The sequence below is a fragment of the Aedes aegypti genome, chromosome 2 (assembly GCF_002204515.2).
Source record: "Aedes aegypti strain LVP_AGWG chromosome 2, AaegL5.0 Primary Assembly, whole genome shotgun sequence".
Classification (NCBI taxonomy): domain Eukaryota; kingdom Metazoa; phylum Arthropoda; class Insecta; order Diptera; family Culicidae; genus Aedes; species Aedes aegypti.
The window spans coordinates 133,356,317-133,500,495 of record NC_035108.1 but is presented as its reverse complement, the minus strand read 5'-3'; the positions used below and the strand labels follow the sequence as shown (position 1 = coordinate 133,500,495).

The following is a 144,179-nucleotide window of genomic DNA, read 5'->3' as shown; positions in this document are numbered from 1 at the left end:
ATTGCGTGATGATAACGTTTTTGAATATTTCTTAGAGTTCAATTCAAATTCAGACTCTTGTCAAAGATCTTTCCAGACATCCTTCATAGAAAATGGCGTTGCCTTGTCCTCCTTAGTCCATGGCCGGTAATTTCGTTACGGAAATTAATGGATTATGTTTGAATTTCTCAAACATTGTTTTCGGCATTTACATTTATAAAATAACTAGTGGTCCCGGCAAACTTCGTTTTGCCATCAAGTAGGCTGTTGAAAAACGCCATGGAACGCTCCGTGCAAAATGGAAGTTCCGTTCACTCCTGTTTTTTCAACTTTCCCGTTAAATATCCTTTGCTTTTTATATACACAAACACGTCGGAACACTTCAGGAACATAACTATGAAAGAATCATTCTAATCCGTCGAGCCGATATCAAGCCATTTCGTGACATACAAACACCACTCCATTTTTATTTATATAGATTACATAATGGAACATTTTTGGGGTTTACTATTTTCAACCAAAAATCTTACCAGAAATAGTTCACAGGTTTTATTAACAGTCAGCAAAATATCTCTAGATAAATCCGACAGAAATCTAATATAGAATCAAGGTAAATGCCAAAAATCTGTCAAGTTATTGTGAAACGAATTTATCCTGGAATTCTCCGAAAAATACGTCAAAAATTAGCTTCACATATTGACCTTTGAATTTCACCGAAGATTTACTCCTAATGTTTTTCTTCCGATTCACTCTAAGGATTATTTCCAGAAATGGTTCCTTTAAGAACCTCGAATTTCTTGAACGAGGCATTTATTCAAAATACAAAGAATTCATCAATTGCTTCTAGTCCAGATTGTACAGTTAACTTTTTAAAATTCAAATACATCACAGCGAGTTCTGAGTTATGGCAGTTTTAGTGAGTCAAGAATGGTCAAAAGTCGAGAGGTCCTCAAAAACTTTTTTATTATTTCACCAAGGAGGCCAAAGAGGCCATCAATTTGACCAACCGAACGCAGGTAGTTTCTTTATTTACTCACCAGCTTTCGAAGCTTTCAATTGAGCATAAATTTGAACACCAAGGGTAAATAGTGGGCTGGTCTCAGCTAGAATTACTCTAATCATAAAACATGTTCAGGGATTGCTCTGGAAACTTTTTGTATAACCTTTTCATGAATTTCGATAGAAATACCTTTTGAACATCTTCAAAGAAGTTTGCAGAACGCCTCCGATAATATGAGATTGTTTAGAAATATCACCTGTACATATTTTTCGAGCATTTCTTCACTTATTCATGAAATTATTTCCGGTATTACTTAAAATATGTCAATGTCAATTCCTGCAAAGATTTCTCCAAGCAATTCCTTGGGAATCATATCAAAGGTTTTTCCAAGAAATTAATCTAGGAATTCTCTCTGAAGTTTACTTCTTGTCAGAGAGATCCCCGTGAATTATCTTATTCGTAAGTTTTCCAGAGTTCCATCGGAAAAATAATTTTAAATATCAACCAGAAGTACCCCAAGTCATATGATTTGACTTCATATAGGACGTTTTTCTCAGATATATCTCTGAAAGAACTTGCGATAAAATCCTTGTATAAACTAAATAAAGAAGAATATCTTGATCATGTTTTGATAAAATTTCAAGAAAAAAGCTTGATGAAATTTTAACTATTTTTTTATAAAGTATATTGATAGTATCTCTGAATCAATTCTTAGATTATTTCCAAGTGTAATTCCTGAATGAGTTCACTTTAAGAACAAACATTTGAAGGCATCTTTGCAACAAATGGTTGGCGTTAAGTCAGATTGAACCAAGTGACATTTTTCATATTTTGAGAAAAATGGGCTTAAAGTCTTACGCTCTGTAATTTTTTAACTCGTTTCAATTGTGGTTCGATATTTCTACACATCTTTATGTTACTTTCTTGTGTTACTTTCAAACAATATAATGTGAAGTGATAATCATGAAAATCCATAATCCAAACCTCTGATTGAACGATTTTTTGATGGTTGCATGGTCAAACTGGGTGCATATCTCTAAAATAAACAGATTATCACGACCCTTCGACACCAGTATCGTAAATTCTTCAATAATCGATATCGTCAATACCAAAATCAGTGCCATTACTTGAAAATTAAGGTTACAACGGAGTAGCATGCAACGACCAGTGGTACAGTCAACACACAACGCCCACACACTCGATAACCATAGTTATCGGGATCTTCTTTAATATTCCTTTCATTCAAACCCAACAGAACTGAAATCATTCAACGTATTGATTAATGAAAGATGTTTTATGGAAAATCCCTTGGGGGTTATTTGATAATTTTGTTTTCGCTGAAATGAAGCTTTCAAAAAAAAAAAATATCAGGAGGTTTCATGCTGCTAGATTATTTTTAACAATTTATTTGAAATTCTGAATGGGTCGAAAACATCCAAAAACCTTTTCTAAGGTAATATAGCTAAGTGATTTCGTTTTCCGTGCTGGAAGCAAAACCATTTCAAACCGGTATTTCGTAAACCCAGTTGACTGGAAACTGTCATGTACTATTACATTAAATTTTTGCCATCATTTGACAGTTTGGTTGACAACTATCCACTTCATTCGGCAAACATGGGTACATTGCAAACGTTCCTACTGGACTGTTGGCTCGTATTGCACTGAAGGCTCTGCCACGACAAAGCGTCGGGATTGGCCACAAGTTAATCGACGTTGTCAGCCGGTAGATATTTGAAGCCGGCATGTTTTTGCATGGCAGCAGTGGCGCACAGTGGGCAAACCGAAACCAAAACCGCTTATTTTTGAAAAAATATTAAGACTATTGGTACACAGACCCCACTTTAAAGTTGACATTGAGATGCTATCTTGAATCGTATTTTGTCTGTGTTTATACAATGAGGCCCTATTTGGCACAATATGACATAAAAAACTTCATATGTATTTTCAGCCGTATAGGGTAAAATGGGGAATATTATCGTTGTAAAAACAGACAAAATACGATTCAAGCTCCCCGCTCAATATATACTTTATGGTACAGAATTTCATCCCTGACAGTAGATAAGCAGTAATAGTTCAAAAAAATTTTATTGATCAAATTTGATTTGAAACGTTTTGAACCAGCGGCATCTAAAGGTTGTAAGTTTGGGCCCAATTTTGCCCACTGTGCAGCGGTTGGGTCTGATGGAGCGCAACAAAACATGTGCGCACAGAGTTCAAAGCCTGGTAACGTGATATTGTTCACACACGGACGCACGCGCTAACGGTATCTATCGTAAAAGCTCCATGTGCTAGGTATTGCTGGTACGGTGCTCTGGCTGGCTGACCCTTCGTTGGGCCTTTTGACCATGCCAGGCAAATATGCTTGTGCACGAATGTGAACCTATAATCTGGGTTAGCATCGCGCCAGATCTTGAGTAATAGACTTTGGCTTTTGGGGTTGCCGAAGTCTGGCTCGTGAGCCGATAATCGTTTGGCTATGTTCGATGCCAAAACGCTGTTGCGGCACGGGATACGTTTGGCTTTGTATCTCTTTCAAAAAAAATCGAAAAAAGTTTAGCAATACATATGTTCAGACAAATGCTTTACAAGTGGACAGTAAAAAATGTCATTGATAGAAACTAGATGTTTCTTTCTTTTTTTGTAGCATTATGGTCATAGGTTGTTCAAACTGTAAAGAAAACGTATTTCAACATACCTCAGTAAGTTTTACTGGTTTTTGTAATGCGTGATAACTAGTCTAGACAAACATCTAAACAGGATGGTCTTCTTCTTTCTTCTGGCGTTCTGTCCCAACTGAGACAGAGAGCTCAGAAACATGGGAATACTCTTCAGGGTTCAAAATTATGTCGGAGCTTGCAACACTGTTCAAGTCAAGTCGATGAATCTCAATATATAAAATTTTCTGAAAGTTATTTAATTTAGTATGAATCCTTTTATTTGAGAACTTGCCGGTAGGAGTGCTTTTTCGTGCTTGTATATGAACTTTGAGGGATCAGAATGTAAACTTTGGAATATATGATATCTCTCGATCCTTATGATTTGTAAGGTTGTTGACAAAATCTCGAATCTCTTGGTTTTGAGTCTGAATAATGATAATCCTTGAGCTACAGAACAATGTTGCCGAAGATACAATTTTTCCAAATTTCTCCAAGTGATCGAATTTTTGCCGAAGACGATAGGGATACCGATTGGGTTTTATTTGAGATTCATATTGGGATTTTGATTGTGGTTGGGATCGGGGCTTGGGTTGGGATTTAAAATGGAAATTATATTGCCAATCCCAATCCCAATCCCAATCCCAATCCCAATCCCAATCCCAATCCCAATCCCAATCCCAATCCCAATCCCAATCCCAATCCCAATCCCCAATCCCAATCCCAATCCCAATCCCAATCCCAATCCCAATCCCAATCCCAATCCCAATCCCAATCCCAATCCCAATCCCAATCCCAATCCCAATCCCAATCCCAATCCCCAATCCCAATCCCAATCCCAATCCCAATCCCAATCCCAATCCCAATCCCAATCCCAATCCAATCCCAATCCCAATCCAATCCCAATCCCAATCCCAATCCCAATCCCAATCCCATCCCAATCCATCCAATCCCAATCCAATCCCAAATCCAATCCAATCCCAATCCCAATCCCAATCCCAATCCCAATCCAATCCCAATCCCAATCCCAATCCCAATCCCAATCCCAATCCCAATCCAATCCCAATCCCAATCCCAATCCCAATCCCAATCCCAATCCCAATCCAATCCCAATCCCAATCCCAATCCCATCCCAATCCCAATCCCATCCAATCCCAATCCCAATCCCAATCCCAATCCCAATCCCAATCCCAATCCAATCCCAATCCCAATCCCAATCCCAATCCATCCCAATCCCAATCCCAATCCCAATCCCAATCCCAATCCCAATCCCAATCCCAATCCCAATCCCAATCCCAATCCCAATCCCAATCCAATCCCAATCCCAATCCCAATCCCAATCCCAATCCCAATCCCATCCCAATCCCAATCCATCCCAATCCCAATCCCAATCCCAATCCCAATCCCAATCCCAATCCCAATCCCAATCCCAATCCCAATCCAATCCCAATCCCAATCCCAATCCCAATCCCAATCCCAATCCCAATCCAATCCAATCCCAAATCCCAATCCCCAATCCCAATCCCAATCCCAATCCCAATCCCAATCCCAATCCCAATCCCAATCCCCAATCCCAATCCCAATCCAATCCCAATCCCAATCCAATCCCAATCCCAATCCCAATCCCAATCCCAATCCCAATCCCAATCCCAATCCCAATCCCAATCCCAATCCCAATCCCAATCCCAATCCCAATCCCAATCCCAATCCCAATCCCAATCCCAATCCCAATCCCCAATCCAATCCCAATCCCAATCCCAATCCCAATCCCAATCCCAATCCCAATCCCAATCCCAATCCCAACCCAATCCCATCCATCCCAATCCCAATCCCAATCCCAAATCCCCAATCCCAATCCCAATCCAATCCCAATCCCAATCCCAATCCCAATCCCAATCCCAATCCCAATCCCAATCCCAATCCCAATCCCAATCCAACCCAATCCCAATCCCAATCCCAATCCAATCCCAATCCCAATCCCAATCCCAATCCCAAATCCCAATCCCAATCCCAATCCCAATCCCAATCCCAATCCCAATCCCAATCCCAATTCCCAATCCCAATCCCAATCCCAATCCCAATCCCAATCCCAATCCCAATCCCAATCCCAATCCCAATCCCAATCCCAATCCCCAATCCCCAATTCCAATCCCAATCCCAATCCCAATCCCAATCCAATCCCAATCCAATCCAATCCCAATCCCATCAATCCCAATCCAATCCCAATCCCAATCCCAATCCCAATCCCAATCCCAATCCCAATCCCAATCCCAATCCCAATCCCAATCCCAATCCCAATCCCAATCCCAATCCCAATCCCAAATCCAATCCCAATCCAATCCCAATCCCAATCCCAATCCCAATCCCAATCCCAATCCCAATCCCAATCCCCAATCCCAATCCCAATCCCAATCCCAATCCCAATGCCCCAATCCCCAATCCCCAATGCCCAATCCCAATCCCAATCCCAATCCCAATCCCAATCCCAATCCCAATCCCAATCCCAATCCCAATCCCAATCCAATTCCCAATCCCAATCCCAATCCCAATCCCAATCCCAATCCCAATCCCCAATCCAATCCCAATCCCAATCCCAATCCCAATCCCAATCCAATCCCAATCCCAATCCCAATCCAATCCCAAATCCCAATCCCAATCCCAATCCCAATCCAATCCCCAATCCCAATCACCAATCCCAATCCCAACCCAATCCAATCCCAATCCCAATCCCAATCCCAATCCCAATCCCAACCCCAATCCCAATCCAATCCCAATCCCAATCCCAATCCCAATCCAATGCCCAATCCCAATCCCAATCCAATCCCAATCCCAATCCCAATCCCAATCCCAATCCCAATCCCAATCCAATCCCAATCCAATCCCAATCCCAATCCCAATCCCAATCCCAATCCCAATCCCAATCCCAATCCAATCCCAATCCCAATCCCAATCCCCAATCCAATCCCAATCCCAATCCCAATCCCAATCCCAATCCCAATCCCAATCCCAATCCCAATCCCATCCCAAATCCCCAATCCCAATCCCAACCCAATCCCAATCCCAATCCCCATCCCAATCCCAATCAACCCAATCCCAATCCCAATCCCATCCCAATCCCAATCCCAATCCCAATCCAATCCCAATCCCAATCCCCAATCCCAATCCCAATCCCAATCCAATCCCAATCCAATCCATCCCAATCCCAATCCAATCCCAATCCCAATCCCAATCCCAATCCCAATCCCAATCCCAATCCCAATCCCAATCCCAATCCCAATCCCAATCCAATCCCAATCCCAATCCCAATCCCAATCCCAATCCCAATCCCAATCCCAATCCCAATCCCAATCCCAATCCCAATCCCAATCCCAATCCCAATCCCAATCCCAATCCCAATCCCAATCCCAATCCAATCCCAATCCCATCCCAATCCCAATCCCAATCCCAATCCCAATCCCAATCCCAATCCCAATCCCAATCCCAATCCCAATCCCAATCCCAATCCCAATCCCAATCCCAATCCCAATCCCAATCCCAATCCCAATCCCAATCCCAATCCCAATCCCAATCCCAATCCAATCCCAATCCCAATCCCAATCCCAATCCCAATCCCAATCCAATCCCAATCCCAATCCCCAATCCCAATCCCAATCCCAATCCCAATCCCAATCCCAATCCCAATCCAATCCCAATCCCAATCCCAATCCCAATCCCAATCCCAATCCCAATCCCAATCCCAATCCCAATCCCAATCCAATCCCAATCCCAATCCAATCCCAATCCCAATCCACAATCCCAATCCCAATCCCAATCCCCAATCCCAATCCAATCCCAATTCCCATCCATCCCAATCCCAATCCCAATCCCAATCAATCCCAATCCCAATCCCCAATTCCCAATCCCAATCCCAATCCCATCCCAATCCCAATCCCAATCCCAATCCCAATCCCAATCCAATCCCAAATCCCAATTCCAATCCCAATCCCAATCCCAATCCCAATCCAATCCCAATCCCAATCCCCAATCCCATCCCAATCCCAATCCCAATCCCAATCCCAATCCCAATCCCAATCCCAATCCCAATCCCAATCCCAATCCCAATCCCAATCCCAATCCCAATCCCAATCCCAATCCCAATCCCAATCCCAATCCCAATCGGAACGGGTCCTCGAGAAATACACCGGCGGAAACTCTTCAACTACGATGTCGGCAAGATTGCAAAAGTGAAGTGAAATCCCGGGAAACTGTGGCTGTGGCTGGTATCCGAGAAGGAGGAGAAGAAAAAGAAGGCGGTTCCTAAGCAAAACCCCACCAAGTTTCAAAGACTGCCGCGATGATGAAGATCCCGAAGAAGCCACCCAGCAAAACTCATCAGACGAGGAGGGTTTCAACCAATGCGCCGTCAAAATGTGTCCGTGTTACTCGAATTCAACAATTCAATCGGCCCTTTTCAGGGCCAACACATGTGTACTAAAAAGTTATTTGTGTAATATTTCCTAATGTGTTTACCACATACTTGCTATAATCTCTTAGCTTCATACAATATCTGATTTATTACAAATAATCGACAATATGACCGAGGACGCTGCTGCAATGCCGTCGAGATACAATAGCAGCATTATGCTCATCTTGTACATCCCTTGCCAAGACATCAATCTGATATAGCCTATTTTCCAGATCAGATGTTACGAAAAGGAGCAGTATCATTTGCCCTTCTAAGGGTATAAAACATACCTTCTTTGTCGAATTCGGCGTCCATTCCATTTTCGCTAACGTCCGCTGGTAAGAGGTCCACTTAACCTGCTCAGCTCTTCGCTACCTGTGCCACAAAGCTCTTGATCATCAAGCTGCTCAAATCTAGCGTCCGGATTGTGAAATCGCTCAAGATTTCTGAATTGACTCGCGCTTCCTGAATTGGCCCTTAACGAATCGGTGCGCATACGCAAGATTTGTACGAGATGGCAGAAGAAAATCAGCCAAAGCCGCTTGTTGAAGCGCCTATCGTCATCGTCACCGCAAACCTCACCGTTCAATCGGCCCTTTTCAAGGCCAACAAATGTGTTTTAAAGAGTTAATCGTGTGATATTTCCTATACACACATACTTGCTATAATCTCTTCATTCTTCTCGTAGCATCATACAATATCTCATTTGTTATAAACAGTTCACAATTGCCAATTGGGGCCTTCCTTAACCGAGTGGTAAGAGTCCGCGGCTACAAAGCAAAGCCATGCTGAAGGTGTTCGCTTCCTGGTCGGTCCAGGATCTTTTCGTAATTGGAATTTCTTTGACTTCCCTGGGCATAAAGTCTCATCGTATCTGTCACACGATGTAGGAATGCGAAAATATCAACTTTGGCAAAGGAAGCTCTCAGTTAATAACTGTGGAAGTGCTCAACAAACACTAAGCTGAGGAGCAGGCTCTGTCCCAGTGAGGACGTCATGCCAGGAGAACAAGAAAGTTGACAATACAGCAAATTGAAATTTACGGTGGCGATGCCGATATCATTGTTAACGGCTGGATGGTTTAACTTGCTTGAAATATTTTCGGCACTGCAGTCTTAGGGGTCTATTTTGTAAATCGATCATATTCACATGACTCGTCTGTAATCATTGTCGATTAAAGTTAACACGCATATTTCAGATATCATCCGTTGACTCCCATAGTAATCCAGTCACATAGAGTGGCAACTGTCGAAAAACTCGAAAGACAGAGCCATGTCGAGCGAATTTTTTGGTCGACAGTGATTGCAGTAGAGTCATTTTGATCGACTCGATTTATAGACCCCCTAGTAATAAGCTAACACTGTTTCGGTCCAGTCCTCCTTATCACTCCCACGGAGTGATGATGGTGATGACGATGATGATGACGGTTTAGTGCAGACCTCTTCATGGATGCTGGGCTCACCTAGAGAGCAAATGCGAGATTGGATGCATGGGAGTTCTTGGTGGTGCTCGTGCTCTTGGTATGGTGATTTGGCTAGGCTTTAGTAGTGGTCACTCGTAGCCATGATGAACTTAAGCGAGGAGATTTCGACTGATGTGGGAGAATTGGAGCTACTAGTTTCGGCGCTGCAGTCTTGGGTAATCAAAACGACTGTTTTAGATTTTTCCCGACGTTTCGACTCGGATTAGAGTCGAAACGTCGGGAAAAATCTAAAACAGTCGTTTTGATTACCCAAGACTGCAGCGCCGAAACTAGTAGCTCCAAGGTCACTCGTAGCTGCCGTGGAGATCTGATCACTGCTTGTAGGTAGCCAGTAGAACGGATGGATTTTGCTGATCTTTGGGGCTGCTGAAGCTAACGACAAGCACAGGTTCGTACTTTAGGGGTTTTAATGTACAATCCAACAGAGACTCGGACCAAAATTAGCTGTACCGCCAGCGAAAACGAAACCCATATTTTTCTACCATCTGTTTGCCGATGTAGAAGATATACTGAAGTCCAACCCGGATACAACAATCCAAGACCGCACAAGGTGTGCCATCGCAAACTCGATTATCATTCACGTTCATTGAAACGATAATCGAAGCCACCAACCCGATCCGTTGTCGAAGTTCTGTTAGAACGCGGAGCGAGTAACGAAATGGTTCCTAAATGACAATCCGACAATCGTGATACTGCAGTCGGACAAAGGGAACAAAACTGTGGTGATGGAATCCCAAGACTATAACACTAAAATGCTGGAACTACTCCAGGATCAGAGTACGTTCAAACCCATCGCGAAAGATCTTAGGTCACGTTATCAACAGCAGGACAACAGTATCGTTAATCAACTACGCAATCCGGGTCTAATCGACGCAAGCGTAGCTAGGAAACTCACAACGTACAAAGCAGTATGTCCTAGAATCTATGGTCAACCAAAAGCCCATAAATCAGACCTACCTCTGAGGCCAGTTGTACCAAATATGACGGCACCTTCGTACCACCTGTCAAAATATGTTGGGCAAATCATTCAGCGGTCAATGGTAAGTGCTTACAACATAAAAGACTCCCACACTTTCTGTGAGTTCTTAAACAACGTCACGCTACCAGAAAACCACGTTCTGATTTCACTCGACGTGAAAGCTCTATTAACATCGACCACAAAATCGCTTGTTTTCAATAACATTATTATGAGATGGGATTATATCAGACCGAACACTAACATAAACATCGATCTGTTTCTCGAAATAGTTAAATATTGTATCGACTCAAGCTATTTCCGATATGACGGCCAATATTACCAGCAACCAGCCGATTGGGTCATGGAAAGCCTGCTAAATTCGGTAATAAGTGGGCTGGATATTCAACTACCATTCCTCAGAAAAATTTTTGATGATCTGATAACTGCGATCCCTCTCAATCAACTACAAAATATACTGCAAGCATTCAACACCTATGACATCAACATCCAGTTCACATACAAATTGGAAGCTGACAACCGCTCACCCTTCTTGGATATGTTAGGTACTGATCCGTCATGACAACCAGGAGTGGTGGTACCATCAAATCAATATCTAGCGGAAGGTTCCTCAATTTCCATTCATTTAACCCCCACGTCAAATGTTAAACACGGCCAAAAACTTAATTGCATGAGCATGAGCATGAGCATGATTGACCGCCCGTAGTTGCTACTCCGTTATTGCAAGAACAGCTGTACTTAAACAGGGAACCAACAGACACTACTCGGGATCAGTAGCATCCTCAATGTATAAGTACTGGTGCTCTCATTATTATAATAAACAATACCGGCGCCGGTTGCGTCCGAATGCAGGTCAATGTGGGAATGGGAGGGAAATGTTGACGTGTTACTTGCTTTACAGAAGCCGAGGAGTTCTCTGCACTTCCACAAGAAAACACTGGGAGTTTGAATATGGGAAAGGATTCGTTTTGGTAAACGATAAATATATAATTCGAAATGAATACGTGAGCATATACAAGAATGACCGACACTGATAGTGCGGTTACTACACAAACCGGACACGGTACTGATTTCGTTGCTCGCTCGACAGTAGCTTACAACAGGTTCAACGTATCAAACTCTGCTGACGCGTTTTTTTAGTTTTTTTTTTGTTTTTCACCGGCACACTTCGTTTTTTCTTCCGCGCAACGCGAACCGGACACAATGGATCCGGATCCCGTCGCTCGTCCACAAGGAGCATGCAACAGACTCAACGGATCCAACACTACTCATTAAACACGGCCAAAAACTTAATTATTAGAGTAAACAAACTGTCAACAGATCTAGATCAAGATGCTAAAAACAGGATAATTGATAAGCAACTCAAACTCAACAATTATCCTAGATCGTTGCGCAACAGGTTGGTTAACAGATCAAATGAATGCAATGATCCTCCAACAACAGCAACATCGGATGAAATGAACCTAGAATATACTTACCGTTCCATTGCATACATGCCTCACCTGTCGAATCGCATCGACAAGGAAATAAAGAGAAACTATAAAAACATAAGACTAGCAACATACCACTGGAAATCAGTGAGTCTGTTCTCTAAAGTCAAGGATCCGATACCCGAAGAACAACAAACCGATGTCATCTACTCCATTCCATGCAACAACTGTCCAGCCTGTTACATAGAAATGACCACAAACAGGCTTAAAACAAGGATCAGCGGTCACAAAACCCACTACAACACCCTAGATCGATTACAGCAGAACGGAGTGAGCAGCTCGGACCCACAAATAACCCAACTCCAAGAGAAAACGGCCTTGCTCGAACACACCATCTTCAAAAATCACCGTTTCAACCGAGAAAACACGAAAATATTAGACAAAACAAACATATCACATACACTACCTTATCTAGAGATGTGTCACATCGTGAACAACTCTAACTACGTCAATCGAAGAACAGACACTGAACGCCTAAATGCAATATATGCAGGAATACTTCACAAAGTTAGAAACACGCGAAAGAGAGACACAGAAAATGTAAACACACTTGAAAACACAACAAACACGGATAATACACATAAACACAATGTAATTGAAACACCACTCACACAAAGTTCATATAGCAGTATCAGACTTGCAAGCGCGGTGATAAATCGTAACCAAAAGCGTAGGCAAGCAAAATGAGCCTCTGTACGTGCCATTATTCTTTTGTTCTTTTGACTTTTACTGTGCGCCGTGTGTTGGTGCTGTCACGCTTTCTCTCACGGGCAACTTGAAAACAGAGCGCACAGTAAAAGTCAGACGTTTTATGGTATGCATAGGCTCATTAGTTTAGATAGCTCTAAAACAAGCTTTTGTGCGAGTAAGCTTTTATAGCTTCAAAACACAGTGCCGTACGAACAAATAGCGACTCATGCAGTGAGCAATGAAAACGATAAATTGTAAAAACTTCAATTTTAAACTGCAATCTGTTTGTAACCGTAGAGGACGCCATCACACCAAATTATAGAAAACCAAATGTAGGACATAACATACAATAAAAAACACAAAATCCTGTAAATTAATTAGAATGGGGCTAAATAAGGAGATCGGGAAAACCGGAAATAAACAATTTGTAAATTTAAATTTTAGATCATTTTGAAGAAGGTTAAATAGAATAACCGAAATGTCGGACGTAGAAGCACACGTGTTAGCTTATTATTAAGAGTGCAGTGTCGAAAATATTTCAAGCAAGATGACGATATGGATGACTGGGGCACTTCTCCGAGCGGAGAGTTCCTCACTGTTCGTAAATTCACAAATCATTACAGTCTGAATTATAACTAAAGGAAGATTGCAATTATGACAATTGACCTGAATTCCAATGCAATAAATCACATGGCATAGTTAACGTCATGCGGTCGTGTCTTGAACACAACCCCCACTGATATTTTAAATTATTTTACTTTTAAATCCGAAACTCTGAAAAAGCTTCCAAACCAAATGACAGATCTCCCTTAAAACCATAACGTTATTTAATACTCACAATCACAGCATCTATCGTCTACCATTAAACATCCTATCATCTGAAAAAAGCTACCGCACTGTTGTTAGAGTCTGACCCAGAATTGATCAAAGTTGTATCCATAGTAGTCCTACGTCAACCCCGCGGTAATGTAACAGACATTACCCACCCCTGTTTTTCAGTCATAAATAAGTATAAATAGCTGTTTATTGCCATAAAGCAGAACATTTTTACAAGTCATAGTGAGTAATTTTACTCATCCGCCTTACGGATTGCAATGTTTGCTGGCGCGACCTGTCTCGAATTAATTCATGTTCAGTTTGAAAGTAGAAAAATTTCCACGTAGGACCTCCATCGTAAAATTATCCCAACTAATGCATGAACAACAAAATTCTATGCCGAAGAACCTGCTCAAGATCTATCTTCTATGTGGTCGCCCGCCATAAAATTCATTTGGCACGGCCCTGACGAAACCAGATGGAAGCAATTTTTTATAGGCTTACCGAGGTGCATTGCATTGCTTGTTAGCGTGCTCTCGAAGTCGTGTTTGCTCGAGTTCAGATTTTTTGGTTGAAAACCATTTATTATGTGCAATTAGGAATGGTTTCTCGGGGACATTCACTTCCTAATTTGCTCGGATTCTTGAGCACTGTGATTCGCCTAACTGGGCGGATTCTTCGCTTCAAAGCGCTGAGGCCGTATGATTGCACCCATTCTTTTGCCTCTAAATGATGCTTGACGAATTCGTTGTCGGGCAAGGATTGATCTTTCAAAGATAGTACTCTAAACTAGCGTCCTTGTGGTACAGCGATTAACAACTCTTGATAAAGTCACATTTTTGATAAATCTGTTGAATAGGTTGTTTGCCAACAAATGATCATTAAGCAGTTCAAATTATCGTTCAAGTAGGAAGTTTAATTTAACTCCATCGTATCTATTTTCTGCAATATTTCAACTTCTCGGGCACAAACACATATCATTTAAACTTCATCAACCTTAAAAGTGCATAACTAAATTTTTATGACAGTACTGACTAATTTCAATTTGACATAAGAAATATCGGACCATAAGCTAAACGCTTAGCTTGGCCACAAACACGGTTAAATTGATCTCGAGCTTCCAAGTGAACCACAGCCACCTCTTGCAGTATCGTAGGGCTTACCGGCATGGGCGTAGCCAGGCTTTCCACCAGGGGGTGGGAGAGCCCAGCCATTCACGTATTTCATGTGACCCCGTGATTTGAGTTGAAATCGAATTCAGGTTAACTACTGTGTCCCTGGGTGTTCTCGTGGCGTAGCGGTAACGTGCCCTGTCAAGTTATTTTGGAATAATGAGTTCAATTCGCACTAAGAAAACGTGTAACTTTCCCATAAATTTCGTTTCAATTTGTCCATTTAACCCAAATTCATAGTATATCTCTTATAAAATTTCTTGACAAATTCTACGAAGAATGGTTTGTAGATTAAAAAAAAAACATCAAGAAATCTATCAAAACACAATCCAATGAAAAAACGTGAAGGTTAACATAGCAAGGTATGTAATTTTTATTTTTCTCTGTCGATCAGTGGGAGCAATGGCTCTCCCTGTCCCCTCTGATTACGTCCATGCTTACCGGTGCACTCATAATGATGGCAACGTCGACGGATAGCAGCAGCACAAAATCGACCTCACGCTGTTGTTGCCTGTCTAGATAGGAGGAAATACAAACATTGGAAATTATAGCCAGTCAAATTGACGCGCACTCGGGCCCCAAGTAAACACTTATTAAATTCTATATCTGCCCTCCTGCACTCAGATGGATTTGTGCAGCATAAATTGCTGCAAATCTTATGTGAATGCGGCGGTATTTCTTGTTGCACAATATTATTTTAATAAAACGTTTTGATCGTTCGGTAAGCTCTGTTTGAGATCATATCTGCCCGGTGCGTTGTGGGTTCATTCAAATATACCACACGACAAATGAGCATGCATGAGTTGCGAGGTCTGAATCGTTTAAGCTGGTTGGTAAAAACGACAAAATGTCCTGTGTTGTACAGAAAACTTATCTTGACGCAGAATAGGTTGATCACACTTCTAATACCACAAGAGAATTATGAATAATTGGTTAAGTATTTAGATTGCCATTTCTACTCTGCTCCTTTTCATTGGTATTTTTTCAACTTAATGTTCTGATGAACATTACCTACTGAAAATGTTTGTTATTCAATGAATTTGTAAAGTGTTGGACAAAACTTTTGCAACTCTTTTGATTTTTCATACAAAATGTTCAACTTGAGATGGTTAGATCTGAGTCGTTTATGAACTGATTCGAATGAAATTTTCACAGTGCTACAACAATAATTTTAGTTTCAACATATATTTTTGAGTGGTTTGTCCAAATACGAGTTCAAAAGCAATATCGGCTTGACTAAAGTGAATTTTTTGAGGATTTTTTATAATTGACATTACTAAACAAATCGAAGGAACTGCTTCATGATATCTTCAGCAAAATTATATTTTCACGTAACGAATAAGTTTGCTGAGAATAGTTTTTGTGTCGGGCTATTAGGTTTTCAGATAAATAGGTGCAAAACCACCTGGGCATTTCCATGATTCATTTTCTTTCTTTTTCTCGGCCGAATTTTCTGAAACTTTGCAATAGGCAGCGCTTCTGTACGACTCATATTGTGGCCAAATATGAGCTCTGTAGCTTTCAAAAAAAAAAAAAAAACCACTGCCCGATTCACTTGGCAAAGTGCCAAGAATAATATCCGGCCCTAGTTTTGAATATTTCATCGAAAACTTCACTTTAGTAAAATCGTTATTACCTTTAAAATCGTAATTGGAAAATTTATTCAAAAATATATGTTAAAATTCAAGTAATGCCTGATATTTTATGAAAATTTCATTCATATCGGTTCATAAATAACTGAAATCTAGCTTACCAAAGTTTTTACTCTTAAAGACGCCGACACGTTGATATTTCCAGTGGACGGTTTACCCTTTGAAGGAAGCTCCACACAAGACAACGGACTAGCATGCATCACCCAGTGACACAGCCCAAACACATTCCTGACGAAAAGTTTTCCTCACTGAAGCGGGAATCGAGCCCACACTCCTTGAATCGATGCGGCCAAATGCTTGGTAACACTAACCTCACGGCCATGACGTCCACAGTTGATCATTTTGTATGGAAACTCGAAAAAGTTGCAAATTTTTTGTCCAATATGGTAAGAGTTGGAGAAAAATTTGCAGACATAGAGCATACTGAAATTTGCACATGTTTAATAAAAGGCGAATTTTGTTTCCATTTGCAAATTGCGGGACCTAATCTGGTTACGTAACCCGAAAAAAAACTGTACATAGTAAAAAAAAAACAGCACGTTGGTATCAATAATTCAGTTCTTAGATTCGCAGTACAGTTTTATCTCGACAATTTCAAAGGAACAGCTCTTCAATGTAATGTTACATGGTGTTGTTTGAAAAAAAGTTAAAATAAACGTTTCCGCTCGAACCAGATTTGAACTTGTATCTTCAGAGTGTAAATTTTGCATCCGGCTTCGTCGCCAGCTTACATCTCTTAGAAGGAATTGAATCGATCTCAATTTGCTTATACAACAAGCAAAGATGAGGAAAGTGGAATCTGAATTTTGGTTGAGATTATTGGCTGAATAATGAGTCCATTTAACGACTTAGAAAATTTGGGGTAGTCTGATGATTGATTGGTTGGTTAACCAGCAATTTCAGCATAGCCATTTTTTAAAACGGTATATTCCAATCAATGATTTTAGACGCGAAATTTAACATATTGAGTGCTGACAAGGCGAAAAACTCATTCTACTACTTAACACCCAGATGGCGTCAGATCAGATTTTTTCACTGAAAATAATATCGTTTTGTTTCAAATTCCGAAAAATAGTTATGTTCCGAAATGTGTCGATTTCAAAGGTAAGAAAAGTTATTATCACAATTTAAAATGTAGAGAACTTGAATCATGGAAGAACTGATCATTTTGTGAAGAAATTTGAAAGGTTTTCTAGAATAAAGGCTATTAAAAGTCGAGTCTTCGGAATATGAGTCTGACACCAGCGATTAAAAACTTGTTTTTATGTTGTACGAAAATTGATGTTTGCTTTGGTTGTACTTGCCATATACGTCAAAATCGTAGAACATGATTCTGAAAATTGTTCATTCCATAGGATGAATACGATTGCTCACCAAGTTTGTATTTTTTTGAAATAAGGGTTTATTAATTTTTTTTTCAGCTTCCTGATTGTGATTTCAGAATTTAAAACAAGGGGTGCGCTAATGTCGAAAAAAGGTGTTCTGTCGAAATTCAAGATGTTGGCCAAATTTAAAAAAGCCGTAATGTTTAGCTTCAAATGAAAGCCATACGATGCATTTAAGTTTGCTCTATGTTCCAATGGAAAAACGACACACATCACGTGAAGAAATACCAAAGATTTATAAAAAATCGGCTTATTCCACAAGCTGTTTTGCCTGTCCTCCCATAAGGACCCCCTCACTCCCCCACGCAACAGTTTTTGTATGAAAATTTTTATATTTTTGTATGAACCGTAACACTATGCAAGACTCCCCCTTTTGCGTTACGTAATATTTGAAATATCGCTTGGAGCTGCCTTGCATACCCTACCATGATCGAATAGCTGTCAATCGATAAGATCAAAACGTTGTTGGATTCCTTAGTTGATTAAATTAAAACACATTAAAAATATAAAAAACTTAGTTTTTAGTTGAATCGAATTCGTAAGTACATTGAATTACACTGAAATAAAATTAAAGTATAATTTACATGAATTGTTCTACACAGAAACACATAAATTGTTAAAAACAGTTGCGCACAGTGAACACACAAATAAAAAAAGTACTAAATACGAAAGCCATTTAAACTACTTTAGAAAAAAATGTTAAACTTACTGTAAATAAATTTCCTCAGCTTAAAGCATTCTCCAAGCAAATAACGGAGTTGCTAAATAAGGACTGTTCATTTTATAAAGAAGACACTTATTTATGATATATCTTTTTTATTTTTTGCTAAAATTGCAATCTGTGCATCGTTCAACTATTGTTCTACAATGTTATGAAAATATTATGCTTTTGGTTGAAGGACTAAAAAGTTTTTCCAAAAATTACTTAAAAAAGCTAATTGTTAAAATTAAGAATTTTTTTTTCAATAAATAAAAATACTCATTCTTTTTTTTATTTCTTTATTAGTATCATTCCAAACATAACATTCATTTCTTAGATCTAGGTGTTCTGTGTTATTAGAAAACACTATCATCCTAATTTGGTAAAACAAATCTAAGTTTTTATTAACATTTTGTTAACAACATATTACATTTCATTTGCCGTAGCAGTTCAGATTTTTTACAGGTGAGTTGATTTCACCTGCTTATAAGAGGAAAAAAATAACGTTTTTAATTTACTTAACATAACTTTACCTAAACATATAACGCATTTATCTTGGCAATTGAAGATTGCAACAATTTTTGCCTGAAATTATTAATGATTTTTTTTTGACATTTGTTCCAATGTTTCAACATTGGATATTCTATGCAACTCATTGGTACTATACCAGGGAGGAAGCCTCAGAATCGTTTTCAAAATTTTATTTTGAATTCTCTGCAGAGCTTTCTTTCTGGTATTACAACACATATTCCATATTGGTACAGCATACAACATGGCTGGCCTGAAAATTTGTTTGAAGATCAAAAGCTTGTTCTTAAGGTTAAGATAAATCGAAGCCAACCACCACCAGCTAGTGACCAATCGATAAGGTTTTCAGCTCAAACGGATGTTTGGTTCTCCAAATCCGTGCTCTTGAAAATTTGAGCTTTGGCTTCGATTCATCTTCACCTTAAGACAAAGTTTTGATTTTCTAACACCGTTACTTGCACACCGCCAAAGATCGTCATAAGCACCCGACGTTCGAAGACTGCAAATGCTTGAAAATCCTCCTAGGGCATGGAGGCCATAGTAGGCCCAACTTCCACTGATGATGCGCCTCCGTATTTCATGGCTAATGTTATTGTCAGCCGTCAGCAAGGATCCAAGGTAGTCAGCTCTTCGACCACCTCGAACGTATCCTCGTCTATCGTAACACTCTTACATAGGCGAGCCCTGTCGCCCTCGGCCACACAACTTTTGCATGTGTACATCGTGTGGCAGGTACGAAGATATGCTATGCTCTGGTAAGTCATAACCATTTCCAATCCAAAAGATCCTCAACCGGTGGAGTTCGGATCCGGGAGATTTTATTATAAATTTTATCCACTAGTTGTTTTGCCATACCTCCAGAAAAAAAACTTTTGTTAGTCATAAGATTTTTTAGACTGGTTCCGTTAGGACTCCAGAAAGATTCTATCCCATTACCCCGAATGACATCACCTCAAATGCCACTAACCCGAATATACCCAGTCAACATTTTGGTTAGTATAACTTTTGTTATACAGTCATCTCTCCCTTACTCGATATTGAAGGGACCATCGAGTTAGAGAGGTATCGAGTTACAGAACACAAAACCAATGCAACTGCGATCCAAGGGACTATCGAGTTAGCCATGAAAACCAACTTTTACTATGGTTCTCTAACTCGATATCGAGATACGGAATATCGAGTAAGGGAGAGTTAACTGTACATCATTCTATGTGAATACGATGCCACAAAATTTGGATTAAAATAAAAAAAAAAGTTTACAGCAAGCCTCGAACGCGAGACCTCTGGATTCGTAATCGGATACCTTACCATTGTATCACTAAGGGTTACATAACATTCACCTGATGATTTGCCAATAATAATACATGTTTCATGTACAGCGACACTTGCTTTGTTTTTCTTTAAGGCCCATCGTCAGCAGATACCAAGTTTGGGTGGCAATTTTTGCTAAGTCATTACGATTTCATATGAATAACGTTACGCGATTCCATGTTGCACTATTTGCGACATTTTTTGCTGTCAACACAGATTGTCGTTTATGAATAGTATTGGTTATGTATAACAACTTGTGTTGACTTTTAATTCGGCATCTTGTGCGATTCTTATTTTCTTGAATAACATTGCCTCAAGATATTGGAATTCGGAGTTATGGGTCATTCGTAGTATAGTGGTATGCGAGGTGGTGGCATGCGGGGTAATAAGGTATGATCCTCTAGAAATACCTGCAGCAATCCGTTCAGGAGTTCCTCCAGGACTTCCTCCGGGAATTATTTGCAGGATTTTTTTTTCAGGTATATTCCTACAATTTCGCCAGGAGTTTCTACCGGAATGTCTCCAGTGATTCCTCGTTTACTGGGGTTTAACCAAGGATTTCCCAAGGAATTTTACCCGGTATTATTGCAGATATTACTTCTAGGACTCCTCCATAGATTACTCAAAAGTTCTTCCAGTGATTTCTTTTGATATTCCTTCAAAAATTCTCCCAGAGGCTCCTCTAAGGACTCCTCTAGGAAAATTTCTAAGATATCTTCAAGGCTTTTTCCAGGTTCCAGGTCCACGATTTCTTCAAGGATAACTTCATGTATTTCTACTGTTTTCTCCAGAAATTCCTCAGGTAGTCCTCTCGAGATTCCTCTAAGAACTATTCTTGAGATTCCTTTCAGAGCTTGCTCCAGGAGTTCTTCCGAAGATTCCACTAGAAATTTATCTAGGGATTCTACAAGAAATAACTTCATGAATTGTTACAGGGATTCCTCAAGGGTATCCCTCAGGAATTATCCCAGGGTAGCTCCAGAAAAATCGCTACATGAATTATTCTAAGGATTTTTCGTGCTGGGCCTCCAAAAGAATCCTCCTGAAATTCTTTTAGGGATTTCATCAAGAAGAATGAGAATTCTTCCAAGGTTTCCTCCGCGAATCTGTCTAGAGATTCTTTTTGGAACTCTTTTCCTGAAGAAGTTTTTTTTTATAAATCCCTGGATAAGTTCTTGGATTCCTCGAGCAATCCCTGAAGGAACCCCTAGGAACAAATCCGGAGTAATTCCTAGAGAAATCCCTGGTTAAATTTCTGGAAGAATCCCTGGAAAAATTCATGCAGAAGCCCATGGGAAGATTCCCTAGAAAATTTCTCGAAAAAATTCTGTAAAAATCCCTGGAACATGAAATACGCTTTTTGCTACGCAGTCTTTTTTATGAATGACTCTTTTATAATAGAGACTGCGTAGATGAAGAGCATATTTCATTAAACTATACAATTGATGCTCTACCAGCTCATCCCTGGAACAATTTCTAGATAAAACCATTTTCTAGAGATTTTCTAGAGCGATCCTTGGTGACGTTGTTGAAGAAAAAGCTGGAGAACCCTCTGCAGGAATCCATATACGGAGTTTCCTAGAGAAATTCTTGGAGGAGTCTCTTGAGAATTTCTTGTAAGAATCTCTGAAGGGTAACTCTGAAGGGTAATCTCTGGAGGAATCCGTGTAGAATCCTTGAAGATATCCCTGGAAGATTTACTGTAGAAATATTTTTGGTGGAATCCATAGAGAAATCGATGAACAAAAAAAAACTGCAGAGATTTTTCTGGTGAAATCTTTGGAATAATCCGTGGAGGAATACATGGGAAATTTCTGGAGCAGTGTTGATAGACTCACACTTAAATCTTAACCAATGAGCTCTTCCGCGAGAGCAAACTCATTAGAGATCTGTTTCGCAAATCTCACGCTTCAGATTTTCTAGTAAAATCACTCAATCACACTCAAACCATCAAAAATGATCCAGTCATAAAACCCGTCAATAACTTGTGTAAACTGAATATTGTTTTTACGTCGGAAAGTATTATTATAATTCTACTAGATTAACGAACAATCTGGGCTTTGTGCGTGAAAACTGTGGAAAAAACGAACTAATGAATCAAACATATGAGTCTACTCATACATGATGTTTTGGCTCCTGAGTTGCGTGGTTGTCAATTCATACACGAAAAACCTCAAACGTGAGTTTTTCACAACACTGTTATGGAGAAATCCCAGGATAAATCTCAAGAGGAATCCATGAAGATATTTTCCAAAAAGAATTTATGTAGAGATTTTATTGGAGGATTTTTTTTTCAGAAATTTTTAGATTGTTCTTGTGTTACTTCTGGAAAAATAACCTTAAAAATATCCCTGCAAGAATACTAGTAGATATTTTCCTGGAGGAATCCTTGGAAAGTCTTTGAAAGATTTTCAAGAGGAATATCTGAAGGAATACTGAAAGAAATCGCTTGGAACTTCCCTGGAAAAATCTCCGGAGAAATTTCAAAGTATTAGTGGCAGAATAACTGATACAGATCCTGGAGGAATCCTTGGAGAAATTTCTTGAAGAATCTCGGAAAATGGCTGAAGGTATTTCTGGAGCCCTGATAAAATCCATGGAGGGACTTTTGAAAAAAACTCCTGGAAAAACATGTGGAATAGTATTTGGAATTATTTCAAGAGGAATTTGTGAAGGAATCTCTGGAGGTCTTTTTTTCTGAAGAAACTCCTGGAGCCTAGTTTGTACTGATACCGAAATAGCGAATGCGGTCAGGAGTTAGAATTCGTCAACGATAAAATGTCGCTTTACTTATAGATTACTAAAAACATCAATTATGTCTTGCCGAATGATGACGATTCCTTATATTATATTTTTTGGGCGTAATGGAAATGAAATCTGAATATTATTTTGAGGAGACCTATATAGCCGTAGCGGTAAACGCGCATAGCTGAATGGAAATGTTCTCGACTTACCAGAGCACAGAGTATCTTCTAGTGTGGGACAAAATTTAGATTCAAGCTCCAATTTACATTTTGGATTGCATGTAGGCCCCATAACAACTGTGCAAAATTTCAATTAGTCGAGGGGGACCAGAGGTCGCCCATTTACCTCTATACAAATTCTGAACACAGACATCGTTAGATATTTTTACGATGAAGAATATTGCCGAAGACCGCGATGCTTACCTTCATTTCACTTTGATCAGATTTGATGTGTGCTGTAAACTACGAGAGATATGTAGCAAAACTACTTTGGATGATCAAAAAAAAAATCGATAAAAGTATGCAGTCAGAGTGGACCAAGTGCTTATAACCATAACAGCGAAAATGATCAGCGCGCTGAGAAATGCGAGGAAATATAACACCTTTTATGGAATTTTTCAGATTTTTCTGCACCGAATGATTCTTTTACCCATCCATCAAAAGAAGTTCATAAATATTGTTTAATTTGATGCATTTGATTTTAATTTTTGACCATTTATCATATTTGGATGGGTGGTCAGAAATTGCTACAATTTCTATGCAGACAGAGCGGACCAGGTATCAAAAAGCAATGAACTAACTGATTATTGTATTTTTTGAGTCGATTTCAGAGTCCGATAGAAGTTTATGGTCGTTTTATGGTGTATGTATGGAATGTCCTACAACCCGCTTATTGGACCATTATATTTTGGTCGATACTCAAGATTTTCCCTTGGTCCACTCTGAATGAACGCATATTTGAATATTTCTGGTCCTCAATGTTTTGACCCTGCAAAACCTTTATTTTCAAGCTATCGTAATGCCACTGATTTTGAGATTGATGATATGGATTATTGAAGAATTTACTATATTGATGTCAAATGATCTTGATAATCTGTGTATTTTAGAGATATGTATCCAGTTTGATCATGCAAGTATTATATGGTTGTTATTTTCCTAGGGATTGTTCAGTCAGAGTGGACCAAGTGTCAAAATGGTTCTAACAGAGGTTTGGATTATGATTGTTCATGATTAACACTATATTATATTGTTTGAAAGTAACACAAAGCGTTAGATTTTAAGCCCGTCCTTCCCAAAATATGAAAAATGTCACTTGGTCCACTCTGACTTAACGCCGACTATATATACTTAAAAACATCGAACGGAATCCCTGAAGAGATTTGTGTATAAATGATTGAAGCAACTACTGTGATAATTTCTGTAGTATAAGCTAGCGTGAAACCTTGCATGGGAGTTATCAGAGAAACTGCCAAGAAAATTTTCAGCATCATGCTTGTAGAAGTTACTAGAGGTAACATGTTGGAGCACTCAAGGATTGTCTGGACCAAATTCTAAAGATACTCCTTTCTGAAGCATCACTTGACATTTGAAAAATTGCTGGAAAATTTTCTGGGAGAATTAATGGAGGAATCTTGATAGAAATTTATGGAGAGATCTCTGGAGTAGTTCTTCAAATTATTCTAGATGAAATCTTTAGAGAAAGCACCACAGCTATTCCTTGAGGAATTCTTGGGGAATATGTGAACTAGTCGCGTAATTGAGTCTGAGTGTTTCTCTGGAGCCTTTAGAACTTTTCACCAGAATTCAAAGCAAACAGAGTGAGGAATTTTGATTTTGATTTTGATTAAAATAGAGGCTCTAGAGACCTTCCATTAAAACAGAGACTTGATAGAAATCAAAGAAAATGCATTTTTTATTAACCCACTTTGGGAGTGTCGGTAAACAATGTTATAACCATGCCGCGTAGTTCTTTGTCAATTTCTTCAACTAAAGATAAGCAGTGGAAATATACTGACTGAATATTCACATGCATAGCAAACAAACGCTCACCTGTCAGTACATTTCGGGTATGACTGCTTTCAACAATCAAAAAACGCAAACCCTTTTAAGCTATTGCTTTGCCATCCGCTAATGCCACGCTAACCGCGATAGATACGTCCGGGGGCCTGCCATTAGGCAAAGCTTTGATTTAATTAATCCAATTCGTTCCACTTTCTGCCTCATATTTTTCCTTGCAGATTTTTTTTCTCTGCTGAAAATCTAATTCATCCCGCTCCCATCGCATTGGCAATTGCCTGGTTGCTAGCCGGAGGAGACTGATTCACATGCAGAATCACCTATTGCGCTGAAGATGACGCCACCAACCGAGCTGAGAAAACTGTGTTTCATGCCAACATTCGCGGAAAAATTCATTCGAGCCGTTCGTTAGAATCGGTCTCGTTTCATACGAGTGTTTATCATGCGGTTTGTTGAATGACTCGAACAGGCAAATCTCATTTTAATTATGTTATTTTTGATGATTCGCCGTACGAAAACGTTGCACGGTGGCTCGAAGCTGGTCAAAAGTATAATGACAATGAAGTTTGCAAATCCTTTCAGGGATATATTTTCTGGTTTTCCTTTGTATCAAACTGATTCATTCATCTACAGATTGATAAATATTTCCTGTCAATAAAGTAGAAAAGGAAAAAAAGATACCTGAATGAATTTTAACTCAATATAATTATTTTTTTTTACCTCAGCATTTTCCTAGACCAGGGGTTTTCAGCCTTTTTGGCTCGCGGAGCACTTTTTGAAATAAAATTGTTGCGCGGAGCACCTTTTCGTCATCACCAGTCCGTTTGATATTTGGACTTTTTACACGCTTAAATCGACTTTAAATTGCTGTGAAGTAATATTTATGCATGCCAATATTTTATAAGGGGAAAGATGAATCGAATCCAAAACAACAACAAGAATAAGGACACGATTAGGAGAACTTTTGTTTAAGCTAAAAACTTGATTCAGTCGTCACTTGCTGTTGGTGACTAATCGATCAAGTTTTCAACACAAGCGGATGTTCAGTATTACAGAATTGTGCTCGATTTACATATACCTTCATTTTGATTTTATTTTATTTCTAAAATGATTTGTTTTATTTGATTGAGCAAGTACTTTCATTTCAGACTTAAACTGTGAAAATTAGGCATCTAAATGAAAATATATTTGGTTTATCGTCGAATATTTCAAACTTCATGGCTTAAAAATTGCAGAAATGCTCTCGAACAACTGACCGAGTTCAAAAATTTTGAAGAACCTCTTGAAATATTCTTAATTTTGTATCACGGTATAAAATATCAGATTGCTTTCGACGAAGATAAGTATCCCGACAAAAATTTCACATCCTAAAAGTATCGTAGTATTCTGTCAGAGAAAATTGGATTTCTTCAACTTTAAGAGTTGTTTTCTATCCAATTTAAGAAACCTCAAATTTTTAGCTAAAACTGTCCCACAAAAAATGTGTGAGAAAATGTTCCCCGACGGAATATTTTTAAAGTTTTAATAAAAATATTCGTGGTTGGGAGACTTACGGCTTCGGCACCTTGCGACTATTTTTGGCAACCAAATTTCAAACGCCAAATACACAGTATTTTACTATCAAAACACACCAATGAAAACATTCAGATGATTCTTCGTTCTGTCAGCTACCCGCTCACCAAGTGCTCCGCGGAGCACGATGTGAAAACCGCTGTCCTAGACTATGCTGTGATATCTATTGGTGTACAACTAAGCATTTGAATAAATTTATATGTTTATTATTAAAAAAAAAACGAATTATGATTCAAACCGATTCTAACAAACCGTATTTTGTCAATGTATTAGGAGCTTTTAACGAATTGTACTCTCGGCCAACTTTTGTACGCTGTGCGGCCACTGTGCTTTGAACTGGGCGAACCACTTCGCCTATTCGAGTTTCGAGTGTAAGCAGCAGGGGAGACTTCGTTTGCTTATATGGGAAGGGTCGATGAGAACTTTGCATACTAAGTACACTGCAGCATGACCCAAGATTCCTCTAAGAACGAGCTCGAAAAGCGTCGATAACAAAGCTTCCAGTAGAAGCTCTGTTTGCATTTTAACGAGGTAATTATGAGTTTGAAATAGTCGTCTCCGAAGACAATTGACTCCGTGGTTTCGGAGTACGTGTAGCGTTTCTGTCGGTGGGATGCGATTGGGTTACAAATTGGAAGCGATTTGTATAATCTGTGAGAAGTGTTTCCATTAGCGGAGCATTCGTCTTGGTAAGCAATGAAGCATGAATTTGCATAGGAGTTGCGCAGGTATTTCGTATGTGATATTTTGCCAATTTCCAAAACCATACACCAACAACTTTTTTTTTATTGAAATAAAATAAGAATTGCACATCTTTGGCTCACGTTTTCGATCGGCAATAATTGTTATCATTATTATGAGCGTAAGGAAGATCATAGATGTTTTTCGAGGGAAGCCTCAAAACTCAGCATGATGAGTGTTTACAAGATCAAAAGTTCATTTTGCTGCTTAAAACTAAGATGGCGACAACACGCAAGATAGCCGTCAGATTTTTCCATTCCCTTTCTTTCACCGACTCTAAAAAGAACCATTGATTTAAAACTTGTTACTTTGTTGTACGTAAAACTGATGTTTACGTCTGTGTTGAAACGCGTTGTTTGGAAAATCGTTCATTTAATTAGTTAAATGCGTTAGTTTAGTATGTTGAGTAGCAGCTCGTACCTAGTTTGTTAAGCTTATTCTCATGGTATCCTATAATAAGTAGTGTTTGATCTTTCGACCTTGACGCTTGCTCCTGCGGGGGCGAGCGATGAAGGGAAGATCTCGGGTCGCGCGCCTATATTCTCTGAGTGCTTTTATATTGCCGAGCAAACGAGTGGAGCTAAAAGTGGATTGTTGCTGCTCAGTTAAGGATGACGGATCAATTGGTGAGCTCGTTTCATGCAACTATTTCTAATCTATAAAATATGTATGACGGCACATTTAATCGTAAATATAGTTTTTCAACAAACTTTGAATGGTTCGTCACTGTGAGTGTCGACATAAACTCTGATTCATTAATTATTATTCAAAAATTAACCTAAAATTTTACCTTTATTTTTGTATTTAAAAAAAACTTTGAATGGTTTGACACTACAAGTGTAGACTTGCGAAAGGTTCACTCTACTCAACAAACTTTGGATAGTTCGTCACTGTAAGTGTCGGCATAAGAATAAAAGTGTTAGGAAAGTTACATTTAGGTACTAATTCAACAAACTTTGAATTGATCGTCACGTCAAATGTCGGCATAATTTTCTTCTACATAGAAATTGTTCATATCGAACGAAAATATCATATTTACATATAAGCATGTTTATATCTCACAAATAATTATTTATCATGGTCTAATCGCTTATCAAAGTGAATCATGTGACCCAACGATCCTCCCCATTAACAAAGATTAACTTTGTGGAGATGCAGAGGCAAACATGTTCTCCAAATAGCAAAGATTACACACTAACATTCCTTCCCCCAATCCCACCTGACTGCAAGGACGTGGCCGGCGCCTTTATTGACCCTGTATAAATAGAGGCACTGAATTATGTACACTGAAAAGATTATGGCCAATCCCAGCCGAGCTTCTAGTTAATTCTTTGTGCATTTTCACTGACTTCGGTCAATCACGGAATAGTAACCATTGATATGTGTAGTCACTCTAAGCTAAGCTAAGCTTACAATGGCGCCTGCCACGTCAGAATGCAGACCAATGAGGGGAAGGGGGGGGGGGGGTGATGATGACGCATTGAACTGGCTCCCATAGTAGACTGGATATACCCCTGCATCTACGCCAGTTTATGCGGGAAGGTAAATTTATGGAAGATAGGCTTGCTGTTTTGCTAAAAGACTAACTATATATCAGGCGTAAGAAAAGGCGTGCTGGGGAAATGGTTTTGACCGTCTCTATCTGGAGCCCGTGTTTGCCTCTGCATCTCCACAAAGGTTACTGGGAGGGATGTTTGTTAATGGGGAGGATCGTTGGATAAATAATTATTGGTGAGATATAAACATATATAAGCAAATATGATATTTTCATTTGATATGAACAATATCTATGTAGAGAAAAATTATGCCGACACTTGACGTGACGAACCTTTCAAAGTTTGTTGAATAAAGTGAACCTTTCGCAAGTCTACACTCGTAGTGTTGAACCATTCAAAGTTTTTTTTAATTACAAAAATAAAGGTTAAAAGAAAAAAGGGGGGTTTGAAAAAAAATTGGACATAAATAATTTATGAATCAGAGTTTATGTCAACACTCACAGTGACGAACCTTTCATTGTTTGTTGAAAAATCATATTTACGTCTCTCGCCCTAAAGGATCACGCCACTTTTTCACATGTTTGATCCTGCCCTCATCGCCGACCCCTGCAGGAGCAAGCCTCAAGGTCGAAGGATCAAACACAACTCTCTGACGTGGCAGGCGCCATTGTTGAAAAAAAAAATAGAAGATCATCAGCACTTAATCCCAAGCAGTCATCTGGTTGGTTACTTGTGTAAGTGCAGCTGATCTGGCGATACTGGAGTAGCAACCGCGAGCGTGCAATCAAACTCAAGCTCATAAACAAATCTCACAGAAACACTATTTTGTAACAGGTATTTTTTTTGCGGAAAATAATATCAAGCCCTGGGATAAGGATAATCATCACTAATCTATCCAAGAGCAATCAATAACTAATTTAAAACAAGCAGTTATTTACTATGAATTCACAAAAACTATTCAAAAATATGTTTTTGTTGAAAAAATCACGACAAAGAGCAAATACTAAATCGAAAATTAGCATTACAGAATAACATATTTTTCAAGCAAAGCTGAAAATAATCCCCAAAGAAAATTCGGAAACCATATTCATCATCTTATAAATAGCAATAAATTAATGTAATTTTTATCGAAATTTATGATATTTTCGTGTTTATTTTACTATCCCGTTGGCATGTTTCACATTTTCATGTGCTTAGTTTCAATTTTTCATTTGAATTTTTTTAGTTTAATTATAAAATAAGTAAGAACATCATTTTTGGAACAGTATTTTTTATGCTAATTTTTATTTTTAATGCTTGTTTTCAGTATGTTAATGCTTATATCGAACTTTTCATAAAAAAATCGAATGGTTGCTTATTTTCATCAATTAATTTTTAGAAAATATATTTTTAGTAGTATTTAAAACAACGTGTACATATATTTTTGGTGGCATTTTAAATTTTGTGATGCTGAAATTTGCGTATGTCTGATAATTTCATCGGCTGCTTCTTGATAAAGCAATGAATGTACCCCTACTTAGAATGCTTATCAATCAAATCCATTTTTTCTAAAAACGAGCAAAATTCAGGAAATAATGAGTTCTTTGTAGTAAATTCAGTAAAGTTTTACATGGGTTTTGACACATTATACTGACTTGAATGATGAATAGATAGATTATAATGAAAAAAATAAAATGGAATTTTCACCTCAAGGGGTAAAGATGGGCAAGGAGAACTGTTGCACCTCAGAAAGTGTAGATGATTTGCTGCATCAAAGTGAGCGAATCATTTTACCGAAACACTTCACATAAAACGGACTAAGCTTTAAAAACTTGTCAAAATTTTGGAGAAAGATTGCGATGAACATTTTTTGCTACAACTAGCAGCTCAATGTGTTAAAAATTATATAATTATAGTCAAATCAAATCAATCGCTTTCAAATGAAACCTATTGAGCTTAAATCGGTTTTGATTTCATTGAGATACAGCTGTTTGAAGTTTGATAGGACAGCCAGAGTTGATGAATTTTAAGCATTCCAATATTGCTGACTTTCCGCACTAACGATGCATGTAATGTCTCACGTAAGTCGTCGTTTTGTTTTGTTAAACCTTTCAAAATTGAACTTGAGTGAAGATGTTTTACTGAGACTTGTAGTTTGTTTTGCAATACAAATCTGCCATTTTTTGGGAAATATTCTATTTATGTTTACTATGTTTCAACCATATTATGTTCTATAGCTGTCTTCTCATGTTTACCAAAACATATGTTTGGTCATATGTCTTATTTCGGTTGTTTTTGACTTGTCCGAAAAACAATTGCTATCACATATATGTTATAATACATATTATTTTCAATCATGTTCTGTACAAACAAAACATGTTTATTTTCAGTCAAATTTAAGCTATATTATTAGTCTATCAAACAAATGCAACAAAAGTGATATTTAATTCTTTTGATAGCATGGATGATACACTCCCGGCCAAGAAGTTCGCCATATGGTGTTCACTAAATACTCTTAAGCGAATTTTTCAAGAAAATAATTATATTGAAAACATGCTTTAAATACCGATCAACAAATTTAGATAAATGCATATAGTGTGGTGATTGTATGCCACTGTTTAGTACGAAAAAGATTCCACGGGATTACTTAATTCACCCACAGTTGTGTTCGTGCAAGGTTTACTCGATTTTTTAATAGAATGTAGGAAAAACATAAATACTTGGAATACACTATATAGTCACTTGTTATACGATTTTTTTTTTAAATGACAAATGCAACGAAAGTTTTATCTCTTCTCAATACACTCGTCATGCAGTGTATCAATGGGACCATCTTTATTTCAATAATTTTACTTTGAATATTTACTAAAATTATATGGTTTTTGCTTCCAAGTTTTGATGATAGTAAAAATAGTTTAATAAAATTGATGTGTTTTCATTAGAAAATTGATGAATTAATTTTTAAAAGGCGATGATCTCTAATTTCAAATATTCACTTGGTCTGATGGTAAACAATGTATAACAAACGATTTATAAAGGCGAGCTGGTTTTTTCAAAGCAAACGTGCATGTTTCACCATAACTTTTGATTCGCACATGAATTTACTGTTAAATAACAGTTTTCTTCAGCCGTAAGCCTGTAATTAAAATTGTCAATGTTGTTACGTCTGCATTTTTCATCCCAATACATTTACAATACCAAATGTTATCAACATTTTGTTGCGTTTATGGTTTGTTGAAAAAGGTAGAATACATATTTATGTATACCCAAACTCATATGATACATAATTTTGACAATAAAAATATGTTGCACAAGCTCCACCTTCTGCGCTTTTCCAGTCAAATATAAGTATAAATAACAGTTTTATCGCTATGAAACAGAACATTCTCAGTAGTCATATTGGAGTCTCTGTGATTTCTATGAGACATGTTGTGTTACTTGGGTTGTTAATGTTCGAACACTTGTGACATATGACAATCATGGTTCCCGTGTAGTTAAAATTCTGTTGTGGCTGAGAATGTTTAACAAGTTATTTTTTACGTCAAGTGCTGAGGGCAATACTCGGTGGAAAACTAGACATAAAAATCAAGAGATACTACTACAGATGTAAAAAGAAGCAAATTTTATTAAGCAAAATAAATACGGTAGACTTTGGTGGGCTGGTCACTTAGTGTGAAAAACGAAAAATAGGCTGCAAATTGATAATATTCAACAATGTATATTTCACGTTTATCGAACGTAACATCAATTGTTTATTGAAATTTGTTTCTGAGATTAGCGTTAGCGTTAGCGTTAGCGTAGTTACGGTATACTTCGTAGATTGGATACTAGCAACATTCATGTTTCTTTTTAATAATCTCATCCTGACTACTTTCAAGAACAAGGCAGGGGAGTATACCTTGTTCAAATCATAAACAAGAATACTAAAAGCATGAATATCGCTATTCCTGGCCACGCCCATCTTTACCGTAACTTGGGATAGGGGAAGGAAATGTTGATGTAGCACTTACTTAATGAGAGGCCACCGACTCAGCGACACCCTCATAAGTGCTACGGAGTTGGAGGTTGGGGAAGGTATATTGTCAGGATTCGCCTAGAAAGCTGGCGATAGACCATAAATATTTGTTGTTTAAGCGTTTTCAAATCAATCTTTTAAATGCCGGCAATCAAAAGAGAAAACAAAAGCTTATTTATAGTATAAATAGTATTTCGCGAAACGCTTGTCGATTGTGCAGTAATATTTTTGCTCAATAACCAGTAAAAAGCAAAACCGATCCCTCCAGGGTCATCGGATTGTATAAAATAACGATACGCGTAAAAAAATCGCGCCTATTGAAAAACTGTACTGTGCCCATTGAAAAACTGTACTGGGTGGTACTGTGTTTTTAAATAATCGAAAAACGAAAGGAAGCGCGTTCGAACTAAACACCCTAGGATAACACAGTCGGTTTTTCTGCTCAAAATTATACGAAAAGCAGAATCGATCCCTCCAGGGTCATCGAACGGTTAAAAAGCATCCACAACCGATTGTTAGTTGCGTAACACCCGCCCGGACAGAATGCGCAATCTGAACATAATTATCAAACTCCGAAAATAACATTTTCCGTTCAAGAAACGATCAGAAGTTCCACGACGCGGACAAAAACGATCCGGAAGGCTCACAAAAGAAAAAGTATCATACTGGAACAAACTCACCGGATTGATTCTCTAAATTTATGTGCTGCCTGTCACTTCCGGATGGTTCGGTGAACTTGGGGCAGCCAAAAACCAACAGTACTGAGGACACAATTGAAACAAATCACTTTTTCATTTTTCACTTTTCACTATTCCATTTCTGAATGTAAAAACTGTCCTGCTTGGGCTTCACGAAGCACTACCCAGCAAGACGCTCCAAAACAGGAAAAATAAATCTCCGGCGACGAAAACATGCGCGAAACCGTGAGCCAAATCTATCGGACGACGCAAAACCTGAAATTTGTTTCTGAGATTACATCCCATTAAGCTGATTTGAGATATGGAGAAAACATACTTAAGCCACTCTGGCAAGTATAGTCAGTAGTTAGTATTTCTAATTTTAACAACGATTACAGTTACATACTAGTTGAAAACTGTTTGGTCAACCTTTTGAGCGTTTTGAAGTTTTTTTAGTGTTATTACCTAATTTATATATTGATTATATTGAATTTTGAAGTAAAAATTTCAAATCAAGAATTCTCGAGATTCCTCCTAGGGATTTTTTTAAATTGGTCCAGAGATGCAAAATGACCCCAGGAATCGAGCCCTGTGCTCAGATTTGATGGACATTTTTTTTTTTCATAATAACGGTCTGTGGTCAATTTGTTAGTGATTTAAAGGTGGCCCAAAGACAATGTAGATTTATAAGGAAATTACTATGGAGAAATTTTCTAAAATGTTCCAAATACGTAGGCACTGTAGTTCAAGCACAAACTTGTCATCCCATAGTGAAAACTCATTATTGGAACCTTAATGAAGGATGTTGCTGAAGAAATAAATCCTTTTTGAGCTAGTTTTGTTTGGTATTTTTGAAGATGTGTGATGGGTCATAATTCCATATGAAGCTAAATAATAGTGAACAAACTCATGAATATACATTCGACTCTCCACATCTCGATGTTCTACATCTCGATATCTCTCCGTATGTCGATGATTTCATAAGTCCCTTCAATCTGCATACATTTTCACTCTCCATATCTCGATATCCTCCTTATCTCGATATCTCCATATCTCGATGCGTCTCTGTTGATTTTTCATTCTCAATTTTCTCTCCGTATGTCGATATGACCAATATCTAAGGTTACTAGACCAAAGTTTCGGGATTCAAAACAATGATAATAAATCTTCGAGCTGTTTAGTAGAATACCTATAAGTAGATGAAAAAACCGAATTTAGTACTATACCATTTAATTCCACTAGAGTTTGTATCCTTTGACAGATACGCGTATTTCGACCTCAACTGTAAGGCCGTCTTCAGTGTCGTGTACTAGACTCGACTAGTACACGACACTGAAGACGGCCTTACAGTTGAGGTCGAAATACGCGTATCTGTCAAAGGATACAAACTCTAGTGGAATTAAATGGTATAGTACTAAATTCGGTTTTTTCATCTACTTATTCAAAACAAATTAGGAGCGCAAAATGACGTATGTTTGAGTATTACTTTCTTGGCAACGGAGTGTTTTTCAATCTAGTATTCATCAAAAATTTGTTCTTTGTCTCGATCTCTCCCTATCTCGATGGTCCCTTCAATATCGAGATGTGGAGAGGCGACTGTATCTTCTCCTATCCGTTGGGTTGAATTACTCTTTTCAGCAAATAAGTTTATTATGATTTCAAGAATAAGTTTACATTTTGGGATGATGAATTTGTATTATTCACACAGTTGAAAACCAGAATCTTCGACATGCGAACAACGGGTTTTCTCCAAATCCATGCATCGTAGCTACGTCGGGCAAGGTGCGCTGTGTTGCACGGCAGATCCGCTGTCCAGCGCGCTATGCCCAACATTAGGTTCGACGTAGAGATTTAGTGAAAAATCAGTTTTCGCGTATCGGTGATCCCGGCTTTCAACTGGAGACGTAATAGCTACATTTAAGTACTAATGTGTTTGGATCATTTTTTTTTAATATCTCCATAGTAATTTCCATCGTATTTGGACCACCTTCGAATCACCACATAGAAAGCTGAAAATTTTACAAAACACTATTTTTATATAGAGAAAACTTAAAAGTAGATGGAGTACCGTGTACCTTTTAATTCCGCTCCTAAATGCTTATCTTTGACAGATACGCGTATTTCGACTACCACTTGCAGTCTTCTTCAGTGTCAGTTACTCGTATCCACTGTGGATACGAGTAACTAACACTGAAGAAGACTGCAAGTGGTTGTCGAAATACGCGTATCTGTCAAAGATAAGCATTTAGGAGCGGAATTAAAAGGTACACGGTACTCCATCTACTTTTAAGTTTCTCTATTTGAGATTCTGCTCAGAGGATTCGAACATTCATTAAAGAGGGACTATTTTTATGATAAGAAAGGTATGAGATATTGTTTATTTTTACATTCTTCAATTTTGAATCGGCCTAATGCTCATGCTTTCATGCTCTAATGTCAAGTTTCTGAGTAAATCAAACATGTCTACTACAAGCCAAGTTTACATTTTTTTTGCAAGCGACACAAAATGAACACACGAGCCCTACCTTGAGCAGTCCTGATTTAGGCCTTATATATCTGAACATGTCAAGTGGTCGTGTGAATATTGTAGTCCAATAATGTTCCACAGATCGCAACACATAATACAGATTGAATTCATATACTTTCACCTGAATCCATTTGTATGTATTTTTTTTTTAAATTTCACCAACAATCGCTGGTATACACTACATTTCTTAGTGTGTACCGGTGTCAAAAGCTTCGTGGAAACATTGAGTGATGTATCTTTTTTCATGAACCGTTGAAATTTTGAAAATTGGTTTATTGGGTCAAAGATGTGCTACAAAGTCGTCCCCAAGGAAAGCTCTCAAGTAATGTTTGTGGAAGTGCTCAAAAACATTTTGCTGAGAAGCTGAAAGGCCAGTGGTAGTGATATTCGCAACATGAAGCACCTTACGAGAGTAAACCAACTAAAAACAAACATGACAGACTCGCAACACGCAAACACGCTTGGTGAGTAAGTTCGCACCCGCCTGCTTGGGGGAACATACCAAAGGAAATAGCAAAAAATTCGCGAACATTTACTCGCGAGTAACCTAGCTAGGTGTGATTTATTATGGTTTTAATAGACAAATCTATTGTATATTCATCAAATCGACAGTAATTGTAGTCAAAACCTTTAAAACCAGAGTTTTAGAAGGGGAAATACCTTTTCTTCCGAAGAGTGCGATTGGATTCTGGACAGCTCTAAACTCGCTTACGAATCACTATAGCTTCGTTTACTCGTGAGTAGATAATTGCGAGTAAATCAGTACTTTACCCGTAAAGCGGGGAGATCACCTTTTCTTGGTGCGTTACGGGGTAAAATCTACCAATTTGAACCCTAGTCTCATCTTGTTTGTCGGGATAGGGTAATATGTTCTTGTAATTCAAGGATTCGCGGTACAAAGTCCTTGTTACTGACAACAGTTTCTAAAATTGAATCTATTTTACCTAGCAGACGGTTAAAGACTCGGTGTTCATCAGTCCCGAGACAACACATGAAACCAGGATAACAATCATGCGTATTAACTCAACAAAGACTGTTAAGTACTGCTAACTCAAGGACTCACGTGAATGCTGATCACTAAACAAATTTTTTAGCTTGATACGGTTTTGCTGCAAGCACAAAGCCCTTTTTTTCTAGTATTTTTCTAGGACTAAACGAAAAGCAAAACAAGGATAGATCTAGAGCTCCGTTGCATGGTCAAATATAAGTAGTACCGATTGGGTTCCTCAGAAATTAAATCGATTATGTTTGCTGAGGGGCGCGCCTTTGCTGTTATATAAGTTTATATGAAGGATGTAAATAGTGGGACCTTTTCATCACAATCGATTTTTATCAATCTCTGAGGAATCGCTGCTCCATTACCTATTAATGGAAATGGAGTAATGCGACATGCACTATACACTAAGGATACGGGTAATGCCACAATAGATCTGAATAATGGTCGCAGTGGCGCACCCGAACAGAAAAAAAATCTGTGTTTTGATGCTCGCGAGCATTACGCTTTGTTTATGTTCCGGTTCAGCAGACATGTTTGACAATTTTTATTACTGAAGCAGGCTTTTTTCCAGTTGGGAAATAAATATACTTATAAAATTTAAAGAAAATAGTTTGATATTCCTTTCCTCTAGCAATACCTGTTGCTATTAAGCTCACAATAATAAAAACAGAATGTAAAAAAATAGAAGTAACATATTGGAAAACTTTTATTCAATGCAGTCACTTCTTGCTGGAGTTATAACATTAGATTTTCGAAAGAAACCTTAGCCGAAGTTGTTTCGCTTTGCTTCCTCCCCTGCCATTATTTTCCCATATTTGTTTTTCATTGCCGGGTGAATGTGCGACTCAACTGTGACAAGTTTGCAGTTGGTGGTGACCTCAATTAAATCGAAACTTTTCCAACTTTTCTTCCGACATGGAAATAGCATTATGATGTAACTTTTCTTGCAAAAACTTATAACGAGAGCGCTCATTTGCACAGGTCTTCTCAAATCCAAACTCCGTTAATTAAACTTTTGGCCATAAAAAAACAAATTGAGTTGTGATACGTGTTAAAAATATATACTAGCCTAATCAAAAATCATTGGACCGATCGACACAGTGACAAAACCACCAGATATCCCGAGGAAAAGCATTCAAGGTGGTCGCGACTGGTAAATGCGGCGATCGTTCATTGAGATATCGACCAAAAATGGTGCAATTATCTTGTTAAAGTAAATCGAGCCTGTCGTCGTCGGGTTGGTTTGGCCGCTTCGATCGCACACATAATTTCTCGTGTTTGATTTGATTTTTATGTTGAACTTGCAGTTCATTAAAAATGCCAGTTAATATCACTGATGGAAAAGATTCGTCGGTTGATTGGAGCCTTGGAACGAATCGGCTGAGAGTGAGAGTGAGAGCCCAAAACGACATGTCTAGGTATAAAAAGTAACGACAGCATCATGATCCAACAGCTTTCTCTGACAAATTTATGATAGACGAAGTGCAGACACGGCACTACAGGTGGCGAATTCGCATGATTCGCGCTTGTGGAACCCAAAGTGTTTGGCACCTGATTGGGGAGCGTTTTGGTTCCGTTTTTTTCTTTTTCGTGATTTGAGAAGGTCTTACTAGAGTGATCACGGTTTCGTTTTTATGACGATAACATTTAAGCTGTATTAAAACAGTATCTGATGCCGGATTTGTGCGTTGATGGCTATTATCGTTTGGAATGCGGTAGTTTACCGGATGGAGCATTTTTATTTTTAAGTCTATTACCCGGAAACATTGAATCGAAATTGAATTTTAATTATCAGTTTACAATTCACAATTCACTGGTACTTTATTTTTGATGATGATATTAGTAAACTTCATAACAACTTGAAGAGCTTTTGCCCTAGTTGCGGTTTGAAACACTGCATCTCTCAAAGAACTGCATATACAAGATAATTGGCAAAAGTCTGATTGTTCGGACGCAATTATTTGTTAAATTCATCTTTCAAAAATTCAAACAAAAATTAAATTTTCATACCAATTTTGTTTTATTAATTCTTTATATATTTATTTTTTCAAAATTCAATCATATTATTCACCTTTGTAGCAAGCAAAACAGGTGATTTTGATTTTTTTTTTTCTAGTTTAGACTAGAGCATTTTTATATGATTTTCAGCATACACACTTAGGTAAGTGTGCTAGATATCGGTTAGTTTAAACCGAAATTCGGCCACTTCCCTCAGGGTACTTGGAACCTACTATACAGTGGTTATAGAAATAAGTTACTCTGCAAATGCTTCCAGAAACATCACCTTAAAAAATCTTGATGTCTTATACCCATATTTATGTGTTTCTTGTCAAGTTTTAAATTGGCCACTTCCCTTAGGGCACCTGGAACCTACCTTAGAGTGGTCAGTGCATCTAATAGTTCTGAAAATGCTGCTGGAGGCATCATTTTGAAGATTGATGTCACTTGCATATATCTTAGAATAATATTAACATGATTGTTAATACAAACATGACTGATTATATTTTCCGGAACAAGTTTTACGGAAATGGTCATATATCTGAAGATTTTCAATGAATCTCAATGCATCCACCGGCATTCAGCTTCCAGTTAGTTCCAGTTTCTAGGTAAATTGTAAACATCTATACAACTTTACACCGCACAGAAAAAATGCCATTTGTACATGACCTCAGATAATCCGAAAAATCTCCGGTGTCCGGTGGCCAATATCCAGCAAGTTCCTGAAACACGACCAAATTTGGCGTCGACTGCTTTCGTATGCATCGATTTTCATCAATTTTTCATAAAGTTATAAGCATTTGAATTTATGCAAAAATTTGCCTATCTCAACCATTTTGCCTATCCAGGTATACCTAACTGTAACTTATTTGAAAGCAATCAGGTATCAGAAGGCCGGCTCCAAAGGCACGTTCTCCACCAGTTGGGAGATTTGTGCCATCGACATATTTGAGCCTATTTCATCATCCCGATCATACCCGATGGGAGAGAAAAGGGAAGGGAAAGATGGGAGGAAATAGAGGTGGGGTCCCTTGAAAAGAGAAAATCGCATAAGCGAATTGAGAGCATGAAGCTCCATACCACAATGGGTTAATACTTCAGTCGTCGCGCTGTTGTATTTTGTACAACACTGGTAAAAAACCTCGCTTCACGTTCACAACACCAGCGTGGTGGTTCTGACGGTGTCAAACCGTGCGACGACTGGAAGGTTAACCTTCCTAATGCATTAAGAAAAAGTTACACATTATGTATTGAGGATCGATGCATCAATGACCCATGACTTTAAAACGCTCTCAAAAATCCATTTTTGAACCGATTTTTGTTCTTTTAGCTTTATATAAGGATATGAAACTCTGCAATAGAGCTGTGAGTATGGCTATTCTGGGCACAAGGGTACAAGGAAATCTGGAACCTGTTTCAGAAAAAACTGGCGTAGGGTAAGTGTACCAGTTATGGACATAACGGCTCCCTATTTCGCCATACGTGTTAATTTTATAATTTTCAATATTTTTTCATTATTTTATGTGTTTTAGTAGTAAGATATTAATTATGTCTTCACGTTAAACCATTCAAAAAGATTCTAAAGATAAATATTTTCGAAATTTCACATATGTCCAAATAGGGAACCACTATAGCCGTAACTGGTACACTTTCCCTATACCTTATTCAGCAGTAAGTACACTTGTACACAACGACAAATTTCATGGTTTTTCATTGCGATTTACAAGAGCACCAAGAGGACCAACATTTAGATATGACCGGATTTTGTTGGAGTATTCCGGAACCGATTCCTCTAGGGCAGCGGTTTTCACATCGTGCTCCGCGGAGCACTTGGTGCTCCGCGAAGCCTTTGCAGGTGCTCCGCGACAGTTTTGAAAATTTGTATCAATGTCTTGAATCTCTAAACATATTGTTTAAAATTACTATTTTATTTTGACAGACCATGCCATACTTAAAATTTTCAAGAGTACTTATTTTATAGATTAGTAACTGATTAGCTGCGACCAATCGATCGAATATTCATTTAAGATAATAAGTTAACTGTTTTGTTCTCTAGATTTGTGCTCTTGAAACTTAGTGGTGGTTCATTCATTCATCTTCACCTTATTATGTTTTCGACGTTCTGGTGAATGATAAATCACAGTTTTTATGAGTTTTATACACGGTGTCATAATCTATCATTATTGAACGTATATATAGGGGAACTTACGTATTCTCGGTAGTCTAAGCCGATGCCGCGCTTCTCTTGTGATTTTTTCGGACATCAGCAGACTAATTAGGGAAAGTGTACCAGTTATGGTCATAGTGGTTCCCTATTTGGCCATACGGGAAATTTCGATAACTTTCACATTTTAAATCTTTTTGATTGTTTAAACAAGAAGATATATCTTAAATCTTACTACTAAAATACAACAAAATCTTTCAATATGTGAAAACATTCAAGTAATCCCGTATGGCGAAATAGGGAACCATAATGTCCATAACTGGTACACCTACCCTACGTGTTTATTTGTTTACATTTATGCGCTGATAAATCCTTTATCGAATCACACCAACAGACTTATTAAAAGCTTTTTGGAAACGTTTTTACAATGCTGCGAATATCTCTTGTCAGCTTGACTATTGTCGGCTGCCTCATGTTGTTCGGCAGCTTTCCCATAAGAGCTGCAAACAAATCACTTCGGCAGCTCCTAATCAGTCGCATTTTAAGGCGTGTTAATTTGAATTGCTGGCATTTTTGGTGAAATTGTTTGTTCCGTCTCGGAAATCTCGTTAGCGGGTAGCTGACAGAACGAAGAATCATCTGAATGTTTTCATTGGTGTGTTTTGATAGTAAAATACTGTGTATTTGGCGTTTGAAATTTGGTTGCCAAAAATAGTCGCAAGGTGCCGAAGCCGTAAGTCTCCCAACCACGAATATTTTTATTAAAACTTTAAAAATATTCCGTCGGGGAACATTTTCTCACACATTTTTTGTGGGACAGTTTTAGCTAAAAATTTGAGGTTTCTTAAATTGGATAGAAAACAACTCTTAAAGTTGAAGAAATCCAATTTTCTCTGACAGAATACTACGATACTTTTAGGATGTGAAATTTTTGTCGGGATACTTATCTTCGTCGAAAGCAATCTGATATTTTATACCGTGATACAAAATTAAAAATATTTCAAGAGGTTCTTCAAAATTTTTGAACTCGGTCAGTTGTTCGAGAGCATTTCTGCAATTTTTAAGCCATGAAGTTTGAAATATTCGACGATAAACCAAATATATTTTCATTTAGATGCCTAATTTTCACAGTTTAAGTCTGAAATGAAAGTACTTGCTCAATCAAATAAAACAAATCATTTTAGAAATAAAATAAAATCAAAATGAAGGTATATGTAAATCGAGCACAATTCTGTAATACTGAACATCCGCTTGTGTTGAAAACTTGATCGATTAGTCACCAACAGCAAGTGACGACTGAATCAAGTTTTTAGCTTAAACAAAAGTTCTCCTAATCGTGTCCTTATTCTTGTTGTTGTTTTGGATTCGATTCATCTTTCCCCTTATAAAATATTGGCATGCATAAATATTACTTCACAGCAATTTAAAGTCGATTTAAGCGTGTAAAAAGTCCAAATATCAAACGGACTGGTGATGACGAAAAGGTGCTCCGCGCAACAATTTTATTTCAAAAAGTGCTCCGCGAGCCAAAAAGGCTGAAAACCCCTGCTCTAGGGTGTGATGTGGACATTTTCAGATCATCATATAGCTCCATCATGCGACGGCTCAAAATACACGCTTTTTCATCCAGATGTATATGGACACCTTGCCAAATACCTGGCGTTACGTCCCTTCTGGAACAGAGCCTGCTTCTCAGCTTAGTGTTTTTATAAGCACTTTCCACTAAACGTAGAGCTTTGCCATTCGACTAGTTTTGTATTTGTATATCGTGATATATCGTGTGGTAAGCATGAAGATACGCTATGCCTGGGAAGTCGAGAAAATTTCCAACCCCGAAAGGTCCTCTACCGGTGGGATTCGAATCCATGTCCCTCAGTTTGATCTTGCTGAAAAGATGCGCGTTTATCACTGTGGCTATATGGCCTCTCAAACATAAAGTTGTCGTACTCTAATTTCATTTCTGTTATTACCAAATTTGAAATAAAAAATATAAGAAATCGGAATCATTAGACAAGTCACAATTTATGTAAAACCAAATATGGATTATTGAAATGACATTTTATTGCTGGCGAATCATAACTTTTGGCACCGATCGTAATTTTAATACCTGTTCAAATAGGGCACCAGACGTTCTTTCAGGAAAATTTTCAGAGATTCTTGCAAGAACTCCTTTGTAAATATCTCCAGAGACTCTTCCAGAGAATTATCCAGGAATTATTTCGAAGATTCCTTCAGGAATAATCTATACCGTTATCTTCACAGCAATTTTTTTACTAGGGCTTTTGCCAGAGATTTGTCCGGGAAGAAGTTTTGTTCGCCATGATACATTTTAGACCGGTTCCGATAGGGCTCCAGGAAGATGTTAACAATTCCTCCAGTAATTTCTCCTGAGTTTTTATAAGGGGTTCGTACAAGGATACTTGGAAAAAATATTTACAGGGATTATTCTGGAGATTTCTCAATAAATTTATGCAGCAATGTCTCTAGTGGTTCCTGTTAAATTTTTACTGAGATTCTTCCAGGAATTTCTCCCAGAAATCCTCCAAGATCTTTTTCAGAAATTCTCTTAAGAAAGATCCGGAATTTCTCCATAGGTATTTCAAGCGATTGCTTCTGGTATTCCTTCAGAGATTCCTCTAAAAAGCCTAGGATTCTTGCAGAGATATCTTTAAGGCTACACTTTTTAATTTGATGGAGCTGTTATTAGAATATGTTAGAGTAATTAGTGGTTCTCTTATCTTCAGGATTTTCTCCAAGAGTTACACTAGGACATTTTCTTCAAGGATTACTCAAGATACTAGTAACTTCTTCAGAATTTCCTCCGAGGATTCCTTCACGGAAACATTTGAAGATATCCTCGAGTAGTGCTCTCCAGGTTCTTCCAGGAATTATTCCGGAGATTTCTTACGGAATTCCTCCACGGATCGCACCAGGGATTCTACCAGGAATTCCTGCAGGTGTTCCACAATTCACAATTTCCTCAATGATTTTTTTGCAGGAATTCTCCCAGAGTTACCACGAGGAAAATCGCGACATGAATTGGTCGGCGTTAAGTCAGAGTGGACTAAGTGACATTTTTCATATTTTGAGAAAAACAAGCTTAAAGTATAACGCTTTGTAGTTTTTTAACATGTTAAAATATTCGTTTAATATTTCTACACAGTTTTGCGTTACTTTCAAGCAATATAATTTGAAATGATAATCATGAAAAATCATAATCCAAACCTCTGATAGAAACAGATGGATTATGTTCTTCTTCTTTCTGGAATTACGTCCCAACTGGGACAGAGCCTGCTTCTCAGATTAGTGTTCTTATGAGCACTTCCACAGTTATTAACTGAGAGCTTTCTTTGCCGATTGACCATTTTTGCATGTGTATATCGTGTGGCAGGTACGAAGATACTCTATGCCCTGGGAATCGAGAAAATTTCCTTTACGAAAAGTTCCTCGACCAGCGGGATTCGAACCCACGACCCTCAGCATGGTCATGCTGAATAGCTGCGCGTTTACCGCTACGGCTATCTGGGCCCCTGGATTATGTGTACTTGCTTATAAATCTTCGAGCTGTTTAGTAGAATACCTATAAGTAGATGAAAAAATCGAATTTAGTACTATACCATTTAATTCCACTAGAGTTTGCATCCTTTGACAGATACGCGTATTTTGACCTCAACTGTAAGGCCGTCTTCAGTGTCGTGTACTAGTACAGTAAATTTCAGCAAAATATTACCGATTTCATCGAAAAAAAAAATTGTGAGCTAGCCTCATGCTAGATAAAAATTAAACTCTCAAAATTTACATTGTGAGCATTTTAGCAAAATGTAACAAATATATGAAAGGTTGGTCAGTATCCACTTATTAACAGAAAATCGGAACATAGTGTTAAGAACAAGCTTTTGATCATCAAACAAATTTTCATGTCAGCCATGTTGTTGTTGTATGGTTTGCCAATATGGACTAGCTGGAGACTCGATTATCCGGCGACTTGATTATGCGGGATGCGATTATCCGAAATTTGAGACTCGATTATCTGGAATAGTATTGCAATATACAATATGAATGGTTTAGCAGTTTTGGACGTAGGTAAGTGTTTATAAACGTAGCTTTAGATATAGGGAATCGAGAAAAAGGCCGGTGCTAACGGTCAATCGCCTACCTCTGATAATACCACTAAGCGATATCGTTGCTCATGTATCGAATAGCTACTTTTACATATTAATTTAGTTCCCAATAAACCCTGATTCGAGACGGTCGTGTTTGCCATACACCTCGATTCTTTTTCTCGCGTAATAAACGTAGTGCATGTATCACCGCAGAATTTGAGCTAAGTGTTAAAGTGCAATTCTACCCGAAACTGCCAGTTTTGTTAAAGTGAACGATTAGTCTGCCGCGTTGTGATCCATTTTGGTCCTTCGAGCCGGATATGACCGGTGGACCTGGTGTTTCGGTAGAAACTTTTGTAGAACAGCTATCAACTGAAGTGACGCCAAGTGATGAAAAGAAGGGTCAGTGAACTATAAGCTGTGGTCAGCGACCCGTGCAATACCGAGATATCGACAAGCAAAGTGCATAAGAAGAAGAGTTACCAAGCGGACAAGTGATTTGGTGTTTGATCCTGGGAGACACGTTGGCCTGTGAAGCGTTCCTGCTAACCCCATCTCCAATGAACCCGTGAGTGGAGCACCGGCTGATGGCACCCCCTCCCTGGCTGTGGAGCGAACGAATCTTCAACAAAGGAAAGTGTGAGCATGCTAATCTGTGGTGTGGCGTCATTGCATGAGTCGTCCGCCATCGACAAATTGATTATTGTTGTTTGATAAGTTGCTGAATAAAATTGATTTCAATATGAGCTGCATGTCGAATATGGTTTGAAGGTGGTGTTGGAATTGATTATGAGCTTTAGTCCCTGGTTCCTACGGTTGATTAGAACGTCCGCTTTGTTGGCAATTTATGGTCGGTCTTGTTCGCTATTTCACTGAATTTTGTCAAAAGATCGCGTGTGTGGAACGGTAGGCTGTCAATAGTGGTACAAGTGATTATTTCTAGTGGACAAAATGCCTAATTTATTAGAGCTTCAAATGCAGGAGCGACAACTTCGAAATACGTTGGAGATGATCAGCGCCTTTAGCAAGCGTTTCAAATCGGAGCGCGATGCAAATCAAGTCGAGGTAAGGCTTGCGATGTTGGAGGAAACACTAGCCAAATTTTATGAAGTACGACGAAATATCGAAATTTTAACTGAAGTCGTTGAACTGGATCTGACGGCAGCTGAGAAGGAGGAAAAACACGAAGAACAAGTAGCCGAAAACAAGGAAACAGTGTGGGAGTTCGAGAACCTGTATTGCGAGGTGAAGGCAGCTCTCTCGCAGCATAAACACAACCACGCTGCATCATGTTCTTCTGCATTATCATCAGCTGCACCTAGCACATCGAGAGTCAAACTACCCGATATCAAGCTTCCCACCTTTGGTGGAAAGTTAATGCAGTGGATCACGTTCAGGGACACGTTTAGATCGCTGATACATTGTAATGAATCGCTTTCGGCCATTGATAAGTTCACGTACTTGAGAACGTCGCTGTTCGGAGAGGCTTTGCAAGAGATAAGTTCGATTGAGATGACGGCTGCAAACTATCGAATTGCTTGGACCACCTTGAAGAAGCGTTACGAGAACAAGAAACTTATTCTCAAAACGCATCTCGACGCTATTTTTGCGGTCGAGCCAGTGCGAAAGGAATGTTTCGAAGCTCTAAACCACGTCGTAAGTACCTTTGACAAAAATATTCAGATGATCGACAAGCTGGGGATAGACACGAAGAATTGGTCAGTTTTGATGGCGTACATCCTGTGCTTGAAACTGGACGCAACCACCCTCCGCAATTGGGAAACACACTATAATTCCAAGGAGTTCGTGGAGTTTGACAGTCTTATGACTTATTTGCGAGATCACTGTGCAGTTCTGCAATCGATTGCACCCATTAAACCAACCCACGGAGAACGCCATCAACACAAAGTGGCGACAAGTTATGCGGTATCTGCTGACGCGACCTCCTGCTGCTTCTGCGATGGTGCTCAGCACAGTGTGTTCCAATGTCAAGTGCTAAGGAAAATGAACAGTGGAGAACGGATTGCTGCAGCCCGGAGAAATATGTTATGCTTCAACTGCTTAGCTCCAGGACATGTCGTCGGAAAGTGCTCTCGAGGGTTTTGTACGGTATGTAAGCGTAAACATCATACATTGTTACATGAAGGTTTTGCAGCTCCGAATCGTGCCAACAGTGCTTCTACATCAATTGTTCCACACACCGCCCCGCGATCACGACAAGCGAACAGCCAACAAACACAACCACCATATTCAAGGCCACAAAGTCAGAATCAAAACCGTACACCGCTCACTCAATCCACACAACAAAACACACCTACACCTTCTGCAAGCTCTAACGCAACAAATTCTCAGCCCACCACAGAAAACACTGCCACATGCAATTCCGTCTCTCTTCAAGCAAATATTGCAAACATTTCTCGAGAAGTACTGCTATCAACCGCTGTTGTTCGTGTTCATGATCAGTTTGGTCACATCCTGTTTGCTCGAGCATTGCTGGACAGCGCATCACAACGTAATTTGATTACCACTGACTTCGCCCAGAGATTGAGGTGTAAACCGTTCACCGATTATTTGAGAATTAAAGGAGTTGGGTCCTCGGAGACAGCTTCCACCAATGCAATTATTGCTAAAATTAGCCCTCGTTCGCCCCACTTTGCTCAATTCTCTACCTCGATGAAGTTTCACATCCTTTCGAAAGTTACATCCTGTTTACCACGCAAGCATGTGAACATACAACACCTGAATTTGCCGTCCAACAACAAGTTAGCGGATCCTAGTTTCAATGTACCTGGAAAAATTGACATGATCATTGGGGCGGAACATTTTTATGAACTGTTGATGGAGGAACGTCGAAAGCTGGAAGGCAGTGATGCTGTCATTCAGAACACCATTTTTGGATGGATCGTGTCCGGAGTCGTCGAGATCAGCGCTAATGCTTTGCCACAAGTAGTCGTTAACAGCAATCTATCCGAAGCAGAGTCAACCAGCCGCATACAAGATCAACTAGCTAAGTTCTGGGAGTTAGAATCATGTCATGTTAAGAGTACACTATCTCTCGAGGAATCTGCATGTGAAGAATTCTTCAAACAAACCACATTTCGTGATAAAACTGGAAGGTTTGTTGTCAGCCTGCCTAAAAAACCCAATATGATTGGGAAATTGGGCGAATCACGGTCGATTGCTGTAAAGCGATTCTTAGGATTGGAGCGGAGATTAGAAGCGAATCCAGTTTTGAAAGCCATGTACATTGACTTCGTGCACGAGTATTTATTGATGGGACACATGGTCAAGGTAGAACAACAGATCGAGGATCCACCAGCATATTATATGCCACACCATGCCGTCATCAAACCTGATAGCACGACGACCAAGCTTCGCGTGGTATTCGACGCGTCCTGCGTCACATCAACAGGAGTGTCATTGAACGACTCCTTAATGGTTGGACCTGTGGTCCAGGATGAGCTGTACGACATCAACATTCGATTTCGGCTGCACATGTTTGTCGTAGTTGCTGACGTGGCTAAAATGTATCGGATGGTGAAAGTGGACCCAGCTGACCAGCAATATCAGATGATTGTCTGGAGAGATTCTTCCGATGAGCCGATTCAGTCATATAAGTTAACCACAGTCACTTATGGGACAGCTTCAGCCCCGTATTTGGCAACTAAGTGCCTTCAGATGCTCGGCGAAGACGGAGAATCAACTCATCCAATCGGATCCAGAGTCGTAAAGAAGGATTTTTATGTGGACGACATGTTGTCCGGCGCAGATTCGATAGAAGAAGCGAAGCAGTTAGTAGCAGAAACGAGTGAGCTGACGAGTTCGGCTGGATTCATTTTGAGAAAATGGAGAAGTAATCATGAAGAAGTGTTGCGTGGATTATCGGCCCATCAGCGCGATGACGGAGGAATAGTGGAGCTGGAGTCATCTAGCGCAGCCATCAAAACTCTTGGGCTACTATGGGATTCGAACGACGATTGCTACAGGTTTAAAGTGCCAACATGGAATTTTGGTTCTACAATTTCCAAGCGAGTAGTTCTTTCCGATGCTGCTCGGATTTTCGATCCACTAGGGTTGATTGGGCCAATAGTGGTAGTGGCAAAAATGTTTTTGCAAGATCTGTGGAAGGAGCAAGTTGGATGGGACGAATCTTTGAGCGATGTATTGCAAAACCGCTGGATGGAGTATCGGAGAAATCTGATAAGCCTCGAGTCTATTACAGTTCCTCGCTGGGTCGGATGTAATCCGAAATGCGTTGAAGTGGAAGTACACGGGTTTTCCGATGCCTCCGAAAAGGCTTACGGAGCATGCTTTTACATGCGAAGCGTCTGGGATGATGACACCGTCGCCGTATTTCTCCTCACATCAAAGTCGAAGGTGGCTCCGCTCGAAGACTTGAAGAGGAAAAGAAAGAAGCAGTCCATTCCTCGACTGGAGCTTTCTGCTGCGTTGCTGATGAGTCACTTGTACGAAAAGATAAAGGGTAATCTTCCATCGAACACGAAAGCCTATTTTTGGACCGATTCAACGATAGTGAAATGCTGGCTTTCTTCATCTCCAGCTCGATGGCAGCCGTTTGTAGCAAATCGTGTGTCTGAAATACAGCATCTGACAGTAGGAGCCATGTGGAACCATGTTCCCGGAATAGAAAATCCCGCAGATGTCATATCTCGTGGAATGGTCCCAGCACAACTTCAATATTGCTCACTTTGGTGGAATGGCCCAGTTTGGCTGAGACAAAGTCATTCAATGTGGCCTCAAAATGAAGACGCTTCAACGGAAGACGATCAAGAAGCTATAGTTGAAGAGAAAGCTGTGACTGCCTGTGCTATCCAAATTCAGCCTCCGAATGAAATTTTCTTCTTGCGATCGTCGTTGAACTCACTACAACGACTTGTTGCTTTGGTGCGACGCTTCGCGCACAACTGCAGGCCATCAAACAGAATTGAGCGTAGAGTTGGGTTTCTCACGTACTATGAGTATGATGAAGCATTGATGAACTTGGTGAGAAAATCTCAAACTGAATGTTTTCCGGAGGAGCTGAAAGATTTGGGGAAAGGAAATCAAGTCAAGCAATCGTCTCGAATACACACCCTGAATCCGAAGTTAGTTCATGGAATAATACATGTTGGCGGCCGGCTTCGAAATGCTGCGGTAGCGCCAATGAGAAAGCATCCAATCATCTTGGACCATCGACATCCACTCACGAAGTTGGTTTTGCAACATTATCATCAAAAATACTTACATGCTGGCCAACAACTTCTTGTGTCCACAGTACGCGAGAGATTTTGGCCACTGAACATCCGAAGAGCAGCACGCCAGGTGCTCCATCAGTGCGTTCCTTGTTTCCGGAGTAAGCCGAAAGTTCACGATCAAATAATGGCAGACCTTCCTCGAGAAAGAGTTACCCCGGCTCCAGCTTTCTTAAAAGTAGGCGTCGATTATTGCGGACCATTTTCGATGTCGTACCCTGGACGAAAGGCCCGTCCGATAAAATGTTTCGTGGTTGTTTTTGTCTGTCTGGTTACGAAAGCGATACATTTGGAGATGGCTTTGGATCTGACTACGCAAGCGTTTGTCGCAGCTTTACGGAGATTCGTAGCACGAAGATCAAAACCTCAATTGATTATGTGCGACAATGCGAAAAATTTTGTAGGAGCGAAGCGAGAAGTTGACGAGTTAGCGAAGTTGTTCCAAAGTCAACAATTCCAGGAAGCAGTAGTCAGGGACTCTTGTAACGACAGCATAGAATTCAGATTCATTCCTGCCAGATCTCCCAATTTTGGAGGGCTCTGGGAAGCAGCTGTTAAATCGTTTAAATATCATCTCAAGCGGACGATCGGACTCCGAATCATTACTCACGATGAATTCGTGACGGTGCTGGTTCAAATAGAAGCATGCTTGAATTCTCGTCCGTTAACACCGCTCAGCAGTGACCCTAATGATCTGGATGTCCTGACTCCGGGGCACTTTTTGGTACAACGACCATTAACGAACCTAGCAGAACCAAGCTATCAGGACATTCCAGAGAATCGGTTATCAATGTGGCAACGGAACCAAGAGTTTGTGCGACGGATTTGGGATAAATGGTCAACTCAGTACCTTTCGACCTTGCATAGTCGCACTAAGTGGACACGCCAGCGCGACAACCTTGCCGTCGGAACGATGGTACTGCTACGGGATGAAAATCTTCCACCATTGAAATGGCAGCTGGGCAGAGTTACCGAAGTGCGCTTCGGTAGTGATGGTAACGTTCGGGTTGCCGTCGTACGCACTAAGGATGGCGTCTACGAGAGAGGAATCTCTAAAATTTGCATCCTCCCAATTCGAGATAATTTACCCATTACGCAAGAGGAGGAATAAACTCCCCTCCACCGAGGTGCCTCAGGCACCTGCGGGGATCTGTGGATCCCCGCGAACCAGTTAAGTGTTTGTATTTTAATGTATGAGCAAAAAGTAATGCGATTTCTTTTTTGCCAGCTTTGATGCCCCTTTCCTATTCTGGCTCCAAGCCCACCAACGCTGAAGTCTGCCTCTATGTTAAGGTCCGTATTGCATGCCACAAGAAATGTTCGTCGCACGTATGTGTTCTAACACATCGGTCTAGAACAGCATGTCGCTACTAGACTCGGCATCACGGATGCCGTGGAGACTGGAGGTTTCCACAGTTTGATAAGAAAGTAATTCTCTCTAAATTTGCATCGCCAGGTCAAAGGTTCCTGCTCTGATGAGCAGATATTTGCGTTTAAAATCAATCCTACCGAAGACTGCAGTAATTCGGTTCCAAGATGCACCACCCATCGGTCAGCAGACAGTTTGGCCAACTGTTTTGACGACCTGTGAGGAGCATCAATGAAGAAGAAGAAGCCCAATACCATCACGAAGAGGAGCAGTCCCACGAGAAAATCATCATTTGCAACACCATCGTCCAAATGTCCGAAGTCGAGCTCTCAACGACGGGACAGCATAACCGGTGCTGGGAGCACCCGCGGAGGCCACGGAGGCCTCCGCTCCAGGGAAGTCTTGTCACTTTACATAAATTCATCTTAGAAAGCACCCTCTCATCTCTTACAGAGCATGAAGTCCGCAAGCAGGAGGAGCTACAACGTCGGTTGTACGGAGTTGAGTATCCAACCAGCACTCAAGTCGTCCATATCAAGTCCTCACGATAGCACATCTATAGCAGCCACATCGAACATGAACAGCAGAAGCATAATCCAGTAGGCAAGCATCAGAAAAGAAAACACCGTCGTAGCCAGTATATCAACAAACCCTTGGGCAGTCCATCCATTGGAATGAGGTCAATATCCGGAGAAGTAAACAGCGCAGCAAAAATTGATATCGAAAATAATGTGTTTACAAACAACTCAATTGTCCAAAATCACCATTACTAGTGTACTACGAATAGCTCAGAGTATTTGTTGTAGAGAGTACAAGTGAGAGTTGGAACATCAAGTTAGTCTTAGCAGTATTGAAAGTTCTTTCAAGGCGGCCGGGATGTTTATAAACGTAGCTTTAGATATAGGGAATCGAGAAAAAGGCCGGTGCTAACGGTCAATCGCCTACCTCTGATAATACCACTAAGCGATATCGTTGCTCATGTATTGAATAGCTACTTTTACATATTAATTTAGTTCCCAATAAACCCTGATTCGAGACGGTCGTGTTTGCCATACACCTCGATTCTTTTTCTCGCGTAATAAACGTAGTGCATGTATCACCGCAGAATTTGAGCTAAGTGTTAAAGTGCAATTCTACCCGAAACTGCCAGTTTTGTTAAAGTGAACGATTAGTCTGCCGCGTTGTGATCCAGTAAGAAAAGGAGGTATAAAAAAGTGGTTTTTGGTATATGCCGGTCAAAAATTTATTTTTCTTCTCAAGACCCCTAATATAACTAGAAATAATTTCTGGCTACGCCATATAATTACAACAACGAAAACAGATAATATTTAAGTTTAAGTTCAGTGATTTGATTATCCGGAGGATTCGATTGATCGATTGATGAAAAAAAATCGACACTCCGGATAATCAAGTCCGACCTGTACCACAAAAAAGCTCTTCAGAGGATTCAAAATAAAATTTTGAAAATAATTCTGAAGCTTCCTCCGTGGCATAGTACCAATGAGTTACATAGAATATCCAATGTTGCATACATCCAATCCAATTTCAGGCAAAAATAGTTGCAATCTTCTATTGCCGAAATAAAAACTATATTTAGGTTTAGTTCATTGAACAACGATTTTTTTTCTCTTATAAGTGGGTGAATTCAGCAATAAAAAATCTGAACTGCTACGGCAAAAGAAATGTTATTTGTTGTAAATAAAATACTAACAATAACTTGACTTAATATTACCAAATAAGGATGGTAGCGTTGCCTTACACAGAACACCTAGATGTAAGAAATGATTGTGATGTTTGAAGTTATACTGACGAATGAATTTAAAGAAAAATATCAAAAATTTTACTATTTCTTTAGGCAAACTTGTGTACTGAATATCATTGAATAGCAGGCTTTTTACTTTATTGCTACCAAGCAGAAAAGTTTCTTCTCTTCAAAGAAAACACGACGGATACCATGAATTAAATCTTCTGTACCTCGATGTTTTAAAGGCCTTTGAATCGACCGGAATTAGTAAATCATACGATGAGTTAAATAATAAAACTTAATGCTGTCCATTAGACCAGAAATAAGCAACAGTTCATAACCTAGTAAACAAAATCGTGTGAAAAAAGGCGTTGAGATCGAGTCAGCAGTGTTTGCAAATATTATTCAACATTTCCTTAAATAATAAACTGGTTGAGTTTTGGCGTAGGAATCAAACACGAACAAACTGACCCCTCATCATCGAGCAACGTCATCATTATCGCAAAACGGAAAAACAAAGCGCACACCAAAAACAATGACTTGCATAAATAAATCGGCGAAACAACCACGCAGCGAATGCTCAACGAACCAGATCAAGCCAATCGGAAACAGTTACATGAGAGATCAAAACGCGTTCAAAGCAATGAATGGAGCGCAAGCACGTAGGGCAGACAGCGACCAGACACTGGCGGGGCGGACCCCGGTAACAAATAGAGGGCCTCAAATATCTCTCGCTGACTCCGGTCGGTGCCAAAGTGGACTAATCAATTCAGCAATGCTTTCTCTGAATGATTTGATTTTTATTTTCGCTTATTGCCGTTCATTTGGCGTGTACCGTTTTCACCTGCGTCCACTTGGAACAGCTTCTCACGGCGATGCCGTATGGATTTGAGGAGCAAAGTACCTTTTTTTGAGACAAGCCCCGGTGAACCATGGTGCACAATGGTCCGAATCGACAAGGAAAGTAAATTTATGTTTTCTGTGTTCAATTTTTTTCTCGTTGATTTTAAACATATGATGTCTTGCGAGAAGTTGATCGTAATTGAGCTAACTTTGTTGTTTGAAGTGATTTGTGGTGGCGTTATTAGACATACTTTTTGGAAATATTGTTATAAACAAATTTGCTGCAGACACTGCTGATCTAATTCTTCATTCGAGCGTAGTAGATCGTTTCAGAAAGTTAAAACATGGGATGGCTCCACAAAGCCAAGTTGAGCAGGAATAAGGATGGGAGCATTTTGATAGACTAACGTTAGGTGATCGAAAGATGAAAGCAGCACTTCGATGAACATCTGAATGGTGCTGAGGTGGCAGGCAACGGGAGTCAAGACAACGGAACATATGTCTTCGTCGGTACTGCGGACGATAAAAATCAATCAGCCCCCACTTTGAGGGAGAATAAGGATAGCATTCACCAAGCTCAAAAACAATAAAGCTGCTGGCAAAGATGGTATCGGAGCCGAGCTCATAAAGATGGATCCGGGAACGCTGGCCATTAGTCTGTGCCGCATGATAACCATAATTTGGGAAACAGAATAGCTGCCGGAGGAGTGGAAGAAAGGACAAAATGCCTCATCTACAAGAAAAGCGACAAGTTAGTTTGTACTGATTGGTCAATGTCTCTGAAGACATCACAAATTTCATAACGCTTAAGGGGATGAGTGGGTGTCTTCATAATGTTACAGATCATACACATTTTGTAGAATATTCATACAAAAATTATTACATAGGGGTGGTGGGTTGTCAAAATGGTCAATTTTGGCGTTATGAAAATTGTGAATGATCCCATAGCCTAAAATCGACGAAATCAAAAGTAAAAACTTTTTTCCTGCTAAATTGTCGATTCGAACCTTTGTGCAGTGAGTGAGTTTGGATCTTTGCGAATTGGTCCGGTCTTGCTGCCCTGTCAACCAGATAATCTCGCAGGGGCTGGCTTCTCGAAATATGACATGTTTATTACGTTGGGGTTCGATGATGTCTGGGGTAAAGGCTTTTGACGTGTTTCGAAGCACTACTGGCCTCTTGTAGGGAAACTCGATCGACAACGTTCGTAAAAGGTACCTGCATTGGGAAGCCGTCGCCCGCCATGAGCACATAACTGGGCACACACGTATCAAAATAACCGCCCGCGGAAAAAAGTGACAAGTTGTGGTCATTCCAGTAATAACTTGGTGGCGCACAACTGATTGGCGCGCAATTTATGAATTACGGTCAGGTGAGTGGTAAATCATGTCAATACGCGGTGGCAAACGTTTTTTCGGGGGGAATAGCTTGGCACTAGAGATTAATATCTCAGGTTTTTATCTAAGATGGTTGACCCATACGTTAAGCGTCTTAGACGAGTCATATCCAATTTTTTCACTTGTCTTTTTATATAAAGATTTTTCATTAAATGAAAAATACGTTGGTTAAAGTTGGGAGGATCTTGATTGATATGTTTTGAAGCAGGTAATAACTACACAGCTGCTTTTTTATTTTATGTTTAAAGTATCATTTCAAACATTACACTGCCGTCAGAAGTTTTACATTGGCATTTACGTCCTCATTGGGACAGAGCCGGCTTCTCAGCGTAATGTTCTTATGAGCACTTCCACAGTTATGAACTGAGAGCTTCCTTTGCCAAAGATGCCATTTTCGCAACCGTATATCGTGTGACAGGTACGAGGATACTCTATGCCCAGGGAAATTTCCTTTAACGAAAAGATCTTGGACCGGGAATCGAATCCAGACACCTTCAGCATAGCTTTGCTTTGTAGCCGCAGACTCTAACCACTCGGCTAAGGTAGGCTCCAAAAGAACAAGGCCGTCAGAAGTTCTCAAAACCGAATACTCAGTCGAAACAATCTCAATAAAAAACCTAAAGAACTCGGATTTATTGAGAATCAGACCTACTCAAAGTCCCAATAAAATTGTTAATTGATAATGCTGTATCGTGCCTGCAACAGATGTCGCTAGATGAAGGGAGTGTAATTCTGGTTAAATGGCCTACCGGAGACCTTTCATCAAACAAAAAAGGCAAAAGTAGAGCAAACGGATTACAGATAACAATTGATCGATTTTTTTCTTTTTCTGTCTTTATTAGCCCTGGGCTAGTTTGTCTAAGGAGCAACGGCTTTACGGGGATGGGATTCGATCCCAGGTCCTCGGCGTGAGAAACGTGTGTACTAAACACAACACCAGTTCCGTCCCCTGATCGAAAACTTTATATTGTGATATATCACATTAAGGACTAGTTGTGTACTCGTTTTTAAATTACTACCGCTCTTAAATGCTTCAAATATATCCTCAAAACAGATTTCAACATCAAAATTTGAACAAAACTGATTATTAAGTTGAAACAGTTGAATTTTGGTTGGATATTAAAAAAAACTTTCCTACTATTTCCTACTTTTAGGCGTTTTTTTTTGGTATATCTGAAATTAAAGTTATGAATATTCCAATAAATATTGTATTGTTAAGAATTTACCATGCATAGGGTAGAAGTACCAATTATGGCTATAGTACCAATTATGGCAATAGTGGGAACAAAAAGAGATTTTTCTTATTGTTTCACTAGACTATAATGGCTTATATTCACAGGAATTATTAAACTATTTGTTTTTGATGGTAACTAAACCTTGAAAAGAACATTCGTGCAATAGGCTTCGAAAAATGAACATTTGAAAATATTGCTTCACATATATGTCACCTTCTTAGCAGTTGGCTAAGGGACCTCCGTTACGAAATGTATGTTTTCATCCGGATAAACTGTTTCAACCGATGAATGTATGTTGCCTAGTGAGAACAAATGAATAAATTTAGCTGGTATGCTATCAATTTTACTGTTTTAAGTTGGAAATCGTGTTATTTCCACTATGTCGATAACTGGTACAAGGAGTGTATGAGAGCCCAATTATGGCAATACTCTGGAGGCGGATTGTTTACATTTTTCGATCAGTGAAATAAAAGAAGTAAAACTATTTTACGGGTGACTTCCACGACGGGACGGTTCTGTAAGGCATTATCTTTATGTTTTGTTCTCAATTACTAAGATTTTTCAATCACACATTCGAAAACGTTCGCGAGCGGAAGATGCTAATTTCATGGTAGAGAGGGGTTATCAGCGACACTCAATTTTTGAATTTTCCCTCTTTTTTCGTTAAAAATTGGCACTGGAAAGGTAATGTGAGATCATTAATGCTGTTTTGTATCATAATTTGCATTTACACTACATTTTGACTTCTTTTTCGAAAATTAATTTTCTCCCATGAACCTATTGCAAAAAAATGATTTAACATCTATTCAACCCAAAATTTTTGGAAAATTTTATGAGTGATATCTTCATTACATATTAGCGTTGCATTATCATTCGCTCTTCATGGCGTTTGAGTTCATTTCGTGCAAATATTCGATAGTCCATAATTGGTACACTTTTATGTCGAATGCTAGGAACGCTATTGCCATAATTGGTACAAAGACAACGCTTTTTAAAATCCATTTTTAGAAGCTTAAAGTCAATTTAGTACTAAAACTGTAAAAATCAACAGATTCGCAAAGCTTTAAACTAGTAATTGACACCAACAAGTCATGCTTGCGTTTTAGAAACGCGGTTACAACTTGATTTTTATCACTACTGTTTACATATTGCATCCATAATTGGTACACCTACCCTACTTGATTTCATTGAATCCAAATTAAGGGGGTTAAGAAATTTTCAAAACAAACTATGGTCGTTTAGACAACAGATGAATTTCACCCCGAAATGGATTACCAAATTTTAAATTTGGGGATGATTTGATAATTTTGGTTCAATAAGACCAATAAGGTTTACCATCGTACCGTAAAACGAAGTATCTTTGATAAAGCGAGTAACTTTGCTAGTGATGAGCTCATAACATGCTAACAGAAATAACATACCGCCAGACAGGGCTACTTTTGAGCCAAAAGTTTTGACAATAACGTTTTCAATTTATTTGCAGCATATATTTATGAGCCATTTTGTGTCTTCAGCACTTTTTTTTAACAAATATATGCTCTACAACCAGGCATGAATACTTTTTGGAACAACATCAACAATAACAGGATGAACAAAAAAATATCAAAAATGTCTGAACAAATATTCGCAAGGTACAGAACATTTTAGAAAAAGTAATTTTTCATTGAAATGTTAGATAATTTTATGTAGAAAATTTTTATTTCATAAAAATAATTGATCATATGTTCTGATTATACGAGTTTTATTTTCAAGTGTTGGTTTGTATCTGAGAGAGAGGAGACAGCTGGCTTCGATTGTGAGCTCCCAAATGTAACAGAAACCTGTCACCAACTGTCACTGAAAAACCGCACATTCGAAGGGAAGAGCGTAAAAACCAAGTAAGTTTAAAATTCAATTAATTCGATATTAAATTTCTGGGTGTTTTTCGATGATATCATATTTTAAAAAATTGAATACCTAAACATAGTTGTGTGTTGGCAAACTGCTATTGTTTTTTGGCAGTGAGCTGTCTCTTCTCTCTCAAAATTTTATATTTTACAAGACAAAAATAAACAAATTATTTAGAAAAGTGAATGATTATGAAACTTATATATTTCATAGCAAACTCACAACATTATCTTCAAAAATGTATTTACGGTCATATTTTACAAGAATCCACAGTGCAAAGTTATTGCACCCTTCATGTGGTGAAAATAATCTACTCTTACGCCATCTCAAAACTAAGAACTAAAGAATTTCTAACATAAGCAAAATGTTGATTGTTTATGATCTTGCGAAACATTATTCCTATACTTCATGGATTGCATTCTTAATAAACATTACTTTTAATTGCAAGAATTGATGAGAGCCTTCTACAAATCATTCATAAAACATTTACCATCAGAACGATGTTTTCGTACAAAACTAATTAAAACAGTACTTAGTAATGAATGATGTTATTCGTTTGTATCAACAGTTAAACAGTCAAGTAATCGAAACTGATAGTCCCATTTAAAAAGAAGTAAATTTAAAATTGTGAATAGCATGTTGTGCAGAAAAGTGTTATAACTGTGTAATTTGTTGAGCTTTACAAAACTATGTTTATCGATGCTCTAAGCTCTTGGTAAAAATTGCAATATTTGAACAAATTCTGTGGATTTGGATCAAAATTACAGTAAATTCCAAACGCGTGGTAAAAATTTTAATATATGAGGTGAAAGTTGTGTACGTAAATGTTGCCACCCACTAAAACAGCCTCTCGAACCACAGTGTTATGCAGGTACGAACTCAGCACAGTGTTATGTGCGCCGGCCAGAAATAAATGTTCCTTGTATACCTCCATCCACAGAATAGAGTTGGCAGTATTAGTGTACACGTACATACAAATTATTGTCGATAATAATTCATTAACACATTCATAAAAGGTCAAAATCGCAATTTATTTCATTTTGCAGTGGAAATATGTTTTTTTAACCAAATTAATGAGCATTTCTCACACCATGCGTGTTTTGTTTACAGTTTATGCTCTCTTCTCTCGCTTTTTTACAGACGGAAAAAGTTTCCATCAGTATGCATTTGAATTGTACGGTAGATCAAGGCGCGTTATATGCAAAAGTGCCCTTAGGGCCAAATTTCGAAGTTTTCAAAATTCGCTCTCAAACATTTTTATTTCATAAGATAGCAAAACAAAATACATTGGAGATTATTGAAAGTATGAAAACTTTGTAGAACATCATTTTTTCTTTACCTAATAGTTTGGAAGATATAGGTCATTTTAGAATTACGCATCGTTGATGATTGTTGCTAAATCATTTTACAATTCTAAATTAAAGAAAATCTGTTGGTATTGCACTGACGCATCTGAAAAAGTATCAGCATACTCTCTGCATGTCAGCGCATATAGTGATACTTTTCCAGATGAATATGAACTAAGAGGAATGATTTTTTTCAATTTGAAATTTCGAACTGCAATGTCAACATGGCTGCCAAAACGAATGACGGGCTACTTAGCCTTAAGACGTCATACCTCTATAATATTCCTATGAAAAGATATAAGCGTTTTTGTAGTTTTTTCATCCACTTTTCCAAGCGTAACATTTCAAAATGACGCAAGTAAAATTAAAAACTTTTCCCGCTATTGGAATAAGCACATCTTAAAGTGTATTGTATAAAACTTCGGTGAAGGTATTTTCTAATGTTCTTTAATAAATGCGTTTCGAGTTATTCCTTAATTTTACTTAGAAAACATAATTTTTCAACATATTGAGATTCTAATTTAATAACAGTCCAATATTTTATAACATATCCATAAATAATGAATCTTTCTTATTGCAAACAAGAAGACTGTGGATGTTTATCATGCCAATTTTTTATTTATATCGGCAATAATTTAAATTTACAGAAAAGTATGGCCTCAAGGTAATTAGACTTTTCAATATATAATTGTGTTAACGTTATAACATTATATTTCATAGTAAAGCTATAAATGCGGTCTAAACTATGCATATTGCTGATTACATTCCTATATGTATCGTCTCAAAATTATACACGCTCCTACTCCCTATCCTATTCTCATATTTTTGGTCGCATTGTGCGTCGTGCCGAATTGTTTCTTATTGCAAAGTTTCAGACAACTCGGCCAAGAAAAACCCCTTAATTTCATTTTCTAAAAGCAATATAATGTGGATTTAAAAACATCATTGCACTTTTTAATAATATAAGCTCAAAAACAGTCGAAATCTATCATTAATTGTTTGATACGATCATATTCGAACGTTTATAATAAAAATGATTTGAGACCTACTGAATATAAACACATGGACTACGCTTAAATAAGAGTTTAGTAAACGTGAAATGGTATCGACAATTAATGGTTTTCTAATGTTTTTGAGATCTTGATCAGAGGTTCATTTTTCAATGTACTCTTCATACTGAGACTGGATGCATATAATTAAGGTATGTTAAGTATTTTCTAGTTCGAAAAACATGTATACAAACTTATAGAAAAAGGAAATGTTGTTCGATCTAGTAAATGCTTCAATTAATATTGACAGGACTTCATTCCGATTTCCTGTTTATGTTCGTTAAGTTTTGCTACCATTTACGGTAAAGAACAACCTTTATGTTAACGTTAATAATTAACGTTATGAATAAAAAATAGGCATGACAAACATGATTGATTCATTATTTATGAAAGTATTACAGAATATTTGACTGTAATTGAATTAGAATCTCAAGAAGTAGGAAAAAATATTTTCTACGTAAAATTGAGGAACTATGCAAAACACATTTATTAGAGAAAATTAAAAAAATACCTTAATTAAAGTTGCGCGATTTTGAAATGTTACGCTTGGAAAAGTGAATGAAATAACTACGAAAACGCCTAAATTTTTTCAAAGGAAAACTTTAGGGGCATAACGTTTTCATAGAAAATGTGTATTTTGCTCATATCTAAAACTCTTCAGCAGAGTTGGGAAAAGTTCTGAGATTCACACTACAGTAGGCAAGCGTAGCGAATCACAGTCACCGGAGCCAGTGAAACTCACGCGTATCGCTGCTGTAGGCAAAATGCCTTGAAAATAGCAAAAACACCCGTTGCTAAGGGCAACCCAAAACTACTGTAGAAAAATGTTCTATTTCCCACATTTGCAGCCTTCAATGACACTCCTCATTTAGAAAATTCATGTACCCAACATAAGCTACTTGATGAGATTCACAATTTGAAACTACTGTATTAGGAGAGCCACGTGATTTTCGCAAAAACTCAAACCTACTACTATTACCATTCCCAGCACTGCTCTTCAGAACATAGTAGGGGAATTAGGGGCATAATAGACACGTTAACCCGTATAGGCATGAGTGAAAGCAAAAATTCTGCAACCTTCACCGCTCCGCGAAATCTTAACGAATTCAAATGATTTTTTATCAGTATATTGGCCACATATCTAGTTTCTAGAAGTGTCCAGAGCAACTCGAAAATATTCCTGTGGCCAGAGTTATTCCGGTGGGTCACTGAGTCATGTCGCGTAAAAAAGAGCTTTTTATTGGGACATGCCAAGTTATCGTTATTTATATGGAATGACAATAATTTTAATTTGCATAAATCATTAAGATCTGATGTTCAACAGTATGAATGAGGAGATTTTCACCGTTTACAATTTACCGGATGTGACCACTAGGACCTAATACCCGCAAGAATCGTCTATAGATTTGTTGGATACTAAACTGTTTCAATTCTCGAAAAGCAGAAATCTAATATAATTGTGCACTAAAATGCGTACCCATAAGCTTGGCACAGATGTTTAGATGTAAATTGGCTACTTTATTGCAAGTTTGAACCCTATCGGCTACCCGAAAATGATCATTTGTAGGATTAATCAAATGCAGAACTCATAGTTATCCAATTAATTCGTTTCTCAAAAGGTTTACACTGATGCAATTTTCTTAAAATTCCGTCATAAAGTGCCCACATTATAGCCAATTCCGGAAATTATCTGTGACTTGAAATTTGCCTACCTCCATGGGGCACAACCGCACAGTATCCTTTTCACCCGACCTTTTCCAGTGACCCACCGGAATAACTCCGGCCACAGGAATATTTCCGCGTTCCTCTTGACACTTCTAGAAACAGTGTGCCAGTAAACTAACAAAAAATCATTTGAATCCATTAAGAATTCGCTGAGCGGTGAACATTTTAGTATTTAGTATTTAGTAACTTGGAGTCGAATTGCAAAGGACAGTTGAAGCAAAAATATAACTTTTACACCGCCAAACATTTCAAATGCAATGCTGATTTCATGCAATGTATGAACTTTTGATGAAATATGTATACATATTCTCACTTTCTCAGAGATTGGTTGGGTGTCCCCGTGTGTTCATTATGCACTTAATCCCCCCAGGCCTGGAAATTTTATATTTTCGTCAGTTTTGAGAAATCCCGTTTTTTGACCATACAATTCTCAACTGATCTATATCTCTCAAACTATTTATATCCATTACATAGAAAAATATATGTTCTACAAGGTTGTAATATTTTTAATAATCTTTCATATTGCAGAGCATTTGGTTGTGCTAACTTTTGTAATAAAAAAATTGAGGATGAATTTCGAAACCTATGAAATTTAACGCCTTGGACACCTTTGCATATAATGCGCTTTGACCAGACAAAATGTTTACCTTCCGGTCGTCGCGCGATTCATTACCGACAGAAGCACCGCGCTGATGTTGTGAATGAAAAGCGTGTGTTGTACAAAATACAACAGCGCGACTACTGAAGCGTTAAGAAAACACCAAAATGTTATCTCCTATAGCTTTCATGTTATTCATTTATTCCATTTAATTTCGTTCTGCTGTTGAGATTTCGGTGAAATTTCACATAATTTGTGATTTATTCTAAGTTTGCAGAAATTTGATTATATCAGCTTGGAAAATTTCAGCAAAATAAAGCTGATTACAGCGAAAAACAATAGTGTGTAAGTTACTCTAGCCTCCGTCTGAATAACGCTATTTTACCGGTTCATGATTTGTTTTGCAACATCAATTTCACCAGTTTTGTAACATTCTACTTCAACTTCAACTTCCAACTTTTCACCAAGCAGGATGTAGGTGTCCGAGTGCGAAAAATCTTGTCTTTTCTGGTTAGGCATTTTAGCAGGCAAAATAAATGTTTGGCACCAATAGACGCCGGCCGTTGGCTCAGTCAGGACAAACCGGCCCGATGGGATTAAGACTGGGCCATGCCTGCCTATCTAAGCACCAGTTTAGAGCACTTTACTATACTCGCTGCTTCAGTTCATTCACCAACTGAGACCGGTGAACCACGTGAATCAATTCTCCGCATCAGGTTGACCAACATAATGCAACCTGCCGACAATCTAAATTGCGTAATAAAAATTTCACACAATCGCAATCGGCTCGTGCAGCATAAACAACTTCTTTTTTATTTATATTTTCTTATAGGGGAGACTGGGTTCTAAGTAATTTGATGTGATACTTCGTCTCTACGAAAGACTCTATCAAAGCATGAAATCCATTAGATGGTAGAGAGACAAATGTTCATGAAGCAGTTTGTTTGAATTTACTCAAATAAAATGCAAAAGAGATCCTTTGAATGGCTTGAAGAAATTTTTCAAAACTTTGCGTAAATTTGACAAATTGTTTCAAATTAAAAGATTTTTTTTTAAATTTAAGCCAATTCCAAAATTTTCTAACTTACGCTGGTTTTTTGTGCATTATGATTTGGGTTGAAAGATATTGGCTGGGGACACTTGATCGCTTAGTCAACTAATATACATACAATATATTTGTGGTGCAATAAATTCTACTCGCACCAACAAAAAGGGGATCAAGTCTCCCCAGTCTCCCCTACCTATCCACTTCTGATAACTGCTTCACAATTCCCTCCAGATATAATCATTTTTGCATACAACATTTTATGAAGTACCGGAATGGCACTTGTTTCACTTCATTTCTTCTGGTGTAAAGTGTTAGTGGTGGTAATGGTGGCAGTGGTCATACCGGAGCAGCAGAGATAAATGGCCATTGGCGGAGAAAAGAGTTTACTTTATAACCATTACGGCACTGCTGCTCTGGTATGTGGGCGGCGTTATACGATATTCTCGTTGGCGGTAATTAATCGTACGGTATTGCACACTCATGGTAACTATATTTACTCTTTCTGGTCGGTCGTTGGAGAGTACATTAGACAAATTTATATCGAGATATGTATGAGGCAATTAATTTGTCTGTGATGTCAAACTTTCTCCCGTGTGTATTTAGGGCAAGTGATATTTATTTGCTCATAAATTAAAAGTCAAGCATACATTTTGCGATAGGAACGAAACAACATAACAAGAAAAGGCAATTCATTAAACATTATTAAATAAAATTTTCCATTACCTCACAGTTATGCATAACCCACAGATGTAGATCAGTGTTGGAATACATTCTAAATTTCTCTCAAACATATTTTACACATGAAACCTTCTAATCTTTACAGCTTCTTAATCAGTTGTAATAGTATTGAGCACATCTGATCAAAAAATGTTCATCACATCCCGAGAATCGTTGTTTAATAACTGTACACAGAGTCACATATTAACCTAACTTTGACTTCTTTAAAATCAACTAAAAACAACTTAAATTCAGTTTGATTTAATTCTTTTTTAGCATCATTACATTCATTTATTATATCTAGGTGTTGTGTATTAGACAACATTATCATCCTAATTTGGTAAACTGAATAAAGCATTTATTCACATATTGTTAACAACATATTACATTTCATTTGCCGTAGCAGTTCAGATTTTTTACAGGTGAGTTGCTTTCACCTGCTTATGAGAAAAAAAAACAGTCAATCTAACTAACCTAGATATATAACGCAATTATCGAAGCAATAGAAAATTGCAACGATTTTTGTTTTAAGTAATTGATAATTTCATTCGACATTCTTTCAACATTGGATATTCTATGTAACTTATTGGTACTATACCAGGGAGGCAGCTTCAGAATCATTTACAAAATTTTATTTTGAATCCTTTGCAGAGCTTTCTTCCTGGTATTACAACAGCTAGTTCGTATTGGTACAACATACAGCATGGCTGACCTGAATTTTTTTTATGTTGAAAAGCTTGTTCTTAATACAATATTTTGATTTTCGATTAAAAAGTGGATACAGACATTTTTCAAATGTGTTAAATTTGGCTTGAATGCCCTAAATGTGGTTTTTGAAAGTTATTTTTTTATCTAGCATGTACCCTTGGCACTGAACTTCATCTGACCAATTTATTGGAACCGCTTTCATCGTGACAACATGTCAAGGTTTCAAATAAAGAGATTTTGGTTTAAGGTGAATATGAATCGAAGTCAAACCTCAAATTTTCAAGAGCACAAATTTGGAGAACCGAACACCCGTTTGAGCTGAAAACTCAATCGATTAGCTACCACCAGATAGTGATCAATCGATTATGTTTTCAGCTTAAGGCTAAGTAGCCCGTCATTCGTTTTGGCAACAATGATGACTTTTCAGCTTGCATTTCAAAGTGATAAATCTCAGACTTGATAATTTATATTGACTTGAAAAAGTATCACTGTACGCGCTTACATGCATAAAGTATGCTGATACTTTTTCAGGTGTGTCAGTGCAAAACGAACTGATTTTCTTTGATTCGAAATCGGGATATGAATTAACAACAATCATCAACGACGCGTACAAATTTCAATGACGGCCTACTTCGCCTTAAACGGACGTTCGGTTTTCCAGATTAGTGCTCTTGAAAATTTAAGGTTTGGCTTCAATTTATCTTTTCCTTAAGTGGGAATATTATTAGTTGAGTTTTGGAAGCATTAGGAGTAATCTTCCATTTTTGCAATCTACTATAGATCCGCAAAAAAAAACAAGTAATAATTAGCTTACCGTTTTCAATGCTAGAATTGGCTTCTGAGGGTTTTTTTCAAAATTTTAAACGATTTCCAAAAAGGGCTTAGAGCCAGAGTCCAATTGAAAAAAAAAAAATATTCTCAGGAAACAAACCCTAATTGCGTTAATCGTTCAGAATTTTTTTGTAATCCTGCTATATTATTTACACAGCAAGATCGCGATTATGTTGAAACTGCCTTCTCCTCAAGTTAAAAAGATGGATCAAGAGTTTGAAATCATCTGTTATAAATACGCATCATAGTTTTACTTCCCACTTTGTTATTGCAATGCGCTTTGCATCAACAATAGAATTGTTTAAAGTTTCGAGAGCATTGTCAATATCAAGTTTTGTTTGCGGAGAAATGCTAACATCAAGATTACAATCGATGTATGTTTCATATGCATTCCAGTCGTCCCGAAAATAATTGAATGTGGAGCTGATAGGATTGAGAATCACTTCATGGGATATTTGAAATGTAACATGTACATGATCAGAATTAAAATCAGCGTTACTAACCAGTTGGCTACAATGGTGACTAGAGCCGGTTAAGACCTAACCAATCGTAAAAGAATTTCTAAAAGAAGTAAAACAAGTAGGGCTATCAGGGTATTGACTTGAGATATATACTGAGCAGCACTCAACCAAATAAAACCCTGCCGTTTGAATTACTTTGCGCATAATTCTATGAACGATTTTTACATTAAAGCCACCAAAATGGTTTTGAATATTGCATCAATAATTTGATTCATTGTTCAGTTAATAAATCAAAATCAGAGGAAAACATGTTTCTAGGAGTAGGTGCATTCTCTGACGATTTTCTGTAGGAGTTTTTCATTGATTTACAGAAGTCAAAATAATGTCACGTATTCTGTTCAGTAGATTGAGACCACTTGAAAAATCCTTCATCGGCGAATACCAAGCTGGTTTTCGTGAGGGCCGATAGACGTCGGATCAAATGTTTATCCTGTGAGAGATCCTCGATAAATTCCGGGAGTACAACTTGCAGACTCATCATTTGTTCATTGATTTCAAGGCGGTGTACGATTCAGTGAAAATAAACGAGTTGTGGGAAATAATGATAAAACATGGTTTTCCGGCGAAGCTGAATAGACTGATTCGTTCAACGTCGGAAGGATCGAAATCAAGTATACGTGTTGCAGATGAGATTTCAACATCCATCGTAACCTTAGACGGATTGAAGCAGGGCGATGCACTTTCAAACCTATTGTTCAACATAGCGTTAGAAGGAACAATAAGTAGAGCTTGCTTTCAAAGGAATGAAAATATTATTACACGTTCGTATATGCTCCATGGTTTTGCGGACGATATCGAAATAATCGGGATTCATCGCCGAGCCGTGGAAGAGGCATAGTACATGGTCGCTGGTAGACACCGTGGACCCATAGGTGATGTTGGTAGTGAGGTGGTGATAAGTGGTGATACTTTTGAAGTAGTTGAAGAATTTGTGTACCTTGGAACTCTAGTGACTTGCGATAATGGTGTTAACCGCGAGGGTAAAAGGCGTATTAAAGCTGCGAGTCGGGCTTTTTACGGATTTCGTAACCAGCTAAAGTCCCGCAGCTTACAAACGAAGATCAAACTCGCGTTGCACAAATTCTTCCGGTAACTCTGTACGACCATGAATCTTGGACTTTGAAGAGGTCGACCGGAGACCTTTTAGGGTCTTTGAACGTAAAGTGCTGCGAACAATACTAGGTGGTATATTGAACAATGACATCTGGTGACGGCGCATGAAACACGAGTTATACCAAGTCTATAAAGAAATGGATATTGTTAAGCGTCAAAAACCCGGTATGTTGCGGTGGGTTGAGCATGTAGCTCGCATGTCGGAGGAGCGTTAAGCTAAACTAATATTGAGCAGAGAACCAGGGAGAGACTGTCGCCTCCATGGAAGGCCGGGCACTAGATGGCTTTTTGCGGTTGAGGAGGATTTAAGGTCGCTTAACTCTCAGGGCGACTGAAAGTGATTGGCCCAGGACCGGGTCCAATGGAGTAAGCAAAAGCAAGGAATTGTTGCCCATCAAGTAAGAATAGGAGTTACCTGCGGCGACACAAGCAGGGGTATTTACATTTGATTTGAAACCATACAAATGATTACCTATTGGAAGAAAATTTGAAAGTTGGAATTTGAAATTTCCTGCGACAACATTGGAATATGAATTTCCTGGATATTTCTATTCGTATTGTAAAGATTCAAACGATTTTCCGTTCCGTTATTTATTTATTTATTTGTACCACCAACAGGCTCCAAAGTCCCAATGATATCATCTTAGCACTAAACATATTAAAAATCATGATTCTTATGATCTATCAAAAAACGGATTTTTTCTTTGTCGAAGTAGCTGGCGAGACAAGCTGAAACCAATGAAAGCAGAAATTATATTGAAAAGCCTCTGCAGCCCGTAAATAGCTCGTTGAAGAGGTAATATCAGCGTCACGTTATTGTGAAGAGCTCGGGGCTGCACATTTCTGTAGCCTTGCTCCAGCAAGGAAGGGCAATCTATGTGTCCTTTCAGAATATCGGCAATAAAAAAAAGCTCTAGCTGTATCTCTGCGGACGGACAGGGGCTCCAGGCGAAAAGCTGGCAACGGCTTTCATAGCTTGGTAGCCGATAGGGATCCGACCATGGTAGCCTTCGTAGCGCAAATCTCAAAAACCTCCTCCTTAACTCTTTCAACTCCATTGTAGTGAAGCGTCCAAACTAGCAGTTCAGATTTTTTACAAGTGAGTTGATTTCACCTGCTTATAAGAGAGAAAAAAACACGTTTTCAATTTACTTAACCTAACTTAAACTAAACATATAACGCATTAATCGTGGCAATAGAAGGTTGTAACGATTTTTGCCTGAAATTTTTAATAATTTTGTTTGACATTTGTCCCAATGTTTCAACATTGAATATTCTATGTAACTCATTGGTACTTTGCCAGGGAGGAAACTTCAGAATCATTTTCAAAATTCTTCCTGGTATAACAACAGCTAGTACATATTGGTACAGCATACAACATGGCTGGCCTGAAAATTTGTTTGAATATCAAAAGTTTGTTCTTAAGACAAAGTATTGCTTTTCTATCAATAAGGGGATACAGACATTTTACATATTTATTACATTTGGCTTGAATGCCCTCAATGTGATTTTTGAAAGTTAAATTATTATCTAGCATGAGCCCTAGATACTTAACTTCATCTGACCAATTTATTGGTACCGCTCTCATCGTGACAACATGTCTACTTGAAGGTTTCAAATAAAGAGCTTTTGGTGAAATCTTCCATTTCTGCAAGTATGAAGAAAAATTATCCAAACTTGTTTGCAATCGACTACAGATGACACGCAGGCTTCGTCTTTTGGCGGAGAGGCGCAAAATAAATAATTTTTTACGGTGGCTTTGGTCACTCGAGAGACCTTTCAAGACGTCCTTGAACAAACGTTAAGTTATGTCAACATAAGTAAAAAATATGTGCTTCTTTACTTCAAGATGATTGAGAAAAAGTTCACGATCCTTAAGATTTTCCGGAAAAACGCGGCCGTCTCCTTTCTTTGCGATATGGGAGGAACCTTGATTCCCTTAAAGGTGTTCAAGATCTCCTGCCTAAATCCTCCAAAATCGCGTTTCATGAATTTTTCCTGCCAGGCATAGTATTTAACTCACTATATAGACATGACTTTTCGAAACGTTCAAGGTTATCTTGTCCTCGAGAAATAGCAGTACATTTTTGAGCTAAGATTTTTTTTCGTGCAACAATCTTCGTCTCCCTTATGGCCCACCATTACGTTGTTTTTATTGTCGCTCAGCTGTACCCTTGACTTGCTTATTTAACGTTCCGACTGGGACAGAGCCTGCTTCTCAGCTTAGTGTTCTTTTGAGCAAAGGTACAAAGTTACTTCTATACCCTGGGAATACGAGACAATTTCGGAAAAATCCTCTACCGGGGAAATTTGAACCCACGCCCGTCAGCCTGGTCTTTTTGAATAGCTGCATGTTTACTGATACGGTTATCTGAGCCCCCCGTATACTTACACCCATCATTCATCAAATCATCCAAAGATGTGATATGGCTCCGTCTCGTGCCAAGTGAATGTGTAATAAGCGAATCATAGAAGCGTGCAGCCAACCTACGCAAATAGTCTCATTTCACAATTAACCACGGTGGTGGGAATAATGCTCACTTGCAGAGGACCAAAGACGACATACGTCGGAGATGCTCTTCTTGCGTGAAACAATCCCACTTTGTTTCCAAAAGATGCGTTTATGTTGCGAAAGGGTGAGGCTGGCAAACTAGAACTGCGAGTTGCATGATGTGTGGGCCTTTGCGGCTTTTAGCAGGGCCAATGGTTTTCACGGTTGGATGGTAGATTCAATTAATTTGCTCGCAAGAGAGTGTCTAGGTCACATCGCGAAATGCGATTGCTTATTGTATAATTCTGCGCGAAGGCAGGTGGAAATTATGGATGAAATCAATTCGTCCATTGGGATGAGAAGGTTTATTATGTATGAGAACGTTCAGAGTGAGATCGAGCCAATGAATGGAAGAAGTTTCGACAGAATTGCCCTACTTCTCGCAGAAATGGTTGAATCTGTAATAAGGTGAAAAATGGTGTTACGCAAATTAATATTCTGAGCGCACATAAAACATGTTATGATTGAGTAAATTCTCAAAAACATGGTAGCTTATTGTCCGATCACGGACAGTAGTTGACGAGGGCAATCCTTCCGGAATGGAGGATTCCTGCTTCGGTGGCCAATTCCTCTTCGGAATGCCAGGGATGATCGGCCAATTCCTTCTCCTGAAGGAATGCCTGGGATGTCGATTGCTCAGACTGTGAATATGATTTCTCAGCAACAGTCCTGAAAAGGACTACTAGGTTGGGCTGCTTCGGTGAGGGAAACACTTTTGATTTCGGTTTTCGAACTATGACGGTTTATTACGCGTGCCATACAACGGCTAAATACTGAATACTGAATGAAACTATCTGTGCACGCAAGCTTCTTAAGTAGGCTGCAGGTAGAAGGACTCATTGCATGCACAGTGAAATGGCTTCGGTGGGAAATTTCCACTGTCTTATGTACTGGATGCTGCAATCGGTGGTCCGGGTGGTGTGATGATGGAGAGCTCAAGCTAGTCGGTTGGGTTGCGTGGAGTAGTGTGTGTGTGTGTGTGTGTGGTTCAGGTAGGAAAGGGTGTTTGTTAGTGGTGGTAGCCGAAATACTCGCGGCGACTCGAGGTTAGTTATGTGGTTGTTTTACATGAATGGGAATAGGGGGAAATGGATTACATAGACAGGATCAACAACAAGATGGTGAAAACGATGACTGAACTGATCAGGGTTGAAATGTTGCACACCGTTCGCGTTTTGCGTGAACATTCTCCCGCCAGCGAAAAGTGTGAAACCGGCGGATCTGAGGACATTGGTTCTACAGCGAATTTTGGATTCATTACGGGTTGGGTATCTGACGGATTAGCGGAATCACTTACATTAACGGCGTTAACGAAGAGTGGACTGAGTTTACCTGGATTGATTACAGTGGATTTGGTAGTAACGGTTTGATTCTGGTTAATGAGTAGTGTGGATGAATTAGACGTACGGTTTGAGTTACTGGGGGAAGAACGAGAATTCACTAAAGACTGTCGGGATTCTAGCAGAAGATCGTAAAGCGGGTTTTCAGCACTAGTGATTGGAGGATTTTGTGACTGTGTGGGTTTCAAGGGCTCATTTACTTGGATTGGTAACTGACAACTTTGTGGGTTTGTGGACTGACGGATCTGTTTCATGTATTGAGTATCTTCAAGGTTTTGGGAAACATAGGGATAAACAAGGCTTCTTTTTCGAAAGATCGATCGTTTTGGGAAAGATGGAAAATCAGGTGGATCAAGGGAGAGATTCTCTGTGGGACTATACACTGTACGACGGGGCGGACAGTTTCGACAGGAGGGATTTACTTGACCGGTTAACGACTGTACACCAACTGTGTACTTGTCTGGCTTAGGACGAGTAGAATTAACAGCTCCAGCGATCACCCATCCAAGACGGGTTTCTTGGAGGATAGGAAGATCGTCGGAGAGTTTGATTTGTCCTGGCATCATCAGCTTGAAGAAGTGCTGAATGCCAATGAGGAGATCGATTTCACTGGGAATGTGGAAATTTGGATCGGCAAGGGCAAATCCGGGCGGAATGTCCCATGATTTGATATCGATGGGAGCTGACGGTATTGGACCAGTGACTTGATCGGCAACAAGACACTCTAATTGCGCACTGTAGTCGGAATAACGAGATCGAATTCTGAGATTCACTACTTCTGACAGGGATGATTTTTGGTTGTTGGCTCCAACAATATCAACCTTTGTTGCGAGCCGAGGGAGTTTCAGGGATTGGACAAGTTTACGTGAAACAATGTTTGCTTGGGAACCACTATCGAGGAAGACACGACAAGGCTGAAGTTTACCATTAGCATCGAACACTTTAACCATTGCGGTCATCAAGAGACTGTTGCACATATGGTGGACTTTCTTGGCGGGATAGACGGCAGAAGTAGACTGTATTAAATGGGATTTGATTTCGGAATCCGAATCATCGGATTTGGATTTGGGCGGAGACACATCAGATTCGTTAGGGTGGAGAAGGGTGTGGTGTCGACCTTCACATTTCCAACAGTTAAAGAGGGATTTACACGCACTACTCCTATGACCCGTTCGCAAACAGTTAAAGCAAGACTTGAGCTCTCTTACCTTGGCTTCTCGTTCTGGAACGGACATCTTGCGGAGGGCGTCACACTTGAAGATCGGGTGGCTTCCGCTGCCACACACTTGGCAGGTCGGTTCTGCTCTCTCGGTTACAGCATAAGTCTTCAGTCGGCTGGAACTATTCGCTGGAATCGGCTTCACGGTGGGCTTCTCGATTGCGTCCTCACATCGCTCGAGGATTGAACAACGCTTCTTCAGGAAGTCCATGGTCTCGTTGTAGGTGGGAATTTGCTTGTGGGGCACCGTGGATTCCCACTCCATCCGGGTTCGGTTGTCCAACGCTGTCGCAACCAGGTTCACGACGAAACGCTCGGACATTCCAAGCATTTGCTCCTCCATCAGGGTCAGACCGTCGATGTGCCGGGTTACATCGTCGATCAGTTCACGGAGCTCCATAGCACTGGGTCGGGACATCTTCTTGAGGTGTAGCATACCCAAGATGTGAGTATCTACGATGAGGCGCTTGTCTTCAAACCGCTCTTCCAGCAGCTTCCATGCGTGGGCGTAATTGTTGGATTGCATGGTGCAATCATCGATGATTCCCGCTGCACTACCGATCAAAGCTCGATCAAGGTGGTAGAGCTTGATGGCGTCGGAATCGGTGGAGGTTCTCATCACGTCGAGAAACATGGCCTTGAAGCGTGGCCAGTTCTCTGGTTTCCCATCAAACGTGGGGATGTGTGCTTTCAGCGGTTGCTGCTGGATGATTATGCGGGGTGCTTCTTCTTGCTGGCTTCTTCGTTGCAGTCTCATGTCGGAGGTGTCGGTCATGGACTGGATGAGCGTTTCGACCAGCATACAGGTTTCGTTGCGCTGGGCTTCGAACACGATGTAGGCTTCATCTTGCTCGATCAGCTTCTCGGCGGGCGTCAGAGTCACAATTTGGCGATGCAACTCACAGTACTCTCTGTAGTGGGTTTCCAAATTTCGCTGGTATAGCTTCAGCTGGATCAAATCCAACTGCACTGCTCCTGCTCCGGATGCTTCTTCTACGGAATTGCGGATGCGCGTCACTTTCGCTTTCACCTGTCCGCGTAGGTGAACAAGCGATTTCAGCTCCGCCATCCTCTCCTTCTGGTCGGTTTTCGTTGGTGTGTGCTCGATCGGCATCGAACACGGCGATGGTGCGTCTCGATTCCGCACGACGACGACAGGTACGAATGTGTTTCGACACGTTCAACAAGTTGCACACGTGGCAACTTTTCTCACTGGTGGATCGATTTTCACTTCCGCGGCGATGATTCCACGCACTCTCGGAATAGTTTTTCACTCTGTTTTGCACTCACGTTTCGCGAAATGTTTCTCACTTGCGACTAACTTTTGCACTTACGTTTTTCACTCGCGACTTACTTTCGCACTTACGGAAGGCAATTTCCCTCATCGAAGCAGCAAGGAATATTTTCCTAAGCAACTCTGCTGAGCATCGACGGGAACGATGGGCAATCGGCTGATTGCCAAGCCACGGTTGCGGGTGCAACACGCTGGATGCGAATCACTTAGATCCGGCTCGATGGGACCAAAATGTCCGATCACGGACAGTAGTTGACGAGGGCAATCCTTCCGGAATGGAGGATTCCTGCTTCGGTGGCCAATTCCTCTTCGGAATGCCAGGGATGATCGGCCAATTCCTTCTCCTGAAGGAATGCCTGGGATGTCGATTGCTCAGACTGTGAATATGATTTCTCAGCAACAGTCCTGAAAAGGACTACTAGGTTGGGCTGCTTCGGTGAGGGAAACACTTTTGATTTCGGTTTTCGAACTATGACGGTTTATTACGCGTGCCATACAACGGCTAAATACTGAATACTGAATGAAACTATCTGTGCACGCAAGCTTCTTAAGTAGGCTGCAGGTAGAAGGACTCATTGCATGCACAGTGAAATGGCTTCGGTGGGAAATTTCCACTGTCTTATGTACTGGATGCTGCAATCGGTGGTCCGGGTGGTGTGATGATGGAGAGCTCAAGCTAGTCGGTTGGGTTGCGTGGAGTAGTGTGTGTGTGTGTGTGTGTGGTTCAGGTAGGAAAGGGTGTTTGTTAGTGGTGGTAGCCGAAATACTCGCGGCGACTCGAGGTTAGTTATGTGGTTGTTTTACATGAATGGGAATAGGGGGAAATGGATTACATAGACAGGATCAACAACAAGATGGTGAAAACGATGACTGAACTGATCAGGGTTGAAATGTTGCACACCGTTCGCGTTTTGCGTGAACACTTATATTAATAACACCCTTGATTTAACTATTCCAATCGGTTTCGCAGCGTTTTAGCACCTTGCATAAAAAGTGAAGCCATAAAACAGTGATTAGTCCACCTCCGTGGAATGTCGTTTTTGAGACCTGCAAAATGCACATATCAACTGATCATACTTAACCCCCAGCAGTTGCTCCGGTTGTGGTGTTGATCGTTAATAATTTCCAATTCAGCGGTCATTAGAACAAAACGTCTCATTTGGTTGATGTTTTTCACGGGCCCGTGGAGACACTTGCAATCTAATAGCATAATCATACCAACCGACAGTTTATCTCCGCTTCTAATTACGGCCGGATCGAATATCGCTCCACGTTGACATTTAACGAGCAGGCGGACGTGACATTAATTGCGTACCTAATCTCTCGCACAGGCCAACATTCTTTTATAGCTGGCTTGATGTTTTGCACAGGACGCATGCCAGAGCACAGGTTCAGCTTGGAGGTCATCTAATATGCAAGATTTACGCGTTCAACATATCCAACTGCCATCCCTCGCCAGAATAAGTTGAACTTGATTTATCTGCGCACTCCACCGCGTTAGCTGGTCTGAATAAAACGCATCGGCTCTATCCAAAAACATTAAGAAAACTCGCTCAGAACAAATGTAGACCATCGGTCTTTGAACGCGGTGGAATAGGATTACTTATAGGTGCCAAGATGAGTGAGATGCCAAGACGGCCAATTAGCATGCATGTGAGTACCAAAATCGAGAGCACCGATGCGAAGGTACATTGAAAAACATGTTCTGCTACAACAACACCACCAGGAGGGTAATAAATCTCACAGATGAACTTAGAACTCACGAATATAGCTACCAACACGCACCGTTTTAGTTGCTTGGAGATCCATGTTCATGATCTACTAAGTGGGCATCAGTGGTTACCATCAAACTGAACGAATCTATTCAATGTTCTCCTTCAGATATTGCGTTTTACATCGAAAAATTCACTTCATTATGATTGTGATGCTTAAAAATAGGAAGCTTTTAAAACGAAAATCTTCAAGAATCTAGGGTAGGTGTACCAGTTATGGACATAATGGTTCCCTATTTCGCCATACGGGATAATTTGATTATTTTCAAATTTTTAATCATTCTGTGTGTTTTAGTAGTGAGATATCAAATGAATCTTAATGTTAAAACATAAAAAAATATTCAAAATGTGAAAGTTTTCGAGAAAACACGTATGGCCAAATAGGGAACCACTATAGCCATAACTGGTACAGTTTCCCTACATAGAAATATTTAACATTAACTCATATCCGCCCAGCGTCGTACAATAAGACAGAAGTCAATAGACAGAGCTGTCTTCTGTGAGGTTGATCGCAAGACTACAGACTTCCACTTAGTAAATGTTTTAATTTTGAATTCATTCATTGGGCGGTGCATGTACTCTAACCAAAATAACATGTAGAAGCAACAGATTGAATAACTTTTCATTGTGCAAACATTTGTTTCGCTTATATTTCAATCCAGCGATGAGATACCCTAAGCACACAAACTGTTTTATAATTATACAAAATACACAGCTCCCGATTAAGAATTGTGGAAGTGCTCATTGAACCCTAAGCTGAGAAGCAAGCTCTGACGTAATGTTAAGCACTAGAAGAAAAATAAGAAGAAGAAAGTACTTGTTTCATACAAATCACTATACATATTTTGTTGTGAATATGGATTAGTTAATCATATCCATCGCAGGCTTCACCAGTCAAATTTAAAATAAGTGTAGTGTAGACTGTAATCAAGGGAACTGACACGGCTGTCATCCTGTACACACTTCAGCGGTTCCTCGCATTGTTTTTGTACTTCGCGTTTAGGTACCCACTTTCTGATCGGTTTGCCCTAAGCATGCTCTTCATTTGTTCATAATCTTGTTTAATGTTTGATTGAAATCATTGATGTCTCCTACCCATAAAAAATATATGTTTTGTCTCTTTCAAAACAATAAAAACAAGAATACTGGACGCCATGTTGTATCAATGTTAGGTTGATAATTATTGGCTCATGCCACCCCCCTGCTGTACTCGCAACTGCCATGGTGGCGATGCTGCTCACACGCTAGCATAAAAGTACCCATTAAATGAGTTTCTTGTACCCATTTTTATGGCCAGTATGGAATTGTCAGAAAAAGGGTACTTTTCTGTGACATAAAAAAGGGTACTTAAACCTCATTGTGAAGTATCCTTTCTGGTAATATAAATGGGTAAATAGCAGTGCTGGAAATGATCGCATCACGAACCAGCTCACGAGTGTATACCAACGCATAACAAACATCACAGACTAGCGAACTGGCTATGTGTGAGTAAGTCCGCACCCACCTGCTCGGGAGAACATGTCAACAAGCTCGGGAACGTTTACTCGCGAGTAACCAAGCAAGTTGTGATTTATTATGGTTCTGACAGACAAATTAATTGCATAACCATCAAGTCGACAGTAAACTACTAGTTTGTAGTCAAAAACCCTTGGAAACCGTTAATCTTGGAGGGAAAGCAGCTTTTTTCCCAAAAACACAATTTGACTCTGAACAGCTCCGAACACGTTCGCGAATCACTTTTAGCTTCGGTTACTCGGGATCACGACGGATGCGAGTAAACCAGCGCTCTGAGGCTCGGGAGCGTTTGGTTTTGTTTTTGTTCCAGTTCAGCAGAAATGTTTGCCACTTTCCATCACTGGTAAATAGTGCACATGATAGTTTGCAAATCAACATCGCCATTTTTCAATTTCTGTTTATTTTCACCACTCGGTGTTAGTTAAAAGTAGTGGTTTTATCAATGGTTCGATATATTCTTATGGACGAAAAGATTGCTCATACTATTTTCGACAAGTAAGTAGAATCTGCGGTTACTTTCCCGTAAATGGATCTATTAATAATCCGTTTTCTGGTTCTAGATTTGTGGATGACCACATCAGCGTAGTTCATTGCCGACTGCAGCGATTTCGTTAGTGCCTGGAATGTCTGCAGATGATCGCATGCGTGTTGGAATTCTTTTTTTTTTTAACTTTGAAATAAATGTACGTTGTATTTTATTTCGCCCTGTTTTGTTGCTTTTCTATATTATATGGAACTTTTTTTAATCCAAAACCATGCTATAACCTCAAACTGCACCATCGCTCATAAAATAATGAGGCTTTATTACCCATGTTCATATCAGAGGTCAATAGTGAAAAATACCCATTATTTGAAGTTCGAAGCTAATACTCTTTAATGAGTAAATCGACTTTACTCTTTTAATGAGTTAAACCACTTTTCTTGGAAATGGGTACTATTTTACCATTAATGGGTACTTTCATGTTAGCGTGCACTCATCCCTTCTCTCTTTCGGGGGCAATGAACACGACGCTGTTCTTTGTTTACATAAAATGACTCCAACGTGAATTTTGATTCATCTGTAGTGAACGGATGGCCGCTAGTAAAATTATTGCATGCGAGTTAAATGGTCGCTTCGGGGTATGGACTTTTGCACGAGTTCACTAATTTAACGTTTGAGCGATGCCGAATTCATTGATTTCCATAGTCACATAAATAACACGGCATCGCTAAAACGTCAAATAGTGAACCCGTGCATAGGTCCATAGGGATTATCGAGGTCAAAGGTATGGGTGTCCTAGTGTAGATGTATTTGTGAAACTTATAAGAGAACAACAGTCCATTTTATGAGACGTTTTGTGAACAGCTGATCGCTTATTTTGAGAATGAAATTTTTACAGAATGCGGTGTCTTAAAGTGTGAAAGTAGCAGCAATATCATCAGTGTTGTCGTTTCGTGAAATGGACTATACGCACTCTGTCTCGAAAAACACCCACACGCAGGAAATGAAGTACCGTAATTTCGGGTGAAATTGATCATTTTTCACTGTTTTCTTGGTATGCTTTCTAAAATTTTATCAATATCATACAACTAAATGCAGGAAAACAAGTACGGCGGTGAACCTCATTGGCTCATGCACCGTAATTTTCCAACAAATGTGATATTAGTGCCAAAAATCAGCTCTAAAGTTAAAAATTGTGGAATCCCATTTCGGGGTGAAATTGATCACTTGTCAATGTGATTATTGTTAGTTATGAAATTAACATTACATACTTAATTTGGGCCCCCTGAATTCAAATATGCTCCTCAGGCTTTGCGAACTTAAATTTCGAATGGTGGGTGAAGATTTGGATTCCACTTCTTTAATTCACTCTAATCAATAAAAATGTTCGGCCTCTTCATGATTTTTATTCCGGACACATCCACACTTTCGCTTCATATTCCGGACATTTTGATTAGAATTCCAGACAGCTCTTGAAAAACACAATCAAAATAATCGAATCATTATTTAAACGCACTAAGCCGTTAGAAAGTCGTCAAAACTAGTTGAACATTGTACTAATTTATTCGGCTATTTCAGTCTTAATGTTCTACACAATTTTATTTAATTCGGCCTGACTTTTCGGCCACGGATTTTGGCCTTTTTCAAGAGTAAACTATTGTGTACGAAATACAGTTAGTATATATAGCTTAGTTAATATAGTCTAGTTTGTCTGACATTGTCTATCGTTTTGTCCTGGTTGAAATCGTCGTTTCTTCTGTCAATTTTTTGTAATCATTGCTTCTGTAGATTTTTTTAAAAGTGTGAATGTATATTTTTTGTCAATTTGCACTATTTTAAATCTTACTTTTGTACTATTTGTCTGAAAAGTAACTTCATTGGATTTTGGTCACAGTCTAAGCTTGCACTTACTACTAACGGTTGTTTCAAAATGGTGAGTTTATATTGAAGCTTAATGGTTATTTGAGCTTATTGTTGCTATGTAAATTGTTTATAAAAATCATCTCACAAATTGGTAACTTTTTGGCGGCGCGTTTTGATACATTTCGAGTGAAATCTTCCCCATACAAAGTAGAGTGTCCGGAATTTGAAGCTGTCCGGGATTCGAATCAAAACGGTATGCAATGTTCGACAATGTTGATCATCCAAATGAGACCTTTTTGCCTAGAAACATATTAGTTGGCAATTGACACACGTGTGAAATATCAAGAAAACAACCAAACAGAAAGTGGTCCGATTTGACCAAAATGTTGAATACTTATCGAGTCGAGCTATAACCTTGCTCATATATCTCACCTTTCATATTGGGATTTTATATGGGCATTTATCTGAAACCTCCCCCTGAGTGCGCGACTTAATTTATGAATGACCCCATCAACTGCAGTTTTTTTTTTCAATTTCTGTACATTGTAATGAGTCGAATAGCAACTGCGGGCCGTCAATCATGCTCATGGTCATGTGTAGGATATTTCATTACGGAACAAAATAAAAGTAGTAATAGTATGGCTTGTTTGAAATAAAAAGGCTCATACGCATCCAATATGCGCTTCTCGGCACATCCAAGCTGTGCGCCATCGAACCTTGAAATTAATCTTGTCCGGCTTGTCTCCAAAAATTTCGCCAAAATCGTGAACGCACAATACTTCTGCACCACCCGACAAAGCTCTCGCTACGGGTGACCTTCCATTGCCACTGCAAGCTGGTGCCGCGCAAAATTTATTCCGCCAAATTTTGTACCCCACCGAGCACCAGCCACAGAAGAACTGGAAATTGAAATGATTTCGACTAATCTGTGTGACTTGTCCTCTGCACAGTGGTTCAAGGGTGGGCGAAACTGAAAAAATGAAAGTTTTTTTCTGATCGGTTATATATTTTTGGCTTCCTTAACTCATTTATTGTTTGGTTAAAAACACTTTGAGTGTACTGTTGACTTGGTTTTGCATACTAAATTATATTTGGGGTCCTTAATTCACAAGCTATTTATGAACTTAAAGATAGCTCAAACCATTATGAAATCTTCAGTAATGTTTTTCGTAGATACATCAAGCATGCTTAGAATGCCCTCATACCTACCACATGATAGTAACATCAGTAAATAGCTGTGAAAGTATTTATAAGAACAGTAAACTGAGAAACCTGCTTTGTACTAGTTAGGACATAACGCCAAGCCAAAAGGAAGAAAAAGAGCATTTTTATTTACAAAAAATATATAAAGATGTAGGTATACAAATATTTCTATTTAGCTAAGTCATGATAAACTGCCAAGGTTATCGAAGGAATCACACCAAGATTTTTTATAAAAAATATTCGATCAGGTATTTTGTTAGAACCATCTTTGAGCATTGTTTGAGGCTTTGACCGACATTTTCTCTAGGTCAAACCACTGTGCCATTGCAGGCTGGGTGGTACCGCCATCGATTATGTGCGACGCCCCTTTTTCATTTATTTCAATTGACGGAAATCTATTTCCAACCGCGCATCAGCGCGCACCAGACGTCAACCGACCGCATCCGTCGTAAATCGACGGACAACGCAAGATTTGATTGATTTTTCTTCTTTTCATTAAAATTTCATCCACCCATTGTTGTTCGATCGTCTTTGAAACTTGATTGGTGTTTATTTTTTTTTTCCTGCACGCGCCCTGGGCCTGGTCGGTGGACAAATAAGCAAAACGAAATAGTAGGAAAAGCGTTTATAATACACTTGCACAACAACTGGATTTCACACTTTCATTCTCAAATATTTCGTGGAAATTTGCAACAATAATCGATTTTTTTCGTCTGTTAAAACTAATATGATTTGAGAAACAACTTCAAAAGTGCTTTGTGAGATGATGATACTGGACATTATATGATGCAGTACTTCATTGAGCATTTTATTCATCAGTGCACGGATTATTTTTTTTTGTTATAAAATGTAAAAATTAACGCCAATTATTCCTGCTGGCGTGGACAGTTAACAGTGCAGCTCACAGCATAGTCGAACTCTATTGCATCCTCCATCGGTCAGTCACCTGAAATAAGGGAATGATATGAGGCCCTTCGATTTGAAAAAAAAACAACTCTGAATTTACCTTTCAATATGTGTCTCATGATATGATGTCTCTTATATGGTGGGGTGTAAATGTGCTGTCTAACTTTCCTTGTTTGGATCTCGATCTGCGAAGAGTTCAAACAGCTGCATCAGTTTGATGTTAATATGTTTGATATGTTCAAATTGGTTAATGTATTAAATTGATTTAAAGCTTACCCAGAAAGTATGTGCCAGAAAGTGATATAAAAGAATTCAAGCGAAAATCACACAGAAGCATTGTAAAGTTGTTTGAAAATGTAGAAAAATGGAAAGTTAAATAGAGGAGATTTTTGCAGCGTGGATGTATTTGGTTTAGCAGTTGGGCCCACTTCGGCCGTGGAGTTTTTTGAATGCTACTGAGCACATATCGTCCCCTTGATGCTACAACTAGATAACTCGAAATTTGAAATTTTTGACTTCAATTTGTCAAAACAGTTTTCTTAATTAGATCTGCAAAATATCCACAGGTCTTAAGCGTGTAATTCAAAATATACAAGTTAAAGATTATTTTTCAATCATAATCTCTGCGATTAACCATCACCTTGTTAAACGGTCATACTTTCAAGGTTGCACATCTCAAAATTTTGATTTTCGAGTTATCTAGTTGTAGCATTAAGGGGACGATATTTGACCACAATATGCGTCCTATTGAAGTGCATCTTATTGCAAAGTTTCAGACAATTCAACCAAGAAAACTCCCCATGCCAAAGTGAATGATGAAAGTGTCCAAGTAGCTCTGCACTCTACTGGGGGTAATATACACCAGTTAAGGGGGCTGGATCTGTCATTGATTTCTGTATTTTCTAAAGCAGTTTTTTCGTTCAAAATCAATAATATTTACGGGAAAAAGTGTTCACTGTATGCTATTCTCCAAAAGAAACACGATGAACACATTTTCATCGAACAGTTTTTCGTTTTGAACAGAAAAAACTGCTTTTGAAGTATCGATAATGACGATGATTATGATGACGGAGCGTTGAACGTTAAAGAACATATACCTAAATAATGACAAAATAACATGTACCTATATTATGTTTCAATATGCCAACCTTATTAATAAATGTTCATTTTGAATGCCGCTAAGCGAATTTTCATCCTAATTATAGTAGACTTTTGTGAAATTATCTGAAAAGTTGTCTGAAAACTAAACCATAGTGAGCCGGATCCTATTGTAGGCACTTCTGATTTATTTCGGTTGTTAGGGTACAGGCCACTAAATTACCCAAATTGATAGAACTCAAACACTCACTCTCAATCAACTTGTCGTCATACAAAGCGCAGTAGAGTAACGTAGAATAAAGCTCTTTTAATCTAGCACTAAATGAAACTCTAACTACCGATCACCAGTATCGGCAGCTCGAATTCATAGCAGATCAATTAAACTGTTAAGACAGTATACACTTACTATTTTTTTACGTCGGTCGATGTCCCGCGTAAACAAACCGAGTAAAAAAACGTGTTGATTCAAAAAATAAATGACGAAACAAGATTTCGTGTTTTTCGACATTTCATGACCATTATAGAACATTGTTTTGTACCGTTTTGATTCATATTACGGACAGCTTCAAATTCCGGACACTCTACTTTGTATGGGAAACATTTCACGCGAAATGTTTCAATTTTTGCTGTTCAAAAGTTCTCAATTTCAAGGCTCATTTTAGTAAACTTTTTCCATAAATATCTTTGAAAATTTGTAATGCCCAACTACCTTAGATGTCTCTTTGGTGGTTTAACGATTTCGATTGATGATTTGACTGTTCCATTAATGATTATCATGAGCTGTCCGGAATTCGATTCAAAGTGTCCGGAATATGAGGCAAAAGTGAAGAAGCGTCCGGAATAAGAATCATGAAAAGGCCACACATTTTGATTTATTTAAAATTATTGAAGTTGCGGAAGCGTATTCTTCACCCACCGTTCGAAAGTAAAGGGCTTCCGACGCTCTATAGCGCTAAGGAATCATACAGAATGATTTTTTTTTTTTTTTTTTTTTTTTTTTTTTTTTTTTTTTTTTTTTTTTTTTTATTAGTATCATTCCCAACATTACATTCATTTCTTATATCTAGGTGTTCTGTGTTATTTGACAACACTATCATCCTAATTTGGTAAAACAAATTTAAGATTTAATTAACATTTTGTTAACAACATATTACATTTCATTTGCCGTAGCAGTTCAGTTTTTTTACAGGTGAGTTGATTTCACCTGCTTATAAGAGAAAAAAAAAACGTTTTAATATACTTAACCTAACTTAACCTAAACATATAACGCATTAATCGTGGCAAAAGAAGATTGTAACGATTTTTGCCTGAAATTATTAATGATTGTATTTGATATTTGTTCCAATGTTTCAACATTGGATATTCTATGTAACTCATTGGTACTATACCAGGGAGGAAGCCTCAGAATCATTTTCAAAATTTTATTTTGAATTCTCTGCAGAGCTTTCTTCTTGGTATTACAACAGCTAGTCCATATTGGTACAGCATACAACATGGCTGGCCTGAAAATTTGTTTGAATATCAACAGCTTGTTCTTAAGACAAAGTTTTGATTTTCTATTAATAAGGGGATAGAGACATTTTACATATTTATTACATTTGGCTTGAATGCCCTCAATGTGATTTTTGAAAGTTAAATTCTTATCTAGCATGAGCCCTAGATACTTAACTTCATCTGACCAATTTATTGGAACCCCTCTCATCGTGACAACATGTCTACTTGAAGGTTTCAAATAAAGAGCTTTTGGTTTATGTGGGAATATTATTAGTTGAGTTTTGGAAGCATTAGGAGAAATCTTCCATTTTTGCAAGTATGAAGAAAAAATATCCAAACTTTTTTGCAATCGACTACAGATGACACGCAGGCTTCGTCCTTTGGCGGAGAAGCCTGTGTCATCCGCAAACAAAGATTTTTGACATCCCTGAGGTAGCTCAGGTAAGTCAGATGTGAAAATATTGTATAATATTGGTCCCAAAATGCTGCCTTGAGGAACACCAGCTCTTACAGGAAGTCTTTCAGATCTGGAGTTCTGATAATTAACCTGAAGTGTACGATTTGACAAATAACTTTGAATTATTCTAACAATGTATGTTGGAAAATTAAAGTTTTTTAATTTTACAATCAAACCTTCATGCCAAACCCTGTCGAATGCTTTTTCTATGTCTAGAAGAGCAAGACCAGTAGAATAGCCTTCAGATTTGTTGGAACGGATCAAATTTGTTACACGTAAAAGTTGATGGGTGGTCGAATGTCCATGGCGGAATCCGAACTGTTCATTGGCAAAAATTGAATTTTCGTTGATGTGGGCCATCATTCTGTTCAAAATAACCTTTTCAAAAAGTTTACTGATGGAGGAAAGCAAACTGATTGGACGATAGCTAGAAGCTTCTGCAGGATTTTTGTCTGGTTTTAAAATTGGAACAACCTTAGCATTTTTCCATTTGTCAGGAAAATATGCTAATTGAAAACATTTGTTAAATATATCAACTAAAAATGATAAGCTACTTTCTGGAAGTTTCTTGATGAGGATGTAGAAAATTCCATCATCTCCAGGAGCTTTCATGTTTTTGAATTTTTTAATAATAGTTCTCACTTCTTCCAAATCAGTCTCCCAGGCATTTTCGAAAACGTTCTCTTGATTGAGAATATTTTCGAACTCCTGAGTAACTTCATTTTCAATTGGACTAGTAAGTCCTCAATTAAAATTGTGCGCACTTTCAAACTGCATAGCAAGTTTTTGAGCTTTTTCGCAATTAGTTAGTAATAATTTGTTTTCCTCTTTCAATGCCGGTATTGGCTTCTGAGGTTTTTTCAAGATTTTCGATAATTTCCAAAAGGGCTTAGAGCCAGGGTCCAATTCAGAAATTTTATTTTCAAAATTTTTGTTTCTCAATTGAGCAAAACGTTTCTTGATTTCTTTCTGCAAATCCTGCCATATAATTTTCATAGCAGGATCGCGAGTGCGTTGATATTGCCTTCTCCTCACGTTTTTGAGACGGATCAAGAGTTTAAGATCATCGTCTATAATCACGGATTCAAATTTTACTTCACATTTTGGAATTGCAATGCTCCGGGCTTCAACAATGGAATTTGTTAAAGTTTCAAGAGCATTGTCAATATCAAGTTTATTTTCTAAAGAAATGTTAACATCAAGATTGGAGTCAACATACGTTTTATATATATTCCAGTCGGCTCGTAAATAATTGAAAGTGGAGCTGATAGGATTGAGAATCGCTTCTTGGGATATTTGAAATGTAACAGGGACATGATCAGAATCAAAATCAGCATGAGTAATCAGTTGGCTACAAAGATGACTAGAGTCGGTTAAGACCAAATCAATCGTAGATGGATTTCTAGAAGAGGAAAAACAAGTGGGGCTATCAGGGTATTGAATTGAGAAATATCCTGAAGAGCACTCATCAAATAAAATTCTGCCGTTGGAATTACTTTGAGAATTATTCCATGACCGATGTTTGGCATTAAAGTCACTAATGACAAAAATTTTTGACTTATTGCGAGTCAATTTACGCAAGTCAGTTTGGAGCAAATTAACTTGCTGCCCAGAGCATTGAAAAGGCAAATAGGCAGCTATGAAAGTATATTTACCAAACTGTGTTTCAACAGAAACACCTAAAGTTTCAAAAACTTTAGTTTCAAATGATGAAAACAGTTGATGTTTTATACGCCTATGAATGATGATTGCCACTCCCCCACATGCCCCATCAAGTCGATCATTACGATAAACAAAAAAGTTAGGATCTCTTTTGAGTTTAAATCCAGGTTTTAAATACGTTTCGGTAATAACTGCTATATGCACGTTATTAACCGTAAGAAAATTAAACAGCTCGTCCTCTTTACCATTCAGAGAACGAGCATTCCAATTTAAAATATTTAAATTATTATTTGGATCCATTAGAAAAACGTAATCCAATAACAATTTGATTTGTAAATTTTACACCTACTTGGACTGCTTCAGTCATAGTGGTGGCTTTGAACATTGCATCAATTATTAGATTCAATTGTTCAGTTAGAAAATTAAAATCAGAGGCAGACATGTCATGTGATTTCCCATTGGAATTTCCGGTAGACGAAGAAGCGGAGTTACCTGTGGCGGTAGGGTTTTTTCCATTTGATTTGAAACAAGTAGAATGGGTACCCATGGATCGAACAGGGGAGGAGTTCGAATTTCCTGCTACGATATCGGCAAAGGATTTACCGTGGGTAGATACATTCGAAATAGAAAGATTCGAACGGCTACCCGACGGATTAAAATTAGTTTGTGAATGAGCATGATTATGATCTTCCTGATGGGTATGATTCATGATCAAGCGATCGTTAACTGAAAAATGAGCATTGTTCGATACTCTACCAGGCAAATTTCGGAAAGGACCGTTATCGTAACGGATATTATCTTTCATCTGCCTGGCACGAGCCTCAATGACCTTTTTGCGTGAAGGACAATTCCAAAAATTGGACTTATGGTTAGCCCCGCAATTACAACATATGAATTTGGTGGTATCTTCCTTCACTGGACAGACGTCCTTAGCGTCAGAAGAACCTCCGCAAATCATGCATTTAGCATCCATGCGACAATTTTTTGTACCATGACCCCACTTTTGGCACCGACGGCACTGAGTGGGGTTCTGGTAATTTCCTCCAGGTTTCTGGAAATGTTCCCATGTCACACGGACATCAAACAAAAGTTTTGCTTTTTCTAAAGCTTTAATATTATTTAGTTCTTTTTTGTTAAAGTGAACTAAATAAAATTCTTGAGAAAGCCCTTTCCGAACAATGCCAGATTGGGTTCTCTTTTTCATAATGATTACTTGGACTGGGGAAAATCCAAGTAAATCATTTATTCCATTTTTGATCTCTTCAGGTGATTTATAGTCACTTGAGAGACCTTTCAAGACAACTTTGAACAAACGTTCAGTTTTGTCGTCATAAGTAAAAAATTTGTGCTTCTTCTCTTCAAGATGTTTGAGAAGAAGCTCACGATCTTTAAGAGTTTCCGGCAAAACGCGACAGTCTCCTTTCTTTACGATTTGGAAGGAAACCTTGATTCCCCTAATGGAGTTCAAGATCTCCTGCCTAAATCCCCCAAATTCGGAACAACTGACCACGATAGGCGGCACTCTTTGCTTCCTCACTTGAATCAAAGAGCCTGAGCTAGAGGCTGCTTCGATTTGGTGTTCGGAAAATTTGTCTAGAGCATCGAACTGATTGCTCATTTCGATACAATTATTCGTTTCACCCTTGGAAGAAAGTTCGCATTCCGGGGAAGCGTCCTTTCTTCCATTCTTGCCACGTGTAGTGACAGTTTTAAAACCCACTTTTTTGGAAGGAAGTAGTGAATTCAGAGATTCACCCTTCCTTTTGTTTGTTGTTGATACCATGTTTAATTAATAAACGAGAAGACGTGACCTTCGAAAGGTTTTTTCCCAAGACGGTGTCCAAGAAGGATTACCACCGCTAGCTTTCGCCAACGGGTCCAACGAAAAATCGAAGGCACGGGTCCAAACAAGGATCGTAAAGGGATCAATAGTAGAAAAAATAGTACTGAAAAGTACTGTTTTAGTAGCACTGAAAAGTACCGTTTTTAATTTTAGCACTGAAAAGTACTGTTTTTGTAGCACTGAAAAGTACTGTTTTATTGCTTTAGGTAGTTTTTAAGAAAACTTCCAAGAGCAGAGAGAATTCGTGTACGCACAGCACGAAGGTACGATGCGCACTGCAGAATGATTTATTTTGTATGCTCTATGCTGGGTTATATATCCCTGAGTCCTTAAGTGTCCGTAATATGAATCAAAACGGTATGCATTTATTTTTTTGAATTTGTTTTTCGTCAATTTTTGAATTACCGCGGTTTTTTTACGTGGTACCGTAAAATCGGGTGTAATTGATCAGTAGGGTGAAATTGATCATCGTATCACACGATTTTATTTATTCGTAATGGAGCACAAATATCAATGTAAGCTGCAGTAAATGAACGTTGTTTGTCGTAACTGTTGTCGAATTGTGTGTTGTGAAGTTTTTTGCGTTAAAGAATGTTAATCACTATGAAAATAATGTAAAATTTCAAAATCATGCACGGTGCAGTATTGATAAACACCTATAAACTTCTATTTCTAAGCAAGGATTTGAACAAAGTATAAACCTGAAAATTTGTGAGGATGCTTGAGATATATCCCCAAACCAGATTTCATCACCAAAACTCCAATTAGCTCAAATGGTTGAAAAAATTGAATTTCTTTTAGATATCATTGAATTCCTTTGGAAATTGCATACATTTAGGCGTTTTCCGCGTAATTCATGAAATTTAACTATTCGTTATTCATGTAAATATTGCATTGCTAAGAATTTTACAAGCATATTCGGATTCAGGGAGCTCAAATTTGTCATGTAGAGTTGTTTTGAAAACTAACAATAATGACATTGACAAGTGATCAATTTCACCCCGAAATGAGATTCCCTGATTTTTTATTTTAGAGGTAATTGTTAACACTAAAATGACATTTGTTAGAAAATTTCGGTATATGAGTCGATGAGGCACACCTTCGTACTTGTTTCCCTGCATTTAGTTGTTTGGCATTGTTAACATTATAGAAAACAGACTAGAAAAACCGTGAAAAATGATCAATTTCACCCGAAATTACGGTACCGCGATGTTCGCATATCGACAAAGTGCGGATTCAATGGAGCTATCGGATTATCTTTTGCGGACCAGTTTAGAACCAAGGCACGGTTCATTTGGCGGACATGAAGCAATAGGCGTTACGGGACGCACTTATAGGGGCCTTCCTTAGCCGAGTGGTTAGAATCCGCGGCTACAAAGCAAAGCCATGCTGAAGGTGTCTGGGTTCGATTCCCGGTCGGTCCAGGATCTTTTCGTAATGGAAATTTCCTTGACTTCCCTGGGCATAAAGTATCATCGTACCTGCCACACGATGTACGAATGCGAAAATGGGAACTTTGGCAAAGAAAGCTCTCATTGAATAACTGTGGAAGTGCTCAAAAAGAACTCTAAGCTGAGTAGCCGGCTCTGTCCCTGTGGGGACGTTAATGCCAAGAAGAAGAAGAATAATAATAAGAAGAAGTGAGAAACAGCGGTAAAAGTGTCTTCCGCGAGGGAGAGAAGTAGAATGGACGACAACAATTTGCCATCCGGGATAATCGTTCGCATCCACCATCGATTGCGACGAATGGACGGCAACAAGATCAATCAGGACAATATGTTCGTTTGGAATATGAGGCGAAGGTGCGGTTATTGCTCCGTAAAATTGGACCAATGGAACACGAACGATACACCAACTATATTCTTCCAAAGATTCCGAAGGACATAAGCTTTTTTGATACCATGATCAAGCCAAAAACCTTGTTTGGCACAATGGAGTCTGTGCTGAGTAGGCGCTATCGATGCTTGCAAGTCGCCCAGCAAGCTACCGAGGATTTCAAAACGTACACATGCAGAATCAACAAACTGTGTGTTGAGTTTGAACTCGGAAAACTTACCGAGCAACAGTTTAAGTGCCTAGTATTCGTATGCGGTTTAAAAACGGAGAGCATCACCGGAGACATCATCTTGGAGCAAATACCAGATAAGTGCCAACGACTCCTTAGCTTCAAACACGACACAGCAATGATCGAGGCAGGGCAATATTCAGCTGCAGTGCAAGCAGTCATCACGTCGGAAAGCGTGTATCTTGATACGAACTGCATTTTCCAGTTTCGTCCGAGTAAAGCCATCGGAACAGGACCATGTTTGAACTGTGGTTCCATGCACTACTCTAAGGGTTGTTGCTTCAAGAAGCATCAATGTTGGCAGTGCAGACAAGTCGGTCAGAAAGACGGATACTGCTCTAGCGCAAGAAATCCACGATCTCCGAACAAGCCATTTTCTCCGAGGAAGACGGAAACTAAAAGTGTCGTGGGTGAAGAACGCGAAGAAGAGAAGAAGATTTTTGAGTGCGCTGGTGAACGATCAGTCTTCAACTAGATACGGCATCGGACATCAGCATAATCTCCTAGAAGACTTGGCGTAGGATCGCCCTTTCCACCTCCAGTTCAGTGACGATCGTAGCTTCGTCAGCATCCGGAAAGTCACTGAAGCTCGAGCTTGATTGTAAATGTTCGTTTTTCATCAATGGGGTGAAGCGTCTAGTCCGCTTTTACGTCGTAAAACAGCAACTCAATTTGCTCGGCTTGGATCTCATCGATCAATTAAATTGCTGGTCGATGCCGATTAGACTGGCCCTTAAACAAAAAAGTTGTAAAACTCAACGGGGCACCACTTAGATATGTGCCTTACGGTGAGAAAGAAGCTCTTTCAAAATTTCAACTCATTTGGTTGCTCCCCCAACTGGCGCATTAAATTCGAAGTTGGTATGGAATATTCGTTCCAAATATATTGAAAATTTTCGTTCCGTATACTAGCTAATCGCGTTCTATAGAGCCCAGAATGATAAAATAACTAGTTGATATCCTAATGAACATAGTTGCAGAAGGTTGTATCTGGATTTAAGCTCATTTTCATTAACCTCAGTTGTTGAAAGTTAGGCTTAGATCAGCATTTTCGTACAATCACATATATGCATGCACCTTGTGCCGCAGCTCGCCCAGCGTCATAGGTGGCTATGATGCGCTTAGTGGCTACCACCCAGCTATGTTGAAGAAATACTAAGCAGTATTGCAAATCTATTTCAGATACTTGTTTCTTTTTAAATATTAATCTTGGTTTTACGGCTAACCAGCCGAGTGGAAGTTTAACAACTACCGAAAAGCTTAACATTACATATAATAGTAACGCGCCCCAACTAGAGATCGGGGAGTCGTGAGTTCGATTCTCATTGAGAAGACGTGTAACTTTTTCGCAAATCTTCACATTAATTTGTCCATCTAATCCAATTGTAAATTATATGTAATGTTTAGCTTTTCGGTAGCTGTTATTTCAGATAGTTAAAAGACAGACTTTCTCAATTTTAGTCATGCACACTTAGAATAATATGCCGAATCTCGGCTTTTGGAAACCGAGATCCGCACAGCCGAGCGCTCGGCAGTCATCTCGGCTTAATAGTTTTAACTGATTAACTCGGTTTCTGTGAAAAGTTTTATCTACCGTGTTTAACCGAAAATCTCGGCATCTCACAAACTGAAATCTCAGCTAAAATGAAAAACAATCATTGTTGAGGCACTTTTAGCCTCAGAATATTATTTAGTTTTCATTAGTGTTTTTAAGCAATGTCAACTTTGGAGCTGCCCATATATCATAAATGGAAATGGTTAATGACGTGTCCTTTAAATTCGAGTTATTATTTCATAATTACTTCCCGGCAAAAAAAGCACATAATATCCGATATCTAGCACTAAATTACATAAAAACAACAACTTTGAGCGTACTTACTGAAGAGTTTGTACAATCTAGCTTCCTCCCGCTTCATGATTTCCAGCACTTGGTTTATTGTAAGAACTTTTCCACGATATTTACACTACTTTTCCACATATACACAAAAGCGATGTGAATGAAAACAAGATGGCAGATGATAAAATAAAATGCCGAGAATCTCGGTAAACTTAGGTCGAAACCGATATATCAGCATTTGCTACAACTGAGTTCGGTGAAAACATTGTTAGCGTTGGTGCTCGGCTTACATAGTTGCCGAGATACGGATAAAAAGTAGAATTAACCGAGATTTCAGTTTCAGAAGTTGCCGAATCTCGTTTAAAATTATTTTTTAGCTGAGTTTTCAGCAAAATGTGCAGAAGCCGAGTTGATCCAGCATTTTCAAATGCCGAGCTCGCGAACAAAATTTGAGTGTGTGATACAACCTTCTACAATATTGTTCGCTATAGTATCAAGTAGTGTTTATGTCATTCTGGGTTCAATTGAACGCGACCAACAATTTTCCTGACCCAAATAGGAGATGATGTGCTGTTTCCCATATGTTTGAGCTGAAAATCCCATATTAACTTCAATTCAATAGGGCGATATTCAAAACTTAAAAGGCAATAGATAGCTCTTTTTCAATGGTAGTAAAAACGAAATCCTGAAGCAAAGAAAGCACCACGGAAGATGAACTAAACACAAAAAGTTATGTATTCACTTTACACTTGATTTCTAATCACTTTTTTTTTGATTCAGTTTGCTAATTGCAAGTAATTTACGATTTTCATTATTTTTCATACGTTTTGACAGTTCTCCGACTACCATTCTTCCATGCGCTTGTGTTGAAAGTTTGAGAAACTGAGAATCCAGCGTAGCGCAATCAGTGGTGTATGTCACGCCGAACAGTGTCGTCGTTTGGCGGCCGGTAAGAGAAACTGAATGTTCAAAAGGTTGTTGTCTGTAATTTTTGCTGCTGGCGCCAACTGTTAGCGTTTGAGAACAAAATAAATAGTCATTACCCTATTACGCCAGCTCATGGGACAATCAAAAGAGCTGAAATTTTCAGTAAGTCTTCCTCTAACTCTAAAGAATAATTGTTGGGAGTCCCCGTGGTATTATACAACTTTATTTTTCTCCCATACTGAGCTGGGCCAGTCTAATCTATCATATAGCATTCTAGCATCCACCAAAACAAACTCGTCAGCTGTCACTTGGTATTTAAACATGGCGGATGCAGTATTCTGAAAGATTGAACTACCTCCCATTTAGATACCTTGCTGCTGAGCTTCGAGAAGTTCGCAATCTAGGACATCGATTTCCAAAGTGAACTCAATCTCCTTGATGAATTTTCCAACACACGAATCTTGTGCAAGCTGAACTCCACGTTTTTAACGATGCGTCCGAAAGCGCGTACGACGTCTTTGCATGGTTTCAAATAGTGGAAGCGCCTCTGTGTACTTAATTGAGGTACCGCGGGGCAAGTGGGTAAATGGGGTAAGTGAAAATGCTTAAACCTTTGAGGCCATACAGCACACTACGATAGGTAAGAGATTCCTGAGATTGTTCAACCATTATTGCATAAAAGAGCGAAATATTGTTAATCTGTCAATTATTACTCCGTATCAAGTTGGCGGCGTCCAATCTTGGTTTAATATTTTCAGTGGAAAAAAGTTGCGGAAAAAAATTTTCTGTACCGCATCTTAATAGTCCTCTCTGACAGTTTTAAACGGAAATAAAAATAGTTTTGAAATTAATTCGACGTAGACCTTAAGATAACTAAATTGATACACCGCCAATTTTCTAATCATGTGGGGTAAGTGAAAAGTTTCTTATTAGAGATTGAATTTGTGTTTTCTCTTCAGGTAGCTATAGGTAAACGAGTTTCGCAATTATCATAGAAAAACAGAATGTGTTGATAATCCAAGAAACACTATACTCAAAGCGATGAAAGCTATTATAAATCATGGAACTTCTCTACAAGAGGTAGCCAAACAATACGATATTAATGTGTCTACTTCGGAAAGGAAAACGTTGATTGAAAAGTTGCAATATAAGAGAAAGCACGGGAATCTCTTGGAATGTAAATGTAATGTTAGTTCAAAACATAAAAATGGGATATAGGTCTATTCACACAAAAATAATCCGAATACTTTATTGAAGGGTTCCGTTCCAAGAAATGATTTCTCCCCAAGAGTTATCTGACGTTATATTCGACTTTCTTTAAAACGAACGGTGTAAATTCTACAGAGCCATTTACATTTCAGCATACTGTTTATATTTGGTGGGAGGTAAGCAAAAAAATATATACGACCTCATTTATTCCAATTAGAATTTGAAGAATCCATTCCCCACTTGCCCCACGGTACCTTACTGCAAAGTCGAGAGTGAGCTTTTACGGCTGCCACGTCTCAAGCTCTGTGGAGCTCTATTAATGAGCCACCCATCCGAGAAGGTGGAAAGTAGCCTGCTAATACAACCACGTCCATTCTTTTGGACTGATTCTACGATTGTCATGCACTGGCTAGTAGTATCACCATTTCGCTGAAAGCAATTTGTTGGAAACCGAGTTACAGAATTCCAACAGATCACAGCTTCTGGCATATGGAGGCACGTACCAGGCATCGAGAACCCCGAAGACTTCATCTCGCAGAGAAGGCAAGCAAGGTATTTGAAACCTGTGCTTCCTGATGACTGTCTGATTTTGTGAGTTCAATACATTCCTGGCCGTAAATGGACCCAACTTTTAAGTGAAATATCCCCTTGTAAATCTCACCACAAATGAGCTTTGCCTTAAAATCCAGCATTTTTCCGTTTTCCGAAACATCCTTTATCCATCGAACTTCGTTCATTTCGTATTGAGAGAACATTGGAACACAATGTACGAATCATTAGTAAAAGCAGTGAGATTTTTTAGAGCTTTCTAAATGGATTCGTGCATTTCACAGAAAAATACGGTTTGCTGAGAATAACCCAACTAACAATTTTAGCGCTATAAGCCAAGATTATTTGCTTTGCGCTGTATAACAGTTGAATTGAAGCAGCGAACGCAGCAAAAAATGAAAGCTGTCAAAAATAAAACGATTAGCGTTAATACAGCTGTAACGCAAACGTTTTGCAGCTATAAATCTTAGCTGAATAAATTTCGTCAGTTATCGCTTTTGCTGCTTTCACTAAGCTGTAACTCAACACTGTAAAAGATAGCAACCTAATGATGTGGAATAAAACTCGCCATCATCAATCCGGCTGCTTCTATACAATATGATTTGTTATGCTGCTCAATATATGTTTAAGATGCGCTTTGTCGTTAGTTATACAGCGAGCATACAGCAGTATGCTGTAAAACAACAACTTGTGGCGCATCTACTCAGCTTGTTGGATGTAAACATTGCGTTTGACGTTTCGCACCCTTTTACAGCCTGATGAAGTGGTGTAAGCGCGGCTATGGCATCTTTTACGATCATTATAAAATATTGTGTGAACCGTTTTCGATGTAGAACAAAACGGCGTGTTTTCTTTGCCTTTCGATATAAACAGTGGTGGCAACAAGAACAGCGTCGAGACTTGTGGATGCAGAGATCGTGAGTTCGATTCCAAGCGGTGGCAGGTAACGTTGGAAACATAAAAATAATATTTAATCGATAATACAGCAAGGCTGTATAATAATTATTCAACACTTGCGAAATGGTTGAGAAAGCGCCTTCCGAAGATGTTAAACAGCTACTTGTCGTATACCTGTCGAGATAGAGCAATGATCGGTATGAATAAGAGCTGCCAACACAGCTTAAAAGTAGCTGAGTAGATTCGCCAGATTTGTTGGTAAATGGATCGCATAGAAGCTTTCGTTTGTATGTACAGCGCCTTTACTCAGCATAAAGCAGTATAAAGAGGGCCTAGAGAATGTTTTCACCTCCACTAAATGTTAGTTGGGAATACAGTATTTTCTACGAAATGTGTCTACGAAACGAGAGCAAACGATACTAAACAAATACCATCCCGTGCAAGTAGCGTTGGTGACAGAAGTTCGATGTTTGGGGGGATTCCTCGTCGTGCGCTCTATCGAGACGGTCGACTTTATTCCGTGCTCTGAACCATTCGTTTTTTCGGTAGAGTTTTTCTCCAAGTGGAGTTTTTATATCATTCGCTCATCCTACCAGTGAACGAAACGGTAATCGCGCATCACGTGGAAGCAGCTAGTCCTGGCATAGTCCTACGGCTAGACTGTGCGTCGAAGCATCATCGAAGGGCAAACCGGGGGTCCCCCCTTCCCGTCATCTATCGTGCCCATCGCAGACAAACATCAACGCGCTTTCATCGTAGTAGCCAGCTCCAGCAGATCGAACGAGCCAAGGTCATCATACGAGAAAACGCCTGTTTGACTACCTACAGTAAGCAGAGGAACAAGCTGTAGCACGCTGTGGTTAGGTAAATTGTTCCTTTTCTTGGTTGCATTGTTTGCCGTCGGTCGGACAATTTCATCTACGTTGATTTACACAGTGGTCTTGAAGTGTTTTTTCCCTTGAAATTTTTTTTTTTTTTTTGCTGAATTATTATTTTTTTTTAATAATTTGATTTTTTTTTCGTGTTGCATTAATATTGATTAACTCACATAGCAGTGCAAAATCAATCAAATCACTTTTTTTTTGGGTTATTGCCATTGTTATTTTCCTCGAAGCGTAAACAACGCTACATTCTGTGAGCTAAACCAATAGAATAGAATAATATTCTGTGAGCTAAATTAATAGAAGTTCACTTGTAAATATTAGTTAGGTTTTAGATTTTTTCCTTGTGTTAATATTACAACACAATGGATCCAAATGATGAAGGCGGGGGCGATTCGCAGTTTCTGATATCCTCCGAAGACGAGTCAAACAATAATTTTGTTGAAAATGTCTCCCCTATGGAGACCGGCGTATTAGAAACAGGGTCTTCTCCCCTACAAGGAGCGCCTGAATTACAAACTCCAGTGAGGTTGCCTGAAATCGAAAACTCCATTACCCATCTTTCTGAGGATGAATCTATTGAATCACCATCGTACGAAACATTGGTCAGTCCACAAGTACCCATGGAAACATCATCTGTGAATTCTTCCTCTGCACATCAACGGCAAGCGCTCCCCTCCACCCCTGGTAAAGCGAACCCCCGCCAGAAAGCTTACCCGCCCGGATCTAAGGGTCCCTTTCTGGTTTTTTTCCGGCCCAAAGGTAAACCGTTAAACAAATTGCAAATCGAAAAAGATTTGGCAAAGTCGTTTCGGGGCATCGAGTCTGTAGATGCACCCAGTCGTGACAAGCTCCGAATCACTGTCAGTGATCGTGAACAGGCAAATAGAATTGCTTCCTACGAGCTCTTCTCGATGGAGTACAGAGTATACATACCGAGTCGAGACATTGAGATCGCAGGGGTTGTCACCGAACCGTATTTGAGTTGCGCTGACATCAAAGCTGGTGCTGGAGGGTTTAAAAACCGTGATGTTCCCCCAGTCACTATCCTTGATGTCAGACAAATGAATCAGGTGGCTCCTGATGGCACAAAACAGCCCTCAAATTCGTTTTGCGTCACATTCTCTGGATCGGCGCTCCCGGACTACTTGGTGATCGGGAAACTTCGGTTACCCGTTCGCCTCTATAAACCTACGGTCATGCACTGTGATAAGTGCCAACAGATTGGTCATACCACACCTTTCTGTTGTAACAAACCACGATGCGCTAAATGCGGTGAGCAACATGTTGAGGGTGCCTGCAGTACAGAACCTAAGTGTACATGCTGTGGTCAAGCTCCACATGAGCTCACCACATGTCCTAGGTATATAGAGAGGGAGAAACATCAAATTCGATCTCTACAGCAACGGTCGAAGCGTTCTTACGCAGAAATGCTGAAGAAGATCGCCCCAGCTGTTGCTCCGCCAGCCCAACCAATAGCTAGCAACAATATCTTCACCTCCCTAGCTGACGATGAGCAAGGTTCTGACTCTGAGGAGGGTGAAGAGTATACTATTGTGCAAACAGGATCAAAGAGAAAGCGAGCTGTTGCTAGACAGCTGCGACATCGTCAGCAAATTTCTCAAAACGCACAGCAGGAACTCCGACCTTCCCTGAAAAAGTCAAGAAGTGGCGAAAATGCTATTAAAGCAAATCCACCAGGTTTCCGACTTGTCCCTGGAGATTTTCCGTCACTTCCGGGATCATCTAAAACCCCAGATATCCCAGTTTTTCGCCCAGAAAGCCAACACGCAAATATTCCTTCGGCTCGACAGGAAAGTGTCGAAACTTCCGACAAACTAACACTTTCTGGGATTGTGGAATTCATCTTCAAAATATTGGAAGTTTCTCCCACAACAAGAAACCTCATTAACATGGCACTTCACTTCGTGAAACCTCTTCTGAAACGTCTGTTTTCACAATGGCCGATTCTTGATTCGATCATATCTCTCGATGGATAATTTAACCAACGAGGTCGGGGATATGATCGAAATCCTACAGTGGAATTGTAGAAGCATTCTTAAAAACATTGATGCGTTTAAATTTTTAGTCCACAGCACGCGCTGTGACATATTCGCCCTTAGTGAAACATGGCTCACTTCTGATAAAGATATTTCTTTCCACGATTTTAACATTATCCGTCAGGATCGAGGGGACGGTTATGGAGGGGTGTTATTGGGGATCAGAAAACTCCACTCCTTTTATAGAGTTGACTTCCCCTCGATGACTGGCACCGAAGTAGTCGCATTGCAGGTCACGATACGAGGCAAAAACTTTAGCATAGCAAGTGTGTACCTGCCGCCGAGCGCCAGGGTATCTCGCAGAGACCTTGCAGCCATCTGCTGCGCTATGCCGGCTCCACGGTTAGTCGTTGGCGATTTTAATTCGCACGGTACAGCCTGGGGGTCAATGTATGACGATAACCGTTCGTCCTTGATATACGACTTGTGCGACGACTTCAACTTGACAATTTTAAACACTGGGGAAGCAACACGTGTAAAACCTCCAGCTCCTCCAAGCATGTTAGACCTCTCAATCTGTTCGAATTCGCTATCATTGGATTGCACGTGGAAAGTGATTCAAGATCCCCATGGTAGTGATCACCTGCCTATCAAAATTTCAATCACCAATGATTCGTGTCAGGCCCGCCAGATCGACCTAGCGTATGACCTCACGAAACATATTGACTGGGGAAAGTACGCTGAATTGATCATCGATGGCGTGCAGTCGGTCGAGTTACTTCCTCCGTTGGAAGAGTATCAGTTCCTATCCGAATTAATCGTCAACAGTGCTCTTCAAGCACAGCGTCGACCAATACCGGGATCGAAAGTTCGACGTCGGCCACCCACCCCGTGGTGGGATGAGGAGTGCACCGCTGTATATCGGGAAAAATCCGCCGCGTTCAAAATATACCGGAAACGCGGTTCTCGTGAAAACTACGAGCGCTATACCTCTCTTGAACGCAAGTTTGGTAGCCTTGTCAAAGCGAAGAAACGAGGATATTGGCGAAATTTCGTAAACGGTCTTTCGAGGGAAACGTCGATGACAGCATTATGGTCCGCCGGGAGAAGAATGCGCAACGCGTCGATGGTAAATGAAGATAAAGAACACTCTTCTCGGTGGATCTTCCAGTTCGCTAAGAAAGTGTGTCCTGACTCCGTTCCCGTGTACAGGACGGTTCGCGCTTGTTTGCCAGAGAGAAACGAAGTTGATAGACCCTTTTCGATGCTTGAGTTCTCACTTGCTCTCCTTTCATGTAACAACTCCGCCCCAGGAATGGATAGGATTAAGTTCAACCTGCTCAAAAACCTCCCAGACGTCGCGAAGAGGCGCTTGTTGGACTTATACAATCAGTTTCTTGAAGCCAACATTGTTCCGGATGATTGGAGACAAGTGAGAGTAATTGCCATCCAAAAGCCCGGAAAACCCGCGTCGGATTACAACTCGTACCGCCCTATCGCGATGCTGCAGTGCTTACGCAAGCTGTTAGAGAAGATGATTCTTTATCGGCTTGACAAATGGGTTGAAGCGAACGGCTTTCTTTCAGATACGCAATTTGGTTTCCGCAGAGGCAAAGGAACGAACGACTGTCTTGCGTTACTTTCAACAGAAATCCAACTAGCCTATGCTCAAAAGGAGCAAATGGGCTCAGTATTTTTGGACATTAAGGGGGCTTTTGATTCAGTATGCATAGATGTCCTTTCAGACAAACTCCACGATTGTGGACTTTCATTATTATTAAACAACTACTTGTATAATTTGTTGTCTGAGAAACGTATGAGCTTTTCTCACGGTACCTCAACAACTTCACGAATAAGTTACATGGGTCTCCCCCAGGGCTCATGTTTAAGTCCCCTTCTTTACAATTTTTATGTCAGAGACATAGATGATTGTCTCGTGGAAAATTGCTCGCTAAGACAGCTTGCGGATGATGCCGTTGTTTCTGTAACAGGACCAGGGGCGGATGATTTGCAAAGACCACTGCAAGATACTCTAGACAATTTGTCTACTTGGGCCTTGAAGCTGGGTATCGAATTCTCTCCGGAGAAAACTGAGTTGGTTGTCTTTTCTAAGAAGCGTGATCCTGCAAAGGTAGAGCTTCAACTCATGGGTAAGGAGCTTGCTCAGGGTATTTCACACATGTATCTAGGGGTCTGGTTCGACTCTAAATGCACCTGGGGAAAGCACATCAAATATTTGTACCAGAAATGCCAGCAACGAATCAACTTCATGCGTACCCTCACTGGAACATGGTGGGGAGCCCACCCGGAAGATCTGATAAAGCTATATCGAACAACGATTTTGTCGGTCCTCGAATACGGTAGCTTTTGTTTTCAATCCGCCGCGAAAACACACATCCTGAAGCTGGAACGTATCCAGTATCGTTGTCTTCGGATCGCGCTAGGATGCATGTCCTCAACTCATACGATGAGTTTAGAGGTTTTAGCAGGAGTACTGCCTTTATCAGATCGGTTCGCGGAATTATCGCTACGCTTCCTCATCCGATGTGAGGTGTTAAATCCATTGGTGATTGGAAATTTTGAAAAGCTAATCGAACGAAATCCTCAAACAAAATTTATGACACTGTACTACTGGTACATGAGTCTGGAGGTTAACCCTTCATTGAATGCTCCAAATCGTAGTTGCTTCCCAGACTTCTCCAGTTCTACTGTAGGTTTTGATCTGTCCATGAAGCAAGAAATCCATGGAATTCCAGATCATCTCCGATCGGAGTATATTCCACTAATTTTTGCAAACAAGTTCGGTCATGTCAGCAGCGACAGAACGTTTTACACTGATGGGTCAAAAACAAATGATTCCACTGGATTTGGTGTCTATAACGAATTTCATAGTGCCGCCCATAAACTTCAAAACCCATGCTCAGTATACGTCGCAGAATTAGCGGCTATACATTATGCATTAGAGCGAATTGCCTCTCTTCCCTCTGATCGATATTTCATTTTTACGGATAGCCTCAGCTCCATTGAGGCTATTCGTTCAATGAGGCCGGTAAAGCACTCCTCGTATTTCCTTCGCGAAATACGATCTTCATTGAGTGCTTTATCGAATCACAACATCACCTTGGTATGGGTCCCTTCACATTGTTCGATACCGGGCAATGAGAAAGCAGACTCACTCGCCAAGGTGGGCGCTATGGAAGGCGATACTTATGACCGTCAAATCGCCTTCAATGAATTTTTTGCAATTGCTCGTCAGCAAACCCTGCTCAGTTGGCAACAAAAATGGGACAATGGTGACTTGGGTAGGTGGTTGCATTCCATTCTCCCTCAGGTGTCCAAGAAGCCGTGGTATAAAGGGTTAAACATGAGTCGAGATTTTATCAAGGTAATGTGTCGGCTGATGTCCAACCACTACTCTTTGGGATCGCACCTCTATCGAATAGGGCTCTCAGACAATAACCGTTGCGGTTGTGGTGCAGGATACAGAGACATCAATCATGTGGTGTGGTACTGTTCCGAATACGGCATTGCCAGATCCGATTTATGTGAATCCCTCAGGGCCCGAGGGAAACCAGATAAGGAAGACATTAGAGATGTTCTGGGTAGGCTGGACCTCGAATTTATGATGCTCATTTACAAATTTTTAAAGCAAATTGACGTCCTTGTTTGATTTCCTACTTTGGTTGTTCAGTCCAACTCGTCCTCCATTTGGTCTTCGTCTGTCCGCCTTGTGTTCTTGGAATACGTTTGTTTGTTCCGTTACAGGTTGTCATGTCCACTCTACGGTTGACCTGCAGCAACAACGCGAAACACTACATAACGCTGCTGAACGTCAACGAGCATCCCCTAAATCCTATCCTTCCCCGATAATTTTTGTACTCCCTAATCTCGACCAAACCGCGAGTTTTACGGTTCCCCAAAACTAATATAGAACGTTAAGAAGCAAATGTGATTTTGTAAAAAAAAAAATCAAATGAATTCGGCTCCGTTATGCCTAATGGCGCTTGAGCCTGAGAAATAAATGAATAAGTAAAAAAAAAAAAAAAAAAGAAGTTCGATGTTAAATGTAAGAACACACAGCTGTTTTGTTTGCAAATTAAAACAGCTGTGTTTAAATAAAGGTTTTTTCAGATTCGAAACTTGCTACAATTCAGCTTGGGCTATAACCTCTGCGACTGGTAGAAATTTCATACAAACCCAAAATCAAAATGAATTTGGGAAAATTTTGTTTTATTAGGCGATATTAATTCCTTTTCAACTGTTTTTCTATTAAAGAATTATTGATTAATCGTCAAATTTCTGCTCCACCTTTCACTTAGGATCTCACGCAACAATTACCAAATAGTTTTCCATTACTTTTTCTCACACATGTATGCCCAATCAATATTCCGGCTGTTCGGCAGCAATTAATCGTTTACAGCTTCAAAACTCGTTAAAATCCCATCTCCAGTTCACTTCAATCATCCATTCGTAATAAGCGAAGAAAATGCCAGACTGTAAGCGGAGCGTTTTCTCAATGAACTTCCTACTCATGGTAGCCAGCTTTTATCACCGATACGTGATATCCCTGCGCGATTGAGTTAGTTAGATATACTTACCTAACAGTAGCTATAAGCCAAGAGAGTGGAGAAAATGTGCGTGCAGCATTACGAAGATTGCGAAGAAGCGTTACTCAGTGTAATTCACCCAATTGAAGCAAAGAAAGCGAAATTCGGCAATAAGAAAGACAGATTTTTCGTTGAATGAAACCGATCACAATTCCCACGCGATAGAGCGCACTTTTGGATTAAGCAGTTTGATGAACATTGCGGTGATTCAAGTTACAAGAAAGTTTGATAATTCTTTTTTCCATGTCTTTCCAACTTTTCTCATATAGAGTTCTGTGAAATTTTCAACGTTTTTAGTGAAGCACACCAATATAGCTGAAAAATTGTCAGAACTCAATTTCAATAAATATGATATGAGAAATGGAATTTTCAAAAAAAAAAAATGCAATTTGAACCGCCCTAATCGCCATCCCGCGTGCGTCAGATGCTACCAGCGCAATTGGTTTCACAATTTAAATAAAAGTCGTGTGCGCGTGAGTTTTGAGGAAAGAATCAATGCGTTTATTTCAGTCGACGACATTCGTTAATCTTAAAAGCGAAAGTGTTGTTATTGCATTTGATTGATCGCCTTCCGAAGCAGTCGCGAAACGGTTTGGCAAGCTTCGGCGCTCGAAGCATCGCAGCATTTTATTCTTCTGGACCACCTGTATTAGTTTCATAAGATTTGGGGATAGAGGTTAGGCGTTAGATTTAAAGTAGATCTTTTACGGTGGTTGATCCAATGCCATGGCGTTTTATGGTATGACCTTCAGATGAGAATTCGCGATTTGATGAATGTACTTCCAGTTGCCTAACCTTCAAACACTTTCATAGTCCCCTAAACTTCTCGACAGTTCTACATAAGTCCGCTGAATTATGTTGAAAACTAGTAGAAAACGATAGAGAGTGTATCCAATATGTCTTTCGAAGAGTCTTGAATGAAAACCTGAACGTACACCTCTATTGACTTTAATGATCCTGAAGTATTGTAAGCAATTCAGCTTCCACTTTTTATATCAAAATTGGGGTTTCATGGGCTTAGTCCTAGTTTCTATCTTTATATTAAAGTATTCGTAACAATAGTAGTAAAGTATAAAAAAAAATCTCTGTAGCTTTGGTGACGCTGAAACACTGGCTGCTGCAAAGCTTAACCTACAAATCGGTAAAGATTGGAAAAGCATCAGATGGTGTGGTTGGGGGTCAGACTGTCGCTTAGAAACCTACAGGTGCGAACAAGAACGGAGGAAATGCAGTTCAGAAGAAGCGATTGAAGCTAGAAGCAAGAGGCTTAATAGTTGTGTTTCTTTTTTTTGCAGTAAACCATTTTTCGAGGTATTTTGAACCAGTCGGTTGCAGGTTTTGCTATGAAAAATAGTACTAAACTCGTCAGACTAAGTCAACTACACGTGCAGACAAACCGTTTGAAGATATTTCGTAAAATGGCTTATTACAAGGACAAAGGACTAGAGGAGTGATAGAATTCCAGATGTTTCGTGGTTGCGGTGTACAAGACATTCGAGTATTTTTTTTTTTACGATTACTTCTCGCTGAAAATCTAGGGGGCAACCCAGATATCACTTTGAGAGGCTCCAGTGGAATATTTAAGTAGTACAGATCTTGGATTACTATAGGCAGCCGTCCAACCTTCATGTTATCTACTAGAGAAGAAGTGATAGACATAACGCTCAACTCAAATTGAATCAGGCACGAGTTGACGATTTGGTATGTATCAGATGAGAAATCATTATCTGGTTATCGCTACATCTTCTTCGAACATTCAAATGTAACTGCGCAGACTATGCGTTTTAAGGCTGCATGGGACGTCATTATAATCACCCTATCCATTTAAAAAAGCAAATCTCAAGTACCACTACATATATCGGTAGGAAAAATATATTCGTATAATTCTATATATGTAGTGCACAACCCATAAAATTTTCAGCTTATTCGGTTCTCTAAAGCTCGAGATTTGCTTCTGTAAAGCTTTGATGAAAATTGTTAGAGCGAGACAAAAGATAGGGAAAATAACACGGTCTCCCGTGTTGCCATAAGCGTGGGCCAATGATCTCATCCACTGGTGTACTAAACTAACTCGTTCGATGAATTTTGGCACTATGGATCAATGCACGAGTTCACTTATTTGACGTTTGAGCGGTGCCGAATTCACTGGTTTCCATGGTCACATAAATAACAAGGCACCGCTTAAACGTCAAATAGTGAGCTCGTGCATCGGTCCATAGCGGGTTCAGATAACGTGGGGATCATGAACCTATGCATGTTATAAAACGTTTGACTTTTACTGTGCGCCCTGTTTTCAAGTTGCCCGTGAGAAAGAGCGAGACAACACCAACACACAGCGCAGAGTAAAAGTCAAAAGAACAAAAGAATTTATGGCACGTACAGAGGCTCATACGGGAGCGTGCCCCGCATCAAGTGTCACAATTCTTCGACCGAGTGAATTTAGTACACCGGTGGATTAGACCATAGTCCGTCAACTTCAACTGACAGCTTGGTTTGAAGCAATGATTTTCAATCAAGCAACCCGCAATGATGCGTTGCATCAAGTCACATGCATGCATGTAGGAATTGCTTAATGATTTTCTGGACGATACTCGCAGAGGAAATCCTGGACGAAATCTCCGGAGGAATGCTTGGGAATCCCCTGAAGAATTCCTGTAGAAAATCCCTGGATGAATTCCTGAAGCAAATCTCTGGAAGAATTCTCCGAGCGAATCCCTGGAGGGATTGCTAAAAGAAATCCCCGGAGGAATTCGTGGTGGAAATTTCTAGAGAAATTTCTGAACAAAATCTTCGAAAGAACAATAAAAATTCCTCGGGACCATTCCCGGAGAAATTCCTGGATGAAATCCCTGGAAGAATTTTTGGAGCGAATCCTCGTAGGGATTCCTGGAATCTTCAGATGTATTCCCGTAGAAATTCGTGGTGGAATCCTTGACATTTGCACCCTCACCTAGGAAGTGGAGGACTACCAAGCTTTCCATAAAAATAAATATTGTTTAAAAAAGAGCAGCGATGGAATATTCTTCTTGTTTTCACTCACCTCAATTGAGTAGGAACCAGAGACGATGGATGTTTCAGAAAGAAAAATCAGAGCTGGTAAACAAACGTATATTTTTACAGGAATATTGACATTCATTCTTCCTATGATTTTCTAGAATTTACTTCATGTATTTTTGTATGTATTTTTAAAGGATTTATCTAGTGACTTCTTTGAGGATTGTTTCAAAAATTGCTCCAATAATCCATACTGATTTTCTTCAAGAATTTGTACAGAGATTTCTCCAAAAGTTTCTTTGAGTTCCTTTGACCCTTTGCTTTTCCAGAATTTGCTCTAAGAAATCCTCCCGGATTTCTGTTAAAGTTCCATTTAGAGGTTTTAACTGTAATTTCTCTAGTTATTTTTTAAGTATCTAGCAGAAATTACTGTGAGATATCTTAAATTTCCTCAACAATTCCACTTAGGATTCCTTCAGGTTTTTACATATAAAAAATTGTAGAGATTCATACAAAAATTCCACCAGGAATACCTAAAGATTTATTTTTCATTATTAGTTTTAGGAGCTCCGAAGATCTGCAAAGAGAAATTGCGACGAAATTCCTGGAGGATTTCCCAGAGTTATCTGTAGGATTTCCTGGAGGAACTTTGGAGTATTCCTTAGAGCAAGTTTGAAGGAATAACCAGAGAAACTTCTAAGGGAACCCCGAAATAATTCCTGTAGGAGCTACGAAGGAATTCCTGGAGTCTAGAGGAACTGCCAGAGGACCCACGAAGAAAATCTGAAGGAATTAACGGTGGAGCTCCGGTGAATAAGAGGAACTCCGGAGGATTTGCTAGAGGAATTCGGGAGCGATTCCCAGAAAAACTTTGGAGGTGTTCCTGGAGGAAATCCCTGGAAGAATTCTTGAAGCAAACCCCAAGAGGGATTCCTGGAGGAAATCCCCAGAGAAATTTATGCAAGAAATCCACGGAGGAGTTCCTGGTGGAATCCCTTAAAGGATTTTCAGGAGAAAATCCTCGAAGGAATTTATGGACGAAATCCACGGAGAAATTTCTGATGGAAGTACCCGTACGGTTTCCTGGAGATGTTACTGCAACAAATCCCCGAAGGTATTCCTGAAAGAAATCCCCGGAGGAGTTGTTGGAGGAAACTACGATAGTATCTCTGGAAGAGGTCCTGGAGATTTTTGTAGGAGGACTATTTTGAAGAATCTTCAGAAGTGTTCCCGTAGAAATTCGTGGTGAAATCTATGGACAAATTCCTGCTGGAATTCTTTATGGATTCCTCGGAGAAATAACCTCAAAGGTTTCTCTAAAAATATGGACTTTGGGGAAATTAGTGCAGATATTCAAGAGAGATGTTGATAATTCCTACAGGTATTTTTCAGGAATTGCTAGCTTCAGTAATTTCTCCAGTGATGTGTTCAAGCATTTCTCTATATTTTCTTTAGGAAATGCTTTAGGAATACCTCCAATGATTCATTCCTATGTAAATCCTACTTAGATATGTTAAAAATAAAGATGCACGAATGCCTATAAAGAAAAACTTATATGGGTCTTGGAAATTCACTAAGGAATCCTTTTTGTTTCCCAATGGAACAAATTTTTCCATGTTTTCCGGCAACATCTCGAATGGGTTCTTCATAAATTCTTTCAAAATTTTTACAGGAATTTCTCCAACTTTCATAAAAAAACGAATTCTTTCTAAGATTCCTCTAGAAAATCATGTCTGAAATGCTCCATTAATTCATACTGCGTGAGCCCTCTCATTACACTGTACATACATTTCCCTTGATCCTGTCCCCCTTTTTTTGAGCGTGATGTAATTTACAAATTACCCCTAGAGGAATCTTAGTGAAAATATGTAATTCTAGAGGGATCCAAGAAGTATTTCTGAAGAATTTTTTGGAGGAATTTCTCGAGTAATTCTAGAGTCAATCTTGTGATATTTTTGGAGGATGTCAAAGTAGAATCCCTGGAAGATTTGCTGAAGAAGCCTTGGGAGAAAATTATGAAAGGTCGTTGGAGGAACAACGAGTACAATTTCAGGATAAATCCCAAAAAAAAAATCTAGGAGTCAGGAAGGTAACCTCGGATTTAATTTCTGAAGGATTTTTTATGAGTCTTGGGAGAAATTACTAAATGAGTTTTGGAGGAATCTCCGAAGGAATCCTACGAAGAATCCCTGAGAAAATCCAGAAATTCCTTAAGGATTGCTACTTGTTTTACATATTGATTGCGAGCATATTCCATGGATATTCTCCGTACAAGAAGGCTCTTCGTTCTGCTGAACTATCTAGCTGGAAAAACCTTTGTACAAATGTTTCCAGGTCTGAGTGAAGTCGGCTGAGCGAAATCTTTGCAAAAACTAAGGATTTCCAAGTGAACGAATTTTGCTAACCTAATGGAGACTTTCCTTCTTCTGATGATGAAGTTTTAGAATGTTTGTTCAACACACACATCTCCGGATGTGTTGACATAGCATCTACGGATGAACCTAATGTCATTTCAAGTAGTTACTAGTCTGATATTACTGTGACGGCTATCCCGAGAGGAGGACGTGCGTCAAGCTGCGATTGGAAAACTGAGTGTTTGCGGATGCCCCCAAGGGGGAGTTTTATTGTCTTTTTTGTGGAATTTTGTAGTAGATACACTATTTAGGCAACTTTATTATTGCAGGTTTCCAACTTATGATTCTGCCGACGACTATTTAGCTTTAATAACAGGGTATGTGTATAAATACCCTGTTCAACCTGGTGCAAAGTGCTCTTCAGGTAGTTGAGGGGTTGGTGTCACCAATATGACCTTTCTGTTAACCCGAATAAACAATCTATTGCTCTTTTCACGGAAAGAAATAAACGCGATGGAATTCGACGTTTACGTCTTTTTGGCACAGATAATAATGTGACTGATCAAATAAAGCATGTTGGAGTTATTCTAGATACTTAAATTGCCAGGATTACTCATATTGAATTCAGAGTCCAGACAGCTTGCATGGCCTTCGGTCAGTGCTGGCAAACCTTTGGTTAAACTTGGGGCCCCAAACCCAATCCAATCCAATCCAATCCAAATTGGAAATGGCCCAAAGGATGTGCTTGATGGCGATGTCTGGTCTACTGAAGAAAAATCCATTGATTCGTAGACACATTTCGTTGTTTCCACTTTTAGTGGATTTGGAAACAAATATCCTTGCTCCAAGTGATCTAACAATTGCTTGTCACTTTTCTTACAGGACATTTGCCACACAATTTCCTTTACGGGAAGAGTTGGCGTCTGGCTATTTGGAACGAAAAATATCAAACAATATTGTATGTTACACTGATGGCTCTTTTCTTGAAGGTTGAACTGGTCCTGGTGTTTATTCTCGTGAGCTATGGCTGAATCAGTTCGCAGATACTGCATCGTTCTTTTAGCGGAAATATTTACTTTTGGGTGTAGCGCAATCAGCACTTCAACAGTACGTAATGGGCAGGGTCATATACTTCTGTTCAGATAGTCAGGCTGCTATCAAAGGTCTATCTTCGGCCAACTCAAGGACGAGGCTTGTTATTACATGTCGAACTAAAATTAAGGAACTGAATTTAATCTACTCTGTAAACCTTGTATGAGTAGCTGGCTATTCTTCCATCGCTGGACATGAAATGGCTGATGAGCTAGCTCGTAATGGAGCATCCCATGGCTTCATTGGCCCTGAGCCAACTATTCTGGTTTCGAAGTGCTGGGTGAAGCTTCAGATCAATTCTTGGGCGGCAACTCTCTGTCAAAACAGAATTGTAGTCTCTTGGTCAGAGCGTTGACAGGCCACTGCTGACTTAAGTATCAAATGGCAAATATTCAGCGTGTTGACTTATTTGTGTGTGATAGTTGATTCCAATCACTTTGTAAACACTTATTAAGTGAAACTGAATTCAGAAGCCTGAATCTTCGGGACATTCTGTTGCTCTTAACCCGCTGTGGACAAGATTCATTTCTCAAACACGTGCATGGAAAAAATAACAACTGAAATTGAATACAAAGAAAAAAAAATCAAATAATAACTAAAGTTTATGCAATAATGACTATTTTCTATTCTTTTTTTTATTTATTCTGGTATTCTTCCGGAAGTTCAACTATGATTATAAATCGAATCACTTTAAAATTCTTCAAGAAATTCCACAGCTCTCTAAGATTTTTCGGAAAATATCACTGAGATTCTTCCTGGTTCCCAACTCTTGGACATGCCTTATATCAACTGCAGCGATTGACAGTAGACTGGATGTCCCGAGCCCGATCTATCTGACAAGCTCATCGATCCTTCTGTCATCATAGAAGATGGTGTCTCCATCCATGTCGATGGGCTGTGTAATCAATTCTTTTGCAAATTTCTCTGGGATTTTCCCAAAAATCTCTCTGAAGTTCTTTCGGTAATCCTCAAGGAATCCTTTATACGAAATGCTTCTGAAATTTATCAGGAAATCCGTATTTAGTTCCTTAATGAACCTGTCTTGAGCTTTTCCGTCCAAAAATCCTGGTTTGATTATTCCGGAAATGCTTCTGGGATACATCTTGCAATTTCTTTATGATACTACAGAATTTTGTATTCAGAGAATCTTCCAAGAATCCGATTTTTTTCCGAAAAACCCTTTTGGGATTCTTCCAAACAGTTATCGAAAATTTGTATTAGTTTCTTTCGGAAAACCCTTTAAAATTATTATAGTTGTCTCCCTGATCTCTCTGTGAGTATTTCAAAAATCTTCCTGGGACTTACTCTTGGATTATCCCAGAAATAGCTTCAGGATTTTTATGCAAATCCTTCCGAGTTTCTTCCGTAAAATTTTCCTGGATTTCTGCCGAAAATGATTCTATGATTGCTTTCCAGAGGAATTGAATTCTTTAAAAAAAATCTTGGATTCTTCTGAATATCTTTTGAATTTTTTTCCAGGGATATTTCGGTATCTCTAACAAAAATCCCACAGGATTTCTTTTAGAAATTCATCCGAAATTATTATATTAAACCCTCTATTTTTTCAAAAAGTCCATCATTAATTCTTCCGTGAATGTACCTGGGACTTGTTTTGGATTTCTCTCTTTGATTCTATAGGCATATCATCTGAAACTATAATAAAAAACCTATTCTATCACTGTCGAATTATTCCGTTCATATTCTTGGGATTCTACCGGAAATCCTGTTGAAATTCTTCCAGATATCTCTCGGGGGTTTATTTAACAATCTTTTTTATGGAAATTCATTCGAAATTTTTCAACTATTTTCATCCAAAAGCTCCTCAGAAATTGTATGGAAATCCTTCTGACCCTTTTCTAGAAATCCTTCTTCAATTCTAACAGAAATCCTCCTAGTTTTTTTCAGAAATCTTACTGAGAAAACTTCGAATATCTATTTGGAATTCTGATGTTCTAATACAATCTCTTGATGATTTTTCGGGAAATTTTTATGATATTTTTTTGTGATTTAGTAGTTAATTTCCTTGGAAATTTTCTTCTATTCTTGTCAAAGTCTGCAGAACATCCTTCTTGAATTCAAATGGAAATGCCTTAAAAAAACTTCCAAACAGTCCTCTGGGACTCGTAAATAATACCACTGAGATTCTTACGAAAATACTTCCTACTCTTAGAAAAAGTAACTCTGGAATATTGCCGGAAATTTCATTTGAAATCTTCCGTAAAACTTTCTGGAGTTCCTCTGATTCTTTTGCAAACTATCCCAGAATTTTTCCGTTAACCCTTCTGCAATTCCTAAGAAATTCTCAGAAGGATTTTCAGGAGAATTCCAGAAAGATATTCAGAAAAGTCCTAGGATTCAGGAAATAGAATAATCCCAATGGTATTCCCAGAAGAATATCAGAAAGATTCACGGTAGAATCCCAGGAAAACTTCCGGTAGCATTCTTGAATGATATCTGAATGATTAGGTATTTCTGGATGAATCACAGAGGGTTTTACGGAAGAGCAGGAATAATTCCAGAAATAATTCGAAAGAATCTTTGGAAAATGTTACAAAGCCTTCCAGCAAGATTTCCGGAAGGAATCTAGGAGTATTCCACGGAGATTTATTGGGAAAATCCATGAGAAACGCCCAGAAGCATCCTATAAGTAATTCCGAAAGAACTTATGGAAGAGATTCTCCAAAGATATCCGGAAGAATTCCAACAAGATTTTCAGAGAGTCTCAGAGCTTTCATAAGAACATTGACGAATACATGTAGAGGTATCTTTGAAGAATTTCAGAAGGATTTTCGAAACTATCCTCGAAAGATATCCGAATGTATTCCAAAAGTATTTCCGAAAGCATCTCAGATTGTCCTTTTTTTTAGAATCTTTTGGCATTCTTGTAAGAATCTCAGGAGTAGAAACCTTTTCGGAAGAATCTCGGAGTTCGGAGAAATTCCAGAAGAATTTTCAATTAGAGCCCTAGAAAGCCTTTGTATGAATCCTCCAAAAATATTAGGTAGAATTGCATCAGGATTTTCGGTAGAAACATCCGTAATATCTCCGATAAAAATTCTGAGAACTTAATTTCCAGGATTTTAAAAGAAATTCCAAGGAGATACACGCAAAAATCACAGAGAGATTTCGGCAAGAATTCCAAAAATATGTCCAGAAGAATCAAGGAGGAATGCCTAGAGGAATCCCAGAAGTAATACCGGAACCGGAAGGGTCTTATTAAATTGTTTAGAAGAAGCTCAGAGCGATGTCATCATGAATACTAATCTTTCCAGAAGGATTTAGAGATATGAGAAATAATCTCAGGTATCTTTACTCAGGTGATTTTTTGCACATCCTGATTAAGTAACAGTTCAATTAGTATGAGTCTAATCCATTCTCTTTAAGGATAACATATTTGTTATTTGATGATAAATACTTGGATTACATTGCGTCAAAAATTAACAATTGAAAATAATAATTATAAAGCGTTGTATGCATGGAAAATTAACAATTTTAATTTCTCCCCATAATTGCATGACAATTTTAATTAAAATGAGCCTCCTTCACATAGGGATGATTTGGTTGGCTTAGGTTATTAATTACAGGGGGAATTTGATTCTTTGCAAATCTTAATTTCATATTTTGTCGCATATAATATATAAGTTAGATAAATTCTTTAGTAATCAAAACTAGTTTTGAACTCGCTTTTTACTTCTCTCTTTTGCTGGGAGTGAAGGATAGTGTATCAGCAAATTGGGCCATAAATGGATACATCACTAAAGTAACCTAATGTCAGAGAATAGAGGAATGTAATTGATTTTTTTGAAGCTATATCTTTAGTAGAATAGTATAAAGGACACAAACACACAGTTTGTTAATAGAAAATAAAATTTTTGTTTTTGACAAAAATAATGTTAAACTTTGACTAATACCCAGACAACCAAAATGTACGTATAACGCAATCACCTGGAGGCTTTGTATGTGCAACATTTCACTTATAAGATGTCGCGAAAAGGCCTTCTACGTACAAAAGTGGAGGCGATATGCGTGCATCCATTATGTGATGAATAATAACATACATTGCGAGTGTATAAATTTTCTACCGAACTAACCTGTGATCTTATCCGACTTAACTTATGATAACAAATGTTGATTTGACAGCTGCTACGGAGTGATCTGATTTTGTTTGTACGAGTGTACGAGACGAAACAAAATGTACAAGTGAACTCAGAAAAGAAGTGTTTTATGCGAGGAAGGTCATCAATCTGACGAGTTTATCCACGGTGTTTTGCGGGTTTGATGTAATTAGTATGAATAAACGAGTTGTAACGTGAACTTTCATGCGATTTCTGGTTGTCTGGGTAGGTTTTCTTAGTAGTTTTTGGAAAAACTATTTAGCTCTTCAATCAAAAGCATTTTCTGAGATCTTATATTTTCAAAGCATTGTAGAATAATAGTAGAACGATGCAAAGAAAACCGATTACGATTTTAACAATAAATAAGAAATAAATAGCATAAACAAAGTGTCCACTTTATAAAATGAACAGTCCTTAGCGCGACATTGCATTTCAACTCACCAAGGAAACGGCCAGTTGAGACTAACAACAGCCGTATGATGATGGCACAATAATTGATACCTGATATGGCACCGCTTGAACCCATTGCGGTAACATGATATGCCCAAAATTAGCAGCAAATGTATTTAATAATTTCCCTCTTAATTATTTTTACTGAAAGTTACAACCAATCATGACATTCTGGAATTCGTATCACTCACCCAATAAAAAATAACATAAGACAAAATAATACCGGACAAACCATAAATACAACGCATAGCGGGACGCAGCACACGTTGGACGAAAGCACAATCACTCGACGGCTATCGTGGACGCAAGGACAAACCACATCACATGGCTACATAATGCCTAGTCAGAAAGCGATGAGGGTGATGAGGGTGTTTGCAAAGATTCGACGTTAAAAGAAATTAGAAAGGAATAGAACACATTAGAAAGATAAGAACACTTGGATTGTTGTAAACCAAGCGACACAAGAACAAACCTAACCACTCCGGCTAACTAAAAGTATACAATTCTACGCTAGGCTAAAGCTGTGATGGAGAGTACTGCTCAAGTTGAGGAATGATAATGGATGAAGCGTGGAATTTGTGAGTTAAATGCGTGGTGCGGCAATTACTGATGAATGAATGATAATGAGTTTCCATTTTTTTTTAGCTCTGGTTATACTAAAAGAATTGTGGGTACATAGAACAGTCACAGGACACGACTCACAAGAACGTCCAACAACAGCTGTTAACGGATTGTTTTCCCAACTATTGGATTTTTAGGAACAACAGTTTTGTTTAAGTGTGCTTTTGTACCGTTCAGTGTGCCTGGTTGTTGCTATCTACCACAAAACTCGTCACTAATTTCGTGTCAGGTCGAAATCACCAACGATCTATGTTTTTGGGTTATTTGGAGCTACTGTGACAGCAGACAAGCTTTTCGCAGGAAGCTTCGTGCAGCGGCCATTTAGAATTTTTTAGCAATGTGCGATAACAGAACGACAACTGAAATAGGGGTTTATTCACCTGTCATAACCTCCATGAATTCTGAAAATAGAAGGGATATAATCGTTAGGACTGATCGAATCGAGATGACGTGAATTTTGGTAGGGAAAGTGTACCAGTTATGGCCATAGTGGTTCCCTATTTGGCTATATGCAAAATTTGGAAAACTTTTACATTTTTAATCTTTTTGAATGTTTTAACATCAAGATTTATCCTTCATTTTACTGCTGAAACACAAAAGATTTTTCAAAATGTGAAGGCATTCAAGATATCACGTATGGCGAATTAGGGAACCACTATGGCCATAACTGGTACACCTACCCTATGTACCTTCAAAGTCAACCGTTCCTGAACCGTCAGCATCAATTTCATCTACAATGTCGTCCAGTTCTTCCTCGGGCACGGCGCCGTCTAACTCCCGGAGAATTTGTTTGAATGAATCTACTGGAATGAAGCCCTTGGCTGTGAAATAGAAATATGCTAAATGAGTGTTTACAAATTAACCCAGAATAAACATGTGCGATGCAGAGATACATTGTAGCACATCGAACCGGCATCATCCAATCCTTATGTGATTGCGCTTCTTTTTATAGCATTCTCATAGTGCCGATCCAACTTGGCACCGGCTCAAGAAGATACCATTCGATCATCATTACAGCTGTTTGCTACTATTTTCTGCCCAGAACCAAAGCGTACGCACACTAACCTTCCTTATCGTACATCATGAACACCTCTCGGAGTTCTTTCCGTAACGCGTCGTAGTCCTCCTCTGGTTCCACGTAGTTCGACGCCAGTTGCACAAACTCGTTGAACTCCAGCTGGCCGGATTCGTCCTCGTCGTATTCGTCGATCACATCCTCTAGTTCTTCCTCTGATAGTGTGTGGCCCAGCAGCTCCAGAATGGTGCCGACGACATCGGTGGGAATGCTGCCCGTCTTGTCCTTATCGAATGCATCGAAAGCTTCCTTCAGCACTGGAGGGTGTGGTGGGAAACAAGAAGGACACATAATAAATTATTCATTTGAATGATATTTCGGCAGTTTAGCTTCGTCACCGTGTGCTGGGAATCAGGTTTGCTGAGTATGAACATGTTGTTTGCGTTGCAGGAGTTATACTCTAGAATATATCATTCTCTTCATCTATGAGATTTACATCAACGTTGATCTTTTCAGTTTTTTATCTAAACAGCCTTTTTCTCACATGTTTTATGAAATTATAATATTATGCTGCAAATGGTTACTCAAACATTATATTGTAAAAAAAATATTACCTCATTTCGGGTCACATTGTATTAAGTTGAAACTTTACTCAGTATCGGTCATTAATTTTTATTTTCTGTTATCTTCAGCGTAGGTTTATCAATAAAAATTGCACCTTTATATATTTTGGACTTTTGGGACATTTATCAGCAAATTTCGAGTTTAAATCAAAAGACCAACTTAGTTTGCATGTCATAGGACTACTTTACTTATACATCAAGCCTTTGTGCATGGAAAATGGCGTTATTTTGTTTGAGTTAATATAATTCAATCGGTCCATGCAACAGTCGTATCATCTTAGGCTTTGTCCTGTTGACTCAATTACGCTATGGAATTGATAGATTGGGACAAAAATTCAAATTCACTTCCTTATAGGGTTCAAAATACGACCATTACTTTATTGGTAAACTTGTTTTAACCAATTATCTTATGTTAAGGCCTTACATAAATTCACATAAAAAAAAATGCTGCGGTTCTTCCATGTATTCATCAGGAAATCGTATATTTTTACTTTTTATTTCGAACGGATGAATCTATGTAGAAACCCTTGCTGAAGTTGCTTGTGAGATGTCTTGATGATTTTTAGAATAATATCTTGAAGAGCTTTGAGATAATTGAAGCGAGGACTCTTGAGACACTATTGCCATAGATTTTCTCAACTCAACTAGTTTTAATATCACTTCAACTGAAGCCATCTTTGTTTTAATGTAATTTTTTGTGGTTTTTTTTTAATAGCAACTGGTTTCAGATAGGTCACATATGTTTTTCATACAATCTGAAAAATTTGAGTATCAAGTCTAAAAACTTTCAAAACCTGCAATCATTTCTGGGATATCAACGTTTTAGTTACGGTATATATATATTTGTTTCATTACAATTTCTTATTTTCACATTTTTCTTAGATCGGGTTTGAAAATTTTATCAGAACATTTCTGGAATCACCACGAGATCACTGTAACATGCCAAATTGCAAATCCACCACACGGCTGTTAACATTCAGATTCTCGTTCTAGATCACCTTTTAGGTCTTATATGTGCCCCAAAACAACAGGGAAAACTTTCAACTCGAGTTATGAAACTGAAGTTTTAACCAAGACGTTTAAAATTTATTAACCGTACCAACTTTGAAAATGTTTACTTTACCAATGAAAAATCACGCAACCACGGAAAGGAGGGTGGAGGTAAATGAAATTCCATGTGAACATCGTTAATTGAAAAAAAATTCAACCTGTTATTCAAAATTCAAGCCATGATTGAATCCTTGTCTTCGATCAACTGCAAACATATTTTAAGTATTTAATAAACATATTTTTTACTATATGAAAGACGATTGGCAAATGGCGAAATGTCTTCTAAAAGTTTTTTTATTTCGGGTTTGGTTTTGTCTACAGTAGAACTGGGGTGTATTTGATTGGCCAATTTATAAATAACTTTTATTTTATCTAGCAATTTTGGAGTAGATGTAAGTAAATACGTTGTCATACCCGAAATATAGGTTTATTGTCCCGCTTTTAGATTTATTTAAATTCTGTTGCATTTCCACAGTACCACTAAGGTTTCGTCTAGATTTGATTTAACTCAATCAAGAAATAAATATGATTGAGTCAATAATAACTTTAATATCTTTGATACCATCGAAACCAGTTCATGATGGAATTTGTCATACAAAATATTTGAACCAGCATCGTACACACTATCATTCCATTGTCCAGCTCAGTAATTGTTTGCTAAGTTCTCTACAGCAGAAGTAACGGAAAGCTCTTCAATGCTTTCTGTCTAACTCATAACCAAGTAAAATCTGCTGTTGAGGATTCAGTTAAAATACATTGCTAAAAATCTGAAAGTTTAGTTTGCATGGTTGAATAAATTCTAATGTATGATTGTGTAAATTTGAATGATCGAATTTCAAATAAAATTTGACTCAATTGTTTTTTTTTTCACGAGAACAGTTTTGTACGGAAAGGTTGAGTTTTATTTTATATTTTATTCTAAACATTCGTTCTGCGAATTTTTCCTTTCCAAATTTGGACTTTTATTGATATTTCAAGAAATATTCTAAATATTTGACAAACAGATTTTTGAAAGTGCACGTTTACATTTGGGAAGGAGACCTCCCTTCCCCATAGAACAATGGTCCGAATCGAAAATTTAGCAGGAAAAAAGTGGTTTCTCTATTCTCCTCGATTTTAGACATTGGATTTCTTCAGAGAAATTAATCGTTTTGTAGTTTTGCACCTTCTAAGAAAAAGGTTGAATAGGGTGGCCCTTATTTAGGTTTAAATTTTAACTCAAACTTTTTTGTTTGATGAAATTTGTGGCTGCGCTCTTCTGCAAACTTCTGGAAAATGTTATGTGCTAACTTAAGTTTGGTGATCCCGAAAAATCAATTATTTTGGTGACACTATTTTGTTTTCAGTTTCACGTGAACGTGGTCTTCAGGAGAGTCTTAGAGGAAATAATGATACACATTTTTGCTGAACATTGCAAGTTTGTAATTCTTGTGATTTAAGTGAGAAATTATGACATCTGTAGATGCACGTAACTCGTGGAGTTGATTCAATATGTTTTTTTTTTTATTTTAACGGCATTCAAAAGGCCAGACAATAGGCAATTTTTGCAGAAAAATGTTTGAGAACATAATTCTTGTAAATTGAGAAAATTCACTTCAAGAATAGACTTAAAAAACTCGTTATTCGCCTGTAACTCGCAAGATTTTAAAGATAACGGCGTGCTGCCTTCTGCAAAGTTGTACATTTTAGCTGTAATCTGCAACTTTTCAATATCCAACTTTATGGAGAAATGCAACTTCTGAAGATTACATTCACGTAAAACTGAAAGCAAAAAAGGTTTGTCAAAGAACTGATTTTTAGGGTTCACCCTAAGTTAAAACGTTCAGAATCAATTTACTTAGCTCAAATGAAGGGTTAGATCAAAAGTATCTTAAACAGTCTTGTTCAAAATAACATTCTCTATAAGTTTTCAGAAGAACGCAGCCACAAATTTAATCAAATGAAAAAATTGGAGTCAATATTTAATATAAATAAGGGCTACCCCATTCAACTCCAATATGTCCATTCGGACCATTGCGCATTGTAGGTGTTTACGAGTTGTTACCTATTGTCCCCGGGGAGGGAGAGAGTGTACAAAATCGGTGTTTTTGTGCTCACGTAGTATACAGTATGGCCCATAAAAAAAATGCGAAAATTGTTTGAACGTGAATATAGCATTCACAAGCGTTATTTTCATTGTTTTTGATAGTGAATGTAATTTCTGATTATTGTAGTATATTCTGACACAACTTCGCTATCCAGGACAATTTTTGTCATATTTTTCTTACTGTCCTAAATAATGTAATAAAGAAAATAAGTTCAAAGGTGTTTTCCACCCAAAGCTAGAAACAGCGTCTGATTGTCGTATACTCTGGTAATAAACTTTCCACCTTCATAAATCACACTTTATTGTTGAAAATTTTAATCTGTTTGGTATCAGAGGATGGAGGAGTTCTTAGAGAATGTGTTTTTCATGATCACAATAAAATATTTTGCCAGGGTCATAGTTTTGAGGCCATTTGCGTCTTATAGGTTTGTTGGTTTATGGACAAAAGGTCGAAAGACAAAAAGTCGAAAGGACAAAAGGTCGAAATTGATTTGCTTGGTGGGAAATTTTTCCTTCTTTGAAAAAAGATTTTCGACCTTTTGTCCCTACTTTTTTGTTCTTCGACCTCTTGTCCTTTCGACCTTTTGTATTTCGACCATTTGTCTTTCAACCTTTTGTCTTTCGACCTTATGTCATAGATTCAGGTTTGATATGCCTTTATTTTTTGTTAAGGTTGAATAAAAAATAAATATGGAGGCCTGTAACAGACTTATAAGGATGAAATTTATTCCATCGGTTAGAGACAACTTATATCAATACTAGCTCATAGGTTTTTAGCAAAACGGAGCCGCTGACAATCTTATATGAAGGTTCAATCAAAGCTCTCCAAAATGAGCCGTTTTTTCGAAAATATGTTTAAGTCTCCAATTACCTAGGTATGAACCAATTCTATCATTTGTATATGCGTATGCTGGAGACAAAGCCTATGAAGAATCCCACACCATCGTTGATTTTTTAGAAGCTTTCATCACACAAATATTGAACTTGACGTCCGCATGATAAAACTTGAAGGTATGCTTCCAATTCCTCAATGGTCGGCTTAAGGACATTTCGTCGAATGACATTTGGTCGAATGACGTTTGGTCGAATGACATTTGGTCGAAAGTACATTTAGTCGAAAGGACATTTGGTCGAATGGGCATTTGGTCGAATTGCTTTGGAGCTTTTATTTTGGTCGAATGACGTTCGGTTGAACGAAAATTTGGTTGGAGGCTTATTTTCAAATGACTATTCATATGGTTAAATTATTATTGTTCTAAGTTTTACAAAGTTGGCTAAGATAACGCATTGTTTTGAATAATCTGAATCATGTTGTTGTTGAATTAAAAATGGGACATTTTATGTACTCTGGGTTTTAATTTCATACATCTTTTTATTTGTAGATTGAAGTTATGTCAAAACCTAGGATTTCGATGATTATTCAAATAAACTTTTTAAAAGCAGTTATTTGTTTGTACATTGACAGAAATATTCAGTTCAAATGAAATTATTATTCCTTGAAAATATTATCATTCTTTGAAGAACTGTTCAACATGTTATTTTATTAGTCAACGGTGTGAACATAATGTTTTTATTTATATTCCCAAGTAATCAAATAGCACCTTAATTCGCCCTGCGTGCCAATATAGTGGTATAACGCAGCTGACATGCCCTATATTAGCCGTTTAATAGCCCTATAAGGCCAAAAGTTATATATAAGCCCTATAAGGCGAATTAGCGGACTATTGGTTACTTGGGTTATTAATTATAATATTATTCTTTTAAAATGTCATCGAAGAAGAATTGAACTGATGATCTTCAACTGATGGAGTGCTCGGGCTCTTTCTTTGAATTGCAGGTCTTGCAGCTTACGGGCATGGTAAGATTTTTTAATGCGGAAATCAGAAATAAGAATTTGGTCTAAGGAAAACCTTTATGACGAAGTGGACAGTGCTGACCACCTCAGATGAATAACAAAGTTTGCAGCAGAAGCTTTGAATTTTTAAAAACGTAAATTGTGCTTCTCCTATGTTCGGGTAAGGGAAAACGAGTTGATAGAGTTGGTAAAAGTTGACTTGCTTTTACTTAAGATCAGCTTATTTTGAATTGCATAACATGCCTGAACGAAAAAGCAGCATGAAACGTCTAAAACGCAGGAGGTTGATCAATGTGTTGGGAAAGCGTCCATCAAATTGAATAACAAAATTTTGCTAATCGCATCTTATTCGCTGATACTTATTCAATTACTAAATTACTCTACGACCAAATGCTACTCTCGCCGAAATTCAGACTAAACGTAAAATTTTGTTTCCATCCTATTTAGATTCGACCACTATTCTTTCCACGAAATGTCGGCTAGACCAAAAATTATATGCTTTCTATTGCAACCAAACCTTTTCGACCAAATGTCCATTCGACGAAATGTCCGTTCGACCAAATGTACTTTCGACCAAAGGTCATTCGACTAAATGTCATTCGACCAAATGTCTTTCGACCAAATGTCATAGATTCGTATGAACGACTCCTAAAGGAATAATAATAATAATAGGTAAAAAAAATAATTTCTCTGGAAAATCTATGCATAATAACTTTTTTCACAAGTAATGTTGATATCGACGTCTGTGATCGAATCTATGACAAAAGATCGTAAGACAAAAGGTCGAAAGGACAGAAGGTCGAAAGATAAAAAGTCGGAAGGACAAAAGGTCGAAGCATGGGTCGAAGAACAAAAAAGAAGGGTCAAAAGGTCGAAAATCTTTTTTCAAAGAAGGAAAAAATTCCCACCATGCAAATTGTTTTCGACCTTTTGCCCTTCCGACCTTTTGTCTTTCGACCTTTTGTCCATAAACCTCTGTGATCACAAATTTTAAAGGATTTGATTCGTATATTGTGAATGTTATGGATATTTTTGCTTACAGTTAGGAAAAAAGCATTGGTTCATTTAGGAACCTTGATGTTGAAACTGATAGCCTAACTGAAACCCAAAAAAATAATCTGTGATTGCATTTTAACACGGTCAATGGGAATCAATAATGTTTTTTTATTACACGTTGTAAGAAAAATTTTGATTTTCGGAAAATCCAGAACGATTCATCTGAAAATTTTCTATCAAAACCATTCTAGTTAGGAGAAGAGCACCAATTCCCGACCTATCTCTAACTTTCGACCCATTCATACAGTTTTGGCCTTTGTATGAAAATCCGAAAATTGGCACAGAATTCTTGTAGGTCAAAAATTATTTCTTTTCCCCTACCGCTGATTTTGAATTACATATTTGTTTACAGCTACTTTGTACTTTTAAAAGTGCCAGTCAAATGCACTGAAATGAGCGCTACAAGTAATTCTAATAAGAGATTTGGAAAACGAATCGCTCAGTTTAATAAAAGGATCAGTAAATCAATGCCATGATCGACAGTGACTAAAAAACCAATTCAAACAAAATTGAACATGAATCGAACCAGTACGAACATTTTTCCGATGCATTCACCAATGAATTAAGGTTGAAATGTAGGAATCAGTATCCACATAATGGAAGCGTCAGGTTACAACCGCCTTCTGCCGTGTTTAACCCATCATTATGCTTACTAGATGAGAAAAGAACTGCAATGCTACTGAGATTCATTTGCTCTATGCAGGGATTGATCGCTGCGCGTTATTTCCGCGATGGAATCCAAATTTTTAATTTTCATCATGTTTTGATTGTTTCTGGATGTCCTAACACACTCTTGATATAGTTTTACATGAAGAAATACAATAGCATAACCATATGTTTAAGGTTTTATCAATTTACGGCTAATATGGTGCTATTTAAAGGCTTATTGGCATTATATCAGCCGTAAATTAACATTTTGGCCCAATACACGGCTTATTGGTTACCTGGGTAATGAATTAACTGTCTAAAATTATGAAGCAATAGCAAACATTGATAACACATTAGATCAAAAGTAAAATTTTCGCGAGTCTGGAACACCAATATAAATTGGTGAAACTTAGAAAAAAAAACTAAACATTCGATTTGAGATTCGTTCAGCTGAAATTGGAACAAAATTCATACATTACACTTCAAATAACTAAGTAAAATTTGGCTACGTATCCTCAAATTAACGTGTAGGTATCTTTTCAAAAACTTTAAATTTTTAGACACAGGTAATTTTCATATTTAATTCCGATTTTTCTTTGTATTCACAAGATATTTAATTCAAACAATAACATTTAAATCAACAGCAATAACCCAGACAACCAAAATGTACGTATAACGAAATCACCTGGAGGCTTTGTATGTGCAAAATTTCACTTATAAGATGTCGCGAAAATGCCTCCAACGTACAAAAGTGGAAGCGATATACGTGCATATATATATTATGTGATAAATAATAGCATACAATGCAAGTGTATAAATTTTCTACTGACTTAACCTGTGATCTTATGCGGCTTAACTAATGATAACAAATGTTGATTTGACAGCTGCTACGGATTGATTCGACTTACTTTGTACGAGTGTACGGGACGAAACAAAATGTACCAATAAACACAGCAAAAAAGCGTTTTATGCGAGGAAACTCATCAATCTGACGATTTTAACCACCGTGTTTTGCAGGTTTGATGTAATTTGTATGAACGAACAAGTTATTACGTGAACTTTAATGCGACTTCTGGTTGTCTGGGTAGCTTCATTCTTCTTCTTCTTTCTGGCGTTACGTCCCCACTGGGACAGAGCCTGCTTCTCAGCTTAGTGTTCTTATGAGCACTTCCACAGTTATTAACTGAGATCTTACTATGCCAATGACCATTTTTGCATGTGTATATCGTGTGGCAGGTACGAAGATACTCTATGGCCTGGGAAGTCGAGAAAATTTCCAGCCCGAAAAGATCCTCGACCGGTGGGATTCGAACCCAAGACCCTCAGCTTGGTCTTGCTGAATAGCTGCGCGTTTACCGCTATGGCTATCTGGGCCCCTGGGTAGCTTCATTACACGGTGTAAAAAATGCCATATTGGCGTATTTCAAGAATCAAAATATGTGTCCCTAATTGATTTAGGGTTGCGAAATCCGATGTTTCTCTCAGAAATATTACAGCACGTCACAATTTTGAACTACAGGTCGTCAAAGTTGTAGAAAACACTGGTTTTGTTTTAGTTAACATGAAATTTTATTTTGTTTGATTCATCATTATTTTATTGTTCTAATCCACCAAGCGTTCAAAATAGAACTTCAACTTTCATTTTATTTTCATTTAAAATGCACGGCAGACGGGTAAATTTAGATTAAATCGACTTTTTTTACATTCCGGATATGTTGAGAAGTGTTGTTTAAGTCATCAATTTAATTTAAAATCAAAACTTTTTCTTGATAACAAGCTTTTGATATTCAAACAAATTTTCAGGCCAGCCATGTTGTATGCTGTACTAATAAGGACTAGCTATTGTAATAACAGGAAGAAAGCTTTGCATTCTAAAAGTGATTCTGGAGCTTCCTCCCTAATATAGTACTAATGAGTTACATAGAATATCCAATTGTTTCAAATAAAATTATTAGAACAAATGTCAAATAAAATTATTTATAAACTAAGGCAAAAATCGTTGCAATCTTCTATTCCTACGATTCATGCGTATATTTATATGTAGGTTAGGTAAAGTAAATTGAAAGCGTATCATGCAGTATCACCGTACAGGAAATGGGTTGTGCCGCTACATTGACAACACCATCTCCCATCAAGGTCAATTGGAATAAGACGTATGTTGGCATTGGCAGCAATGGTCCGGTTTGACAGCATAAAATATTTCCTAGCTGCCCATTTTTCACACGTCTCTCCCTTCATAAACCCACCCACCTATCCAAATCCAGCGATCCGTTAAAATTTCATTGAGCAACTGCGGTGGCCAGCATTGCCGATCGTTCACCGAACGGCCGAGTTCAGCTCGATCCAGCAATAGCATCTTGTTAGCGGACGACGCACAGAAGAGGAATTAGATCAAATTCGTGGTCATATTTTAATATATTGAGTTTGTTATGTGATCAGATTGCACAAAAGGGGATTTTAAAGTATGTATTTATTGATCAGGAAATCCCGTTTGATTCGTACCGTTTTGATTCATATTACGGACAGCTTCAAATTCCGGAAACTCCAATTTGTATGGGAAACATTTCACACGAAATGTTTCATTTATTTCCGTTCAAAAGTTCTCATTTTCGTGGTTCATTTTCATAAGCGTTTTCCATAGATATCTATACAAATTTACACTGCTCTACAGCCTGAGACGCCTTTTTGTGGTTTGACGATTTCAATTAATGATCTGACTCTTCTAATTATGATTTTCAAGAGCTGTCCGGAATTTTAATCAAACTGTCCGGAATTTGAGGCAAAAGTAAGGTAGCGTCCGGAATAAGAATCACGAAAAGTCCACACATATATATTTATTTTAAATTGCTTATGCTGTGGATTTAAAATCTTCACCCACCATTCGAAAGTTATGTGCTTTGACGGCTTGATAACGAGGAGGAGTCATACAGAATGATCGATTGTATATGCTATTTGTTGAGTTATACTTCACTGAGTCATTAAATGTCCGTAATATGAATCAAAACGGGCAGGCAGAAATAATGTCTACCATGATTGTCCCAAATTACTCCTGTGTACAACGTTGCAAACATTCATGATTCCCTTTACAGTTGAACACAAAATATTCAACATAGCACAGCGCACCAATGATCCCAAAACACACACACACACTTTGACTTCGACTGAGCCGAAACTGCCGCCGGGAATGAATGATGAATGGTCATGTCCGAGGGGATGAATCACCACACTCCGCTGCCGGCCAGAACCCTACAAATTTGATCGTCCCGAGTGCGGGGAATGCCACCGGGGAATAACGAACTTTCTAAGGTCACTTCACTTGTTGGGTCCCGCGGGAGGAAAAACATTTCCTCGAGGAGGCCGCCACACCGTGCAGCATTTAAATTGCTATTCGTTTTTCACACCGAAACCACTCATCGTTTGGCACATTCCACGCTGGCTGCTCTATTCCAAGTTTTCCTCACCCGCACCCGCACATTATGGCACACAGGCAGATCAAGGCACTTTATCATAAGCGGATTCACTTCTTGTTTGGAGGGAATTTTATTCGATCTTTTTTGCGTGTTATTTTTATAGATTTTCACTGGGATTTATTTTCTTTTGCATTTCGTTTCTTCGGGGCGCGGTGCGAGAATTGGACTTTTGGAGAGGAATTTTCCCGGGCAACGATTCTTTCGGTGGATTTTCGTCGTTTTACTTTTTCACTTGAATTCATTCCAAGAAAATTTATTTGTCACAGAATGCACTTCGTTTTCAACACCCCACCTCCATCAGTTTTTTTTTTGCATTTTTTTTTTCAAGGGTTCTGGCATAGGCAGGAGATGAGCGGAATAACTATGTTGCGAAAATGTGTCCGTTGAACCGTTCGAGGCAAATAAAATTTACCTTTCAGCTGGTCTTTGCTCAATTCCTGCGAAAAAATGAGAATAAGAAGAACAATTAGTGGAGTGTTTATTGTATTTGGTGATTGGCGCAATATTGAAGAACATACTCTATGAATGGAGTAGACATATTTCAATTACTTTATTCTTGAAAAGATTTCCATACTACCCGTCATAAGTACGGACTCACTAGAAAAAGTATTGCAACACAAAGTTAAATATTGAAAAACTACTCAAAAACATTAGCATTACCTTAGAACAGGTCAATTTGCATTTCTATATCTCGAGATCCTTATGATTTGCCGCTACGTGGCGCTAGTAAGCACTTTAAGCGCATTCTATCTTGTGATCCACAAGAGATAGAAAGTTCGAGTCTTCGGCAAAGTTGTTCAGAAATTCAAGGACATCTTGAAGACAGATGATTTGGTTCAGAATTTTGGGTTCCAGGCTATGTAAAGTATGCCGTTTGGGCAAAATATTAGAATAGAAGAATAAACTAAAGTATGCATGCTACGAATGAGATCCGAAGCTACAGTGCTTTTCTGAAAAATAGCAGTGCATGTCGATTTTCATAAAAAAAATGCTCAATTTTGTCATGTTCTCGATTGCTTGAAAGGGAACAAAACTGTCAAGCAATCGAGCCATCTTTCTCCACAGATTTATAAAAGATTTACAAATATAATGAGTTTCGATACTACTACATTTAAAACTTTCTTAGTCTCTGCCGGAAAGGTATAAAAGGTGAAATTTTTCGAATCAATTGCAGTTTAAAAAATTGGAATTTCCTCTTGACATTAATTTCTTAAATTTAATTTTACTTACTATGTAAACAACCTACTTTTAATTGACAAACATTCACCCGAACCAAATATCTTTAAAATATTCATAGAACAACAATTTTGAAATGGAAAACAGCTAATTTTTGAGAAAAAAAATCACATAGTATCTCAAAATCCCACAGGATTTTACAAAAATTTGAAAAAATTGAACATATTTGTAGTTATGTGGAACAAAAAAAATCGTGGAAAAAATCGAATAACAGAATAAAACGATACTATGCCAAAATTAAGCATTTTGTATGAAAACGAACATTTGCTGTTGTTGCTTCAAAATGTTCACTATCACCACCTAGTGGCAGAATTGCTTGCCTTTCGGTTATCCTTGACCTTCTGAAAAACTTTGCCAAAAACTTGACCATTATTTTCTTTTCAAAATTATGAGATAGAACTAGTATAAAGTACTCATTTTTACATAATCAATAGCACCACCTGACGGAAAAATAATAAATTAGGCTGTCTCCGGATGCCCTTGATTTTCTGAACAGCTTTGCAGGAGACTCGAACTTCTGTGGAACAGGTAGAACATGTTTAAAAGCTCAATTTTACATGCTCACTAGCACCACCTTACGGCAAAAGTGCGAATCAAACTGTTCGCTTTCTGGATGTCCTTGAATCATTACAGATCATTAGCAACTCGAGATATAGCATCATGAATGTTCCTGATTTGAGGTGATGCTAAGCTTTTCAGGGGATTCAAAATTCAGCTGAGTGGTGCAATTCTTTTTCAAGCAAGTCCGTATTTATGACAGGTAGTAACGTTGTTGTTTTCAATACTAGTTTCAATTCTGAATCATGTCACTCATTTTCGTGAACGTATAAGCAATGTTTAATGTGAGCCATATTGCTAACATTATTGAATATTTTTAAGGTAAACTTTAGGCAAAATTTCGAAAAAAGAACTATTTGGTAGAGTGGTAATTTTTCTGAATCAACATCAATTTTTCGATTCTGAAACAAAAATGTGAACGATAACACAGCGTAACAAAAATGACATTTTTGCGTGTCTCAAGGATCAAATTATGTGTCTCTAGTAGATTTGGGGTTGCTGAATCTGATGCCATTCTCAGATATTTTCCAGCACGTCACAATTTTTAGCTACAGGTCGCCAAAGTTGTATAAAACCCTGGTTTTATTGATGTTCACATTGAATTTAAAGTATAATTTATCAAACTTTTTTGAGATCTAATCCACCAAGCATACAAAATAGGACTTAAACTTTCATTTTAGATATAATTTAGTTGAAATTACTCGATAAAATTAAGATTTAACCGTTTTTTTCAACATGCTTGGAGATACAAAATTCTTCGTTTCTCTTATAAGGGAAAATGCAATACTTTTTTAAACCATCAAAAAATAAAATTTCCGCATCGAAAGTATTATCAACTTTGTTGATAAGTATTGTTATACACATAAGGTTTGATGGCAAATTAAGCAAATAAATTGCCTTACTAGCTGGAAAACTTGCATGCAAGTTGGCTAAAATAGGCAATTTTTTTATTTTTAACAGTCAATATCTCAACATTTAGACGTGCTATGATATTTTTGAAAACGGCAATGGATTCAGCAACCCTTAATTGAGTGAACAGCGGTATTTTGGTGCTTGAGACAAAAAACGTGTTCCGCTGTGTAATGATTGAAAAAGTTATTAATTCTGGGCGAATAACTAAACTTATCTTCCAGCAACTGATCTACTGTTCGAATCATATGTTTTTTGTTCATATCAAGCGTGTGCTAGAATAAGGGCGCAAGTCGCATGATCGATTCCTCTTCATCGATCCTCTCTTCTGCAAATAAAGGTGACAAGATGCAAGTTTGTCAGCAGTATTTTACCTTGATAGCTTGGCAGGGATGCAATCTTGCCATATTATGTCGTTTGTAAACAAGCATAGATGTCCATCGAACACCTTTTTAGCGTAAGTAACATGATCGATTTTTCTTCATCGATCCTCTCTTCATTGGATAAAGCTGCCAAGTTGCAAGTTTGTTAGAAAATTTTCATATCAGGATGCTTGGAAGCGATGTAATCTGGCGACCTGAGGTGAAAAAGTTCCTACAAACATGCATCTTGTCACCTTTATTCACTGAAGAGAGGACCGACGAAGAGAAATCGATCATGTTACTTACGGCTCTTATTCTAGCACCCGCTTGATATATAGTAGGTGGCCAATCCACAACCGGCATTGCGCGCGTACAGTTTTTGTTTGGGTTTGACGTTTACACACTACCGCCATCTGTAGGTCCATCGGCCAAACACAGGAATTTCAATATGACATGTACTGGACAAACAATAGAAAAAGTAAATCGATATTGGTAAACAATAGCTTTGCACGACGCTGTTGAGCCTAATTCAACTCCATCACGCTCACCAATACCGCTATTAGGAAGAGATAACACTAATCTGGTGTTAGTTTGCGTGGGCGGGCTAAGAAGACTCAAGACATCCTGAGTCCTTTTCAAATGTTGGTCCAGAAATTCTCGCGACTATGATTTTGTTTGAGATTTGTTCGAAGTGTTCAGTTTGTTTGTCTGTGGCTATATCATATTTAAATTTCAATTAAAAAACGGGTCAAAATAAGAACGCCACATAAGAGTGATGCAAATTTTGAAATGTTGGCTCTCCTATGCTTAAACGATTTATATTATGGTAAAAAGCACCCTCCCAAAGTTTGAAATGATTCGGACGAAATTTGACTGTGCACACGCCATTTGAAGTTTATATTGAGATTACTATGAAAAACGCCAACCTTGTGTGTGCAGCCCACAATATCTTCGTCATAATATGTTATGGAAAAGTGGACTAGCTCTTGTCATGTGAAATCCTTTCAGCTACAACTTTGCCGAAGACCACATTTTGATTGGACGTCAGAATAAATTGCTATTTATCATCATAAACTGGGTTTGCATTTTGTGTCCTTAACCAACTGCTCGGCAGGCTACAGTGGTACTCCCGGCTGGAAGAATAGATGAAAGTAATCCAGGCAAAAAAGCAGTGTTGCTCTGAAAATAATTAAATGATCATCTCAGCATGATTTAGACTTTGTTATCAATAATAGCAAATTATCCTTACATCCTATCAAAATGTGGTCTTCGGCAAAGTTGTAGCTGGGAACATTTCACATTAGAAGAGTTTGATCACTTTCGCATAGATTATTATTATGAACAGTTAAAGGGCTGAACACAAAAGGTTTGCATTTTCCATAGGAATTTCCATACAAACTTCAAATACCGTGTGCACAACCAAATTTCTTCCAAATCACTTCAAATTATGGGAGAATGATGGTCATCATAATAAACACCGTTTGAGCATAGGGTGCAAAAACTTCAAAATTTGCATCAGTCTACGCCACATAAGTTTTACTTTTTATCACTTGGTGTAAAGCTTGCTTCATTTAGAATTAGAACAAACTTTTGCTCATATTGTTGCGCTCCTTGTGGACGGATTTGGAAGTTCTTGGCGCCCACGTGTTGGGAATTTTGTCATCTTCACGTATGTATTTTTGACATTGATTTTGACAGATTGTCCAGGTGATGTTTCAAAATGCAAATTTACTTGGAATTTTAATTGGAAAATTTGATCTTCCTAACATAAAAACGAATTTCTTGGAATTGGTCCATAACACCTCAGAATTATGTTTCCAAATAAAAATATCAAAATTTATAAAGTAATAAAATACTCATCACACATAAAATTTATTTAAGGTTTCAAAATTCAAAATAAGCCAATTTGGCAACACTGTTCCTAAAAACTATCTTCTTGAGGTAGTTGCTTAAAAAATGTAGAAGGCCTTTATTCTCTACGTCAAATTGATTCGAGTTCAATAACGTGAGCACAGTTATGGGTTTTAGTTGAATTTGCAATCACGAATGAGGTCCAAATGACCGATATGCATTATTGTGGTCGTGAAATAAATACGAATTGCTTTAAAACGTTCTATAATTCACTAATAATTTGTGACCCCAAATATATATAACTCAGCAAGGTCATCTCTCACTCAGCTGATGCCGTCGGATTTTTCTGAGACATAAACTATCCCGATTCTGAATGTCTTTGCTCCTGCTCCAGTAATATTGCTGGTTGGTTTGATTTGTTGGTAAAGGGCCCAAGGCACGTAAAGATGTGGTTTACGCCCTCGATCATTTCTATGACTGAGCAAATACTTTTGGAAACTTAAATTGTCCCAAGAACATGTTCCCATCAATTGTACACCATTTACGCAAATGGACGTATTTCTACTTAATCCATAACGATTATTCAGATCATAACACACAATTAATTATCACACTTGATCATCGAAGCAGAATACTAACCACTTTCTCCATGATGGATGGGATACCTAGGTGTAGACTTTTAAAATAAAAACTAAAGAAAACAAGCAATCAACTAAAAATCACAACGTTCAATCACTTTTCACTGGCACTTGGCTCTGCTTCTTTCTTCTCCACTCGGGGGCACACTTGTGGGCCGCAGGCGAGAAATCAATTAATCGTTAAGCCAGCGACGGTTCAGCCTTTTGTGTCACCGAACCGAATCTTCCTCCTGGCTCAGCTGTCAGCGCACCTCCTCTACTGCCAACACCACCGCGTTCTTGGCGATCGATTCGATTTTGCAAATTACAATTGATTGCTAAAAGCGAGTTTCCTCGAATTGCGATGCCAGCTTTGTACTGCTGCTGCTGCTCTTCGATTGATTGTGTGACGCTGTCTATTTTAATTTGACTCTGCACTGCTGAATCAACATCGCCTAACTAACCGACTAATCCTCACTCAACGACGACCACTTCGATAAAGCGCAGGAAAATGTTGCGCGTCGCCAAATCCAAAAGGAAATCAAACAGTAGTTTTTCACGCTCACGTTTTTCCTCGACCGCTAGCCAGTAGTGAAAAACAACGCAAAAAAATAATCCACTGACACTGAATTCCACCCCAGAAAACACCTGGTTGTAGACTTTTACGAAAACTGATCAATGCCAACGACGCGTGGCATCAGTTGGCGCATCAAAAATGGCGCACTGACAAATCCCTTTGCGAAACAATTGCAATCTTCAATACAATACGCGACTCTTAATCGATACGGAGAGCTGCAGTAAAGCTGTTTTAGAGCGCGCACACGATCCTGCGAGACACACACCTCTATCTCCGGGGACGACGGACGCCGACTGCCGCCTTCGCAGCACGTATCGGATTCGACGAACTGCGGGACCGTCCCGGAATGGATCACTGACTGGCGCTTGCTGATGGCCACGGCTCTTTGCGGTGGAATAAACTCCTGTGCGCCTTGCCTCTCTGGAACAGCAGAGTCGGATCGGGTTTGGATGGGAGCGCGATTAGAATTGCGAATAATTATTTGGCGAACGTTACAAGAAATAACCTATAGGCAGCATAATGAGTTTGGAATGGCTCATGTTACTGCATGCTGGATCATAATTGTTCTATTATATTTCAAAATATCAAGAACTATCGTAAGCATAATGATGCTCACAGACGCTCAGACGGTTTGTCCAACATTGACTCCGCCTCCATATTAATTAAACCGAGTTATGTTCGTACGACCACTTGACGAACTGTCAGATTTAGTTGCATCTACATATAGTACAGATGTGATTATGGAACCGGAATGGATGGAATTCGATTGTTGCGTGAATGGAATGCAGCAGGAAAAAAAAAACATCGGATATCCATCAAACAAAATTAAAATTGACTCGCAATTATTGTGGCTCACCATCAAACACCGGTATTAGATGATTGAAAACCTATAGGGGAGCTGTATTTCAGACATTGCGGCCGATAAAAACCCCAAAGTGTCAAATGAATCAAGAAAGTAATTAAGTAGTTATTTACCCCACTTGGATCTTAAATTTTTACTGAGGCTATTCCCGAAGACAACAGTAGAAATTATTATTGAAATTTGCGATTTGTCTAGGAATGCTCAAAGAAATTACTCCAAAATATCTTCTACGAATTTCCCCATTATTTCCTCTAGAGATTTATCCTTAAATTCCCAAATGAAATCCTCCATGATTCTCATCCCGGGATTCCTTCAGCAATTATTCTTCCAATAATTTCACGAGGGATTACTCTACAAAATCCCACACAGATTCTTTCAGAAAGTGTCCAAGCAATTCTTCCAGAAGTTAACAACAAATATTTCTTAAGGAATTCCCCATAGAATCCCTCTAGGAATTCTCCAAATTTTTTCAGGGATCCTTCAGAGATTCTCCCAGAACTTCCTCCAGATACTTACATCATGAATCCCTCCATAAATTTGTACAAAAAATCCAAACAAATTACTGAAGATATTTCTCCTCTAGAAAATCTTTGAAAAGTTCCATCAGAAATTCATCGATAAAATCCTCCTGGAATTTCTTCTGCGATTCATCAAGAAATTATACCAGAGATTACTACTGAGGTATAAGATTTCTTGAAAAATTCTTCTACGAATTATTCCGAAAAATCCAAAAGGGAATCCACCAGAAATACTTCCAAGAATATTTTCAGAGGTTCTTCCAGATATTCCTACTGAAATACGAATACCCTTAAGAAATTCCTCCAGGTTCTTCTAGATTTTTTCTCAAAGATTCCAGCAGAAATTCCTTCAAGGATCTTGCAAAGTTTTCCTTAAAATAATTCACCAGAAATAAACATAGCAGTTTCCTCTACAAAATATTTTAAGAATTTCAAACATCTTAATAAAGATTTTCCTGTTTTTTAAATTCGTCGAGAAATTCAAATCAGGAATTCCTCCAGGTACTTTTTCAGGGATTTCTCCTAAATTTTCTGCAGAAATTACAAAAGGAATTCTTCCAGATGCATTTCTTCCAGATATGACGCCAGGAATACATCTACAATTTTTTCCAGGAAAATCTTCCAGCATTTCTGCCAGTGACTCCTTCAGAAATTCCTAAAGAAAATCCTTTGAAGATTCCACCACCAAATTTTCCAGTGATGTATTGAAGAAATTCTTCAGAGATGCCTGGAATTTCTTAATAGATTCCTCCAGAAAATACTATAGGGATTTCTTTCCCAATTATTTCAAGGGGTTCTACCAGAAGTTTCATAGTGCTTCCACTTATAGGTCCAGAGATTCCTTCAGAAAATATGGCAGATTCCTCCAGACACTTCTTCAGTGATTCATCCAGAATTTTCTGTAGAAATCACGCTAAAAATTCCTAAAGAAGTTATTATCAGAGATTCCTTAAGAAATATATCTAAGAGTCCGTCCATAAAATTTCAGTTCTCCTCCAGAGATTACTCGAGAAATTCCTCCAGCGATTAACATTAGAGATTGATCCAGCAAATTATTTATAATTTGGTTATCTCTGCACCATAAATGACTACAGAGTTTCTTTTTGTTTAGGAATTTGTTCAAAAATTCCACTGAGAATGTATCCAAGCACCTTTATACCTGAGAATTAGGTCGTCCCTTATTTTATGAACATGCGAAATGTTAAAAGTTCGTCATTTAAAGGTGCTCGCGTTGGTAAGAAAAAAATCAGGTAAAAATTTGAAGTCCGTACGTGGACGCTAAGTGGTCTTCGTCCTCATGCTGCGTGCACTAGATCAGCGAGCTGGATTTGACGCACAGGGGTCATATTCACCTAATACCTTTAGGGTCGATGGGGGACCACTTAGGGTCCACGTACGGACTTCAAATTTTTAACCTGATTTTTTTCTTACCAAAACGACCACTTTACAATGACGAACTTATAACATTTCCATTTTCGAAAAATAAGGGACGGCCTACTGAGAATGGCCATAAGTACTTTTATAAAATTCTTCAGGGATTCTTTTGGAAACTCTTCAAAGGATTCTTTTATTAGTTCTACAACAAATTGTCACAAAAATGCTTCAGGAATTCATACACAGAATTCCTCCAAAAAAAAAAAGCTTACATATACTCCTCTACGATTCTTCCGTAAAGTACTCCACAGATTTTACAGAAATTTCTTAAAGAACTCCTCCAGAAACTCTTCGAGTAGTATCTTTAGAACGTAACATAACGATTTCCTTCAGGATGTTTTCCATGAAATACTCTACGATTTGCTTCAGGAATTTCTGTAGAAATTGCTGCAAGTGTTTTTACAAGAATTTCATCAGGGATTTCACGAGGAACCCGTCCAGAAATATTTCCAGAGGGTGCTTCAGAAACTCCTCTATGTATTGCATTTCAATTTTTACAATCTATCCCCTTGAAGTTACTTCCAAGCTTCCACCAGAAATTACCAGGGATTTTCCCTAACTTCTGGGTTCTTTTATTGATTCCTTCAGTATTCTTCTAAAAATTCGGCCAGTAGCTATTTCTAGAACTCTTAAAAATATTCCTTCACAAATTTTCTCGATAAATCATTAAGGAATTCCTCAAGAATATCTACATTAAATCTCATGTAACATTAGTAACTGAACAAAAGTTTATTAAACTGAAATAAGCAAAGAGTCATTCACGAAAACGCGACGTGAGACAAGACATACCACTTATAGTTCTTACTATCGTCAAAAAAGCTTAAAAATTACCTTTCTGTCGACCGGTTTCGGGCGCGATGTAGCCCATCTACGGGACAATGTCCAACCGTATATTACTGGTCAGACATTGTCCCGTAGATGGGCTACATCGCGCCCGAAACCGGTCGACAGAAAGGTAATTTTTAAGCTTTTTTGACGATAGTAAGAACTATAAGTGTTTTGTCTTGTCTCCCGTCGCGTTTTCGTGAATGTCGTGTTGTTCTTACGTTAGCACAAATCACTTAAATTTATAGTGAAAAGCTAAGAGCCCTTCCTTCTGCTCATATTAAGCAAAATTTTTTATTGTGTTGCTTCAGAAATTCCACTGAGTATTTCTTCAGGAAATCATCCAGATTTTTTCAGGATTTTTTCCAGTAAAGTAGCCATAGATTACATAATGATTTTTTTCCTGGTATTCCTACAGAAATTTTTCCAGCGATTACTCCGAAAATATTCCAGAGATTCGACTTGGAATTCCTCTAACGATTCTTCCAGGTATACCACCAAGTTCTTTATTTAGAATCATCCAAATATTTCCCCGCTAGTAACTACTGATTTTTTTTTTCATTGAATCAGCAAGTAAATCATTTTTCCAGGTATTCCTCCAGTAGTATTTGTAAAATTTCGTTCATGATTTTTTTCAGGTATTTCTTCAGAATCATCTTAAGGAACTCCTCAAGAAATTCCTCCAGGAATAGCACCGCCACGAATTCCTAAAGAAAACTATCAAGCGATTTCAAAGCATTCCATATATTACTTCAGAAATTCTACCGAATATTCGTTCCAGAATATTTGCAAAGATTTCTTAAGGTTTTCTTTAGTTATTACGCCAAATACTCTTCATGGGATTTTTGCAGTAATACTTCAAAGAAATATCGTCTGGAGGAATTCCTATAGGATTTCCTGGAGCGGTCTCTAGAGGATTTGTTTTGACTTGTGTGTTTGACAGAACAGAAATGCTGTCACAATGGTAAATCACATATGGTCGGCGTTAAGTCAGAGGGGACCTAGTACAAAACATGGGAAAACTGGATTATTCTCTCATAAGCTGCGAAACTACCTTACCTCCGTTTCACTTTGATCAGATTTGATTAATGCTGTAAACTGCGAGAGATATGTAACAAATTTACTTTGGATGATCAATAAAAATCGATAAAATGTGCAGTCAGAGTGGACCACGTGCTTATTACCATATCAGTGAAAATGATCAGCGCGCTGAAGAATGTGAGGAAATAATAATCATTTCAAGAGATTTGTCAGATTTTTCAACATACAATGATTCTTCTTCTTATCGATCAATTTAATATTATAAATATTACTTAATTCGATGCATATGATTTTGATTTTCGACCATTTACCTCATTTGGATGGGTGGTCAGAAATTGCAACAATTTCTGTGCAGACAGAATGGACCAAGTGGTGAAAATCAATAAACCCATTTTTCTCAAAATATGAAAAATGTCACTTGGTCCACTCTGACTTAACGCCGACCATTTATACCTCTAAGGATACCTGAAATTTTTAGGATCATTTAAGAGGTTGTTCTGAAAGAGTAACTGAATGAGTTTCTAGATGAAACCCTGGCGTTAATAATGAAAAAAAATCTCTACAGGAATGTTTTTGAACTATTCTCTTCGACACCAATTCAAGCATATGAATAATGAATAATGAAATCTTATTAAAACCTAGTGCATTTTTTAAAGAATCCTTGGAGAAATTTCTGAAAAAAAGTAGAATTCCTGGAGGATTTTCTGTAAACATTTCTGAAGAAATCCCTGTATACAAGTCCAAAGGATTCCCTGGAGGAACTCCTGCAGTAATTTATGGAAGAACCCATTAAGACACGTTTGCACTGTGTTTTATTTTCTCGATTTCATTTCATTTTTTTTTAACATTTTTTGTGTTTTCTACAAAGTTGTTTGTCATAGAAAAACCCGTGTTTTTGCTGAACATATCATCACCCAATCTTTTGAAGTAACAAAGTTATACATGAATTACTATATTTCCAAGGGGTAGTTTAGGCCTGGCTTCGGCGCAAAATGGCGCAGACAACTCTTACAAATCATGAAAGTACCATATCTCCCCTTTCAGCAGTTGATAAAAACTTTTGTCTAGGAGCGTTTTTGCATGGATTTTTACTGTCAGACAAATAAGCCTTATTAACATTATTAAATTTTGTAAAAGTGTTACGAATTTTTTAACATAAAGTACACAAATTTGCATGAAAAAACTCGTTTAAAATATTTTTTTTCATAACTTTTTACTTAAATTTTTAACATTTTTCATGTATTCTACAAAGTTGTTGAACATCTTAAAACGCGTGTTTTTGCTGAACATAGTACCTCTCTATCTCTTAAAGTAAAAGAATTATCTAACGAATACGTTTTAATAAAAGAACTACACCTTGAGGATTTTTTGGATTTATCCATCGCGGAATTTCTGGAAGAAAGTCCAGACAAATGTCTGAAAAAATCTTTGGAAGATTTGCTGGAGAAATCAAAGATTTTCTGAGGAATATCTGGAAAAAAAATAATCTGTAGAGATTCCTGTTGGAATTTCTGAGAAAATATCTGCAAGATTTCTGGATGACTGTTATGAAGGAATTTTTAAAGAAATACTTGGAAGAATTTGACGAGAAGTTTTCGAAGAACTGCTTGATCGAATCCCTGGAATAATTTCTAGATAAATTGTTGGAGGGATCTGGATAGTATTTTTTGAGGAACTCTTGTAGATTTTATGTTGGAACTCTTGAAAGGAATTGTTAAAGTAATACTGGAAAACTCCATTAGAGAATTCCGGGTAAAATCCCCGGACAATTTTTATGAGGAATCTCTAAATTATTTTCTGCTACCAGGAATTTTACCAATAATTTATCAAGAAATTGGTCCACATATTCAACCAGAAATTCTTCCGGGAAAAATTCTTCAGGCATACCTTCAGATAACATACTTCCAGAGATGACTTCGAAGGTTCCTTTACTAATTATTCAGGATTCCCTCCATTTATTCCTTCAAAAATTAATCCAAAAAAATCCTTAAGTGATTTCTTCAGTTATTTTTCAGAGCTTACTCCAAGGCTGCATCCAAGAATTCCTCCAGGGATTGCTATATCAATTTCATCAAAGATTCCTTCAGAAATTCTTCTAGAAGTTAGTTCTTAGGACTCCATCATGCATTATTCAGGAATCACATCACGAATTCTTCCAGATATATTTCAAGGCTTTCATCAGCAGAAATTCACCCAAGGATTTCGACAGGACTTTTTTAGGGCTTCCTCCTAGGACTCCTCTTTCAATTCCACCAGGAGTTGATTCCAGAAGGAATTTCTTCAGCAGTTTTTCTTGCAATTTTCCTACAGTGTCCTCCAATGATTCATCCAAAAACTTCCCTAGAGATTTCTTCAGTGATTCATTCAATGCTTCCTGCAAGAATTTCACCAAAAAATTCCTCCAAAGTTTTATGTAGAAATTCTTCCAGCGAAACTTAAGGAATTTCTGAACAGACTCCTACGATTCAACCAGGAATTCTTCAAGAAGTTTCTTAATGAGACTGTTCAATGAATCCCACCCAAGAAACAAGTACAGGAATTCCATTAAAAAAACAACCAAGAAAAACCAACAACCTATGAAAAATTTTCCAGTGATTTCCCTAGGAATACCTCCAAATAATCCTTCAGCGATTAATTCAAACAGTCTTCCAGGGAGTGCCTCAGGGATTCCTACATTATTTTCGCTAAAAATGCCTTTAAAAATTCGTACAGAAATGCATTCAAAAATTTTCTCCAGGAACCCTTACAGTGATTTTACCAAGAATTTCTCAAAGGATTCATCAAGGAATTCCTCCAGGGATTCCACAAGTAATACTGCCAAATAGTTCAAAGAACTACCTTCATGGAATTCCACCAAGAATTCCTTTTGAGATTCCGCTTGCAATATTTTGAGAGGTTCATTTCATTTATGTATTTAGTTACCATCTAAACAGATAAAACTGAATCAACAATTTTACGCCACTATACTCGGTGGCTAGCGTTAGGAAAATTTGTCTATAGCATCGATGTTACTGAATTGATTCACATTTAAGGTGAAGATGAATCTAAGCCAAAGTTTAAATTTTCAAGAGCACGGATCTGAAGAACCAAACATCCGTTTGAGCTGAAAACCTAATAGATTGATCACCACCAGCTAGGGACCAATCGATTAGGTTTTCAGCTTGAACGGATATTTGGTTCTCCAGATCCGTGCTCTTGTAAATTTGAACTTTGGCTTCGATTCATCTTCACCTTAAACTGTTGAATCGATTCACCGATTTAATCGAATACTTTGAATCGATGTTTTCGAATCGATTATAATCAAATTGAAGGTAACGTTTATAAAGTTTTACATGCGAACAAAAGCTTCTACATTCGATTTTACCATCCTTCAATCATATCAAAATAGCGCATAGAAGACTACCGGCTTTTTTGAAAGGATCCTCCAGGTTATTCTCGAGGAATTCATCGAGGAATTCCCTAAAAAAAGACTTCTCTCTTGAAAAAATACTTGTGAAATAATGAAAGCATATACTGGTGAAGTCTCTGAAGGAATTGAAGGTGGATTTTTTATAAGAAATTATGGTCAAATCCCATAAGAAATTTGTTTTAGGATCCTTGGAGATTATCTTGGCTGAACCCTTGGAGAATATTTTCCAGAATGTTTTGGAAGAACCTCTAGAGAATTTTTTGAATTCCCGGTGAAATCACCGGAAAAATATTGGTGCAGTTTCTGAAAGAATTTCTGGTGGTGGAATCCCCTGAATTATCCTGAATTTTTTAATAAATTAACGGAGTACGGTAAATTTTTACAGTATTTGGTCACCGGAATCCGTAAAATTTCAACGGAATCGCGGTGTTTTATTTCACCGAACTGTTCAGTTGTTGAAATTACGGTGAAATTCACCGTATGAGCTTAGTGTGTAAGAATCCCTAGAGGTATTCCGCGCGAAATTCCCAGGTAAAATCCCAGGATGAATTCCTGATCACTCTTAATTCATGGAGATATAAACTCCTTGAAGAGTTTTGGGAAGCATCCCAAGATAAATTCCTTGAGGATTCTTTTGAAGAATTCTCTAGAAAAATCCCTGGAATAAAATTCTGGTAGAATATCTCAATAAATTTCGTGAAGAATCCCTTGTAAATAGCCTGATAGATCCCAGAAAACACTTGAGAAATTCCTGAAGCAACCTTCGGAATCCCTGACAGAACTTCTGATGGAATCCCAGAAGATGTTCATTATGGAATCCCAGGAGCATTTTAAAATGAAATCTTTCAAGTATTTCAAAAGGAATCCATGAAAAAAATTCTGATGGAATGCCTGCAGACTCTCCTAACGAAATCTTTTGAAAGACTTCTGATGAAAATCTTTGATAATTTTGAAGGAATTCCTGATGAAATCAACAGAGGAACTCCTGATAACATTCCAAGAAGGAATCCTGGTGGAATCCCAAGAGGAACTGTTACAGTAATCCCTAGAAGAACTTCTGATATAATCTCTAGAAGAACTTCTAATGGAATATCTGAAGAAACTTAGACGGGATTGTTAAAGGAACTGATGAAATTTCTAGAGAGGTTCTTGATGATATACCTGGTGGAACTCCATAAAAATCCATAGAAGGAATCCTGATGGAATCCATAGAAAGGGAAATTCCAGGTGTAACATTTGATGGAATCCCTAGAGAAACTTCTGAAAGACCTCCGGTAGGAATGCCGGGTGGAATCTCTTAAGGAACTCCTGATGGAATTTCTACAGAAGCTTCGATAGAATCCCTAAAGGAATTCTAGGTGGAATATCTAAAACGACTTCAAATGAAATCTTTGAAGGAACTTTTGAATAGAAGAACTTTTGATGTAATCTCTGGAGGAACTCTTAGTGGAACCTCTTAAGGAACTCCTGACGGGATTCTTATAGAACTCCTCATGAAATTCCTAGATAGATTCTGGAAGATATATCTTGTGGAACTCTTTATAAAATCCTAAGAAGAAATCCTGTTGGAATCCTTGAGGAATCCCTGCTAAATTCCAGGTGCAATCTGCGAAGGAACATTTGATGGAATCCCAAGAGAAACTTCTGATAGAACCCAGGTAGGTATCCCAGGTGGAAACTCTGAAATAACTCCTGATGGAATTCCTACAGATACTTTTGATAGAATCCCTGGAGGAACTCTAGGTGAAATATCTGAAAGAACTTCTAATGAAATTCTTGAAGGAACTCCTAATAAATTCCCTACAAGAACTCCTGATCCCCAGAAAAACTTCTGATGTTATCCATAGAAGAAATTGTGATGTAATCCCTGGAGGAGTTCCAGGTGGAATCTTCTTATGTAATCTCGAGAGGATCTCATGAAGGAAGGAACTCCTGTTGAAATTTATGAAGAAATTACTGGTGAGATTTCTGAAAGAATTCCTGACGGAATCCCTGAAAGAACTCCTTATTCAATGCCTAAAAGAAAACCTGATGCATTCCCTTGAGTAAATCCTGATATAACCTCTGAAAAAAATCCAGGTCCAGTCTCTGAAGAAGCTTCTTATGAAAACTCTAGAGAAACTTCTAATGGAATTCCTATAGGAAAGCCTGATGAAATTGGGGCTAAATTAAGCTTGTTGATCAAGGGG

General features: G+C 38.4%; 1 protein-coding gene across 4 annotated transcripts; it reads right to left on the bottom strand.

The window, feature by feature from the left end:
• Window positions 1-82,540: 82,540 nt before the first annotated feature.
• On the bottom strand, window positions 82,541-134,234 carry LOC5568131 (troponin C). Of its 4 annotated transcripts, XM_021842439.1 has the most exons (7): window positions 133,347-134,234; window positions 128,204-128,228; window positions 117,054-117,320; window positions 116,678-116,809; window positions 116,369-116,389; window positions 82,937-83,021; window positions 82,541-82,876 (listed from the first exon to the last, which is right to left on the bottom strand). In XM_021842439.1, the coding sequence occupies exons 1-6, from the start codon at window positions 133,356-133,358 to the stop codon at window positions 82,996-82,998; spliced, it is 483 nt and encodes a 160-aa protein (XP_021698131.1). In that variant the 5' UTR covers window positions 133,359-134,234; the 3' UTR covers window positions 82,541-82,876; window positions 82,937-82,995. The 4 variants fall into 4 exon arrangements, with proteins under 4 accessions (XP_021698131.1, XP_021698132.1, XP_001652070.1 ...); XM_021842440.1 differs by lacking the exons at window positions 82,541-82,876; window positions 82,937-83,021 and adding an exon at window positions 104,837-105,493 and having other exon boundaries at window positions 133,347-134,233; XM_001652020.2 differs by lacking the exons at window positions 82,541-82,876; window positions 82,937-83,021 and adding an exon at window positions 104,837-105,006 and having other exon boundaries at window positions 133,347-134,232.
• Between the last annotated feature and the right edge of the window lie 9,945 nt (window positions 134,235-144,179).

What these genes read in the sequence shown, in the direction of transcription:
- LOC5568131 (XM_021842439.1), bottom strand. An exon ending in GAGCAAAGACCAGCTGAAAG is followed by an intron (nt 117,321 to 128,203) that starts GTAAATTTTATT and finishes CACACCCTCCAG; the next exon opens with TGCTGAAGGAAGCTTTCGAT. An exon ending in ATTCATGGAGGTTATGACAG is followed by an intron (nt 83,022 to 116,368) that starts GTGAATAAACCC and finishes AACTCTTCGCAG; the next exon opens with ATCGAGATCCAAACAAGGAA.